This window comes from Epinephelus fuscoguttatus, linkage group LG7, assembly GCF_011397635.1.
Source record: "Epinephelus fuscoguttatus linkage group LG7, E.fuscoguttatus.final_Chr_v1".
NCBI lineage: Eukaryota > Metazoa > Chordata > Actinopteri > Perciformes > Serranidae > Epinephelus > Epinephelus fuscoguttatus.
The window spans coordinates 15,491,701-15,613,596 of NC_064758.1; the positions used below are offsets into that span (position 1 = coordinate 15,491,701).

A 121,896-nucleotide genomic window follows, 5' to 3' on the forward strand; every position below is an offset into this window, starting at 1 on the left:
AGCAGATGTTGCAGTTTAGTCTGGTCAGAGAGTGAATCAAAATCTTTTGCAGTTGACATTTAATTTTTGTAAAGAACTTTGTTCTGATGTTTTCACATGTGCTGCACTGTAGCAGGAAATGTTGCCCTGTCTCTGAGGACAGAGCTGACACAGCCTGTCTCCTCCAGGCAGTCAGGTCTGCCTGTGTGTCTGCCAGTTTTTATGTCCAGGCTGTGATCACTGAGTCTGTACATAGTTGGTGTGTTTCTCAGTTTCTGATCCATCACTTCCATTTTAAATGGTTAAAATTGTGTGGGGTACCACTTTCTGGTGAGTCAGCCTTTGTGAATGTTATTTATTAATGCTTCGCAAGTCATTACTTTTCCTTTTTTAGATCATTTAAAGCCATTAATAATTATCATCATCTTCATCAGGAGATGAATGTTTGACCACATACCATCTGGAAATGGGCTGCAGGGTGTCAGAGAAACTCAAGGCCCTTAATAAATGACTAGCATTTTTAACTGCAGACACAAATTCACTCAGATCTCAGATATTATTGTATCTGTTTTATGCTAATTCTTGTGGACTGCAATGATCTGATGACTGCAGAGACTGATGGAAGTCTCACAGGTACACAGCAGCAGCAAGCTAACTGGCCATCTTTATATGGTGGAGGCCGCAGCCGTCTAGTAGAATCTGTAGGTGAAGGGGCGCTGTAGGTTGCTGGAAAAGGCTATAGGTGGAGGTTCAGGCTACAACTATCTGGAAGAATCTGCAGGTGGAAGAAGCGGCAAAAGTTGCAAGTAGACACTGATGGAGGTTCTGGTTGCTACAGAATCTGCAGGTGGAGGCAGTGGTGCAGGTTGCTGGATTAAGATGTAGTTGGAGGCTTGGATTGATGCTAGCACTGCAGGCTGATGTAGAAGGTTGTAGGTGGGTGTCTACCAGAATCTGCAGGCGGAGGTGGCGGTTGCAATTTGACAGAGGTTCCAGATGGAACATGTTTTTTCAGCACTGTTAGGTGGTGGAGCCAGTGCAATGTTGTTGGTGGAGGTTGTGGTTTGAGCCTTTGTCTGCGGCTATCTGCAGGTGGAGGCCCGTAGAGCAGATGGTGCAGTATGAAGGGAGAGTTTAAATCTTAAGGTGGCTGTATGAAGCCAGTGGTGGAGCATGGAGCAGGACAACTCACACAGACCTCCCCAGTTAATTACCTACAGTGAGAGAAGTATTTTTATATTACAATTTTCCTGTATTGTGTAGTTTAAATTTATAAATGAGGGGCGGTACGGTGGTGTGGTGGTTAGCACTCTCGCCTCACAGCAAGAGGGTTGCCGGTTCGATCCTGGGCATGGGAGCCCTTCTGTGTGGAGTTTGCATGTTCTCCCCGTGTCAGCGTGGGTTCTCTCCGGGCACTCCGGCTTCCTCCCACAGTCCAAAGACATGCAGATTGGGGACTAGGTTAATTGGTAACTCTAAATTGTCCGTAGGTGTGAATGTGAGTGTGAATGGTTGTTTGTCTCTATGTGTCAGCCCTGTGATAGTCTGGCGACCTGTCCAGGGTGTACCCTGCCTCTCGCCCGATGTCAGCTGGGATAGGCTCCAGCCCCCCCGCGACCCTCAAGAGGATGAAGCGGTTAGAAAATGAATGAATGAATTTATAAATGATCCAGGGCGGCACGGTGGTGTGGTGGTTAGCACTCTCGCCTCACAGCAAGAGGGTTGCCGGTTCGATCCCGGGTGTGGGAGCCCTTCTGTGCGTGTGTCAGCGTGGGTTCTCTCCGGGCACTCCGGCTTCCTCCCACAGTCCAAAGACATGCAGATTGGGGACTAGGTTAATTGATAACTCTAAATTGTCCATAGGTGTGAATGTGAGCGTGAATGGTTGTCTGTCTCTATGTGTCAGCCCTGTGATAGTCTGGCGACCTGTCCAGGGTGAACCCTGCCTCTCACCCGATGTCAGCTGGGATAGGCTCCAGCCCCCCCGCGACCCTCAAGAGGATGAAGCGGTTAGAAAATGAATGAATGAATTTATAAATGATCCAGGGCGGCACGGTGGTGTGGTGGTTAGCACTCTCGCCTCACCAAAGACATGCAGATTGGGGACTAGGTTAATTGGTAACTCTAAATTGTCCATAGGTGTGAATGTGAGCGTGAATGGTTGTCTGTCTCTATGTGTCAGCCCTGTGATAGTCTGGCAACCTGTCCAGGGTGAACCCTGCCTCTCGCCCTTCGCCCGGTGTCAGCTGGGATAGGCTCCAGCCCCCCCGTGACCCTCAAGAGGATGAAGCGGTTAGAAGATGAATGAATGAATAAATGATCCATTATCCAATTAAATATGCACTGATTTTTACTAAACATTTTGTTTCACTTTGCTGTCATATTTCTGCTGTCATCAAAGGTTTTTACAGAGGGAATTTTGGATGTCTCTTTTCATCTTAGGTTGGGAGACAGGCGATTTGTTTGTGGGTTGGGAAAGTGAAACAATTCACACCAGATATTTCAAAGTCATGGTTACATATTGCAGGTGGAGATAAGGGAAGCTCAACGACTCCACAGCTGCTCCTCTCATTGATGCAGCCTGATTTTTTGCTGCCCCCAAATGGGAATTTTGGATATCTCTTCACATCACTCAGCAAATAAGAAAACACTGTTGAGAGCTATATACTATCCATTTTCACCATGTTCTTAGGAATACAATGTTTTATATATCAGAGTATGAAAAAAAATTAAATTAAATGTGTTGGAGCCATTTGTTTGATTTGTGTTAAATGTATTACCCCACCACGCCACTAGGTGGCTTATGTTGCTGGCTGAGGCAGGCCATGGTTCATACCTCTATGGTTCATGCCTATGGGCACAGCACAGATGTTGCTGATGTAGGGAAGCAAACAAGATTGGGAGTAGTTTCTGACTACACGTCCAAACAGTTCAGCCAATTAACAATCAGTAATGGCTAAATTATAGGGTGAGTTACCACAGTATGAGTGATATATGAACAATCTTCTCTGTAAAACCTCAAGAATATAGATAGGAATAAAACTGGAAAGTTTGGTTTGCTCAGACTATGAGAAAAAAAAAACTAATTTTGAGAAAAAGTGCCAAAAATGTGCACTGTAAAATTCCATACTACTTTAAACAAAGATAAATACATGAAATAAAATAAGAAACTGGGGTGAAAAAAATAACTATTAGATATAATCTTGAAAGGAAAAGAAATATCTAGCCCATAGTAAACCATATAAAATAAGCAGTAAATACTGTATGTCTATAGTGTTGGGATCTCTTCAAAGGAAAATTAACTGTAAAAACAAAATTAAAAAATGATGTGCCAAACTAATGCTTTCAGCAGGGTGATCCATGTATCATCACAGATCAAAACACTATATGTCAAAAGTCACAGTTATATTCATCCTACATAAATGTCAGATATCCAAAACTGCATTGTGGATGGGAACAATTATAATTAAGGATATCCTCAATATTTATACAGATGTCAACAAATATATTTTTACTTGTAAAATTTACATATCCAAAATGACATTTTGACATTCTGAATGATAAAAATTTATTTTTTGGAGATTCAAAATTACATTATGGATATCTGAAATGTTTTGTTTTTAGGATATCTGAAATTAATATTATGACTTGTACAAATTGTGTTTCAGAAATGTTATTTCTCCTAGTTAAAATTCTATTGAAGATATCTTTAAATCCTTAAAAGTACAAGTGTCTTTTTTTAACATTTATTGCTAGGCCAGATATGTATTGCAGGCACCTGCAATTAAATTCTTCTTCGTCAAAATGAACTTTTTAGATATCCACACTACATTCTTCCTATCCACCACTGTCATTTTATTTCAGCATCTTCATTCTTAGGACAAATGATTTCACTTTTACCATTCATGTGTGTTGGGCTTTCAGTTTTAGATATCCACAGCGTCATTGTAGATATCTGCAACAGAAAAACTCCCATTTATTTATCTACAGTCTAAATCTTCCTTGCCATATTTTACACCAAAACAAAAGCAATAACTGAATTTCAGGAATTTGAATATGCTGTTGCAGTGTGTAAGCGAGCTGAAAACTATGTCAGCATGAGAGTCAAGGAATTGCATGCTGATATACCTGTTGCACAGCACGACTATATATTATTCATCAGGCTGATTTTATATTCCTCTTCCGTAAAATGCTGGCATGCTACTCGTCTCACATTGCCAACAGATTGGCAAAAAAATACATGTGGAATGATGGTGACTGGTGTGCTATGACCTTTGTCAGAGATTTGTGAAACCATTTTTACAAAAATTGCAAAAAAATGTTGAGTTTTCCATTGACAGTAATGGGAGATCATCGTGAATTTGATGTTAACAGAGCTAAAATCACCCCAAAATCGCCATACTTTGACATGGAAAAATTAATAAAAATTTAAACGGTTCATGAGACCTGGGACTTTAATAGACTGATGGACATTTTGAATAACTAGTACAGTCTTTGTGAAATCAGCGGTGGTAACAGGCACCTGGTCAAAATTTCTTGCAAAATGTTCTAGTTTTACATTTAGTTACTGATTGCCTGATGTGCATAGACTAATACCTGTAGGCTACATGTAACATTTTGAATTCTGTATTAATGTGTTTTTTATCTGCATTTATTAGGTGAGTTATGTTTTTTAAATAGGCTGGTTGTCCTTTTTTAGCATGCACAATGTTGGATTATTTGCCATTATCTGATGTGCTGATATGTAAAAAGGCATTTGACCAATAACCAATACCGATATAGATATATCCACTTTTTTCCCCACCTGAAACTAACATCATGTTATGCATGCACACTCTTATTGTTATGTCCACCAGTAGACAGAGACATGAAATACAATACTTTTCAATGTATGTGATATTCATTCATTGTGCAAATATAGAAAAAGCATGTTGGCCGATTCTGATAGTTCATTTTAAAGCCAATATCAGCAGATATCGAAGTCCCGATATTATCATGCGTCCCTATTAAAAAGGCAGATATAGGCTACAGCTTTAATTTGAAGGAGTACATTGTAGAGAACATTAACAGAGAACAAGTCTTCTCATTGTCATTCAGATATCTTGAGGTGAGACTTCAAGTGACAAAAATACAAAAGCTGCTTTTGTATTTGTTTTTCTGTCCATCACCCAACATTTATCATTCTTAGATGTGCGTGCTGTTTTGTTTTGTTTTGTTTGTTTGTTTGAGTCTTCAGAGAGTTCAAGGACCCTATTTATTTCCCTTCCTAACAAGCTTTGCTGACATGGTTGGTATTAATGGATGCCTTAATCGTCAGCTTTCCTGTTGAAGTGCGTTAATACATATGTAAATGTATTATGTTTTTGCTCTGTACTGTATTTTTTTTATTGTTTTTTTCTGGTACCTTGTACCTTCATTTGTACTACACAATTGCATTTTTATGTTAATGAAATTATTGCATTTTTTTTTAATTAAGTTTCAATTATTTCTCAGTAATTCCTGTTGTATTTTACTTCTTATTATTTCTACTTATGGAGCCCAATACTGTTTAAAAGCAACAGAGAGATCGATGAAAACAAACAAACAAAACCCTCCAGCTTGATGGTGTGCACTGTAACGTGGTGGACACCTGGTGTGTGAGAGAAATGTGAAACCCGCTGGTCCCAGATCAGTGCGGATCATTAGGGGGAGGAGATATTTGTGGGGGAGAGAGAGGTATCCTGCAGCAGGTCTCCAGTCAGTCTAAGACAGAGGCCAGGGAAGAAGCTCGAGGACATGTTGTGTATTCTGCATCATTTTCTCGCACTGACAAGAGATGTGTGACTCCACTGAGCGCCGTCATGGGCAAAAGGGCCCCCGGGGCCACTTCAGTGTCACGTAGCCGAGGACACAACCTCTGGTGTCCAGATGAGCAGGGAAGGCGGTGATGGACTCCACTCGGACGCACAATTGTGAAACACTATGAAGGCAAACGGTGCAGCATCTGAGGGTCTCTGGGCGCCGCATTAAGAGCCATGGATCACTTATTCCGGAGGAAGCGGGTCGGTCTGCTGAAACCCCTCCTGAGCCTGTCTCTGGTCTTTGCCTCTTTTCTAATGATCCACAAGCTGAAACTGGCAGAGAAGGACGGAGTGGGAGCTAAACACATAAGGGATGCTGGTTGGTGCGGCTCTGAGTGTTTTTCATTCAAGAAGGGAGCCGTGAAACCTAGTTTGGGGAGCTCGGGCTCTCCACTGCTTAGCAACGAATTGGATGCGCAGCGGGTCTCTAACGGGACTCCGGCTTCCTGGGACGCGCAGGTTCTCAACTGCAGCGAGGACGCGTCGGTGAGGACGCAGGACTGGTTCCGGCGCTTGGACCCGAGATTTCACCAGTTTGTTCTGCACAGACACTGCAGGTACTTCCCCATGCTCATCAACCATCCGGAGAAGTGCGCGGATGGAGAGGTGCACCTCCTCATGGTGGTCAAATCCGTTATCGAGCAGCACGACAGGCGGGAAGCGGTGCGTAAAACCTGGGGCAAGGAGCACACGGTGGATGGGAAGAAAATAAGAACTTTATTTCTTTTGGGGAGCCCGACGACTGGCAAAGACACTAAAAACCTCCAGAAACTGATAGAGTACGAGGACAGGATCTATGGGGACATCCTCCAGTGGGACTTCATGGACACCTTCTTCAACCTGACCCTGAAAGAAGTCAACTTCCTCAAGTGGTTCGACATCTACTGCCCTGGTGTCCAGTTCATATTCAAAGGAGATGATGATGTGTTTGTGAACACGCACAACCTGTTGCAGCTCATCGACTTCAGACTGGAGGAGCGCAAATACGCAGAGCTGTTCGTAGGGGACACCATCTCCAAGGCGATCCCCATCCGAAACAGGCAGAGCAAATATTACATCCCCAAAGAGCTGTACGATAAGCCATATCCCCCGTATGTCGGAGGAGGTGGGTTTCTGATGTCCTCCCAGCTGGCCAGGAGGCTCTTCGTGGTCTCGGAGGACCTGGAGTTGTACCCGATCGACGATGTGTTTTTGGGGATGTGCCTGCAGAAGCTTCACTCGGCTCCGGAGATGCACCCGGGCTTCAGGACCTTCGGCATCACCAGACGCAGGGTGAGCCCCATGAACAGCGAGCCATGCTTTTACAAAAACCTCATCGTGGTGCACAAACTGAGCGCGCAGGAGCTGCTCAGGATGTGGAGCGTGGTGCACAACGAGGACCTGATCTGCGCTCAGAGGGTCTCCATGTGATTGTATATAAACTAAATTAATTCACCCAAGCTGAACTGAATACAAAGAACACTTGTGTTTTAATTGATCATATATGATGATCCTTACTGAATCTGCTCAAGATTTTCTGTATGTCAAATTCAAAAGGTTACAAAGTTTCCCTCTTTACTGCTCCTGCTACTTTAAGTTTCCATTTTGTAAAACCACTACCACACAAGCATCCCAGGAAGATTTCTAATTTTTGGTGCCATTTCAGGTTGTGCTTTCATCACTCTGTCACCCTAATCTGAGATCTAATGTTGATGTAGACACATGGTTGTAATGGTTTTAGTGTGTGTTTGTGCAGGCACAAATAAGACTGGACTTTTTACACCTTGGTGTCTCTCTGAAACAGCTGATTTGATTGTCTATTTCTGATTTCAGGGTTCCAGTGTGACTGTCACAGTGAGCTATATGGACTCAGCACATAACATGAAACAAACAACTGCATTCATTCGGTGATTATTTTGTAGGGTGCTGAAACTGTAAGAAAATTAAATGATTGGTCGTCAGCTCATATGTTGTTTTCAAGTGTCATTTCATGTGTATGGTTTGTGGAATCGGGCCAAACAAACCAAAGACACTAGAGGGCTGTAATACTGTAGATTCATGTCTGATAATGTCAATAAAACTGGAGCTTGTTGTCAACTTTGTAAATACAGAAAATTATTGGGAGAGATATGGAAAACACTGACCATCTCAAGTTCTGCTGTCAACTGTGTATGTTACAGTATGTGAGTTCGTGTGATTGCTACACAGAGGGCTGTACAAAGCTGCTAAGCAGCAGGGAATCTTAACTCTTAAACAGTATCAGAAACCACATCTGCAAACCTCAGCTTATGTAGCTTTATTTATTAAACAAATACAGATACTTCGGCAGAAAAAATAGCCATTTAATGACAGAATTTATATTCAGAAAATACTGACTACTATGCACATAAAAAACACCAAAAATATCCACTGTTGCAACATTCCTCCAAACAGAAGCATGTTAAAACCAACGTGATGAATTGGGAAGTTAAAACCAAATATACTCTCATATACATCGCCTATATTTAAGCTGTTTTGTCCACTAATATAACAGTTAATGTTGTAATGCACATTAATATTAATTTACCCTGCTAAACTGTTTTCATGGATGTTTTTGTTTTACTTGTTCTTGGCTGTGAATGAATCAAAATATATATTAAAATCAACATCGTCATAACACTGTGCAGTACAACAGAAGTAGTGAAATTATAGCATTAACTATAAATCTTGCAAATTATTGAGGGAGTTCTTAACATTTTTGTGGTTGTTATTGTGGTAAAAAAAAACAGTCTGAAGTGCTTCAAACTGTCTGTTGGGGTCGGCTTCAGTCATATCTGGCAAAAGTTGGAGAAAAATAGGTGCTACACAAATTCTGTTCATTCATCCCCACTGTGTTTTTTCATTTAAATAATTGTGTTAAGTTAAAAGGTCTACTTTATCCCTCTCACTGGGCTAGTACAGCGTATACAACAATGCTATCTACTCAAGATTGTCAGTAGGCATTAAGCAGGGAAATAAGTTAAGTTCATACTATACTGAGAATTCAGCATCATCCCTTTGGCAAAGTACTCCATTCCTTCTATATAATTAATCTACGTTATGAAATGAAAAGAAAAATGTAAACAGATGGCAAAGCGTGAAGCTGACAGTAAAGCTGTACTCAGGTCGTCAGAGGCTTTGGGACGCTGGAGTGTTGCCAAGGGAGGAAAGTCTTCTGCCTGTAACTAAACCTCATTCCTCCTCTGCTCTCATTACTCCTTCTACGAAAAGAGGAGTGTTTCTAAGTGTCAGCTGCTGTCACCGTCCTCTGGTAAGATGTAGTCATTGATTACATACTGGTTATCCATGAGAAGAGGTCACTTGTTTTAGAGTTTGTGGTGTAAATATAATTTAAAATATCCTGAAAATCCTTTTTTTTAATTAAAATGTGCACATTTTTAGCAGCATTGGATAGCTTGTGTAGGACGGTTAGTTTAGTAGCTTTGTCAACTCAGATAAAATAACCCTGATGATGTCATAGTGATGTCACCAGCATTATCTCGGCTTGGCCTCAGTGAAAACACCTGTGTAAGAGAAAGCCTAGATTGTAAATTGTTTCGGGAGAATCTACCAGACAGACAGGGTCGAATGGGAAGATGCTTCCCAAAATTCCCAGCCATGGTGGCTCCAAATGGCAGTGAGCAATATGAAAAATAAGCGCTTCCAAACCGAGACATCCTGTAAGGACATATCAACTAAGAGCACAGGTGCATGTGTTCATTAACCTGGCAGGTGTGTGACGCCAGAGGCCTGACATACAGACATAAGAAGCAAGAGACTTAACACTGGTGAGTGCAGCTGCCTCTTCTCTGTGTAGATTTTCTGTCACTGACCACAACAGGACTAAATACCAATCAGAATTAATGTGCCTATCTACAGAGTCTCAATATCTGGATACAACACCATGTTTATACATTAGCTGATAAGACAGTAGTATTATCTTTTTGGTAATCTTTAAAAGAAGTGAAACCTATCAGATGTCTTTTATAAAAGTGCAGATATGCAGAAACGTGGGACCAGGAAATATGGGAGTGGGGTGGGGTTACTACAGGGGTGTTTGCTGCTGTCGGGTTCCTCCCCTGTGTGCTTTGCACCAGTTTCAGTGTTTCCCTGGTGTATGTCCTCTGGCCAGAGGTGCCAGGGCTGGGATCCGGCTGCCTCTGCCCATGGGTCTGGCTCTGGCCCCGACCGACCAGGCCTGCTTCAGCTTGGCTCCACCGACAGCCCTGCCTGGACACACACATACACACGCACACACAAAATGACATCGGTATAGTAAATACAGTAAACCTTTGTGAAAACGTTGCCATAGATGACCCCCCTCTGTTCTTGATTTCCATTTACCACCAAACAACCTGCATTATCTGTGATGTCAGTGTAAACAAGAGGGCTTCATGACATCAGCAGTTTAAGGTGATGCAGCTGTGTACTGGGAAAGGTCATCTCTTTGATATGACTGTCACGACTGCGGTCACATCACAAGGCTTTCTTTAAACATACTGTAAGCTACTAATTTTGTTCTGATAGCCTACTAGCACTATTAAAACAATGTCAAAATAACAGATGGAAAAATTTCAGAGGTCCTTTACTTATTTAAAAATACCAATGCCACTAAAATACTTCATTAAAAGTAAAAGTCCTGTATTCAAAATGTACCAAAGTGTGTACAAAATTGACAGAGGCAGGCCTCACTAACATCATACAAAATTAAACATGGAATAAAACATGATTCATTAGCACAAAAAAGGGGGCAGAGGCACTATTTCACGCAGCAAATGCTACATATTTAATGAGTGTGGCTCCTGTTTGGGCCATCATCTATTAACTAGATTAAAATGTACATGTGTCAGGTGTGATACCACCTTCCACAAACTATTTGCTGGAGGAAATCCTTAAAGGTAAACATATTAACTGGTGAGCAATCACTCCTTGTCCCGCAGTGTTAACTATGCTGTAGAAAGCATGTAGGCAAAGAACTCACTCGATGATGGGATTGGCTTATCTGAAAAGCTTTCAGGATCTGTATGTCAGAGGGGGCATTGTGACGCCCTGTGGCACTCCTGATGTAAAAGGTCGGCATGTTCCAGAAACAATCCTCCTGCTCTTCTGATATCGTCTAGGACCTACATATTGTTATCAAATATGCTGCAATCCCTAATATTTTAGTCACTCCTGAGTTGGCAAAAAAAAAAACAGTCTGTGGTTACAGATGATAACTGGTGTGTTTTAATAACACAGCTTCATGAGTTCAATTCAAAATTGCACATACATTGACCACTGGGGGCAGCAAACACGCCTTGAGCTGCTTCTCTATCAGAAACGCAACATAAGAGGAGATTATGTAGCCTAGTGTGAGTGCAGTCTAATTCTCTTTGTATATCATTACTCATTATGTTACTTTGAATTTGTGAAGAAGACTTTGCTTTTCTTGTAGTGAACGGAGAATCCAAAAAACAGCTCACATTCTTCTTGATTTGACGTAAAAGAGGTCTGCGTTTAACAACAGCAAAACTATATCAAAACACTTCACATGCTGTCACACAACGTGCACAGTATATTCCAAGTTTCATTTATCCAGTCGTACACTCAGTACTTCCCAAACACATGCATTTTTTGCTAAAACATATCATAAAATAAAATATCATAGTACAAACAGTCTCATGTACGGCCAAGTAGCATGCCTGGACGTGTGTGTGTGTGTGTACTACATGGGTGTGCTCAGGCACACACAGGGCGCACTCACTGTAGGTGAAAGTGTTTTAAATGGTAATATTTTAGCAAAAATGCATGTTTGGGAGGTACAGAGCATACAATTAGATACACAAGACTTGGATTATACTGTATGAGTTGTGTGAACATAAAGTAATGTTTTGATAAAGGTTTGCTGTTAAATTTGATCCTCATTTACTTCAGTTAATGATGAGTGTTGGCCATTTTAGGATACAATAGTTTTCTTCATGACTTCAATTGAACACATGCTGAGTAACTGATTTTTGGGTAAAGTATTCTTTAAATCCTTATGAATTCTCCTTCACATCTTTTCTTTACCTCAGAGGACAGAGGACAGTCAACAACAGCACTGTTGTGCAACCGTGATACTCAACTCAACGGCTTCTGTCTTCTGCATCATGTCCAGGACATGAACGCATCATTCCCTGTGAACCCCAGGTACATGGGTGCGCAATTTCACCAGTAACACTAAAAACCCCTACAGAAACTCAATCAACTTTAATATATTCAGCAGTGGTCCTCTAATGTGAGTGGTTTGCCAAACCCAACGGTCATTCTGGCATCAGGATGGTTATAAAAGTAATGTGAGACATCCCTTAACAAAATAATGGGCATCCAGGTTAATACAACCTGCCTTACCTGTACAAAAAGTGACTGCATGTTTCAGTCATTAAACAATTTACTTACAGCTGCTGCCATGATTGTGAAATATCACTCAAAATGGACACACTAACAGCCACTACACAGGGCTCCAAATTAAATCTGTCGCTATTTTTAAGCACCTTATTCTGTGCTCTGAGGCAGGAAACCATAGTGGAAAAGCTGCAACATGAAGTTTTACCAACAAGCATGGACACTTTGTATAGCTTCCACACTGAGCGTTAGGGAGGTGGGTGTAAGCAGTGGGTGTATGAATGCTTTACCTTGTGCTGGCTGAGTTCTCTGGGACACCGCAGTCCTGCGTGAGTTTTGTTTACAGCCCTCCCTGCCCATGAGGTGAGCCTTCCAGGCCTGGAACAGGGACAAAGTAGCTCAGTGAGACCGTTCCTCTCCCAGGTACTTTCTCGATTGGGACAGCCACGGGTGACTGTAGGCCCAGTCAGGGCCCGAATGGCTGCCCTCCCTCCCACTAACACAGCAGTCTTTCATTGGGTCGACGCGCACAGCTCTGGCAGTGAGTGTGTGACTTTCTGTGCGATTTTTTCTTGATTCATTTTTGAGGGTGTGAGAGTTGGGCATGTTGCGAATCAGTTTTCGAATGAGAGCACAAATAAGTTAAAGCGTCACTTTACATTTGGGCATAATCTTAAAATCTCTCCTATCTTGCCGCACTTGGACACTAAGTGGTTTTCAGGGAATTAAAATGATTAAAACAGTAAACAGTAATTTTCATGTTTAAATTATTGATGATGTTTTCTTTGCCAAGACCAGAGAAAATGCTGACAAAGAGACTCACAGTAATGCTCAGCACAGCAACAAAGGATAACAGGCATTTCTCCACAGCAAATGTTATCACAGCAGCAACAACACAGGTGTAATTAATACCATTAGTTTGATGCTTCAAGTCAAAACGTCTGCTGTGAAATATTTAACACTAAATCAAATACTGTGTGAAAATGCTGCTACACCGCTCTGTTTGGGTTTTAGCATGATATACACCTGGCCACACTCCAGAGTGATGTTACAGTTGATGTTTTCCATCAGCTGGCAACAGGAGAGCACCTGCTGTGACATCACTGATTAGTTCTTCAAAGTTTTACAAATGTAGACGATACGTCTTATAGTTCTTTTTAGATGTATTCCAAAGCAACTGCTGCAACTGTTTAAAGTCACTGTAGGCAACATTCAGAGCATTAATACAGCAGAAAAGACTTATTTGCTACAGTGGAGTAATGGCATCCTGAGGTGAGAATGAAGTCCCACTCCCTGTGTGTGTGTGTTGTAATCTGAACATCCCTGTTATATGTTGTGGTAGACGGTTCGGTGGCTGTACGTGCATGTTAATGCATGTGAGTACCTGTGAGTTCATGTGTGCGTAATCTGCTGGCTAGCCAATTGCTGCTGCTCTGCACTGTGCTCATAGGGCAGATACAGCTGATACTAGGACGGCATCATCGAAGAAACATTGCGTATTTGTACTGTGTCCAGCTCTGAGGCACTCCGGTGTTGAAAAACTCAAAAACGTCTGATCAGCTGAGGTGTCCAATCAATCCAATAAGGGGGTGTGTCGGTCAGTAAAAGACTTCCGTGAGGGCTGCTCTCGTATATCCTCGCTCATCACTCATCACTCCTCCTCTAGAGCACAAATAAAAGCTTTGGGATGGTCAGAACGACTTCCAATTCAAGCGAGGACTGAGAAGCGGGGACCCTGTGTTATATGCTCTGAATGTCACATATAGCTCCTATGGCGATCCACTGAGCAGGATTTAAGAGCATCTAATATAGAAATGGAGTTAATATTCTCAAATATGTTTTCTTTAGTTAATAATCACCTGAAAATAAGAACGGTTCTGTTTTGGTTTTCTCAGACCAGTTTATATTTACATACTGAGCGGGTCCTCTCTCGTGGTGTCCACCATGTTGTTCTAAAGTAACCCCAAATGACAAAATCAAACACTGGCACTAAATAGGCTCATTTGCATTTTTGCATCAGCCAGCATAGTTCTCCTACACACTTGACACACGAGAGAAGCATCAGTTCTGCAACCTCACTGCTCAGTGCCACTTATCCCTCACACTAGACCTTTAACTAGCACATTATTTCTGCTTGCTATAAGTGGGCAAAACAGACCTTTGTTTATGTCAGAATTACTTTATGTTCACTACTTTTTGTTTATCAGGTAGTTTATACTTTCCTTCTGAATTGGCCAATCAGTAATTAGAAGTGACACCATGACAGCACACATTTACAAGGAAAAAACAACAACAGTATGTTCAAGGGGCATTCTGTAATGAAAGATCTCTATCGACCTATCAAGCAACAGTCCAAATGGGTGAACTCATTCCAACCACAGGATCTCCAACGAGTCTTAAATTGTAGTTTTTCGCAAACACCTCCCAGAGTTGGAAGAGCATAATTTGAGAACCTTCTGCCTTCCTTGGATGCAGTAACTGTTTGTCTGACTACCTCTCCAGAATCAAACCCTGATTCCCCCCTGATGACCTGTGGTTACCATGGTAAGCACAGACATACCATAATTTTAATAAAGCATCTATCTTCCATTTGTGATTGGTCGGGATTGTAATAACACTGATGGAAACAATATTCTCCTACAACACCCCCAATATGTCAAACTGAAGTCTGAGGTTTTGGAGTTTGGTCTAGAAGTTCATTTCAAAGTGCCTGTCCCAGTGTGACCCCACCTGTAGGTGCTGGTAAGACTGATTCTCGTAGCTCTTGTGGCTCCTTGATAGACGAGTTACATGATTCATTAGACGCCGTGATGACAGGAATGTAACGGTAGACATATGAAAGGCTATACTGTTGTTACATCTTTTAGAGGGGCAGAGAATCTTGTACACTTTAGCTCCATTTTAAACTTCTCTTTCACACAATAAGTGAACAGACAAGGATTAGTGATGAATGAGCAGCTCAGAGTGCGCTGAAATACGAGCACAGTTTACTTATGAAAGATAATAACGACCTATTTGCCCTGAGGTTATATTATGTAATATTAAACAATGAGGTTAGATTTTGTGCTTCCATTGTTGAGTTACCCATTTCAACTGCATTTTCTAATCGATTCATGGCCCTCGTAACACACAGCAGTGAGCTGCTGGAATGTCCAGTTTAACAACAACACAATGATTACATTTTGTCCAGTTCTTGTAATTAGAATCCAAAGAACTGCATCATCCTCACCAACCCTGACTACAAAAAGATTTCGGGAAAGCATGACTGTCAAAAATATATATGAATATACATATGAACAGCTAGTGATTTTTGTCTGTAGTTCCTCTTAGACCGATAGGAATGTGAAGAATGTGATGGCATCTACTTCACCTTGAGACAAATGAAATGGCCCATTAAGAACAAAGGCTTCACCTCCTTTGAAGACTTTAAAGGCCAACAATAGCCATGTTTTACCTCAACACCTGTTTGCTCCTCAAGCCTAATATTAGACGCAGGTCAAGTTTCTGTGTCGATATAAAAGAGGGAAAATAGAAAAGGTCACGGAGTGAAGCTCAGGCCCAAGTTCTGAGAAAACTTTCATCAGACCCAGAGTTACCACATTATTATCGCGGAAGCAGCTCTGTAGAACTTTTTTTAAGCATAAAATAGCAAAACTCAATTATTTTGCTATTTTTGCTTGTACGTAATCTCACCTTTTCTCCAGGCATGAAGTTGTTGTGACACAAAGGACAGTGGTTGGAGCCTTTACCCGAGATGGGGGCTGAAACAGAAACATGACACCTTTAAGCCACCTCTTATACAATTACAGAAAAGGTGCCCTGAACACGCCAGAGAAAATGCTAAAATTACACCACTGAGGGAGAACACTTTTAAAAACAATACACCTTTGAGGAATGGGAACATTTGGGTGAATATAATCTATCCTGCTGTACAATTCAAACTTCTGTTAACTCACTTATAACCAACAGGAGTAAGACAGACTTGAAGGTTAAGGTAAAACAGTTCGAAGGCTCACTGGTGTCATTTATCTATGAAGAGAGACATATGGCGGGTAACAGAGATGTAGTGTGGGTCCTGACACAGTGAGCCTCTTCCTTTAGACTAGTTAGTACAGTTATAGTAAACTACAAAAGCTGACCTCAGCTCTAGGATAGTAAATACCGGCATCAGGGCTTGGCAGTTTACAGAAAATTTACCACAGCACTGTGGAAAAGTACTGACTTGTGACGACTTAAATGATCTGTGTCGCACTGTCAACACAGAGCATATTTTTCATGTTTTATAAGAGCTTTAATTATGACCATAGATGTGTTGTATCTGTAAGGGGACGACTGGTCAATAAATTGAGCCATATACAGTATATTGAAAGAGGACATCTCAGCTGCACTGGGTGCTAAACCAAGGCCAACCAGGAAGGAAGAAAAATAAATGAGCAGAATGTGTTTATCCACCTGAGGCTGGTAGATCAATGGTGAATTTTATCTTTTTGGAACAAATTTAATGGTTAATCTGACTGAGGAAGAGTTTTGTGTGCTCTGTGAGAGAAGGAAGTAGAGCTGCAAATATCTAGAAACTACTTTAAATATGATGCCCTCATTTAAGATGATATAGACTTGTCTATTTAAATGTAGTCCCTTAAACTTGGGGAACTGTGGGGAAGGATGATGAGGACGTAACAACTATCAAATTACAGCTGAGTCGGCACATTAACCTCTCAGCCCTTGTTTCATTTCAGAGCCAAAATTGGCTTGTGTTAGTGTTAATAAATTCTGACTTGGTAAATTATTAAAGCAATTATAATCATCTCTTTAGTGGTACTCATTTGGTTGGTTAACATTTGACTATGACTGGATTGACTGAAGGTACAATGTGTATGACATGAGCAGAATTTTAGATTAAAAACTGACATGAACAGAATGTGACGAAGTTGCAGTTTTGATATTAAATTAAGACGTCTAAGTATTGTGATGTAGAGATATCTATACTGCTAGCCCCAGTCCATCCTGTCTTGTAATACCACTACTGGAGAGGCGACAGTGAGTCACTGTAGCGTCTAGTCTGCCCTCATGAGAGGACAAAGCATCACAGAACAGCTCCGGGTGAGTAGCATAGTTAACACAACAAGCGCTACATCCGCACTAGTGTGTTTTTGTTTTATTATTTATAATACAATAGATGGCTGAAGCTCTTGCCAAGCGACCTTTATTACATCCCAACCACCCACTCCCGGTGCTACGTGTATCAACAGGAGAAAAACACTATTTGATGTGGAAACAGACTTTGACACAACACCTTCAAGAAACCATGTTTGCCGGCAAACCGAAAAAGTGATATATCAATAAAAAGAAGCAAAACAACAGTAAACATAGGCATGGCTTTCTGCTGGAGACAGCTCTTGGTGAGTAAAGAGATGAGGTAAGTGGATGATGGTAAGTTGATGGTAAGTGACATCTAGTTCAACTAACGTAATGACAACACAAAATAAACCGAAAAACATGTTCCAAATGATGTTGATATATGGCTCTGTTGTGGTATTTTTCTTGCTGTGAGGGTCTTAAACTGAGCTTAACTAAAATTTCAGCAGTTTGTTCAAATTTTGTGTATTCTTGCCATGCTCTTAGTTAGTAGTTGGCTGTTTTTTTTTTATAACTGATGATTGTAGATTTAGACTGTATGGACTCAGTAGTAAACCGGTGAAATGTTGCCCCCTATTTCTTTGGAGCATGTGGCCAGGTACTGCACAGTGCATCTTTAATGCTACCTTCAGATATTGTTGTTAATACAAAAAAAAACAAAACAAAGTAGCAACTACCTCTGCCAAACACTCTTGCCCTTTGTCCCAGGAGGTGCAACAGTAAAGCAATATTTGTAGGCCTAGGAAAGGCAAAGAGGCCCCAGAACAGAGCCATACCGCCAAATATAATACTGCAAATGTCAGTTAAGTTTTCTTTGACTAAAGTGGTCCTGACTGACATAGTTTTGTTTTTATTAATTAGTTTTGGTGAAGTCATTTTTCATTGACAAATAAAGTGATGCAGTTTTCCTGATGGTCGAGCACTTAAGATGTGTACCATGTGCAATGTCCACAGTTCTGGCTTGGACCTTTGCTGCATGTCATATTCCTATCTCTCTCTCAAAATTTTCCTGTTGGCGTCTACACTGTCACCATCCAAAAAAGACAATAAAATAACTAAAGAAAAAAGAAAATACTCCTGGTTCAAACAAACTTCATGATTTCCATCACATAAGGCATTTTCAGAAAATTGCAGTGGCGTGAAAGAGTGAGACTGAGAACTCACGGTTGCAGGCGGGCCCCTGGACATGGCGAGTCAAGTCCTCAGTGGCCACGGCCTCTGAGCAGCGTGGGCACTGGCTGAACTTGGAGCTGCTTTCACATTCCCCCAGCAGGTGCTCTGTGAGGCTGGCTATCTCCACTACCTAGGAACACAATGCAGAGCTGTACAGCAGTCTTTGAGCTTAATCACTGAGGTGGTGATTAAACAGCTGGACAGATGTCCTTCTTTCAAGAGGACTAAAAACATGCCAACAACTTTGAAAATGTAACGGTCTACCTGTCTACATTCATCGCAGCGCCTCAGCATGGGACAGTGTTTCCAATAGTGAAGGTCCAATCCATCCTCTGTGAACGACTCATCCTTTTTATTGCAGAATATACACAAGCTGAAAGATCAGAACAGGCTGCAGATCAGATCACATCCCTACAAAGCATTGGCCTAAGTACTGCTACACTAATGACTATAATAAATGATACATGATAATACTGGTACATCAATGGTAGGGGTGTAACAATACACATATTCATATTGAACTGTTCGGTACGAGGCTTTCGGTTCAGTACACATTACAAACCAAATGATACGCTGAACTGTACTGTTACATTTGGAAAATAAAATATACAGTTTGAACTGTGCTTGCTATAATGTTCAGTAGCACAGTAACACAGTAGCCAGTAGCACACACAGTCACGGCACACAGAATTATGTGATTTCATCTAGTTGAAATACGTCAAATTTGCCCTGGTTGAGTCTATTGTTGGGATTGTCTTAGGGAGCACATCATCCAAGCCTGTTAAAGTACGATGAATCTTATGGTTCTGTTACAGGAGAGATTTGATGTTCTCTAAATTACGGTGTAAAAAAAAAACATGTGCATATATCTGTATTGGCATCTGAATCTGACCAAAATTGGATATTGGCAAAACTCAGTGATCATTCAATCCTAACATTAGATGAAAGTTAAACAAACACCACTAAACCTGTAAAATTGGGACTAGGCTAATAAGCTAAGCTTTTCTGTTGATATTTGAGTCACTTACTTATCCAGATAGCTGATAGTCTGTCGAAGGTCAATACTGCCTGTGACATCATTCTGCTGCACTTCTGTGTCAGCTGGAAAACAAGAAGACAGTATCTGTTACTTGTCATGACTGCACTTACAGTCCCTCATGTCAAGCTTTAAAGATATACAGGTAAAGGTAATACTACATCACAAACACTAAACTACAAATCAGAATATTTCAGTAAGATAAATCAAAATTACAGCTGACAGTAGCAACATGTTCTTATATTTTGTTGCTATGTTTACTGATTTTATTGTGCCTGCACTCTGTTTCTATAGGTTCATGGTAGAAATGACCAGCAGCATCTGTGTCATGCCTTACATGTTGTTATATTGCCTTCAAATGAAGCTTTTGTTTGTTATTGACATGCTAAGATGAGCACCATACATGGAGTTTAAGTGGTTACACTCTCAAGAGCACTGTTGCTGGGCAACTGACAACAAAAGTCAATGCTGTAAGGCTTCTTAACCCCATTTAAAATGGTCAGTGATTTGGGTGTTTTTGCATTTCAATGCCACGAAAAAGAATGAGGACAAACGTGTCACAAGACACAACCTCAGCAGTAGCTTCAAAATTTCCACCCGCATAAAAACAGGTCACAGTTCAAGGCACTAATGCTTGCATGACACAAAGGACTACTTCAGCACCATATTGTGCCATAACGCAATATCCCTTTGTGCTTAAAGCAGTTCTTCTCAACATCTCATTTGATGAGATGTTGCTTCAGGGACCTCCATCTAAACAGATTTTGGTTGTTTGTCTCATTGGGCTCATTTTTCTGTATTGAATTAAATACTGAAAATAAACTATTCCCCATTTTTCTGGGGACACTCTGGATCTCCCTCAAGGACCCCTGAAATCCCTTCAGCAGGTGTAAATCAGACCTGCTGGTGTACAGTATATGAGGATGTTTAACTCTAGGGAGGTGAGATGCCTTTGTCTCCTTCTTTCTAATTATTTAACATGTGTACGTACTTGTTTTGCCAGCTTTTGGGGACTCAACTGTGGGAACTTCTCTCTTGGGCTTTTGTCCTTCATTCCCTCTTTCCTTCACAAGAAGACAGAGTAATATGAATAGATGCCAGAAAGCAAGGTTCCAAAAAAAGTTGCTATCACACAAGGAAAGCTTAGCACAACTTTAACAGTAACTTCAAATATACACAGCTGTGGATAAATGGTGGAACTCCTCTTCATAAGACACTTAAGGAGATAAATGGTACCAGTGTTGAGTTTCTCACCAGCTCAAGAGTAAAAATTCTACCAAGTCTTAGTGGAGTCATACAGACAAATTAGCAGCCATTACAAGAGGAGAGGAAATTGCAATCTGATGACAGCTCCACCTACTGTGATCTCTTTCAAGGCTGCCAGCTGCTCCTGAAGGGAGTGGATCTCCTCCTTCTCTTTTTGCCCATCCTGCTGACCACCTCCCTTCTTCAAAGTCTGGGTGAAAAGTGACATGCCATCAGCCTCATAGTCAGTGTCAGTTTGTCAATTTCATTTTCCTCTGTTTGCTTACTTTCCACTCTCTCTTTCTCCTGTCAATATCATTTTATGATCACGGCTCTCTCTTGCTCACCATGCCAGCTTTCATTTCATTATTTTCATCTTTAAAAGTTGAAGAGCCAAGAGCTCTGCGGACTCTGAGGGCCATTACGTAATGGGAAGGCTAAATTTCTAATAATGCCAGAGAGAAATTAAACTTGGTCACTGTGTGAGTCACAAACTTTACAGTAAAACAACACCACACCATGTCAGCTTTGGAACGCAAACTGTCTTGTTTACTGGCAGCGTTTGTGGTTTCAGCTTACAGCTATCCTTTCCCATGTTTTGTGCTACACTGCTAACTATAAAATATCAATCAGATTTGTTAGGATTGCATCTTACACAGTTTAGTTGGTGATGACTTGAAGGATTTGAAAGAAATGCAGCACCATATCTGCATTATACTATCGATAGATACAGTACATGCATGGAGCCATCATGGATTATTTGTTAAACCAGTTGAGGAGAAAACAGACTGCCTGTGCTGGCTTTGGCAAAGGAAGCAGTGAAGGCAGTTAGCTGTCTGTGCAACATGAAACTCTTTCACTGTCAGCTTAAAAAAAAAAATAAAAAGACATGACGTCATGCAGTTCCCTCTAAAAGCTCAGCTCCTTTCAGCTTGAGAGTGCTCCCATCTGCCATGTCTGACAGTTTCACTGTCCATCTACCAGCTGCTCCTCACTGACTACAATCTGTTTGAAAAAAAAGTGTCAACACACCCTCGGTCTGGCAGTCTGATGCAAATAATTTTAACAGAGTGAAGAAAGACACCCTTATATTCATCAGAAATGTTTCATTCTGTTATAACAGAAAGAGGAGATTTTAGTTCTTTCTCTCTTTTTTATATGATATTATACTTGACATCAAATTTATATTATATTTTATATTATATTTCAGTGAAGATGTTATGTGTGAATGAGAGATTCATTTGCAGTGAAAAAAAAAAACCTTCTTGCCTGAGTGTCAACCAGCTTTCCGTCAATCTTGGCAAAGCCATCAAAGAGGGTTTTGAAGAGGAAGTTCTTCCGTACAGCAGCATCGTTGGGTGGAAGGTAGCTGAGAACAGATGCTCTGTGCTGCTGGTACATGGATAATATGACGCGCACTGCCAGCTCTCGAACTGCTGACGCATTGTGCTCCAAAGCTGCCGTACAGAACTGTCAAAGGAAACCAGGGTTTCTATTAATATGTGAACATTAAGCAAGGTTTGACTGGCTGTATATTACTGTTGCAACATATGCCATTAGACTTTTTTGTTGTTGTTGATATAACACTGATTTGGAACTGCAAGTAGGGCTGCCCACTAATAGTCAACCGAACGTTAGTTGACCAGAAAGGTCATTAGTTGGCAAGATTTCATTGGTCGCTTCGTCGCAGAAAAAAAAATCAAAAACAAACAAATGTGAAACTCTATTAGGAGCTGCACCTTGTCAAATTAAATCAAACCCTACGTGACTGGACCGTGTGGGAATTTAATTTGAAAGGACAGACACAGGAAGAGGCCACACTCAGCCATCAGACAGTCACGTTACAAACCAATCATAGTCGACAGATATCTTTCGCTTCTTCCGTAGTTGATCATTTTAGTGCAGGGCTACTCAGAGCTTTACATCTGTCTGATGATAGGCCTACACACTTAAAAACAGCACCTGGAAAAAGATCAGCCCTGCACTTGGGATTTGAGGTAAATAGGCTATATGATGCTTGTTATGGTTGCTTAGCCACCTTGGACACAACCTGCAGCTGCACTCTTGAAAGATGGCACAAAAAAAGCACAAGAGTAGCGCCCAGCGCACGACCTTGTATTTTCCAGGCGGTCAAAGACGCGGCATGTGTACAGCCCCTAATTTCCAGGGCTGGTACCTGCGGTTATAACACAGACTACTTAATAACATGTGGGATCATTTTGAGAAGGTGAAGGACGAACCCAAGGTGATATGTAAACTCTGCAGGTAACATTTAATGAGGGTTCATTAGTATGGTTTTGTATTTCTCTGTAATGTAGCAGAGTGTTAACAATGTCACTGATACTATTCTTTCTCAGACCTTGAACTCAAACCATTGTGTTGCCCCTCTCAAAATATATAACTTAATAATTAAATTAATATCATAAACGTGGGCAACTAGTCGACTAATGGCCCTAAATGACGACTATTGCTCAACTAGGCAAATTCTTAGTCAGGGGAGCCATAACTGCAAATTACATTTAATTTTGAATGATAAACAATAGAAAAGAAAAAACCTCCTTGACACAACTAGGAACTGACCAGTGCGCAACGTTGTTGGTGATCATAAACCTGAGTGGATCACCAGTCACTACATGCATTTAAGTAACTGTTGTCTGCTCTCTGCAGTGACTTTTCGTAAACCAGGTTTCTGTGATCGGGATAGGGGATTAGTGAAACCTGATTTCCCCAGCTAGAAATGTGAAGAGAAAGCCAATATCTTGGCCAAGAGAACCATGATATCACCAGGTTTCTAATGTACTTTTTACCTATGCACACGTGAATGTATCACTGCAAAGCAGCAGGTTAAACAGAGAGATCATTGCACATGGTGCTGCATCCATAAATTAAACATTTTATTCAAAGTCCCACTAAAACTGAAACCAAGACAAAAATCCTCTGTAAGTCTGAATGAACTGGTTTCCAGCACTGAATAGCTAAGTGTTTGTAAAATTCACATGCGGGCTTTACGAAAATTATGTGATATCTGGTTACACACTGGGGCTTACAGTATTCAAATTGCATGTAATTGTTGTCTGATTTCCTGTATAACCTGATTTCTCAAAGTAAACTTGTTCTACATAACATGGCGTGAGGTGCCCCAACTCTAGTCACTTTCAAAACTAAATTTAAAACGCTACCGCACTTTTACACTGTGTTTTTGCCTGTTACTTTATCTGAACTTTTTCCGGTTCATTGTGTTCTTAGATGTTGTTCTAATGCACTTCTTATCCTTGTGTAAGGCAGTTTATATTACCTCTGTGTTTAAGAGCTGCCATACAATTTAAGTTGCCTTGCCTTGTCGTATCTCCAGCGTGCTGGATGAAATATTCAGTGCTTTTGAACAGATATAAGTCTACATTTTGTGAAGAAATATTTGCAGTCTAGTTTCATGCACAAAACCATAACATTGCTGATGAAGTCCTTTGAGGGAAGTGCACATCATGATGTAAAAAGAGCCCATTATCCGACATAATCTGTGTGAAGGGAGTGGCAACACAATGGCAATCCCACCAGTGGAGAAAATTAACATCCAGAAGTAAACTGCGCACAAAGGCCACCCATCCCTCGTTCAACAGGCTCAGGGACAGCTCGCCATTATTCTCTGTTGTCTCTGCTGACCACTTCTCATTTTAATTACAGGAAATTCAATCACCCCCCCTTTTTTTTCCTCTGGCTCCCGCCTCGGGGCAGATCACTCAGGTAACAGCAGGAGGAAAAGGAAAAATGCTCAAAATATAGCTGGGCTAACACTGTAGGGCTGTCAAGAGGGCTAGTCACAGGATCTAAAAGAGGCAGATACCAGAGGAGGTTTGAGCTGTGAAATTTAAGGATTCTGTCATTTGCCAGTTTTCTTGAGTGTATTAAATTAACTCTGTGTCTGTTGTGCAACTTCTTTGTGTTTGAGGAGGGCTCCTACCACCAAACCAAAGGTACAATTCTGTTATTAGCAGCTTAATAAACAGATTGCTGGGGTAAATCTGTAGACATGCCTAAGTTTTCGCTCATATGTTAAAGGGAAGATTTGATTCTAAGCTCTCCCTTCTTCATCACCACCATCACTGTCACATGCTAATGCTGATATATGCAGTGTATCCATTTCTATTTACTGCCCGAAGGGAGTGTTTTTCTTTCTGCTCTCAAACACACACACAGATGAAACTGTTTGTCTGCCTGAGGTGCTTTGTGTGTCCTGAGGAGGAGGACAGCTATCTCTAATGGGTCAGCCCCACAAAGGTTACTGCAGGAACCAAGTCGCTGCCCTGAGCCTTCTGTACTTTTAATTAAATGATATGTTGCTACCAGGCGTCACAACAGATTGTCAAGCCATTCATTACTGAAACTGAGTTTCAGTGTAAACCTGGTGTCTCTTACATGTTACTCATCAGGCAAACTGTGAAATAAAGCTCAGCCCTCCTGTCACGTCTCAATCCAGACGGGAAATGTTTCCCAGGCAAACATGGGAGGCAGCCAACACAAAGGGGACAGGCACTGAGCAAGCATGCTCAAACACGCAAACACAGGCCACCCAATGCCACCTGTGTGGCTTTGGCTTTAGAAGGCGGAGAAACTCAGAGGACAAACCTAACAATTTGCTCTCGCCGATAAAGGATGTGCGGAGTCAAGAGGAGAGCCAAGTGAAGGGGGATGGGTGGAGGACTGGTCGTAAAACTGGAGAGGGGTGGACAGGACGGCTTGGTCAACAGTTGGACAGTTTGCACGTAGATATTAGGTCACTGCTGGGAACCAGAGCAGTGCAGGGGACGTTAAGGGGATGCCAATGGTGACAACATTGACTCTGCTGACTAGAGCTTACTGACAGCCTGTTTGGGCAAACTGAATGGCCACAGACAGCCAGGGAGGGATTGCTCCCCTGTCAGTTAGTCACACTGTAATTACTCAGTCAAATGTAACAGAAAATCAGCTTGATGGATGTCTGCTTTTGATGAGGAATAATGCAGGCATTATATTGTACCTATCTCTATACAGTACATGTGCCTGTCATGTTTTAGAGGAAATGTCACAATTGCTGTTTCCAGATTGGAAAGAGGCAAACTTGACGCTGCCAAAAAACAGCAGTTGTTAACAACTCAAGTAAAGAAATCTGTGACTGCCAACCTACAGTGGTATTTTTTTGTCTGCTGCTAATATTCAGCACATTTTAAATTTATTTGTGAGACTTTAAAGCAATTAAATTCCCTTAAAATGTTCCAGTGTCACAAAAGTGTCAGTGCACAGAAATCTAGGGCCACCACTGGAATAATCATCTCATTATCTTGAAAAAATAATAGGAACTTGAGCTTTCAACTTCCATACTCTGAGACTTTAGGGATTAGATTATAAGAGACTTCAAATAATTCAAATTAATTAAGAAAAGAAGAACGTACAGATGCATTTCAAATGATCTAGGTCCTTTACCGTCATGACATTGTCCAGGGTAAAGCCAGAGTTCTCTGTACCCAGTTCAGCGAGTAGCTTCTCAAGCAGCTCGGCCCGACTCTGAGCCAGACGAGAGGGGAAGTTGGATTTGAAGGGCTTCACCAGCTCACCAGGGATTACCTGCAGGGCGCGCACGTCCTTCAAAACAGCAATTTCCTAAAAGAAGGACACGAGAAAGAGACAAAGACTTTGAACTTTACGGTGTAAAAGTCATGCAATGTCAATGCAGACTTACAGTATGCACCTTTAAATTAAGTCATGTGTGGGCTGTAAGCCAACGACAAAACATATGTGATGCTACGCTTGGTGATTTGTCATTCAACACAAGCATCTGTTAGAGAGACAAGTCATGACAGAGAATACAAGCGTACAATTAAAGTAGGACGGAAGATAGTTCTTGGAAAAACTTCTCTCAGTTGTTTGCTTTTTCAGCCTCATCAGGTGAGTGGAATGTTGGAGATAAGGGATACACACACACACACACACACACACACACACACACACAAAATGTATAATTTGTCCTCAACATACAAAGAGGGATTCAGTCATTGCCCTACTAACAGAGCTCTAAACAGATCCAGAAGGGCTGGGCAATGATTTCAGAGGGCTGAGACTCATCGTAATGGCCTTACAGCTGTGTCCTAATTTGAACTCATTGAAACAGAAGCCACACACACACACACACACACACTCACTCACTCACACACACACAGATGAGTAACACGGCAACAACTTTCAGTTAGCAAATGCTCATTACATGTTCACACCAACCTCCATTACAGGCCACAAATACGAAACACCACCTCTTCTGTATGGAACACGCACTGGCGGCTCTGTTCCACTGACAGGCTACAAGGAGCCAGTCTCGGCAGTTAAGGTGACTACAACATGGGGCTTGTCTGAAGGCTGGGGCTGAGCATGACAACACCTCTGACACCCTCTAACTCACCTTGTGTATGAAGCTGAGGTACAGCACACTGAGTCAGTCTCTGAGGTCAATGTCATGTTGGGAAAGCTAACGTAAGACGTTACCAGCTCCTATAAATACATACACTAGGATCTGCACAATATTTGATTAGGATAAATAAAATACAGTGTGCAGATGCTAATGTGCAGAAGTTTGTTTTTGTGTTTGCATGTAACAGTCCTCCCAGCACCCAAAAAGCCTTTCAGCCTGGTGGGTGGCAGACACTTAAGCTCTTAAAGAAAATATTAAGAATAAAAACAACAACAACAACAACAACAACACATAAAACTGGCTAAACCTAAGAACTTAGAGCCAGGACACTCACCATCAAAACAGCAATGCTTCCATTACGGCTACAAAATGAATCAGCAGGTTGCATAAACACACACACAACCTCATTCATTGTACATACAGACAGTTAAATAAACCGGTTAAAAAAAGCTGTTAAAATAATGGCATGCACTGTTCTTTCTACCCACAGTGTATTGTGGGAATATACCAACATAACAGGATAATTACAGGATCTTATAGTGACACTACAAAGTTCCAATTCAGTGAGGACTGTAACTATATGAAAACAACACGAAATGCTGCTTTTAACCAAATTGCATCCTTGGCTATGATGACTTTACATTTTGCTGTTGGAAGGAAATTGTCTTTCTTTGTAACAGTGCTAGTTTCATAATCTTATAACAGAATGACATTAGGTCAGGGAAACATATATTTATTTTCATAAATATCTGTCCTGTTTTTACACACCCACTCAAATAAGCTCAGTACTCCTGGAGAGACGCACAAGTCTCTCTTTGACTGTTTACAATTTACAAGCACTCTGAACCGTTGCTTGGGCAGTGCATCTTTCCTGGCAAATTAATCTATAGTTTCGGAAAGATTAAGTTTCCAAAGTTTACCTTTGTTTCTCCGGTTTGCTTACTGTGTGGCGTGTAAATAAAGCGCCTTTGCAATGCCTACTAGCTTTCAGCTAATTTAGCTTATCGGCTATCGGAAAACTAGCTAAACTGTTCTGTTGGTGTTAGCCTAGCTTCCCACAGGGCGCTAGTTTTTCCACCAAATTACGCTAACGGGAAATACCGCATGATGAGTACCGTTCCTAAGAAGGCTAAGAAGAAGTCAGCTCATTGGCCTTGCCCCCAAGGATGCGGCTTCGTCTTACACCGTAAGGACTTACACGATGCTTGCCCTGTCTGTCTTGGTGTTGTCCACGCGCGCACCGCGTTGGCCGAGCTGGAGAAGTGCGATTGCTGTCGCCTTCTCCCGCGAACAACACTCGAGAAGTGGGAGGCTTTCGTGCTTAAGGTCCTCGGCTCCGCGGCTGCTAGCAAGCAGGACCCTCTGCTCTCTGAGATGGCTGATGTGGCTTCGTCTGCCTCTGAGCCTGAGGAGCTCCCAGGTGAACCCCCCTCAAGTGAGTGGGACAGCCTGGCTTTCTCCGGCGAGCCCATGGAGGGCGAACCGGTGTATTCATCCTGAGTTGCTGGAGAGCTTCAGCTCGACATGTCTGCTTCTTATTCAAAGGACGATGTACTGGACCTCGGTCTCGATGCCCAGGCATTTTCCGACGACGAACAAGACGCCTTCTCCTCAGCCCAAAGCATCGCTTCGGCTGCGTCAACTGGCCCTGAGGATACGTCTTTTTTCGCGCTGTGCTGCTGTGATGCAGCTAAGCTGGAGGTGGAATGGCCGTCCCCCCCTCCAAGCCAGAAACCGTCCTCTTTTGCCGGATTTTATCTCCCGCGGGAATCCACGACGGTTAAAAATTGTCTGCCTGTCTTATTTAGCCCCATCACGCAACCTCGGCTCAACCGGCCCAACCCTGCCGTCTAAACACTGCAGATTCTCCACCGGTCAGCTGGACAAAATTTACCGGGCGCAAGCCGGCGCCGCGTGTGTCCTCAATCCCCTGTCCATGCTCCTGACTTACCAGGCTATCCAGCTTATGGAGCTTGACAGCCGGCTGCCTCCCAACAGCCCGCTGACACCCGCCATAAGGGAGCTAAGAATTACGACAGACTACATCCTTCGCTCGGCTCGCTTTGCGGCTCTCTACCTCGGCAGGGGCATGGCCTCCACGGTGGTGGCACACCGTCATTTGTGGCACACTCTCTCCGATATTCCGGACAGGGATAGGGTCGCATATCTGGACGAGCCAGTATTACCGGCGGGATTATTTGGCTCCTCACTCGACGCCATCCAGGCCAAGTTCGAGCTCAGGCAGAAGCAGACAGAGGCTCTACGGAATCTTATCCCCAGACGTGGTGCCAGACCCAGGCAACCAGCTGTGGCTTGCAAGCCCATGGGCCCCCCTCCTCCCCCCAAGAGGAGAGACTCCTCGGCCTCTTCCGGCCCCCGCCCAGCTAAACAGACATCGGACCAGACCCCTCGTCCCTCAGCCTGGAGTAAGGCTCCACCACCAGGCCTGAAGGGCTCAGCGCCCTGGAGGAAGATTAATCCCCCATCCTAGCCTCAGGGAGGTGGATGGAGGGCTACATGCCGCAGGGAGAGGCTGTTTCCCTCCTGATTTCGCCGCTAAAAAGGCCGCGGTTGTCTTGTGCTCAGTCTCCCAGCCTCAAAAGACGCTGTACTGTTGCCACTCAGTCTCCCAAGCACTTAACCCCCTCATGTTCAGACTCACTGCCTCTGCCCCCACTTATGACCACTATGTGTGCTCAAAATGTTCAGTTAAACACTGTATGTTCCCCAACTGTTCATGTTCTCAATGCCCCAATAAAGGTGCACATTGTTCATGGTACAAGTGTTGTAAATGTTCATTGTACAGAATCAACAATAAAACACACACCACAAACAATAAATCAAAATATAATAAACCAGAGGAGTCTGGTAGTGTCACCCCACCCCAGCCTGCTAGAGGGCGTAACGGGCTTCCAGGGCCGACTGGCAGGGCATCTCCCTCAGTGGCGCGCATGCGCAGCCTCCCTGTGGGTACAACAAACCGTTGCCAATGGTTACCGGCTACAGTTCCGGGTCAGACCACCGCGGTTCCACACAATCGTAAACACGGTGGTGAATGGCAACGCGGCTGTGGCCCTGAGAGAGGAAGTGAAATCCCTTTTGGACAAGAAAGCGATACGAGAGGTTCCCCCTTCAGAGGTGAACAGAGGTTGGTACAACCGCTATTTCATTGTTCCGAAGAAAGGGGGAGCTCTTCGTCCAATTTTGGATTTGAGGGTGTTAAACACGTACCTGCAGAAAAACAGGTTCAAGATGTTAACACTAAAGCAGTTGCTAGCTGCTATCAATCCGGGGGACTTTTGTGCGTCAATAGACTTGAACGACGCTTATTATCAAGTAGCTATACATCCAGACCACAGACAATTTCTGAGGTTTGCTTTCGAGGGGACGGCCTACGAATACCTCGTACTGCCGTTCGGTCTTTCCCTGGCCCCTCGGACATTCACGAAATGTGTCGAGGCCGCTCTAGCCCCGCTGCGAGTGAAGGGCGTCCACATATTGACATATCTGGACGACTGGGCTCTGATCGCAAGCTCCAGAGAGTGTTTAGGGAGGCAGTTAACAATGACTCTTTCCCACAACCGTGCACTGGGTTTCTCAGTAAACCTTCAGAAGAGCTCACTGACACCCAGCCAGCAGTTTTCCTTCCTCGGGCTGGAAATATGCACCGCCTCCGGCAGACTGTGCCTCTCGGAACACAGAGTGGCCGCGTTTCAGCACTGTCTGGCTCAATTTCAGTTGGAACGCAAACTGCGCTACCACACAGTCCTACAACCAGTGGGCATGATGGCCTCTATGATAGCAGTGGTACCACTGGGACTGCTGAAAATGAGGGGTTTTCAGCGCTGGTCTCATGCTCTTCGTCTGCATCCTCAGCGTCACCTTCAAAGGAAAGTGTCTGTAACTCCCACCTGCATGACCGCGCTCCTCCCATGGAGGGAATCTGGTCTGCTGCGTGTGGGCTCGCCTATCGGTAGGGTGACTTGCATCCACGAGTGGTGGGTCAGATTTGGGAGTATTTTGGGAGAGCGGAGGTGGACCTGTTTGCCTCCAAAGAGAATGCTCACTGCCCTCTGTTTTTCTCTCTGAGAGATCAAGACGCGCCTCTGGGAGTGGATGCGCTGGCTCACCCATGGCCCAACACCCTCCTGTATGCATTTCCCCCCGCGGAAATGATACTGCCGGTGTTGGAGAGAGTATGGCGCCAGAGCCTAACTTTGATTTTGGTGGCTCTACAGTGGCCGACGAAGTCGTGGTACGCGGAGGTTATCAGTCTGCTGGCGGAGAGACCCTGGCGGCTCCCCTTGTGCAGGGACCTCCTTTCCCAGGAGGGAGGAGAGGTGTTACAGCTGCGCCCAGAGCTGTGGCGGCTGCATGCTTACCTGTTGAGAGGTCCAACCTGATGGCTCTGGGTCTGCCCCCCGGTGTGGTGGAGACGATCCAGAGTGCCCGGGCACCATCAGCCAGAGGTTTGTACGCCTATAAGTGGCGTGCATTTGAGGTATGGTGCCAAGAACGTAACATGGTCGCCTTCCAGTGCTCTATGGTGGATGTATTGACGTTTCTACAGGAACTGTCAAATAAAGGGCTGTCCTTCTCCACTATTAAAGTTTATTTGGCCGCTATTTCAGCTTGTCATATTGGTTTTGATGCAGGGGCTCATCGCCTTGCCATGCATTTTCTGAAGGGTTTGCGCCGGCTTAAGCCTGTGGTTAAGCCTGGTGTTCCTTCATGGGATCTGATTTTGGATATATCTTTCAGGGGGGTGCCTGTAAGTGATATTTGTGCTGTTGCCAGTTGGGCATCGCCACACACTTTTGCTCGGTTCTATCGTCTGGATGTGACAGCCCCTTCGGTGGCTCATTCTGTCCTCTCAGCCAGCTGTGCGCCCTAGTGCGCTGGGGGAGGTTTTATGGTTCTGATAGCTGCTTGCGGGGCGCGATTATAGGTCCCATATACAACTGTGTGTTGTACCGTATGAATCGACTGAAAGGGAACGTAATGTTATGACTATAACTACTGTTCTCTGAAGGAGAGGAACGAGGTACAACACTACGTTTGCCCCGCGGCGCAGCCGGGCTCGGTGAAATGCAGCTGTCGAACTGGGGATGGAGCGGATGACCGGCCTCTTATGCACTGTGTAAATACTTTACTGTATGTACTCATGTTTGTGGTAATTATTTGGTTTTAATCAGTATAAAGTTGTATTTGATTCTGAATGTTGTTTGGGTTTGTTGTCATGCTGGTAACTGTTCCACGCTTGAATGTCTTGCGTTGGCCCGCCTCATGGGATAGGGAGGTTACTTAAGTTCTTTTGTATTTGTTTCAAGATTACAGGAGTCCCACCCTGTTAGTGTGTGTTGAAACTGAACTTCAAGAAATTGAGCGTTGAGTTTCCAAGAATTTCAGGCAAAGCTTTTCACAGAGCTTTTACACAAGGGAAGATGGTTGTGGCAGATTGCAAAGTGATCTCATGAGTCAAAGCAAAGCTGCTGTGGAGGCAGAGGGCAGTGTGACAAGAGGCAGTGAGAGTTAATGGGATTCTACTGGTGCAGCAGGTGCCAAATAAAAATGCCAGTCCAGTGTGTGATAATACCTGTATGAAGGCAGTGGCCGTGCCCCGGAGGCGGCTGGCTGAGTCTCCGGTCCTGGCCAGTAGGTTAGGCCAAGTCTGATCTATGCAGTGGGTCACCTCGGTCCGGCCCAGCCCCAGACCTGGGATCAGCTGACTCAGCAGTAGCCGCAGCAACTTCAAGGAGGCGTGGAAAACCTAAAGAGAGAGCCAGTGGATGTTTCACTCCAAACTTAGTGGACTTTCCAAGAAAAATTAGCAGCAGGGTGATATCAATTAGCAGAGAGGCTCGACTTGGCAATGTTTGGTTTTGGTTGATTAGTGTATGCAGATGAAAAATGACAATCAGTTGAAAGATGGCGACTAACCTCTTCTTCATAGGTCAACTGGATTACAAGCACATTGTCAATATTTGTGGAATTGTAATGTTTACAGGGTAGATTTAGACTGGAAAGACATATAACAAAAACCCTGGGCTACATTCAGACTCTTACAGCACTGAGCTGCCAGAGAAAGGTGTATTTAACATAAACTGAACTGAGGAACATTTGCAGAGCAGCAACTTAACCAGCTGACTTCTTACTGGAGCATTCTGTGTATCATTGCCTCTAGGAAAATAAATCACTACAAGTATTGCAGCACTACTCTTTTCATTACCATACAAGCTATAGACGACTTCCAGAAAGGGGTTACAAGGCCATCCTTGTCAAAACTGTTTATTTAAGGAAGCTGGCTCTGGGAGAGAGAACTAGGTTTGCACATGGGACAAGGGGAACATTGTTAAGAGCGTGCATGTACAAGTGTGTGCTCATGATTTCACTACATGGACGTTAGTAACAGGAATCCAGAGAACATGATTTATAAAAGGCTTAGACAGTGACAAAGTAAATATATCCATAACACCTTAACAGGGCTGCTTTACTGGCAGCAGTTTCTGTTAAATTAATAAGGGCATTCACAGCATCCACACTAGGACAATTTCCTGTTGAGGACATGACTCACAGATGACACTTTGTCCAGGAGGGCCCTCTTGACCAGGAAGACTGCAGCTCTTATCATGTTTCTCAGCTCCTCCTTCGGGGTGGTGGGGGACAGCTCCATAAGCTTCTTGTGCACAGCCAGGAGAGCATCCTCTCTGTAGGACCAGGTTTTGGAATACGCCCCAGCCACCTAGAGGAGAGCAGAAAAGATTAGCAAAGGGGCAGGAAATATATTAACATTAGTAAACATTCTTATTTATATATTCCAGCAGATGCAGATAGAGATTCACACATACTGTATGCTGTGTTCTATATAAAGATCGTACATTACAAACACATACATTTCCCAATAAATGTATACGATGTCTTAAAGCTACGCTAATCAATATTTTCTATATGATCAACAAATCAAATGACTATATGGTATGTGATATATGTTGGCACCTGACCAGTTCCCATCAGCTTGAAGGAGTATTTAGCTAATTATTAGCTGATTGCTTTGGTTTGCCAGTCCACAAATTCCACTCTCAGCAACTCAGTTTCCCACAGCTGGAGGGAAATCTTTTCAGCAAGACACCTCTGATAAAACCAACTGTACAGTATCTGTCCAGCACCACAGGGGAGAACAGACGAAGTTAGAAACTAGCTGAAAACAAAGCTGAGCATCTTGCAGCTATAGAGCTGAATCATTTTCTCAGGAGCTTATGGAAACCAGAAAAGAACTAAAAGGAGAGTGAATATTAGATTCTTTGGTACAGGTTATAGTGTATTGCAAACTTTCTTCTCTCTGGTGGATAAACTACAGGATATTGACACTTTTTTTTTAAAGTTACCTCATACATTGGTATTTCTGAACTGCTGAATCGTGTTACTTATCATTTAAACTAATACAAATATATCTGGGACTAGCTAAAATAGGGCAATACTATCCGACTATAGTGCAAAGTACAAAAAATCCTGAAGTGATACCCAGAGGTAATTTTCAGAGGACATATGTAAGAATAAAAACCTGAGAGAAAGTGAAACCCCTAGTTAGATTATGCCGGATTTTACCTCTGTTGGTGCACACTCCTGTGAACTTGATCGTTTGGTGTAAGGTGGTAATAATAGTAATAATAATAGTTCGAGCTGTCAAATGTTTAATATTACTGTACGTTTTTAGTCGTGGCTCATGCATATACTGGAGTTAAATGGCATGGACACTGTCAACAACCAATAGCTGCACTCTCACTAGCACCAAAAGCAGCAAACCGGGTAGACAGTAAACATGAAGGGGACCCCAGCGAGGCCTAAGAACATGAACAAGCTTTGGTTTTATCATAATGTGGAAAACAAGGACAGACTGGTGGAGTTGAGGAGTGTTAAACATGATATGAGAGAATGTCAGACTACAGTATTTTAACAGTATTTTCAAAGTCATTTTAAAGTCTTCTAATATATGGTCTAAGTTTTTCCACCTTTTTTTCTTACCAGACTTTCTCCATACACCTCTATTGGAAGGCCAGCCTCTCTCTGGGCCTTCTCTGTCAGAAGCTCTGGCTCTCCGCTTATCTCAGGGCTGCGTGGGGTCCTCTGGGCGTCAGATTGGGGGGAGTGCTGCTCTGCAGGGCTTGGGGTGGCCTCCAAAGGCCGCTCTTTCCTCTGAAGGGCTGGTAGCGGCCTCTCATCATAAGGCACACTGGTAACCTGTCCGCACAAGACAACAACATTGCTATTCAAAGCTAGGAGTACAATATTTAAGAACAGTGGCTAGTTGAATTTACAGTAACTGTACATATATATTTCTCAGCAGACAAAATAACACTCCTCAGTTCAAAGCTTTAAAGAAAACTGATCTACACTTTCATGTCTGACAAGGATGTCCATCCTTTTGAAATATTGATCATCTCTACCCATGTTCTTTTCACTAACTCTCACTAGCATTTGATCACTGAGTAGGTCCATCATTCAACATTATGCTGACAATGAATGTTTAACCCCATCTATACAAACCCAGTCTCCAACCAGTCCGCGCTGTCTCCTGTGCAACAGGGCCAACTGGCACCCTGCTGCCTCGCACAAGGCTCAAAGCCCTACCCTGAGGCCAGGTTGGCAGCCGCTGGAGTCAGTCAGCTGTTGCACGCTTTTAATTAAATAGTGAAACCCAAACCTGCAGTAGGGGCTGTCTCAGTAGGTGGTGAGTAAAGCATAAAAGCCCCAACTGGTCATAATCTCCCTGTGTGCTCTATGTTCCAACACTACAGAGGCTTAAGGCAGGAGACGTGTTCCCAAGGTGCTAGATTATTTTTACAACAATAAAGAAATTCATGCAAGCAGAACAAGCTCCAGCTGTCTTCAGCTACATCATTAGTATATTAGAGTATCGGACAAGTTGTTTCTGTTTGTAAGTGTGTGCCGCTGTTGGACATAAAGATGTGATGTGTTGCATCATCAGCGCATTTGGTGAAGTGTCACTTACATCTATCTTTGGTACTGCAGCAGGGGCGCACGGTGTGTCAGGTAAGCTGCTTAGTTTGGGCACCACAGTTTCTGCATCTGGCTGTTGGTTCTGAGGAGCGTTAGTTTTTTTCCCCTTCCTGGATGTGTCTGTGGACACAAGGGGCTTGGTGGGGGCTGAACGGTGACCTGGAGAAGGCAGAAGGGAGGGAGGATCCTGGGCTGGGGATGAATCTGCAGCTCGTGTGATCTGGTGACATGGTGGGAGGACAGAGCAGAAATCATTTTAGGTAGAATAAATAATGTTTTTTCCCCATATCCCATAATTTCTCATTTTGTTTAACACCAACACATCTTTAAACAGTCTGCCTGCTATTACTACACAGGTGAAGCACTGCCATCAGTGGTTGGTGACTGGCTGACCGTTGCCATGTCCAGCAGGTTGTGGACCTCCAGCTGCTGGTAGACGCTCTTCCTGTACTCCTCCATCAGCTCCTTCTTCTTCTTGGCCAGGTCATAATCTTCCTTTTCAATCGCACATCGCTTCTCCACGTCATATCGAGCCAAACGCTCCCCCACCTGAAAGAGCCCGGGACAAGCAGAGGTAAAGTAAGCCCTACAGTAAACATGGAAGCTGTTGAATAAGTCCGCTCATGGTCTCATAATGTCTTGGATTTATATCAGTGTGTGCCTCAACTGACTAAACCTTGATTTAATATTTACTACCTTTACCTAGCACTACTGACAGTTTCAAGGATTATTTTTCATCTTGTGTACTTATTTTGTAGGTGAAGGTAGAGGTCCTGCTGAAATAGCTACTGCACTTAGAAACATAAATCATTATTTTTCAAATTTGGAAAGGTTTTGGTTCTGGTCTTAAACATGTATTTCATCTTCTCTGGTGTTCTTGGTGTGGTATTTTCCTAAAGGAGTACTCCAGTTTATTACAACTTTGATCTTATTTTCATACTTAATGATAATATTCTGACCAGGTTAATTGCTGAGCTCTGGGAAAGTCGTGACATGACTAAAAACAGGTTCAACGGGGCAAGAAACATGAGCAGTCACGTGACTACACAGGTTGTGAAGAAATCCCCAAATTAGTCAAACTTATCAGGAAGAGAAAACAAAGCTGAACTGTAAAACTATTACCCAAATTGGTAGCTGTAAACACACATCTCTGTTTACTGGCCAACATTCTGGTACAACTTCAACCTACTATTGTAAACAGCTTGTTTACAACCTGTCAGACTGTAAAAATGCTTGTATGCTTGGAACAACTAAACATGGATACATGAACAAAACAATGGAGAAGAGCAGTTACAAAACAGCAGTTAAAGCAGTTCTTTTAAGCATCTTTCATAACTTTTTTTATGGAGAAATAGTTTTTTGCCAGGTGGGAAAAGTCATTCCATAATTTGTCCCTCCCAAATCTTATTGAAAAAGGAAGAAGACCATAAGATTGACTAGTTGGTAAGACGGCAACTGTGAACTGGCTTTAAAGCAAATCGTGAATGCTCAGGAATATTCTCTTCACCTGACTGTATCTCATAATAGAGAACACACATTTGAGAAATACTTAGGTCATAAATAGTAAGAATCTAGAGTGTCTAAAATAGAGGAGCAGATGACAGGTAAGACTCTAACAAAACATTTCAGGAGAACTAAAATTTTGTGGGGAGTTGTACTGACGTCATCAGTACAACTCCCCACAAAATTATCATAACCAACAGCAAAAAATGGCCAAAGCTACTCAAACAGGATCCAAATTCTAATTACCCATAATTATTCTTTAAACCTAACTGGAACCGGTTTGGGAATGGGCTTAGACTAGACATGGGCAGTTCTGCCCTGCACAATAACACAGCCCTGGTGCTGCATAACACTAAATGTGCCACATAGTGAATCATTAAGATTTATAGGCTGAAAATTTGACAACAGCTTCCAGTAAGTCAGGAAATTCCATAAAGCTGTATTAAGTTGCCAAACAGGATACCAAGCCACATGGTCATCGACACTCAGTGAGTCTTGCTCTTTTTTGAACAAGTGGTGCAATAAACATGGCAATTGTTCCTCCAATTTATGCCTAAGATCTCCAGCAAGTAGTTCTTTCTACTCAATGAGCATCTCTGCTTCCTCCAATCTAAGTAGAGTTGCTCAAACAAAGCTAAAGAAATACACCAGGTCAATCCTCTGTCTTTTGTGCTGTCTTCTTTCTGTCTAGTGTTTTCAGATATCATATCATGTAATGCCAAAATAACCTATCCTCTGACATCCTGAGGGTGAGATGACAAGGGATTTTCAGCATGATTACCTTGGCAACTGCTTTGTCTGCAATGTTAGTATGCCATCCTAACAAGGTGCGAGTGTAGGTGTGTTTGTGTGTTATCTGGTTACTGAAAGGCTTGTGGCTAGGAGTGGGAGAGACACTACCCAAGGACCATCACTGCAGCTGTTGAGCTTATTAAGAATTCATGGTCAGCATGGTAACGCTGTATACAAAGGAGGTCAGTGACAGGAATCTGAACAATGTTTAACAACTACTGTTACAAACAGTGGTGAAATAACACTGGATATCTATAAAAGGAATACAAGCCTCACTGAGTTGAGATTTGCAAAGGAGAAATTATTATCAGTAGTAGTGGCAGTGGGTGGATGGTGATAGCCGGCCCTGAATTATGTCCCTACCAATTGTTTGCAAAGTAAAAAGAGCCATCAAAAGTCAGTAGAGATAACATGGCTCAAAAGAAGCCCATAACAGTGGTGGAGGAGGGTTTGTTATGCATCATATTTAATGAGAACATTACATGTTTTGCATGAAAATCTTAATCTGCAGAGTTAACTAGTAACTGTAACTGTGAGATAAATATAGCGAGGGTACACTATTTTCCACTGAAATGTGGTGGAGCAAAAATCTAGTAGGGTAAATGGACTTCTTCACATTCAACCACTGGTCCAGGGAGTATAGATCCTGGTATTTTCCTGTAAATTCTTACTGGAATCTGCTGCCTTTTGCCTTTCCCAGTAACCAGGGAAATTTAGTATATGTGTGCCTGTGTGTTCACATACTAATTATTTGCACTGAAACTAAGGCACATTGCCTGAACCCCATTAACACAATGCAACTATCACGACTACATATTTAAGACCAACCTTAAAATGCCATTGTGGTAACATAACTAGATCAGCTGTTCTGCGGCAGATTGTCCCTTTACTTTCACGCTAAAATGGCAGTTTAAAATCCAGCTGTGGAGAAAGTATTCTTTAGAATAGATGTGAATGAAGCACAGTGCAAAATATGTCATACAAGAGGCTTATAGGAGTAGTACAACATTTTGTGAGTTATGCTTGATCACTTTCTTGCTGAGAGTTATGTGATAAAAGTGACACCATTCTCATGTTTGCTCAGTATAGACCACAACCTGGAGGGCAATTAGTTAAGCTTAATGATAATAGGGTCTTAAATATAAATCATTTAAGACTTTTTCAGCCTGTGAGTAACCCATTAAAAGAGAACACATCCTGGTATTTGGTGGTGCATACTGCTCAATCATGTGAGCAAATATTTGGTGTACTGTAGCCACACAGTCTGCCTCCCAGCAGCTAGAGTACCTTTTGCAGATCTGCGATGGCCTGCTTCAGATTCTTGGCCTGCTCAAATTTCTCTTGCCGCACCATGTCCTGCTTCTTTTGGTCCAGGAGTCGGATGATGTGGGCAACTTCGGGGTCCTGGTACATGTCGAAGGCGAGGTCGTCCAACGGGGAGATGGACTCACATTTGCTGGGAGAAAGACAGGACACAAAAACAGCATATGAAACATTTAATTTTACACAACAACACTGTTCTGTCAGGTCTGAGGTTGTAACAGCTGTGAAACATGTTGGACACAGAAAACAGTGCAGACGATTTGGTGCCTAAATTCATTTGAGGTAATGCGAGTGAAGAACACAAGTGTCATTATCAGTTAAATGGGCTCAGTATTGTGCAAATCTTGATCAAAGGAGAAAAACACTGACCGACCCCCAAAGGAGTGAGACCCTGAGGTGAAACGTCCCTTGGGGGTTGATATATCAAAAAAAGAGATATTTCGAAATGTGTTTTCCTCTTTGCACGAACCACCACCTGCATTGTCTTCAAATGCGAGTGACCTTGAATGCCTTATTGGTTTTCTTCCAGACTAAATGGCTTTGTTGAGCAGTGTTATTGTCACAAAACAAAGAAACCAGGGTTCAATGGCCTAGCCTCACCCCATGAAGGTCGTGTCCAAGGCGGCCTCCAGCTGGGTACTGTTGAGGTAATGTTCGATCAGCTGCTCTCTGCTTGGCTGGGGGTAAACAGATGGACAAATTACACACACGTGCGTATATACACTTGTATCACTGTGCTCGGGAAGACCTGATAATTGTTTTCTAATCCCATTAGCTTTGAGGTGACTTTGAACTTAAACCCTGACCTTAACCTAAAACTAATCAAGACATTGCCCTTTCAAAAGTGACGACCAGCCAGAATAACCATAACCAAAAACTCACGGGACCTTAAAATGGCAGCAATACAAGCACACTCATTCACTCTCACACACACACACACACACACACACACACACACACACACACACACACACACACACACACATCCAAACCCAATCATTAATCAGCTCCAGGCTACTGCCATATATGGAGAATTGTAATCCACTGCGCACACTGCTGTCACCTGAAGTGTTAGGTGGCCAGTCATTATCAGAACAGGAAACACTGCCTACTAATGGCATCATTCTTGCAGTACTTCATGAACACAAAACCAGCATTTAATATGTTGAAGATTAAACTTGCTGTTGGCCAATAATAAGTGAGAACAAGAACAATACAGTACACTTCACTGATCATACAGTATGTAGTTATTCTGCCTGATATGAAAAGATACAACATATTTCAAGAGGACAAAAGGCAGTGGAACATTTCCAAGAGGAAATAAAAAGCAGTGATGGAAAGTCCCTTGATTAAACTAGCCTACTTCATTGGCTAACTGTTAATGTCACATAATCTAGCATTTACACAGACTAGATTTGATGTTTTTGGACTGGCTCTAAGCACATTTAATGTCATGCCAAGGATCTAATTCTTAGAGGGCCAATGCACCCAAATTACAAAAAAACCCACTCCAATAAATTAGAGGTGAATGGACTACAGTATAAACAATGCACAGCATTGGAAAGTCATGTTTAAAAATTCAACAGCAACTTGGTATAGCTCATCTGAAAACAATATGGCAGCCAGCTCATAACTAATGATCTCATATTACAATGAAACGGTAAGCTTAAATATGTTTCTGGAAAAAATTGAGGCCAGATATAGGCAATAAAGTCAGTTCCAGTATCTCATATTGGATCACCACTGCCTAGTTTTACCATTTGACTGGTATTTGGTCCTGTTTTACTCATTGTGTCTGTGATGGCAGCAGGAGTACAAAAATCACACCACAAAATAAATGAACGTTTGAGTAAGCTCAAAATGTAAAAGTAATGTCAAAATGAAGAATCTGATTGCACTTCATCAGCCTCGTTTAAAGCCTGGAGACTGGCATAACTGGAGAGCAACAGCATGGAAAGATTAAAAGGAAAACTTTTACCAAAAAAAAAAACCTTCTGTTTACCATCAATCATCACACCTTCTCAATGCTGTGAGCACCAGGAACAAAATTCCATCCATCTACATTGCACCAGAATGAAGGCAGAGATCTCAAAGACAAATCTGTGTGGACAGATACCCCCTAGAGGTAAGTGAGAAGATATTTTTTTTCTTCATAATTTGGATGAACCGTCACTTTTAAAGCGGTACATTTTTCCTGTATCCACACACAAACACACACAGTGTCCCTCCACCGGACAAACACAACTTCCACTCACAGAACAGATATAAGAGAACAAGATCTAGCCGACCCTCCAGGCAAGATCACTGCCGTGGTGGAGGTCCTCAGAGTCGGATTAGTGGAGCAACAATGCACAGCCTGTTCACTGGAATCTGTGTGAGAGTGTGTCCATGTCTTTCCATTTCTCTGTGTCAGTGTGTGTGTGTGTGTGTGTGTGTGTGTGTGTGTGTTAAGGTGCTCTCTCTCCTCCAGGACCTGTCTGTCTGCAGGACTATCTGATTACATTGGCTAACTAAAGGCCTCCTGTGTGATTATATACTGTCCTCCTTTTGTGTCTCATTACTACATTCCTGACACATATACACACACACACACCATTCAGGGAAACACGTGTGAATATAGATATGCTAATGTGGGGTCTTTGGATCAGTAAATACCAACAAATACCACATAAAATGACCACACAATAAATCTATTTTATGTTATGTCTATCATATCTATACAGGTCAGTCTAGTACACCAATAAGTACTGCTTCAAAACTTACAGGTAAGCTGAATCAACTCTCCTGCATGGTCTCAACAAATTTTAAGCTTCACATTATTCAGGGCAGTTGTACTAGATTTGCATGATATTGTGTTGGTATTATTTCTCTATCCCCATTAGTATTTCTACTTTGTATTCTAACAAAAAAAGAAAAATATTCAACTTTGCACAGAGAAAAGAGCACGATAACAGGAAAAAACAGAACAAATTAATTATTAAATTATTTAAATACAATATGTGACAAATACTTATTTCCCCTATTTTTTTTGTTAAAACTGTATCCTATTTAAACATGCCAAAAGTTCAATCTGTCAGTGCGTGACATGTCAGTGGATGAGGAAATGTCAATCAATCCTATTCTAAGTGACTGACGATGGAGCAATGTCGTTCAAAACCACAGCACAATAGCCCCACCTAATGATGTGGTGATGTAAGTTCAGTGATGGGTGACTGACAAGAGTGCCAACTTACAATTGTGTTAAAAGCATTGCCATCCAAAGAATCTCCCAGAACATTAATGGCGACCAAAGCAACCTGAAATCATAAACAAATGTTGGTGAAGTGGTTGAACAAAACTTCAAGAGAAAATCAAAAATCAGTGCATGTGATAAATGGGTGTGTTGGGAGGCTAACAGTAGGACTATTTTATTGCGGTTAAAAGGATAAGGCTGGTGAAAAACTAAAAAGAAACAATTAATTTATCCTACTAACAAGTACTTGCCATTTTTTCAGGTCTGCTCTAACTTATTTCTCTGTGCCATAGAACTCAATTGCTGTCCAAAAATCAGTGAGCCACACTGGGCAAGGTGTTTCTTCTTTATGATGAACATACACAACACAGTTTGTTTTAAATCAATCCCAGATACCCAGTCCTGCTGCTGTAAATACTGATTAAAGCACCAAATGTGTACTATTCCACTGTTGAAAGAAGTACCAACAGTGTGTCAAAAACAACAGTGTCCTGCTGTTTTGGGAAATCTTTATTTTCATAGAAATTCAGCTATAAATTTAAGACATGTTTTCAAAGACTCAAACTTTCAGTGGGAACTAATGGAGCTTGGGAAGTACTGAGAGAGACTCACTGACACATTGTTGGTTTAAGTTTTTTCATGGGATTTGCTGCTTATTTGCTGTAAGAAAAACACCAGCCCTATCCTTTGAGTAAAAAAAAAAAGAAAAAAAAGAAGAAATAAAATCATGACCTTGCTACCACTTCATTTCAAAAACTATCACTTTAATGGAACCTAATTAGTTGGAGGTAATAGGCAACATCAAACAATACTGCTGCATGACTCACAAGCAATGTACACCAACACATAAACCATGCCGTTCAGTTATGATGGGTCTTCTGCATCAGACAGAGGCAGTGAAACAGTAGTATAGGTACATGTTAACAGACTACCTGATTGTGGTGATTGTAATGGTTGACATGGTTCCTATGGAAGGTTATTCTCAGGTACGTCCCGACGGCGTCTACATGGACTGACTTCAACTCCCGAGCTTTGAAGCCTGTCTTCTCATTGTCCGACAAAGACACATACCTGTGGTGACAGTGCAGTATTGCTTTTCAGTTCAACTCATCTGCTGAGAGTAAATGCAATTCTACATTTGAATTCTGTGATGATACACTGCACAGATACTTTGTTTGTCCCTATGGAGTAATTCATACTTGATATTTAGTGGGGGAACAAGTCCAATTGTGTGCCAGTGGCATGAGCCTGTGGTGTGGGCAATGGTGTATGTGTTTTTCCTTTAGAGACGTCAAAAGCTATGGCCTGAAGACCAGAAACCATCAACATCCACCTTTTCATATTTACCAGTAAGATATTATTGAACCCAGCTGATGGCTGCGTCATTGTAACCAATGGCTCTTGATTTGTATGGCAAAATACCATAACCTAGACAATAAAATGTCTTTTGGAGATCCAACATGACTATGCCATAGAGCTTTCCTGCCTCCTTCCAATTGTGGTTAGTTAACATCAAAACCAGATCACAAGAACAAAGCCAAGAGTCTAAAGAGCACCATCACCAGGTGCCCAAACAAGACAGTCCCCACCAGAAAAAGCCAGCAGACAGCACTAATCATTTAATCACTTGAGCACTAAAAAATGACATATGTTTGTGTATGCTGCATCATTCCAATATCCTTAACCATCTTGTATGTATCTAATGTGCAGCACTGGTAAAAAAAAAAAACACAAAAGCGTGCAAGTCAAAATTGGGCGTGGCCGAGTTTGCATTCTCACCCGAGTCTGCGAAGCTGGCCAGGGATCCCTGAGGTGCTGGTTTCAGGGAGGGTGTCTCCAATGTGGAACTCCACCTTGGCTGGGATCAGGTACTGGTGGGCCAGCAGTTGCAGTTTCCTCACCCTGCTTCTCTCCACCAGCTGGAGGGTGATGTGCTGAGGGTAGGCGCACAGCCTGCGAAATATTTGGTTCACATAATGTTGAGTTTCTTTAAGAGTTTAGAACAAATTAACAAAAAGCTGCCTGGGTTTTGTTACTTTATCAGCTTAGGAAGACATGAAGTTGCATAGATGAATATGACATGTTTTAAGTGCCGTATTAATATACCTGCTGGATCTCCAGCCATTGACTGTGGGTGCATGGACCATGAGCTCCTTGGCACTGAAGTTGTCCTCATGACTTGAAGAGTTAACCACAATGAATCCTATCTTCCTGGGCATCCCTCTGATGGACACTGTGACAACACAAATAAGAATTCTGAACGAGTGGTGGTGCAGTGGTTAGCATTGTAGCCTCACAACAAGAGGGTTCCTCGTTTGAACCCCAGTGTTGGGGAGCCCTTCTATGCAGAGTTTGCATGTTCTTCCTGTGTCAGCATGGGTTTTCTCCAGGTACTCCATCTTCCTCCCACCATCCAAAGACATGCAGGTTAGGGTTAACTGGTGACTCTGCCATAGGTGTGAATGTGAGTGTGAATGATTGTCTGTCTCTATGTGTCAGCCCTGTGATAGTCTGATGGCCTGTCCAGGGTGTACCCTGCCTCTCGCCCAATGTCAGCTGGGATAGGCTTAAGCCCCCCTATAATCCCCAACAGGATAAGCGGTTATGGAAAATGAATGAATGAATGAATACTCTAAAGGCCTGGAATTTGTGTTTACGGGCATCTGCATCTTCCATTACACTGACATAACGCCTGGAGCTGCTCTAATGACATTAAGTGACAAATTAATTGTGGGCCTCTATATTGCAAGTTCTACATCTACATCAAGAATCTACATCTTCATTATTTCTGGGTATCAGACCTATTTTTTTGGTACCAACTGAAATATATCAATACTCTTGAGGACTGAAACGTGGTCTGGTCAAATGCTCAGTCCAGTTTACTAACAGTAATTCTTCTGACTCTGATCAGACAGCCACAGGTTGGACATCATTTTATTTATGTGATGTTCTTGTGTTGAGCTTGTGTTCAACATTTGAGAACTTGCCTCCTTTTCTGAATTAGGAAAATGGTTATGTAGAAACAAATGTGTACACTAATCAAGGTATGGTAATGAAGAAGTACAGTTTATGTATCAGTAACCAAACTCAGGTATTGTATCAGCACTAGTACTGACACATTTACCCAGCCATGTTTTAAGAACATTCTTAAGGACTCTTATATCTAAACCACTAACAACAAGAGGCAAATCAAATATTTAATGTGTCAGTGGGTACACAGCAATGACTTATTTTAAGACAGAATGGAACAGAAACAATATATTTATTAAAGTTCATGACTTTGACAATGAAACAAGATAGTAACAAACTTTGGAAGCAATGCTAAATTGTACTTTTTCCATCATGTATGTGTACTGAAAGCATCATGTCAGTAACGTTAGCTGTAAGCATGCCGAATGCAAGAGGCTTAAAGATTTGTTAAAGAGTTTATATATGTGTCACAAAATAAATGAACTATTAAACAGCCAGGTTACTGCATTAAGTTGTGCGTATGGTTCTCGTTAAGTAAAATAAATATCCTGAACACGGCTTATACAATCCCTTCAGGTAGGACAGAGAAGCCCTTTTTACAGCCTTGGACATGTTGGGCGGGGGGCATTAACTGTAGCTAACTGTTAACTACTCAATCAGCCAGCATAGCTAGTCTCACAGTACCTGTACTCTAAAGGTATTTTAGCCAACTAATATCCGATAAATGTCCTGACAACTGTCATTTATTATGTCCAACACTTTGTTGGTATATATTTTAGAGTACATATAAGTTTTCCTGCGTGTATTTCAAAGGTATCTTACCACGAACATCACCGTAATGTTGACAGCTCGTAGTCCCATTTCATCTCCATAACCACCACCGACAACAACCAGCGCGTGCATGCGCAATGGGTAGTGTGTCATCATTCGCTACGGATTGTCGTTAATGTAGTTTTATACGCGTGCAAGCATTTTTGATATAAATCGTTATTTGTTACAGGCAGCTTTGCCGAGGCCCACCTGTGATTGTTTAATATTTCTGCCTACACCTGACAACTGTTGTATCGATAAGCATTCAAAATATATATTTAAAGCGGTTTTAAAACTTCTTCCTTGTCCTGGGCGAGGAAACTCGGGTGGAGAGTGCCTGTTACTACAGGAAGTTAAAGATTAACTCTTCAAAATAAAGGCGTCGCGTCTAGCGGTTACTTCGTAAACTTGTAAGTAGTTCGCAAATCTAACACTAGTTATTTAAATATTTCACAAAAAAATAAAAATTTTAATTGCACAGGTAGACACGTACATTTATCATTCACAAACCTATATATTACAAGCATAGTCATTTATTTTGAAATATTCAAACGGATGTCGTGTACTTTAGCGCTCCGACTGTCTTGACAACTGGTGCCTAACAGTATGGGTGACATGGAGAAATGGCCAGAAATAGAGAAAGCAGCTACAGAAAAGAGACGTGAGCTTGTTTTCCAGGGTCCAGGTGTCGACAAGAGAATTTCCTCTAACGGGGGACTCGCCTCTGCTCTGTACTCCCTCACCCTGCTGAATTATCTGGAAGTCAGCCAGTGCCCGAGTTTGACAGAGATCCACGAGGATATCCAACATCTGACAAACCTTCAGAGCCTCATCCTCTGCAGGAACAAACTCGCCTCCATCCCGAATGTCGTCGGTAACCTGAAGTCCCTGAAGGTCCTGGACCTTTCAGTGAACAACCTCAGTGTTTTACCAGAGGGAATCGCACAGCTAAGGGAGCTAAACACTCTCAATGTGAGCTGTAACAACCTGGAGGTCCTGCCAGAGGGACTGAGTCAGTGCACCAAGCTCTCCACCATCAACATCTCCAAAAATCACATCACCGGTTTCCCCGCTGACTTCTACTCCGAGAGGCTGGAACTTCTCAGCACACTGGTGGCCTCTGACAACTCCATTGAACAGCTGAGTGGGGATATTCACAAGCTAGCTGCTCTAAAGGTGGGCCGAGCGTCTTTCTCAGATTGTCCAATCACTTCTAATAAACATATCATGTCATCTCTATATAGAGATTTTCTTTCAGAAAACTGCTCCTGGGTGGATCAAATGTACCCCGAATCGTAAAGAAGCTGTCACTATGTTTGGTGCATATATGAAATTATAGTTAACTACGTGTCACATTTTCTTAAATGCAATGCAGCACAAAAATGTCACATTTTTGAACAGAGTTTGGCAGGTAATCTCCACAGAGAGACTGGCAAGTACTTGTCTGCACCAGCTTACTATAAATGCAGTATGTTCTTCTCTGCTGTTGTTTTTTTTTTTTTTTATTTACATAATACTTGATTTACGTTTCCAGAGCACCAAACTCAATTTATGCATTTTGTTTGTCTTCCCAGGTGCTTGATCTCTCCAACAACAAGCTGACTGAGATCCCCTCCGATCTGAGCGACTGCCCCAAGCTAAAAGACATCAACTTCAAAGGCAACAAGCTGAGCGACAAACGTCTGGAGAAGATGGTCAATGGCTGCCAAACTAAATCCATCCTCGACTACCTCAGAGGAAAGGGAAAAGGAAAGGGAGAGGACGCAGGGGAGGCAGACGGGGGTCGCAAGGCAGATAAAGGGAAAAGACAGCAGAGGAAGAAGAAGGAGAAGGTGGCAGAGGATGAAGTGGAGGAACTGAACAAGATGGTGGTGAGGGTTCTCCATGTTTCGGACACTCCTGAAACACTCAATGTCACAGTGAGTGCAGAGGTGAAAGACGTGCGACCATACTTGGTGTGCTGCGTGGTCAGAGGCATGAACCTAAAGCCTGGGAATGCTCTCAAACGTTTCCTGGTGGCTCAGGTAAGGTCAAACCCCTCACAAGGTGGTATACTGATTAAATAAGTGTGCAGCATTGTCACCAAAAATGATTCACCTTTTGATTTTCTAGACAAAGCTTCATGATGACTTGTGCGGTAAAAGGACCACCGCAACTATTGCAACTCATGATGTGCAGCTTCTCAAAGCTCCCCTGATTTATGGTGTCAAACCACCTACCCAGCTGAAGGTATGTTCACACACATTGGTTGGCTTATTATTTTCAGATTTCAGTAATCAGATCAGACAGATTACATGATCAGAGCATTCAGAAAATTCTTGTGGTGTGGTCTGTTGTAGTTGTGACTCTCAGAAGCTGTCTGAATTTCACATGAGAACGCAATATTTGTTAGGTTGTGGCGCTGGGTCGGAAGGAGATGACAGCCGTCGAGCTGATAAGACATCTTCAGCTGGAGGCTGACGAGCTGAGGAAGCAGAAGAAGAGGCAAAACGTCACTGGCCTCCACAAGTAAGTACAGCTTATGACTCCTCTGTAAAATATTTACAACATTAACTAGTTTAAGTGTTATTCGCTGTAATCATTTGACATAAGCCACAGAATTTATTTAGAGAGGGATTCTGAGTTGCACTGTGTGTGTATAATAGCTTGCAGGTTAACTTGACATACTAAGCACAGCACTCTGTGGATCAGAAGATGATGTTCAGAGAGTCATATTCTTAATAACAACTTATATAACACAGCCATATGAGGATATGCTTCCAATGTTGTAAAATAAAAGCAAGAAATGATCAACTCTTTGAAATGCCTTGGAGAGATCCACAAAGATGGCAGCTCAGTGTTTTCTCTCATCCAAGACACTGACGATGTCATTCATAAACAAGGTGACTGAGACTGTTGCTTTGTGGAGGAAGGAATTCTTAGACCCTCTGTTTATCTTAGAGGCTATGAACTTAAAACATTTAGGTATGGTAACAGCACTTCACACTTCACATGAAAGTGGTGCACAAGACATCTGTGCAACTTGCTGGCTGTTCATTTGAACACATGAGGGCAGTATAAGTGTGTTGGACCAGAAGTGACTTTCTGTAAGTTTCACACACACCGAATGAAAGCTGCAACACAAAAAATCATCACTGTGCGTGACAGCTGACAGCCCCGACAGATATGAATCGCAAGAATGAGGAAAGAACCCACTGTCCATCTATTATAGATGTTTTTTGTTTTTGTTTTTGTTTTTTTACAGATACCTGCAGCTTCTACAGGGAAAAACAATGTACCCCTGCCTGGTGGATGCAGAGGGACATGTGATCTCATTCCCACCTATTACCAACAGTGAGAAAACCAAGGTGTGAATTTCTGTTTTCTTCCTGATTATCATAATCATGTCCTCCCAGAAGAGAGGATTTCATATGAAATGCTGTCACACAGTGGAAATGTCCTGTTGTAGCCCACCGCTTGTCTGTGTGTCTTCTCATGATACAATAGAAGTAATTACATGATCAGCTGATTGTACTTTACAGATCAAGAAGACAACCAAAGAGTTGTTCTTGGAGGTGACGAGTGCAGCCAGCCTGCAGACCTGTAAAGATGTTATGGACGCTCTGATTGTTGTAAGCTTTACTTTTTCTTTCTCTTTTCTCTGTCATTAATGAGTCAAGTTTACCACAGCTTGGATTTCATTTTCATAGTTTTGACCATTGTTTCTATTGGTTACAACATCTTTAAATGAGTCTGGTCCAAGACTGGACTTTCATCATAGCTTTTCACGTGAAAACCAAGTTAGATGCTCTGTCACTTTTAGATATTTTGGATTATTAGTAGTTTTAAATTAACAATATGTAAAAGATTTGTGGCGCTAGAGGAAGAGCTTATGTAAAGCTCAGTGCTGGTTACATTTTAAAATTTCATTATTTCCTATGGACAGGTGGCAGTTTTGGTCTGTTAGAGGCTCGAGAGCAAACTTATTTTTAAGTCACCAAAAACATTTGGATTTATCCTTGATCGTGGAGTTTCACAGGTACTTTCATGACATTGTGTTATCTGGTTAAAAGCTTTGAACAGATGGACTGACATCACAATATTTAGGTCATATTTTATTCTATATGTACTGCTGAAACAAAATACAACAGTGATTAGCATGTAGTTCATACTATAGAGAATCAGTACGTAGTATGGATTTTGGACACGTCTTGTGTCAACCTGTTTTCAATACCAACTTGTCAAATATTGATGCTTGGCTTGGCCCTTGGCATGATACTGATGCACTGAGACACCCTGTATGAGACGCCGCATTATTATTAGATGCTCTGAGCAATGTTCAATGAGGAGTTTCAGTGAGGAGAAAGCTGTTTATGTCAAGCATGAAACCAATACTCAGCGTAGTTATTTTAAGTATGTAACGCAGTATGTCTCGTGACAAATGCACTTCTTTTAACCCAAACCTTGATCTTTTTTCTTGACCTAAACAAGTACTTTTGTTGCCCAAACCTCACGAAGTAAACCTAAAAACTAAGTAAACCTACGTTGACCAGAAACTGACATGCCATCCCTGACACGCCCAAAACTGACACTTGTTGGGTACCTAGAGTGTCATGGGTTGATGTGTAGGGTCACTGACCAAGCATCGGTATTTGATGAGTTGGGTGTGAAAATGTGTTGCTTGTTTCTTTACTTCCACTCCCTCATTCCCCACTCTCTGTTTCTGGTATATTTAATCTTCAGTGTTTATTTTAAACCTACACCTCTAAAACTTCAGGAGTTTTAATCTAATTTTTGAATGAAATGCATCAACGAAAACAGAGACTATCCAAGAAATTAAGTAGTCAATTTTTTTCCAGTGTCTTTGCTACACAGACTGTTTTGAAACACTAATTAAACACAACATTGTAATCACACACAGGCGTTTAAAGTGTATTTCCTGTTTCATTACAGAAAATGGCAGAGTTGAACAAGTTCACAGCAGAGCATCGGGAGGAGGCGGGGTCAGACGGGGAAGGGGACGGCCCACAAGAGCCTGCTGCCAGCGGCGAGACCTCCAGCGAACTGATCGTCCAGCAAGTCCGCACAGTGGACCAGGACGGGAACCTGAAGGTCGTCTACCCATCAAAGACCGACCTCTCCAACAACATCAGCAACTTGACTGTCATGTGGTAGTTATGATGTGGATAACCTCTGATGTTTACACTCATTCACACGCTATATGAAGTAATTATAACACATTAACATTGTGGGACATGAAGGCTAAGGTTTGACACAGTGCAACAACATTACATCCTTCTACTTCAGGGAGTGCAGGAAAGCTGATCCTCCTGGATTTCTTGTCAATGAAGTGTTGCCTTTGACGAATGTTAACATTTCTGATTAATGTACAGCTTTTTTGAACCACATGTAGTAATATGTTAATAAATCCTTTTGTAGCTTCCTGACAACATGATCAGCATGACAAACTGTGTCCAAATATCCTTATTTTTGTATTATTTACAAACTGAAGACAAGTTGTCTGCAGGTAAAATGAATTTTGTTCAACTTACATTTTAATTTGGACTGGTTACTTGTGGTATTGGAAGATTTGTATGACGATCAACTTAAAACATTGGCATTTTCCCTTTAAGCAAGAACAACTAATGTCTGACTTGGACTTAATAAAAATATTCTCCTGTTTTTATTCATTTTATTTCATATGCCACACACAGAGTTTGCTGTTTAGCTTGAGTGTCTGTAGGCTTGCATTTTTTTGTTGTTCAGCCAGTGTAACTAGAGCTGCTAATGCTCACTACCAAACTACGTATGTGGGGACATAAATTGCGTCACTTCCTGGGTGCAGGGACTTTAAGGTTCTGTGTGTGTGATTTTGGAGTGGGCAGATGATTTTGCGTGACAGAAGGTGCAACATGCTCTCACACACAGTTACTCCGAACAATCAGGCTGGTTCAGATTCAGACAGGAGCAGAAGGTCAAGACCACAAGTACTCGACTTGCTTTGCCTGGGGCCAGTTTTTGGAATTACAACTTATGGGTCCATCAAGTGATGCCCTCCGGCCCAAAAGACTTTTTCCCCATAAATTTAAATTGTGAAAGAGACATCTGAAAATTAGCGGATTTATTTCAACTTGTATGTACCTTGTAAGCTGTATGGGCCAAACTATTCCATATTAATACTCTGGTATATTTCTGTATCCGGAGTAGGATTCTGCAGTTATGTTTGACATTTCTTTAGCCAATGAACAAACCGACAAATGTATTCAATCAAATGCATGTTTATTGTGATATGAGTGAATTTCCAGTATGTTAATGATTAATGCACTGGAGGCTGATATGGAATGACCCCAGGATCTGCGAAAGAACAAAATATTAAATTCAGACACATAATTCAAGCAACTGAATTCTTTTTGTTGTAGCAGTGGCTGTTTGAGCAGCAACACTGTGTGGACAGATCTCTGTATCATGCCATTTTCCCCACCCCATGTTGTGCACCACATATATGGTCCTTTAAGATACTTACATTCGCATATGTACGCCACCTCCAGGTACTTGTAAGTGCCACCACAGGGGTCTCCAAACACTGAGTTGCTCACGTTGATACTGCACCTGTTTTTCCCATTGCAGCTGTGGAGACAGAGCGACATGAGTGAACCTTTAACCTGAGGTATGAGTTGACAAAGACTTTTTGGTTTGGAGGTCTTGTGGAAAGCATGTTGCAGTTTAATATAGCTGCTTGGTATGGGAATCTGAATGTGAAGCAGAAAAACAAGCTTTCCTCAATTGTGAAAATTGCAGGAAGGTGGTTGGTAAGCCACAACTTCAATTTGGTGAGTTGTTCAATGGGGCAGTTGTCAGGAAGGCCACACAGTTATCTGGGGATACTTCACACCCCTTACACTCACAGTTTGAACTGCTTCCATCTGGCCGCAGATTCAGAGTCCCGAGTGCGAGCCGGAACATAAATAAGAAATCTTTCATTCCACATGCCATACATGCTCTGAACATAACATGATTGTACCTGCTGTTGCTGGGTTTTTTTTGTTTCGTTTTTTTCTATTTGCACAACAACTTTACTCAACTTTTCTTTTCCTTTCTGTTGTGTATCTTGATGAGTGTTCTGGTTTTGTCTTGTGTAGTTTGGTGTCTGGAGAGACCGAAGACAGATTTCCACTACGGTGGATAATGAAGTTTTATCTAAACTAATCTAATCATAACTGTCGTAAATTCTGCAGATTGCATTTTCTTCATTCATTCATCTTCTAACCGCTTCATCCTCTTGAGGGTCGTGGGGGGGCTGGAGCCTGTCCCAGCTGACATCAGGCGAGAGGCGGGGTACACCCTGGACAGGGTACCCCAATTTAGAGTCACCAATTAACCTAGTCCCCAATCTGCATGTCTTTGGACTGTGGGAGGAAGCCGGAGTGCCCGGAGAGAACCCACGCTGACACGGGGAGAACATGCAAACTCCACACAGAAGGGCTCCCACGCCCGGGATCGAACCGGCAACCCTCTTGCTGTGAGGCGAGAGTGCTAACCACCACACCACCGTGCATTTTCTTATTTTTTAAAAGTTTTTCTTGCGTGGCATTTGCATTTATTGGACAGGACAGCTTGAAAGGGGAGAGGGAGGAGGTGACATGCAGCATAGAGCTGTGGGCTGGAATCGAACCCGCAGCTACTGTGGCAAGGATCTTCTCTTTATACACTGGTCGCCTGTTCTACCCACTGAGATACTGGGTGCCCCAAAGATTGCATTTCCTTGATGCAGAACAACACACACTGTAGCTGAGTTACTGCAGTGCTTCAAGCCACATGGTTTGAACACACACACACACACACACACACACACACACACACACACACACACACATACAAAATGTCCATGTTTTTTTGTACATAATGTGTAGCATGGATGTCTTTGTGCATGTTAAATGCCTCCCTTCTTTGATCCCTTTTTTGTCAATCTTACTTTCTCTCTAACTGACTGACTCATTTGAAGTTATCTCTCTGTACCAGTAGAAAATAATTTATTGAAGTCTTGATTTATTCCTTATATTTAGCAAAGGGTGTGCAGCTGTACCTGTCAGCAACTATGGTAGTGGGGCGTGAGCAGTCAACTGTTTGGATCTGAGAAGTAGGCCGTCCGAAAGAGCAGGTTGTGCGGTCATGGCGTCCATAGTCAGCCCCATACACAAAGATAACCTGTCCTACATCTGTCAGAAAGAGGAGGAACAATTAGAGAGGACAGAGATGAAGTTAAGAGTTAGAACAGTAAGAGCTGAAAATGTAATTATGCTCTTGTATGTCATATTAAATCACCATAAATACAAACAAGGAAAATAAATATATTACCACACTTGAGGTGTGCCACAGAGCCCTCACAGGCAGCAAAGTGAACTGTCAAAGTAACATGAAACAATCACATGAGACTTCACACTATAAAACTGTCAGCGTTTTCTTCACTCTTAGTTTCATGCAGACATGACTGACTTGCTGGGAAGCAGGTGAAGGTGGTTTCCAGGTATTTGTAGATGCCACGGCAGGGGTTAGAGTTATGAACAAGGTTTACGTTCAGTTCACACTCCCTCTTGCCATCACACCTGTGGGAAACACATTAGGAACAAGTTTTGGCACAAATCAAAAGCACACTAAAATTAGTGTAGATACTGTGGTAACTTTGATGAATGTCTGAGACTATTCCCGAAACTTTAAATGCAGTATTTAGCGTGAGTATGTGAGATACCACTTGTTTTAATGTACAATATAACATCAGTTTGATGACTGTTGGAAAATAATTGAGGCTGGGGATTGTATGTATCAAGAGATTCAAACCAGGTCAATTTGATCTGTCAGATTTACAAAAATACTCTGCTGTAAAAAAAAAAAAAAAATCCACAATGAAACCAACAACAAAACCCCAAGAAAATGTGTCTCAAGGTGCTGAAGAGTTAACAAAGAGATGACATCATCTACTTCATTTGGTTACTTAAAAACCTTTATGATTTGACGTAGCTTTACATTTACTCAAGCATATTATTTAAGTACAATTTTGAGGTACTTGTACTTAACTTGAGAATTTCCATTTTATGGTATTATTTAATTCTTACATTGGAAGCAAATATTGCACTTTTTATTTTGACAGTTTGCACATTCAGATTGGTAATGCAAAATATGAAATCAACCACTAAATTATGATGTATGATTATAGATCAGGCTATAAGCTGATGTGCATATAAATGCATCAACAAGTATCCAATAATATAAAATAATATTTATTATTCAGAAATGTGCCATTCTGCATAATGAGTACTTTTACTTTTAGTAACATATATCTTCATACTTTTATACTTTTACTTGAGTGATGTTATGAATGCAGGATAACATTTAGAATACATGTGATTAAAAAATGTGTACCTTCTTCTGAGGACATCCACTGTGCCCCTTTGAACGCACGTTGTGTTGGCAAGCTGATTCTGAGGTCTTCCCTCACTGCAGGTCTCATTGTCTGCACGCCCATACAGTGCTGCTTGCACAACGATCACTCCAGATTCTGTTACACACCAAGGAGGAAATTAATAAACGATAAAGTTCAGAGGGGAGTTCTCCTCTAAAGAAATCACTATGGGAATCATTAACAATTTTTGTTATTTTGACCGAAAATTTCTACAGGCATATCTGATTTTTAAAAAAAAAGAAAGAAAGAAGAAAGAAAATAAAAAATCACTCTTCTCATTGTAAAAAAAACAACACCATTGTCAATGAAAATCTGTCTGACTAAGCTGCAACCTCTGAGGCTGAGAAATGAAGCCAATGCGGGAGTGCAAAAAACTGCAGTTCATTAGATGGCCACTTGAGGCTGGCTCTGAATCACAGTCAATCCCCATAGACAACCATGTTGAAATGCCCTATTTTACAGCAGAAACAACCACCGTTATAGTCTGGTACAAAAAACAGTTTTGGTCTCTATGGTCTCTTTGGTGCAGGGATGAATTTTATAATTCACCTGTTTGCATTTTTTTGAGGCCCAAAGTTATGCATATTCAAGGGCGAGGCTGCTCTGCTGGAAGGCTGTCTGCAAGGCGTCGCTACTGGTTGCTGCAGTCTATGGGTTACATCCATCCCTTGCTCCTCCACAGCTCCACCCTCTTGGTATGGCCACTTCTGGCTCCAAAAAAACAAGATGGCGACGGCCAAAATGCCGTACTCAAGGTTTCAAAACAGCAGTTCACAAACCAACGGGTGACATCACGGTAGCTACATCCATTATTTATATGGACTATGCAGGGGCGTCGCACCTCTGGGGGATGGGGGTGTTTTGACACCCCCATTTTTACAGCAAGATGATTTCATCCCCCCCACATTTTCACCCCCCACACATTTTCCAAAAGTAAACCCGTTTGCCCACCCTGGCAGTGCGGCACCAGCATGGAGCGCACCTCACCCCCCCGCCAACAGACTGTATCATTAAACACTGTGTAATATAACGTTAGCATACGTTACATGTGCTGACGTTAGCAAGCTAGCCGCGTGACATTTAATCATTATGGACAGGCTACGTGACCATCATGTGTGATCGCCTTCAATATGATGTGATGGTCGTCTCAAAGGCGGTGTAAAATTTGCCCAACCCATCCGGAGCTCAGGTAATTTTGACCCTCAATCAGAGACCTGTAATTGCCGTTTTTCTGGTCATCGGAGGCCAGGCAATCAATAAAATATTCTTGAATACCTAAAACAAAACACAAACACGTGTAGTTGTTGTTGTTTTTAGTCACGTAGCCTGCAATAGATTTCGAGTACAGGAAACACTCCACAAGAACCATGCGCAGATAAAAACTAGACAATAGAGAAAAAACAGAGAAAAAAAATATATACACACAGTATAACAAATAGAAGACTGAATCTATGCATACCCCTAAATAAAGGGTTGGGAGTGGAGTGTTTCCTGTACTCGAAAACTATTGCTGTGCAGAGAGGACTACACACTCTGCTTTTGAACTACATCTCCCATCTAAGGGGGAGTGGCACAGCACAAGTATTGCTGATCGCCTTGATCAACCACATAATTCTGTTCTTTTTCTCAGGTGCAGACTGTTACCCTGACGACGGTCCTCAGACCGAAAGCTTAGGCTTTATGTCCAACTCCACTACTTCCTGGACTTAAACCAGCTCCTTTATTTCCTGTCTTACATTATTGGACAAACTGATTAATCCAGGTGTGTCTGACCTCAGTACTAGTCACAATAATGGTCAGACACACCTGGATTAATCAGTTTGTTAGTCTTGTCTCAGTTCTCAGAGGGGTATTTCAGGCAGGAGGTTCAACAAACTCTGAGTCTATCCCTGAACTCTGAGTTGATTTACCCTGAGATGGGAAACTCTGAGTTACCGGTTCCAGAACAGCTGATCTGAGTTAGTTCAGTCAACTCTGAGTATGTTCACTCTGAGTTAAGCCGACAATAAAAAGCCATCATCAATGGAGCTCCGACTCCACGATTCACCATGGCAACAGGTAAATAAAAGACAGCGCCTCCATTTTAATCCAGTGGATGTAGAGATATTAATGCATGTGTAGCAGACGGTGCATGTTTATCTTTAAAAGAAGAGCCTGAGCCAGAGCGAAGGAAGTGTAAATAAGTTAACCATAAAGTTAATAAAAAAGTTTTATTCAGTGTTGTCCGTTTATTCATCATTTATCAGACTTACATTTCCTTAATGAAGATAAAGTGGCTGTGTATCAGGCTGTAGATACATTACATTATATTAATATATTTGTTCAGATTTAATCTGATGGGGAAAAACACAGGAGGCAGCAACTGAAAAATAGGAAGATTTAAAACATATAGTCTAGGCTATAGATCAAAGACATAAAGACATGACTGTAAACTCACAGTCTGACCCAGTAATAATATGTGTGGTGATTTGCACTTGAAAAGACGTTGAGGTTAAAATACATAGATTTTAAAATGTTGGACATCTATTTGTATCTTGACTCAACAGCATTCAGTGACTTTATTTCAGCTACAAATGTAGTAAATTTAAAGACAGTGAAATGCTGCACCATTGCTCACTCAGAAATATGAACATACAATCCCAAATATTAGGCTAAAGGAATTATGTTCCATCAGTGCGACCAATGACATCAGTGATAGAGATCATTAGTCATTGACACTACGTGTCTAAAGCTTCATACCGATTTTTAAAATTTAAATAATTAGACCTATACATTATGTGCAATAAACATTTGGGAGCTGCTCTAACAGACTGACAGTCTGATCCTTGTGCACAGTGTTCTAAAAAATAATAAATATAAAAAGGACAGAGGTTTGATTCTGAGCTGAGGATGAATTCTCGCTGTGTAATATTTGAATGTTAAGACAAAAACTGATGTCCAAAGAAATGATTGATGTGCATAAATTCAGTAATTTAAGACAGTCCTGAGTAACAAACTAATATCCAGCAGGATTTAGACTGTGACAGACGGTAAATCTCCGCTAATTAACGCGCTTCGATACAAGCTTGACTGAATGAATGAGGAAATGAAACAGCGTGTAAGAGGGAGGAGACAGAGAGAAACTCAGGGTTTATTGAAGAAAACCTGCCAGCGAGCAGGTTAGGTTCACAGACTCAGTTGCCATGGTGATTGACTCAGAGTTTGATTTACCTCTCTTTCTGGAACTGAAGACCCAGAGTTTCCCTCATTTCAGGGTTAACTTACTCAGAGTTTTTACTAAACCCGCTTTCTAGAATACCCCTCAGGTAGCCTACAATGATATGGTTTGGTATATGTTCATATTAAAAATTGATAACAGATTAAATTTGTTTTAATAAATATGCATGTTCATAATGAATGACACTCAGTTCATAATGACTGACTCTATGTTGGAAGAACCTCTGAATACTGTCTGGGAGCATTAATTTTGGAGAAGGAAACAGCCAAAGGCAGGCAGGATGTGGTGCTCATGTGCCACCCCTGGAACACCCCCACATTTAAAATCACTGCTCCACCCCTGGGACTATGGACGTGACTCGGGCATAAATCACATTAATGAATGAGTTGATGTATTTAAGTTTTACTCACATTATGTAATTTCGTTCGCATAAAATAGCCGCAGGTAACGCTGGCTAACTTGCTCAATGTTACAACTTAGCATACACATAAGCTCATTCCACACATTTGCTTGGTGGCTGGCATGAGCCACTTGTCGTAGTAGCACATTGTAGTAAGCATGTGGCAGGAAGAGCGCTTTTATTTAGTTAATTCAGTTAGTCAGTCAATCAATCAATCAATTTTATTTATAAAGCCCAATATCACAAATCACAATTTGCCTCACAGGGCTTTACAGCATACGACATCCCTCTGTTCTTATGACCCTCGTCACACTGTATGATTTACAGTGACATATCATCTGGTTTCCCATAGCAACTAGAACTTTACCTTGATTAAAATTACAGATTTCTCTGGGTTTGAACATTGTTAGAATCATTTGGGATAATGTGAATGCACAACTCAACAAAATATATAAAATAGTAGATTTGAATGTGTAAATGTCACATATTATATTTTCAAATGAGATTAGTCATACCACAGCTCAGGCGCTGGACATTCCCGGAGCTGCCACAGGTGACAACTTTCTCCGTGGAAACAACTACAATAACAGATACCAAAGCATAAGTTGAAGTGGGTTGAAGCCACACACTGTATGTAGAAAATAAATGCAGGCATCATCATGATCACATTCACTCAGACATTTACCTGCTGTCATGAGCAAACATGTTGCTGCCAGCACTGAAAAGAAACATCACTGTCAAACTGTGTCAGCCAAACACAAGTAAAAGTTACAAAGTCTTGCTAAAGTCTTTGCCCTGAGTTAAAATGCCACATTAGTAAATTGTAATTGTAAACTCAGACAATCAAACTTAATTCCTAGTTTTACATGAACCCACATAATTATTCTTTCAGTTGTCAGCTGTGTACTCACACAGTGTGGTGCTGAGTCTGTAGCAGAGCATGATGTTAGAAGATCCTATCTGAGCTGAACACAGGGACTGACGGATGTAGAAACAGAAACACCTGTATCTCTTCTGCCCAGTGAGGAACTGTCTTTGCCTTATATACAAAACAATGGCTTGATCTTGCCGAACTGGCTCCTAACACCACTGTGGAAAAATGTGAACATACAATCAAAACCAGAATGTCTTCATTTAGATTTAACGCTGATGACAGAGGACAATGACTTATACTTTGCTGACTCATGTTGCGGAAATATAAAAAGGTGAGGCATGCAAAGGTCTGTGCAAAAACAAGACAGTTAATTGAAATGACGGAAGTTGGAAGTTATTTAGAAAGTGCATTAGTTCTTGTGTGCTGATGTTGAGATATGATGCACTGACCCTGTTCAGAGGTTTTCCCCTATTTTCCTGCCTGACAACAAATTCTCTCATTCTTGTCTCTGACCCTCAGATTTCTCACTTTCTTCCTTGAATGAGAGTTCCCTTCCATTTAGAGATATATACACTGTATATATACAATGTGTGTGTCTCTTCCCTCCTCAGGGTGCAGATTTCATTTCATTATTGGCTGGGGGGACACAGAAACTGGGGGATTGGGGTCCTCCCCCAAGAATTTTTTATGCAACAGTTTTTGCCTTTTCTGCAGCTATTTATGGTTGGAATGTCTTTAAATTCATCAAAATAATGTCCTCTGTTAGTTTCATGTTTTTAATGGGGGGGGGCAAAGGCACTAAATACTGAGGGGGACACCTATGCTCCTCACAGCACTGCGTGATATGCAGTCGTGCTTGGTTTGCAATGTCTTCATCTCTTCATCATCCATGATGTTGGTTCCTGCAAACTGACAAATAAATGAATTATTGCATTGTTCATTTTTTTTTTATTTTCCTGTGAACTTACTGGAACACTCTCACCTATTGTTATTTTGTTTTGTCTCTTGACTTCCTGGAAGTCCCAGAAAACACCAGACACTGAGAGTCACTGCAGTGGAGCTTTGCTTGTGCAAATGTCTTTTGATTACTGTGAAGTCATCTTTAGCACAAAAGCAAAATAACAATCACAAACTGACAAGACACACGCTGCTGGTTTAATGCATTTTATTTACTACATGTTTGTTGTGATCTTATTGTGACTTCAGTATGTTTGAAGGATCTGCAAAAAACAGATGAACGATTCACTTCAGATAAATACTGTATTTAAGTGACTGGTTGCACAAACTGTTACTGCATGATCATAAACTGCATTTTACAGTCTATTAGCACAGCACATTGTTTCTGAAAACAAAAACCACTCAAACCGCACAAAACTGAAATAGTTATGGATTAATAGAGCCTATTTTTATCATTGCAAAGATAAGTAGTTGGGTTGATAAATCTCTGCATCACAGCTGTTTACCACCAGATGCTGTATTCCACATTATGTTTCCCTCTGCACATTTAACCCACAGACAAGCCTCAGTAGCGTAACACAGTGCTAACTGGCCTTCGAGCTACTGATCCTAAATCTCATCAGGCATCCAGCATCCCCGGGGCATTCCTGAGCAGTTTTTGCAGTGTGACATGGTGCATTGTGTGCCATCGACGAGTGCTGTTGTGAAGGGATGTACTTGGTCTGCAACAACATTTAGGTGGGTGGTGCGTGTCAAGTCACATCCACATAAATGCCAGGACCCAAAGTTTCCCAGCAGAACATGACATTGTAGCATAATGATGACATTTGGGTAGCAGCACTTCACACTTCACATGAAAGTGGTACACAAGACGTCTGTGCGACTTGCTGGCTGTTCATTTGAACACATGAGGGCAGTATAAGTGTGTTGGACCACAGCTTCAGTCTGATTTATTCCACACTCGGTGCAGAATAAGCAGTGGGTGTTGTCAACACATTATAAGGCATCAAAAGCTCATCAAACCCACATTATGGGCACAGGTAGTTTTAATCGGTGCATAATAAAAAGGAAGTGACTTTCTGTAAGTTTCACACACACCAAATGAAAGCTGCAAAACAAAAAAATCATCACTGTGCAGCTGACAGCCCCGACAGATCTGAATCGCAAGAAAGAAGAAAAACACATTATTCATCACTTTATAGCGTTGTCTCTTTCCTGTTTTGTTTTTACAGATACCTGCAGCTTCTGCAGGGAAAAACAATGTACCCCTGTCTGGTGGATGCAGAGGGACATGTGATCTCATTCCCACCTATTACCAACAGTGAGAAAACCAAGGTGTCTATGTCTATTTTCTCCCTGGTTATCACACTGTAATCAAATCTTCCCAGAAGAGAGGATTTCATATGAAATGCTGTCACACGGTGGAAATGTCCTGTTGTCGTCTCATGATATAATAGCAGTAATAACATGATCAGCTGATTGTACTTTACAGATCAAGAAGACAACCACAGAGTTGTTCTTGGAGGTGACGAGTGCAGCCAGCCTGCAGACCTGTAAAGATGTTATGGACGCTCTGATTGTTGTAAGCTTTACTTTTTCTCTCTCTTTTCTCTGTCATTAACGAATATGTCAAGTGAGGCTTGGATTTCATTTTCATAGTTTTGGCCGTTGTTTCTATTGGTTACAACATCTTTAAATGAGTCTGGTCCAAGACTAGCTTTTCATGTAAAAACTATAGGACACCACTCATATTAAATGCTGTGTAACTTGTAGATGTTTTTGGATCATTAATAGTAACTTTATGTAAAACATTTGTGACGCTAGAGGAAAAGCTTATGTAAAGCTCAGTGCTGAGTACATTTCAGTATGTGAGACGTCGCATCATTATTAGACGCTCTGAGCAACTGACGTTGTATAAAAAGCAGAAAATTCTGCATAGTGAGGTGGTCAGGACTTTCACTGAGGAGAACGCTGTTCATGTCAAGTGTGAAACCAATATTCAATCTTATTTTAACTATGTAACACAATATGTCAGTGACATATGTCTCGTGACAAATGCACTTCTTTTAACCCAAACCTTGATCTTTTTTTAGACCTAAACAAGTAATGTTGTTGCCCAAACCTAATGAAGTCAACCTAAAAACTAAGTAAACCTACACTGACCAGAAACTGACATGCCATCCCTAACACGTCTAAAACTGACGCTTGTGGGGTACCTAGAGTGTCAGTGCACAGGGTCACAGGGTATTTGACGAGTTGGGTGTGAAAATGTGTTGCTTGTTTCTTTACTTCCCCTGCCCCCTTGGTTTTCCTGTTTTGGGTATATTTAATCTTAAGTGTTTATTTTGAACCTACATCTCTAAAACTTCAGGAGTTTTAATCTAATTTTGCATGGAAAGCATCGACGAAAACAGAGACGATCTAAGAAATTAAGTGGTCGATTTTTTTCCGGTGTCTTTGCTACACAGTCTGTTTTGAAACACTAATTAAACACAACATTGAAATCCCACACAGGCGTTTAAAGTGCATTTCCTGTTTCATTACAGAAAATGGCAGAGTTGAACAAGTTCACAGCAGAGCATCGGGAGGAGGCGGGGTCAGACGGGGAAGGGGACGGCCCACAAGAGCCTGCTGCCAGCGGCGAGACCTCCAGCGAACTGATCGTCCAGCAATTTTTGTACTGGAATTACAACTTATGGGTCCATCAAGTGATGCCCTCCGGCCCAAAAGACTTTTTCCCCATAAATTTAAATTGTGAAAGAGACATCTGAAAATTAGCGGATTTATTTCAACTTGTATGTAACTTGTAAGCTGTATGGGCCAAACTATTCCATATTAATACTCTGGTATATTTCTGTATCCGGAGTAGGATTCTGCAGTTATGTTTGACATTTCTTTAGCCAATGAACAAACCGACAAATGTATTCAATCAAATGCATGTTTATTGTGATATGAGTGAATTTCCAGTATGTTAATGATTAATGCACTGGAGGCTGATATGGAATGACCCCAGGATCTGCGAAAGAACAAAATATTAAATTCAGACACATAATTCAAGCAACTGAATTCTTTTTGTTGTAGCAGTGGCTGTTTGAGCAGCAACACTGTGTGGACAGATCTCTGTATCATGCCATTTTCCCCACCCCATGTTGTGCACCACATATATGGTCCTTTAAGATACTTACATTCGCATATGCACGCCACCTCCAGGTACTTGTAAGTGCCACCACAGGGTCTCCAAACACTGAGTTGCTCACGTTGATACTGCACCTGTTTTTCCCATTGCAGCTGTGGAGACAGAGCGACATGAGTGAACCTTTAACCTGAGGTATGAGTTGACAAAGACTTTTTGGTTTGGAGGTCTTGTGGAAAGCATGTTGCAGTTTAATATAGCTGCTTGGTATGGGAATCTGAATGTGAAGCAGAAAAACAAGCTTTCCTCAATTGTGAAAATTGCAGGGAAGGTGGTTGGTAAGCCACAACTTCAATTTGGTGAGTTGTTCAATGGGGCAGTTGTCAGGAAGGCCACACAGTTATCTGGGGATACTTCACACCCCTTACACTCACAGTTTGAACTGCTTCCATCTGGCCGCAGATTCAGAGTCCCGAGTGCGAGCCGGAACATAAATAAGAAATCTTTCATTCCACATGCCATACATGCTCTGAACATAACATGATTGTACCTGCTGTTGCTGGGTTTTTTTTGTTTCGTTTTTTTCTATTCGCACAACAACTTTACTCAACTTTTCTTTTCCTTTCTGTTGTGTATCTTGATGAGTGTTCTGGTTTTGTCTTGTGTAGTTTGGTGTCTGGAGAGACCGAAGACAGATTTCCACTACGGTGGATAATGAAGTTTTATCTAAACTAATCTAATCATAACTGTCGTAAATTCTGCAGATTGCATTTTCTTCATTCATTCATCTTCTAACCGCTTCATCCTCTTGAGGGTCGCGGGGGGGCTGGAGCCTGTCCCAGCTGACATCGGGCGAGAGGCGGGGTACACCCTGGACAGGTCACCAGACTATCGCAGGGCTGACACATAGAGACAAACAACCATTCACACTCACACGGACAATTTAGAGTCACCAATTGCATGTCTTTGGACTGTGGGAGGAATCGAACCGGCAACCCTCTTGCTGTGAGGCGAGAGTGCTAACCACCACACCACCGTGCCGCCCCGATTGCATTTTCTTATTTTTTAAAAGTTTTTCTTGCGTGGCATTTGCATTTATTGGACAGGACAGCTTAAGCATGAAAGGGGAGAGGGAGGAGGTGACATGCAGCATAGAGCTGTGGGCTGGAATCGAACCCGCAGCTACTGTGGCAAGGATCTTCTCTTTATACACTGGTCGCCTGTTCTACCCACTGAGATACTGGGTGCCCCAAAGATTGCATTTCCTTGATGCAGAACAACACACACTGTAGCTGAGTTACTGCAGTGCTTCAAGCCACATGGTTTGAACACACACACACACACACACACACACACACACACACAAAATGTCCATGTTTTTTTTTGTACATAATGTGTAGCATGGATGTCTTTGTGCATGTTAAATGCCTCCCTTCTTTGATCCCTTTTTTGTCAATCTTACTTTCTCTCTAACTGACTGACTCATTTGAAGTTATCTCTCTGTACCAGTAGAAAATAATTTATTGAAGTCTTGATTTATTCCTTATATTTAGCAAAGGGTGTGCAGCTGTACCTGTCAGCAACTATGGTAGTGGGGCGTGAGCAGTCAACTGTTCGGATCTGAGATGTAGGCCGTCCGAAAGAGCAGGTTGTGTGGTCACGGCGTCCATAGTCAGCCCCATACACAAAGATAACCTGTCCTACATCTGTCAGAAAGAGGAGGAACAATTAGAGAGGACAGAGATGAAGTTATGAATTGACCTATGGTCCCGCCCTCAAACCTGATGAGCCAATCACAGTGCGTATAGCCATTCCCATACACTTAGACATTCTCTGCCTGGACATTCACTGAAATGCATTACAGAAACTCAGTTTTGTTTTGTTATATGAGCTTTGTCAGAGATTTGAAGTTTAAAAATGGTCGAACAGTGTGCATGGGGTACATGCAACTCCGACACAAGGTATCCTGAGAGGCTGGGCGACAAGGTGTATTTTTTACACTTTAAACCACATCTCAACCGAGAAAAGTGTCTCCTTTGGATAAAGTTGCGCGGTAACGTTAGACCACAACATCAAGTCAACGTGAATAAGATTAACAATGATGTCTACATCTGTTTTAAGGTAAGTTAACATCGTGTTTGAGGCAACATATTGTCATTTTGCTGGAAAGAAATATAAAGTTATCTTTAACATCTCTAGCTAACGTTAGCTAAAGTTAGCCTGACATTAGCTCCTAGCTGCATTATTCATCATGTCACCTTGTTTGCTGGGAGTTCATTAGCCTATTTTGTTCTAGTTTTGTACTTTGGTGATCGTACATCATTGTTAGCTGTTGTCCAAAGGGCTCTAGTTAAGCTAACGTTAACTTCTGGAGCTTAGCTTCATTAACTTATCTGTAATCGCAGAGATAACAAAGGTTGGCAAACGTTATGCTGAATGATTCAGTGTAAATACTGTAGCACCAAACTAACGGAGAGACACTCTTGGTAAAGATGGTAAAAAGGCCGTTATCCTTTTCTCATATTCTGAGCCAAAAACCTTAACTTCAGTGGCACTTTAACTTGTTGTCTTTGATGGCGACGGCAACGAGATGTGGTTCACAAGCGTACACTGTAACCTGTAAATTTTTGCTCGTAATTTAAGCTTTTCATCGACCTTCTCAACAATAAAATGATGAATATATCCCTCCAATGTGTAGTTTAGGCCCTTTTGGTTACTTCTCAATGACATCTGATCGTTATGTCCCCCAAAATCATTGTGCGTCCTGCGAAATGCCGTGTACTGTGACACCTGCCATAGCGCCGGTCACTGAACGTTGATAGTTTTTTGTCCGAGTGAGTGGAGGGGGGCGTGGCTTAGCCATAGGTCAATTAGAACAATAGAGAGAGTTGAAAATGTAATTATGCTCTTGTTTGTCATATTAAAGCACCATAAATACAAACAAGGAAAATAAATATATTACCACACTTGAGGTGTGCCACAGAGCCCTCACAGGCAGCAAAGTGAACTGTCAAAGTAACATGAAAGAATCACATGAGACTTCACACTATTAAACTGTTAACTTTTTCTTCACTGTTAGTTTCATGCAGACATGACTGACTTGCTGGGAAGCAGGTGAAGGTGGTTTCCAGGTATTTGTAGATGCCACGGCAGGGGTTAGAGTTACGAACAAGGTTTACGTTCAGTTCACACTCCCTCTTGCCATCACACCTGTGGGAAACACATTAGGAACAAGTTTTGGCACAAATCAAAAGCACACTAAAATTAGTGTAGATACTGTGGTAACTTTGATGAATGTCTGAGACTCTGCTATTTATTCCCTAAACTTTAAATGCAGTATTTAGTGTGAAATGTAGGCTTGAGTACGTGAGATACCACTTGTTGTAATGTACAGTATAATAATAATTTGACTGTTATATTTTGGGTTGGGGATTGTATGTATCAAGAGATTCAAACCAGGTCATTTTGGTCTGTCAGATTTTCAAAAATAGTCTGATGTAAAAAAAAAAATAAAATAAAATAAACAATAATAATAATAATAATAATAATAATAATACACAATGCCATCAGAGTATACAACGAAACCTCAAGAATATGTGTCTCAAGGTGCTGAAGAGTTAACAGAGAGGTTAAGATCATTTACTTCATTTGGTTACTTAAAAAAAACTTCATGATTTGACGTAGCTTTTATTTCTACCTGTATGCAGGTGTACATTTACTCAAGTATTATATTTAAGTACAGTTTTGAGGTACTTGTACTCAGAGATGGCCAAAAATACATCAAAATGTATTTTGTGCAAAATACAAAATATCCCTCAAATAAATGTATCAAAATAAAATACAAAATACTGGTGCCAGAAAATGTATCAAAATAAAATACATGTATTTTGTATTTTCAAATACAAAAATCCCTGACCAAAAATGCTCAAAATTTGCATACTGCAACTAGAGACCATGAGTAACTATACCAGAAAGAATGCCCACGATTCATCCATAGGTGGCGCTATACTAACCAATTCAAAGCTTTTCCTGAATAACTCAAAAAGTCCTTGACCAAAAATGCTCAAAATTGACATGCTGCAATTAGAGACCACAAGTAACTATGCCAGAAAGAACAACCATGACTCATCCATTAATGATAGTAGTAAATTTGGTCGCAGCTATTGCAAATTTGGTATGACAATCTGTTGAACTTGGAAGACGTGAGCAGCAAGGTAGTCTAATGGTAGTGTGGGTCCATCCACGTGAGCAGCATGCCTGGCAAGTCTAGTCTAGCTGTGCTGTGAACTGTCCACCAATGGTCTAGCTAAACAGCAGCGAGATACTGTAGCTACTGTAGCTAGTTAACTTGTTTTCTGTCTAACTTGAAGCCTTTGGAGCCCTGTGTTCAACTTTTTCAAATGAAAAAGAGAAAAAAAAGCTAGGGACATGTAGGGTACCCTAAAATATTATTTATTGATTCAGATTTAGATTCAGACAACTTTATCGATCCCACGTGAGGCAGTTCATTTGTAGTATACTCATCCCAAGCATTAACCACAACAACATACAATTTCCTATGTTATGCACAGTCCAGTAAAACAGACCACTAGGTCATTGAAGGGCACATTGAATGGCCCAAGTTTAAAAAAACATATAGATTAAAATTTCAATATATATATATATATATATATATATATATATTTATATATTTATATATATATATATATATATATATATATAAGTAAAAAATATTGTTACATCCAATATTATAAGAATGTGTAGTAGCCTATTATTTTTGTTTTTTGATTCGTGCAGAAAGTATTTTGAGTATTTTAAATACAAAATTACTCCACTCAAAAGTATTACAAAATACTCAAATGTAATTGAAATACGTATTTTAAATACAATTAATAGAAATACTGCCCATTCATATGGTATTATTTAATTCTTACATTACATTGGAAGCAAATATTGCACTTCTTACTCAATTTATTTTGACAGTTTAGTTACTTTGCACATTCAGATTGGTAATGCAAAGTATGAAATCAACCACTAAATTATGATGTATGATTATAGATCAGGCTATAAGCTGATGTGCATATAAATGCATCAACAAGTATCCAATAATATAAAATAATATTTATTATTCAGAAATGTGCCATTCTGCATAATGAGTACTTTTACTTTTAGTAACATATGTCTTGATACTTTTATACTTTTACTTGAGTGATGCTATGAATGCAGGATAACATTTAGAATACATGTGATTAAAAAATACCTTCTTCTGAGGACATCCACTGTGCCCTTTTGAGCGCACTGTGTGTTGGCAAGCTGATTCTGAGGTCTTCCCTCACTGCAGGTCTCATTGTCTGCACGCCCATACAGTGCTGCCTGCACAACGATCACTCCAGATTCTGTTACACACCAAGGAGGAAATTAATAAACGATAAAGTTCAGAGGGAGAGTTCTCCTCTAAAGAAATCACTATGGGAATCATTAACAATTTTTGTTATTTTGACCGAGCCTAACATTTCCGCAGGCATATCTGATGTAAAAAAAAAAAACAAAAAAAAAAACCTGAAATAAAATAAAAAAATCACTCTTCTCATTGTAAAAAAACAACACCATTGTCAATGAAAATCTGTCTGACTAAGCTGCAACCTCTGAGGCTGAGAAATGAAGCCAATGCGGGAGTGCAAAAAACTGCAGTTCATTAGATGGCCACTTGAGGCTGGCTCTGAATCACAGTCAATCCCCATAGACAACCATGCTGAAATGCCCTATTTTACAGCAGAAACAACCACCGTTATAGTCTGGTGCAAAAAACGGTTTTGGTCTCTATGGTCTCTTTGGTGCATGAGGCCCAAAGTTATGCATATTTAAGGGCGAGGCTGCTCTGCTGGAAGGCTGCTGCTGCTTATTCACATTATGTCATTTCGTAAAATAGCCGCAGGTAACGCTGGCTAACTTGCTCAGTGTTATAACTTAGCATACACTTAAGCTCATTCCACACATTTGCTTGGTGGCTGGCATGAGCCACTTGTCGTAGTAGCACATTGTAGTAAGCTGCTGGATTGATATAGCAATATCATATCAATAAGTTATGTCTCTACCGGATTACTGTGCTGCAAAATGGCAAGAATTAATGAAAACATGTGTTGTGTGGCAGGAAAAACACTATTATTTAGTTAATTCAGTCACACTGTATGATTTACAGTGACATATCATCTGGTTTCTCATAGCAACTAGAAATTTACCTTGATTAAAATTACAGATTTCTCTGGGTTTGAATCATTTGGGATAATGTGAATGCACAACTCAACAAAATATATAAAATAGTAGATTTGAATGTGTAAATGTCACATATGATATTTTCAAAAGAGATTAGTCATACCACAGCTCAGGCGCTGGACATTCCCGGAGCTGCCACAGGTGACAACTTTCTCCGTGGAAACAACTACAATAACAGATACCAAAGCATAAGTTGAAGTGGGTTGAAGCCACACACTGTATGTAGAAAATAAATGCAGGCATCATCATGATCACATTCACTCAGACATTTACCTGCTGTCATGAGCAAACATGTCGCTGCCAGCACTGAAAAGAAACATCACTGTCAAACTGTGTCAGCCAAACACAAGTAAAAGTTACAAAGTCTTGCTAAAGTCTTTGCCCTGAGTTAAAATGCCACATTAGTAAATTGTAATTGTAAACTCAGACAATCAAACTTAATTCCTAGTTTTACATGAACCCACATAATTATTCTTTCAGTTGTCAGCTGTGTACTCACACAGTGTGGTGCTGAGTCTGTAGCAGAGCATGATGTTAGAAGATCCTGTCTGAGCTGAACACAGGGACTGACGGATGCAGAAACAGAAACACCTGTATCTCTTCTGCCCAGTGAGGAACTGTCTTTGCCTTATATACAAAACAATGGCTTGATCTTGCCGAACTGGCTCCTAACACCACTGTGGAAAAATGTGAACATACAATCAAAGCCAGAATGACAGACGACAGAGGACAATGACAATGTCTCGCTGTATGTGATGATGAGCAAAAGAATTTCTCAATATGCTGACTCGTGTTACGGAATTATTACAAGTAAGGCGTGCAAAGCTCTCCGGAAAAACAACACGGTAATTGGAGTGACGAAAGTTGGAGGGTGTTCACAAAGTGCATTTGTCGGGATGTGATGTACTGCCTGTGCTCTGAGGTGGTTTTTCCAGCCTGACAACAAATGAGCTCATTCTTGTCTCTGACCCTTAAATTTCTTGCATCTTCTTCCTTGAAGGAGAGCCCCTTGTCTCACCAGTCTCATTTCTGTAGATCATGTGCTTTTGTGACCATTAGTTTTTCTTAATGTATATGTCTCTACCCTCCTCAGGGTGCAGATTTCGTTTCAACATTGGCTGGGGGATGACGACGAAACTGGGGATTTGGGGTCCTTCCACATGATATTTTTATGCAACACTTTTTGCCTTTTCTGCAGCTATTTATGGTTGAAATGTCTTTAATTTCATCAAAATAATTTCCTATGCTACTTTCATGTTTTCATTGGGGGGGGGACAAAGCCACATGTTCTAAACACTAAGGGAGACATGACCCCTGTGTCCCGCCCCCCGAAACCTACACCTATGCTCTTCACAGCACTGTGTGACTTGCAGTCTTTCTCGGTTTGCAGTGTCTTCATCTTTAACACTTATGTTTTCAAATTTACAATAACGTGACATTGTTTCCTGCAAACTGATGAACAATTGAGCTGTTGCAATGTTTTTTTTTTCCCCCTGTGAACTTACTGGAACACTCTGTAGCACCTATTGTTATTTTGTTTTTTCTCTGAACTTCCTGGAAGACCCAGAAAACACCAGACACTGAGAGTCACTGCAGTGGAGCTTTTCTTGTGCAAATATCTTTAGATTATTGTGAAGTAAGACAAGACACATGCTGCTGGTTTAATGCATTTTATTTAATGCATGTTTATTGTGATCTTATTGTGACCTCAGTATGTTTACAGGGTGTCATCTGGAGGGCTGGAAGGATCTGCAAAAACCAGATGAAAGATTCACCTCAGATAAATACTGTATTTAAGTGAATGGTTGCACAAAATGTGTTACGGCATTATAATTTAAAAAAATGCATTTTACACTTTGTTAACACAGCACAATGTTTCTGAAAACAAAAAACACTCAAATTGCACAAAACTGGAATACTTATGGATAAATAGAGTCTGTAACACAGTGCTAACTGGCCTTCCAGCTACTTACATTCACAAACGTAAGCCACTTCCAGGTACTTGAAAGTGCCGACACAGGGGTCTCCAAACACTGAGTTGCTTGCTTTGATACTGCAACTGTTTTTCCCATCACAGCTGTGGAGACAGAGCGGCATGAGTGAATACATGCATGATGCCTTTAACAGCCTTTAACCTGAAGTATGAGTTGACAAAAAGTGAGTAACTGTACTTGTCAGAAACGATGCTGGTCGGCTGTGAGCAGTCGCTATTTTGGATCTGAGAGGCAGGCCGTTTGTAAGTGCATGTGGTCTGGTCGTGGCGTCCATAATCAGTGCCGTAGACAGATATAACCTGCCCAGCATCTATCAAGAAGAGGAGGGAGAGTTGAAAGCAAAGATGAAAGAAAATGTAGCTTTGAGAGGCATGTGACCAAAGAAAAAAGTGAGATATTCAGATGAGCACTGAAGTGACATAAAAATAAAACAAAGCGAGTGGTTACGTGATCTTACCACAGTGCAGGTTTGCGAAAGAGTGCTCACATGTCACAAGGTGAACTGTCAAAATAACGTGACACACATCGATGCATTATTTACAACCAGTCGATGCATTTTGCGTCAGAAGGCACACTTCTTCAAATCAGATCACACAAATAAAAACAGTTTAGTTTAAGTGTATCCTGCTGACTCACAGACTCCATGGGAACACAATACTTCCTGTTTGAATCAACCAAGGCACTAAAAGCAGAGCCAAAAGCTTAAAACGTGGAAATATGTGAAGGGAAAATCACTGGAATCTGAATTTTCTACAATACATTATTTGACAGTATTAAGACACAGAACGTCCCATACCGTTAGACCGATCAGCCACATTAAAATCCACTGACAAGTGAAATTAATAACATTGATCATCTTGTCGGAATGCAATGTTCTGCTGGCAAACCTTGCATTTAAGCCATTTGAGACGCTCCACCCACCCAAAGATAGCACTCCCTGATGGCAGTGACCCCCTCCACAGGTCAATGCACCACACCACACTGCAAAAACTGCTCAGGAATGACCCGAGGATCACGACAAAGAGCTCAAGGTGTCGACCCGGCCTCCAAATTCCACTGATCCCAATCTCATCAGGCATCCAGCATCCTCGGGCCATTCCTTAGCCCAAGGTTGCTGGATGCTTTTTGCAGTGTGGCATGGCGCATTGTCCTGCTGGGGGTGAAACTGCCAGCGACGAGTGCTGTTGCCATGAGGGGATGTAATTGGTCTACAACAATATTTCGGTGGGTGGTGCCAGTCAAGTGTCATCCACATAAACACCAGGACCCGAAGTTTCCCAGCAGAACATGACATTGTAACAAGATGATGACAATGTTATTCACTTTACCTGTCAGCACTTTTAATGATGTGGCTGATAGGTGTATTTCCTGCCTGCTTGAAAACCTTGACATGCTGGCAAGAAGAAGCTATATATTTGTAAATAAAGCAAGTGAAAACCAGGGAAAAAAATATTTTTGGCAGCTTTAGTTTCATGCAGACATGTGACTGACTTGCTGGGAGGCAGATGTACTTGATCTGTAGATATTTGGAGGTGCCTTTGCAGGGATCGGGTGATCCAAAGACATTCACGCTCACTTCACACACCCTTTTTCCATCACACCTACAGGAAGAACACATAGGGCATGTTTCAAGCAGAATCACAGCCAAACACAGTGTTGTCACAATGCAAGAGACTGATTCCTTCCTCATTCTGCAATGATACAAAGGCTGAAGAATACACGATACTTGAGAACAGGGAGTTTTGGTGTTATGCATCCAGCGAGTGTGTTTTACGACCTGTGTACTTCTCAAGCATTGAATATGGAAGCAGTCAATGGCACCACAGCTGCTTGTAAAATGAATTGTGAAACAGATGTTTTTACTTATGTTGGGTCTGGTTGATTTATTTTTAAAAAAAAATTGAATTGAAGTCTCCTTTTAGCTACATTTAGAATGCATATAAATAAAATGCGGTATATCTTTATGATTGTACCTTCTCTTGAGGACGTCCACTGTGCCCTCTTGTGCGCAATCTGTATTGGTAAGCTGTGCCTGAGGTTTTCCCTCACTGCAGGTCTCACTGTCTGTGCGTCCATACAGTGCTTCCTGCACACTGATCACTCCAGTATCTGTTACACAGCAAAGAATTAGAAGAATTAGTAGTCATCACTTAATCTTGAAATGTACTTAAACTATATCATAGTAACTGATCCGCTGCTTCTGCTCACCCTAATCTACACATCAAAATGTTTTCATCATAATCCAGAAAAAAATCAACATGTTAAAGCTTTTTTTTTTAAATACCGTAACGCTGGTTGAATCAAAGATGTTAAAGTAAAAACAAAAAACACCTTAATGATCAAACAAGTGCTACCAGAATTTATGTAAGCACTGCTGAGGACAGGATATTTTAGGAAATAGAGGCATACCACAGCTCAGGCGCTGGACAGTCTCAACCTGACAGGTAAGAACTGTCTCTGTGGAAACAGCTAAAAACAGAGATGAAAGTATTAGTTTAACACAACGGCACATATGTAGAAATGTATTCAAGAATCCTCACACACAGATATTTACCTGGACTTACGAGCACACAGGCTGCTGCCAGCACTGAAAAGCAAACAGCACACAAGAGATACAAAGGGACACTTTGGCTTCATTGGCAAGAGAACTTAATTTTACCAAATCATAATCTAAGACTTCCTATATTTATATAAACATATCTTTTTATCATTATGCTAATCAGTATACTCACAGAGTGTGGTGCCGAGGCGAAGCATGGTTTAACAGGACTCAGTGGTCGGTGAGCAGTGAGAGTGATGGTGGGTGGGACACACACTGTATTTATTCATTTGGATCTGACGCAGTCTACGATTGTGCAAAACAAACCTGAACCTGACTCCAGTGGCTCCTATTCAGCTGGATGCAATATCCAAAATGAGAATAACAGAACCCCCATGAGGGCCGCCAGACATCCAGTCTCAGAGCACAGACTGAAGAGGCCTGAGCACTCATATATTATTGTAAGCCTAATGAGTCCCATATTCGGGTTACACTATGTGTTACATGAAACTGTGTCAAGTTTTAAGTTAAGGCTCAAAAACACATATGTCAGGGAAAAGCCTGAGTGTGGGTTTGGTTTAATACAGGATCTATTCATGATGACAATGTGATCATCCATTCAATGCAAACAATCTATACCATAAATAAATATGATTGTATAAGTGTGCACTATAGAGTTGAGTCATTTTGTTTGTTCTTACTTCAAAAAAAAATTAATTGAAAAAGTAATTAATTAAAAAAAATCTGTTTTTTGTTGTGTGCAATGCTATTTTTGTGTTGTGATTTTGTCAAAATATTGTACACTCTTATTAATCTTACTTATATTCTCCTATGACTGTTTTTATTTGATCATTCCTGTGTTTTGTTTGTTTTTTTATTTCTTTGTGAAGCACTTTGGTCAAAATTTGTTTTTAAATGTGCTCTATAAATAAATCTGACTTGATTTAACTGAGTTTGGTATAATTATGACAAATAACATAAGCGCTGTAAATTGGATGTCTGTATCCGTCCATTCACACAGGAAAAGCACAGCACTGTAAATTACAGCATTTAATGATGGCTGGATTCCATTCAGCTGTTTCAGTTTCAGGGTCCTAGATTTGTCATGTCATGGCTTATTCAACACTTTAATAAAACCGAGCCATTATTAATACCTGACATTTTAGTAACCACTGTATGTAAAACAGGGCTGGCCATGCTAGTGTATTACAATTGTTGAAATGTGAGGAAACAAAACAATGGATGATTTGTTCCAGCTGTTGGAAAGATGAGAAGGGGTTTAACTTGGTAATGTTATTGTTTTAACTGAGAAAAACAAGAGGATGTTTCTAAAATTTTAACTGGAAATCAAAGTGCTGATGTAAAATTTTAGAAGTCTGACTTGGGGCCAAGAGAAGAACTTAGCTTTGTTTTGATTTACAATAACTGCAGAACACAATCAGATGCAGGCAATAATCTCCTTTTAGAAAATGATTCAAAATAGCCAAAATGTATAAAGCTTGACATTGATACAGAGGTGATAATAGACGCAACCAAACTGACAATCAATGTACTCTAAAGGGAGGATGTAATGGGAGAATAAGACAGGCCCCAGGTTTGACCCTAGAGGAACTCCAGGGAGAGTCAGAGAAGCTCGAGCAGATAGCAATGAATAAACTGGTTATTAGGTTAATAGGACCATTCAATATCCAAAGCCATTTCCTTATAATTCCCAATAAAATATTACAATCTATTGTACTGTGTTGTATTGAAAGAGGTGCTTAAATCTCGAAGACTGCAGAAGTGGGGGATTCGACTCATGACTTGACTCAAGTCAGACTCACACTGATAAAAGGCTCAACTTTGATTTGGTATTCATGGCTAGAGACTTGCCTGAGACTTGAGACAGATGACTTGAAAGGACTTGACTTTTTCTAGACATTGAGAAGTTATGTTTCTTTTTTTTAAAATGAGTGGGTGATTTCTAGTGTTAAGGCGTGCAAACCTGCCAGATAAGCAGAGGCCAAGGCACAAGGCAGCTATCACGGAGGGGGCAGGTCCAAAAATAATACAATTTAGATTCAATGATAATGTTGTCGATGAAGGTAGTAAGAACAGAACAGCAGTATGCAAAGTCTATAGCTCAAAAATCACATGACCACCACAACTTCTAACTTCATCTGTCACTACACAAAGAAAAAGGTGTGTGTGTGTCTTCTTAGCTAACAAAGAAAGCTAATGTGTGAATTGACTAGAAAGCTAACATTTGACCAGATCATTAGAACTTTATATGACTTGACTTGATACTTGCTTGACTTCTCACTTGAGACTTGTGTCTTGAACATGTGGCTTTCTCACACCTCTGCAAGACTGATACACCTTTTAATAGAATGAACATCAGGACACCATGATACAGGAAAGGACTTGGTTTTAGAGACAGATCTGTGCTTCAGAGGGACTGAAATATCCATAGCAGACTGGTAAGCATTATTTAAGCCAATTATGCTTTCTTAAAAATGTGAAAGTGCAGTGCACCTCTTGGCCAGAAGGCTTGAGTACAAGAAATCAACCAATTTTAATGAGCTTGCACATAGACGGTGCGAGCGCAGAGTCATGTGCAGGACTTGTTTTGGAAAACGTGAGAGGCTGAGTGGGAGTAGGAAAAACAACCTCAGGAGTACAGATTTCACAATGTTCTTGTCATGTTGACTGGAGACAATTGGCACAAATATTATCCAAAGAGAGAATAAACGTGACCATCAATAATGTTCTGCTGGCAACTGTCTGGGGGAGAGGCATGTGAGGAGTTGGTTTGCAATAATGTGTCCAAAAAAAAAAGGATCTTGGTGTAGGTTTTCTAGGTGTAACTTTATTGGGCCAGACATGGGAAATCCTGGTTAGCCAAAAAGAGTATCAAAAACATTGATTTTTTGAGTTGGTTTAAAAAGTACTGAAGCTGCAGGATAAAAAAAAGTCCCTATTTCAAACAGAGAATGAAAGACCTCATTCAGAACAATATTTTTTATTGCCTTTGGTAATCAGTAGGACTTTTCCTCAGTAGACTCACATTATATAAACACACCTTTGAGTAAAAGTCACCAAACGGTTTTTCACCAGTTTGTTATTCACTAAACTTGCCATGAGTGATCCTGGATAATCCTGTGTTTTCCAGGCAGCTATCAGCATTCACAAGTCAGTCACATGTAGCTATCATCAACAGATCAAAGGTTCAGTATTAATTATGATATTTAGTTTTATTTATGTAAATGTTTTATAAGAACTCTAGACGCTGCTGGATTTTTGTTACACGGCTAAAGTGAAATAAATGTTGTTCACTATTGGCTGTAACACGAAAATTTGTGAACAAGAAGCAGGTGCCATACTGCTTCCTGTATTGCAGAAACAGAGGCTGAAATGAGATCAAATGGTAAAAATAAGCATTGCTGACAAGATGAATCAAGTTTCTGTTACTGTGTTGCATATTTCCCAGTTCAGATGTTTTCAACATATTTTAGCTTAGCCTTTACCTGTAGTTGACCTTTAGCTAACCTCCACCCCTTTGCGATGGTCTGGTAACTAACTGCACTCCCTGAAGAAATATTATCATATATTTGGAAAAATGAAACAGTGACTCCGGAGAGAAGCAGACAGAGGGGTCTACAGCATGTGTTTGAAGGATATATCCAGGATATCAAACTGACTTGGCAGCAAAAACAGGTTAAAAAGACAGCCAGTTAGAAGCTAAAGCCGAACTATAGGCTACAGATCACAGTTTAAAAGTGAACCACCACATCACTGCTGATCGCCACAGAAGACAATAAATATAAAGGGAAACTTTGCTGATATTGAACCAGCTGTGTGGCATCGCAGTGTGTGCAGATAAACGGTGTTTAGCTTCGCCTCTGTGCCGCTGCCAGCACCCAGACCTCCGCTGCAAGACGGGCAGGGACCTCTGGGGAAGTCAAACCATGTTCATCTGCACACAATGTAATGACACACAGCTGGTTGAATATCAGTAAAGTTTCCCTGCTTCCCTTCACAGCAGGGTCGGTCTTTTTTTCACTGTTATAATCATTAAAAAGCAAAAGCGGCATGTGTATACATACAGTAGGCTATATCTTCAGTAGCTAGCTAGCTAACCCTACACTTTTCAGGGTTTGATTTTGGTTTTGGAACAGGGAAGAATCTTTCAACCTCTCCAGGTACTAATGAGTATCATTAATACATGATGTGCCCCAGGCACAACATTTAGCTCCAAATCCACAAAACCAGCCTGAAAATGAAGGAAATCTGCAACGATTGTATTACGGTCAATGGAGCGCAGCTGTGTTGTTGTCAGACACTGGTCTGAGCCGGCCCGATCCAACGTTATGATTAGCCAGTCAGACCTCCAAATTGTTTCCTGTGTCAAAACGGCCAAGCTCACATTACATCACCAATCAGCAGGAGCGTTTATTTGTCCAGTGCGGCGCAGAGCATTTTGGCAATTTTGGGTTTTCTACCTCTTGAGTAAATGCCATAGCTCCTTTGACTGTTTTCTCTAATCATGTAGCACCAATTTTCAAAAGTATTTGTGTCTTTCTTCAGCAGAGACAGTCTAGTTTTATGAAAAGACTTCTTTAAGCATGTGTGTACCAGTTAAAGTCAGTCAAGTTTGAGGTTTGAAAGATTTGTGACAGTTCAGCTGATGGTTGTTGTACAGATGAAAAGTAAGGCTAATGATTTTCTATATTTTCGTATTGTTGACAAATGCCATGAAAAGACAAAAAGTAACAGTGAATTTAAAGTATTGACACAGTCTCCAAAGCTAGATGTTATTTCTATGTGGCACAGAACTTCATTGTTGTTGGTCTATTGAAAGGATTTGTTAACAATATGGAGAATATAGAAAATCACCAGCCTTACGCTGAGGTCAGAGGTCGCCAACTGAGGTGTCGGAGTGACTTGGCCACATTGTCTATATTAACTCTTTTGTGTATGGAGAAACATTGTGAAGAACAACATAAGAAGATGGAAAATGTTTGAAAAGGTGATAAAATCTGTCTTTATCACCTATTTGAAACTTTGCTTTAAATTAATGATTATCTATGACACTATATTGCGTTTCATTCATAATAAATGAACTTTTTCACAGAGCCAAATGTATGTGATTTTAATATACTTAACCATCATGTGTGGAAATTGTTTACATTAGACATGGTTGACATCAGGTTTAGTGAGTCCTCTTGAAATTACTACCATTTCAACTATGAAAACTATTTGCTTCCCGGTCCACACACCTGATTCCCACCACCTGGAACTTGCCTATATGCACTTCACAAATGAGTGCTCCACCCTGTGTTCAGATTCAGAACTGCATGTGTATATTTATATTTACCTTGTATTTAGATAAGGATAAAATAAACAAACAAAAACTACATTATAGCTCCAACAGCAGTGTTTGACATTGATTGTACCCACAGCAGTTGAACGACAGCTTCTGTTGGGCTACGGCAACACTACTTGCACAAACTACATGCAGAACTGCAGTACCCTGTAATACCAGAACCAGTAGTAATAATAATGGCAATTAGTCTAGTCTTGTTTTGATTATGATTACATTTGATCACCATCATTGTGGATGCCAGTGGAGGGTTACCTTTCATAGCATGACAACATATTTTAATTCTACTTTCCAGGTAAAGTCTAATTCTTAGGTTGTTAGTCCTGGATCTTAATTTAAGAAAAGTTTATGGCTGGTGTTTGTTGGAGGAAGAGCCAGTCAGGACACTGATGACTGTCCTCACTCCATTATAGTTAGATGGAGGTGTGCTGCAGAGGAGGAGGGAGTGACATACACATCACTTGTTTGAGTTTGACATCAGATCCATCATCTTCTAAAAACTGCCTCTCTCCTTCCTGTACTCCATAACAACAGTGAACATCACTCTGTGTAAATCCACATAAACCTGTACACTTGTGTACCCCGTACTGTAAGCAGGGCTACTTTACAATATACGCACTGTTGTACACACATATACAGTGATGTGGATCACTGCTAGACACCATTCAGATGCAGCTGCCGGTGTTCTGGAGGAGAGACCATGCAGCCGTCTAGTTGAGGTCAGGATGTGACATTTAAACCATTCCACAACCGGAAACCATGGATTACCAAAACCATCCGATCAGAAGGTGCAAAAGAGGGCATGTACTACAACCAAAGGACTAACATCTCACATATATGGCATCATGAACGACAACTTACCTGGCTATGATAAAATATCCACATAAGGAAAATGGGGAAAAGATCTAGGTTCTGTTTTTAATGAGGAGCACTGGCATCAACTATTGGAACAGGCACAGGCTGTATTAATCTCCCCAAAACATAGGCAAATCCAATTTAATATATTTCACAGAACATATCATACCCCCTCCAGGTTAGGTTTAGTTTTAGAACATCCTCTCTGTTTATATATTTAAGGAATAGTATCCTTATATTTGATTAAATTAATTAATAATTTCTTTTTGTTTGTTTGTTCCAAAGCAAAAACACAAATGTAACCCACAGTTATTTACAAACTACGTAATTTGCAGATCCTCATGTTGTTATCATCTGTACCCTTCCAGTGTTGTAAAGTGTTATATGATCATTTTGAGATGAATAAGGTCAAGTTTATAAAATGCTGCAACACTCATCTTCCCCCAAACCTGCAGCGTTGTTGCTCAGTAATGCTCATAATGTACCCTGTAATAACAGAATAGTTATCCAGTAGTTAGAAAAATGTATCAGAATCAGATTGAGTGTGAATTAAATTGGGAAGAATTATGTGGTAAATGCATGGAGGTCATCCAAAGCATTCCAGATTTAATTTCTATCAACATGTAATATTATTAGATATAAAACTTAGTGTAAATTTACCAAATTATTTAAAACCACGTAGTTAAAAGTTACCCTTGTGACAGTAACTGCCTTTAAGTCCGGTGTAGTCAAACACACTGAATCATAACCTGCACAATATTTATTTTATCTAAAAGATGTTATAAACTGTCCATGTCTGAATAAAAATGAAATATTCTGATATTGTTTAGAAAATAAAGAAATACCTTTAAAAGTTTGTCTGGTATTTATTGCATTTTATACAACAGTTAGTTCCGGCCCTGCAATCTGGTCGAGAGACAGTAAAACCGTGATGATACTGGAGTACAACATCACTGTTATTTCACTGTGTATGTATCACTCCGCCTCACAGCTGATTGCAATCAACAATCAAATCAAAACTGACAGTGTCAGTTGGGTCAGCAGTTGCGTTGTAGGCTAATTAATTCATCCACTGTCAAACAGCCAAAAATATGGATTTATTTCCTAAAATAAGTTTTGAATTGAACTATGAATGGTCATCAGAGGAAGATGAGGGAGAGGAGAAGCTGAATCCATCTGAGCACACATCCAGGTTTGTCAGTGTTTCATCAGTGGAGTTCAATGACTTGGAGAAAAGCAACATACTGTCAGATCAGAAGGCAGAGTCGGATGTGCCTGTGAAGCGACAGTCCACCATGCAGTCACCAGAGACTTATTTCACCAGCTGCACAATTAACGGAAACGTGCAGATAAATGTGTATAAAGAGTAAGTGCCTGGCGCACCATGTCTGCGTTACATAGCAACGGTGACAGCGGAGTCCTGAGGGAAATATTTTTGTTGGTGAAAGACAAATAAAATGCTTAAATTATCTATTTTGTCCTCATTTTTCAACATTTAACACTTAATCAGCCTTGCTTATTTAACTGTTGAACTGTTGTATAAAAGCAATATCACATGAGAGGGAGTGATGTTGTACTGTGATATTGTCACGGCTGTGATTTGGTCATAGGCACGAGGCCACAGGCCGAGTGCCGAAGACAATCATTTACTTAATCAATTAAGTAGCGTACAAGTCAGGAACTAAACATACAGCATCCACGCTGACAGTGGTTTAGTGATCTGCTGTGGTGTTGGGTCTTCCTGGGATGATTGACATTCACTCTCAATTGCCCCAGGAGTGCCAAAACCTCAGAGGATTAATACTTTTGAACTCAGCTATACATGGAATGATATCATAAACAATTAAACAGTTTTCAAGAAGGTTCCAGTAATAAGAATAATTTACAAATGCAAAGTTAACGTTATGTAAGCACCACTCTATGTCATTACTGGTACTTTGTAGTCTTAGTGAAGGGATTACTTACATAGCTCACTGTATCAAAGGCACCCATTGCTCTCTATCTGGTCCTGTAGTCAAAAGTCCTTCCCATCTGGTCAATTAGTCATCCATCCTTCTCATCTGGCCCTGTAGTCATTTGTCCTTCTCATCTGGTCCTGTCTGCCATGTTGCTGCTTCCTCTGTTGGGGGGGGGGGGGGTCTGTTAGACCTCTCATTACCTATGTAAAAGAGACTTAGAGACTTTTAGAGAATTTCTGTTAGTAATAATTACCTTCTCTCTGTTTAATTACATTGTGGCATACAATGCAGGAAATAAACATACAACATACACAAACATACTGCGTACAGATGCAAAAAGGCGCTGGCAGCTTCCTGTGTGTGTGTTTGTTGGCGTGTGTGAGGAGTGTCACGAATCCACCAGCACAGAAGAAGCAGACACAAACAGCGTCCTCTGGGCTGGCAGGGACGGGGCGCTCCTCATTATTGTGTCTGGTGGGTGAAGAGGTTGGTGTCCTGGGTCCAGGTGGAGGGGCAGGGATGTCCTGGACTCACTCGAGTGCTTGAGTGGTTCAGTGGTCTGCTGTGGTGTTGGGTCTCCCTGGGGTGATTGATGTCCAGTCTCAATTGCCCCAGGAGTGCCAAAACCTCAGGAGTCCTGTCCTATGACACAGAAACACAAGTAATGAATACTTTTGAACTCAACTATACATAGAATGATATTATAAACAATGGAATAATATTCAAGAAGGCTCCTGTAATTAGAAAAAAATCACTTAAGATAACATTACCTTAGCACCACTTTATGTCACTACTGGTACTTTGTAGTCTTAGTGAGAGGATTACTTACATAGCTCAATGAATCAAAGGCGCCCATTGCTCTCCATCTGGTCCTGTCATCATCTGTCCTTCTCATCTGGTCCTGTCTTCGTCTTCCACGTTGCTGCTTCTTCTGTGTGTGGGGGGGGTCTGTTACACCTATCAATACCTAAGTAAAAGAGACTTGGAGACTTTTCTTTATGTTAGTAATTATGCTAACCTCTGTTTATTACAGCCACCTACACCTAACTGAAAACACGTAACAGTGCAACAGAGTGAGCAAAATAAACATTCTGATATTGTTATGAGACTTTTTTTTCTTTTTTTTTTTTTAAGATTATTTTTTGGGGCTTTTGCCTTTAATTGACAAGAGAGAGTGAAATGGAGGAGTGAGAGAGAGCGGAGGATGACATGCAGCAAATGGTTGCGAACTGGAGTCGAACCTGTGACTGCTGCAGCGAGGCATCACCTCTGTACTATGCTACGTTGTCAATTAGTACTTACCTTTGTCAGGTATGAAGAAAAGTACCTAACAGTATAACGTGTATTAACTGTTAACTTACCACTAGTGCATGAATATGAAAATGTAAAATGTAAATAAAATAGCCCTGGTGCAAGCCTTGCCATACGCAATAGGCTGCAAATGGCAAAACCAAAAGGGCAGAGTGGCTGAGAAAGATGAACAAGAAGAAGGAATGGGCACTGGGTGGTTTTTACAGGGACCAATACAGATTTCTATTGCACACTCCAGTCCGCAGGAGCTGGGAAGTACAAAATAGGGCTTTTTCAAGGGCGGCGACGCTGGAAAAATAGGACAATAGCGTAAAGTGCTGCAGCACGGCACGTTGACATGCGTCGAGCCACCGCCGGTGTGGGTTTGTAAGTAGAAGATAATGGGGGCGGCTGTTTTGACGCGCGTCGTACGGCGCCGGTGTGTTTTGGCCTTTTGGGTACCAATAAGAGAACTGGTAGGGCACCTGAGGAACACCCACTCGGACAAACAGAGGCATAAACCAATCTCAGTGCCTAATGACATGCCACCAATCCATCTGCCCAAGCAACAGCTGGAGACAAGATCCCCTACATGGAGCAAGGTGGTTAATACAGTTAAAAGGGCAAGAGCAGCATCAGTCCCGGGGCCCAATGGTGTCCCATACAAACTGTGCAAGAACACCCCTGGCATCCTGAAACACCTCTGGAAAGTGGTGAGAGTGGTGTGGGTAAAGGGAGTTGTGCCTATGGCATGGCAAAAAGCAGGGGGAATACTTATCCCCATGGAAGAAAACTCCTCAACCATAAGTCAGTTTTACCAGATCAGCCTTCTGAATGTGGAGGGGAAGATCTTTGGCATTGTTGTCCAAAGGCTCTCTGCGTTCTTGCTGAGTAGCAGTCTCATTGTATCAACTGTACAGAAGGCAGTAATCCATGGCTTCGCAGGCTGTCTGGAGCATGCTAATGTCATCTGGCACCAGATCCATGCTGCCAAGAGGTAAAAGAAAAAAATCCATGTGGTATTCCTTGACCTTGCAAATGCCTTTGGGTCCATGCCTCATGAGGTGCTGTGGGCAGCATTTGACTTCTGTCAGGTGCCAGACAGCATCTCAAGGCTGGTCAAGGCATACTCCCAAGACCTTCAGTTCTGTATAACAACACAGGATAACATCACTGGATGGCAGCATCTTGAAAAAGGCGTTTTGGCGTGTTGCACCATCTCATCCCTGGCCTTCACCACGGCAATAAAACTCAGAATCCGAGCATGAAATTGGGTAGTTGGAGGTCAATGCTTGGACGGTGGACTGCAGCTTCCTCCGATAATACATAACCGTAAAACATGGATTAACACTTAACTCACCGTAAGTGCATATATATTTAAATGTAAAATGTAAACAAAAAAGCCCTGGTGCAAGACGCTACCAAGGGCTGTGTTAGCCTCGCCAGACGTGAAGACTGCCTGTGGCTTTATCAGTCCTGCTGGACACCAAGGTTTCCCAATCACTGGTAAATACATTTAGCATCATCAACTATTATACAAAGTAAAACATCAATAAAAAAGCCCTGGTGCATGACGCTACCAAGGGCTGTGTTAGCCTTGCCAGGGTCGTCAGTCTTCATCTGAGTTGCTGTCATCGGGCCAATATCTTCTGGCAGTGGGGGAGCTGGGGCCTGAAGTGGAGGTTGCCGAGTGCCTGTGGTCCCCTTCTCCGCTTCTGTGTGTGGAGGAGCTGGGGCCTGAAGAGGACGGTGCCGAGTGCCTGTGGTCCCCTTCTCTGCTTCTGTGTGTGGAGGAGCTGAGGCCTGAAATGGAGGATCTTGGCTCTTCCTGGCGGTCATCACAGGACTTCCTCTGACTCTTCAAACTTACCCACACTGTGTTGCTCTCTTCCCTGCGTCTCATGGTGGAGGAGCTGGGGCCTGAAGTGGAGGGTGCCGAGTGCCCGTGGCCCCCTTCTCCGCTTCTGCGTGTGGAGGAGCTGAGGCCTGAAGTGGAGGGTCTTGGCTCTTCCTGGCGGTCATCACAGGACTTCCTCTGCCTCTTCAAACTTACCTGACCTGTGTCAACTTCTTTCCTGCGTGTCATAGTGAAAGAGCTGAGGCCTGAAGTGGAGGGTCTTGGGTCCTCCTCACTGTCCTCAAAAGTCACTCTCTGCCTCTTCCTACTTACCTGACCTGTATCACCCTCTTCCCTGCATCTCTTGGTGGAGGAGCTGAGGCCTGAAGTGGAGGGTCTTGGCTCTTCCTGGCGGTCATCACAGGACTTCCTCTGCCTCTTCAAACTTACCTGACCTGTGTCACCTTCTTTCCTGCGTGTCATAGTGAAAGAGCTGAGGCCTGAAGTGGAGGGTCTTGGGTCCTCCTCACTGTCCTCAAAAGTCACTCTCTGCCTCTTCCTACTTACCTGACCTGTATCACCCTCTTCCCTGCATCTCTTGGTGGAGGAGCTGAGGCCTGAAGTGGAGGGTCTTGGCTCTTCCTGGCGGTCATCACAGGACTTCCTCTGCCTCTTCAAACTTACCTGACCTGTGTCACCTTCTTTCCTGCGTGTCATAGTGAAAGAGCTGAGGCCTGAAGTGGAGGGTCTTGGCTCTTCCTGGCGGTCATCACAGGACTTCCTCTGCCTCTTCAAACTTACCTGACCTGTGTCACCTTCTTTTCTGCGTGTTATAGTGAAAGAGCTGAGGCCTGAAGTGGAGGGTCTTGGGTCCTCCTCACTGTCCTCAAAAGTCACCCTCTGCCTCTTCATACTTACCTGACCTGTGCTGCTCTCTTCCCTGCTTCTCTTGGTGGAGGGGCTGAGGCTGAAGGCTGGGGAAGTAGAGTCTTCAGACCTAGGAGAGACTGGGGGCAGATCTTCAGGACGTTCCACTTGCTGCACAGGAGGCTCAGGGGGAGGAACACCAAAAGGACGCGATCCCTGCCAAAAACTTGGAGATGGGAGCCGCTGGACAAGAGGGGGGCGAGGTCTGATGTCATCACCACCATGGTCCTCTTCAGCCTCTTCATCTTCTCCATCTTCTTCGTCCTCATCATCCTCCTGTTCCTCGGTGATGGACTCGTACCCAGAATCTTCACTCTCCGGGTCCAACCAGTCCAAACCATCCTCCTCATCCTCAGACTCGTCCTCATCATCAAAGTCGGGAAAGGGGATGTCACCTATCTCAACCTCACAATCGTCCTCGACACCCAACTCCTCCTCACTTACCTCTTCCTCACCAGAGGAGCTGTAGATGGGGAGATTGTCGAGGATCCTGATGAAATCAGGGAGGCCATCCTCTGCGGGACGCTCGATGACGTTGTTAGCACCACCTGAGGAGAAAAGATATTCAAATTATAAGGATTTCTCATTGAATCTCTCATTATATATTTGGGATTAATCTAGCAATAATCAAAATTTTAATTGAAAAACACTACAGCGTCCCTATACTAACTACAACTGCACTACACTTGTAACAAAGCCACCAACACACAAGGTGCTACGCCAAAAGTAATATCAAATCTTGTGCAATTCAGCCTCTTAGTTTGTAGAGCAAAGGAATGAGGCAATCAATCAATCAATGCAGCATAATATGGCATAATGCTAAGCTCCAGAAACAATGTCATTAATCTGTCAGTGGGTTAATTGACTTATGAGATGCAGCACTGAGTAAAGGCATTTGTTTTGCACCAAACTGTAAAGACTCTAAAGGGGGAATTGTATGTGTGCGTCAGACCCTACGCTGTAGCCTACACACACGGCCTACACCATTGTGAGCATTTATACTTGTGCTGGTGTCTGTGTCACTCTGCTGTTACACCTCCAAAACACTATTAAGCAGTGTTTTTATGTAAAGTGCTGTAAATCAACTAAACTTTACAGCACTTTACAGCACTATTAAGCAGTGTTTTTATGTAAAGTGCTGTAAAGTTTAGTTGATTTAAAATACACCTAAAATACACATTAGACTTAATAGCGACCATTTCAAACACAATTTCACAAATCAGCTTCACTATAATTCGCAGCATTCACAAACAAAGCATTTGTCTTTTGCTGGACACATTTTCCCCACAAATACAACATGCTAATGTTTTTAGCATGAGCCTATGGCATTTTACATTGTATAACGTTAGATTAGCCTAGCGATTAGCGGAGATTTCCTTTTCTTAGCCTATATGAAGCCAGGGACAACAGCAACATCTAACAAAGGTAATGTTACAAAATTAAGTTCCATTATAACTCATACGTTGACCGACAAAACAACTGTCTCATACTAAACGTTTTCTAAACCAATATAACATGCTAACATTATTAGCGCAGGCTATGGCATTTTACATTGTATAAATTAGCCTAGCAACAAGCGGAGATTTCCTCTACTCATATGAAGCCAGGGACAGCAGCAACATTTAACAAAGGTAACGTTACAAAATTCAGTTCAATTACAACTCATAAGGTTCACCGACAACTGTCTCACACTAAACATGTTTTCCAATATATATAACATGCTAACATTATTAGCACAAGCCTATGGCATTTTACATTGTATAAATTAGCCTAGCAACAAGCGGAGATTTCCTCTAGGTCATGTGTCAAGGACAGCAGCAACATTTAACAAAGGTAACGTTACAAAATTCAGTTCAATGACAACTCATAAGGTTCACCGACAAAACAACTGTCTCACACTCAACATGTTTTCCAACATATATAACATGCTAACGTTATTAGCACACGCCTATGGCATTTTGCATGATATAAATTAGCCCAGCGACAAGCGGAGATTTCCTCTACTCATATGAAGCCAGGATAAATCACACACAAGACTTAAAATGTTGTTTCATATCTGTGAAAGCAAAGTAAATAAAAGCTTACTTTCCACCAAGGGAAATTGTTTCAGCTTACAAAAAATAGACAGCAGGTCTGCAAAGCCACAACATGTTGGCTGGTTACAATTCTCTGGAGGTGCGTTTAATATGCGTTGCACTGGATGTGTCTTTATGACCATTGAACCATGCTGCATTATTCCAAAAATACCACATTAAATTCTTTGCAGACCGAACTAGTATAGGCCTGTTATTCAGTTTGCACATTACAGCCTGTAGCAGACACATAACACGCAGTTCATTAACAAATCGCTCTCTTGTCCCTCGAAAACAAAATACCATATTAACGAGCAATGTCAATATTAAATGTTAAAAATATGTGTATTCAATATGACACTAAAGGGACCTTCGGCATCAGCTCCGGATATAATAAATCCAGCTTCAGCAACCAAAACAAACCAACTCTGACGCACATGCCCTGGTGTGATTCCGCCTGTGCGTCCCTGCGTCATGACGTCTGCTCCTAATAGTGCCATCGTTTCCATGGCGCATAGCCTAACGAAAAGCATTTTTGGCATTATTTGAAACTCGACCCCCTCGCCATTTTTCTTTCAGTAAATTGGATCACAAATTGTCACATTTGGACGATTTGATACCCTCAAACAAAAATAACAGTGTTTTCAAATTACTATATGAATTGTTAACACATTCCGCACCTGTCCCGGTACATTTAACACATTCTGTCCATCAAAATATCAATTAACACCGGAAACCGTGAATTAGTGTCTGTTTTAATAAAATCGGAGTTTTCTACCAGACCTAATAACACGGTGTGAACTATCCGCCTATAATCTCAAAAAGTTGCGCAATTTCTACACTGATAACACTTTTAACGATTTAAGAGATCGGATCAACAAATAAGATGCTAAAATAAATGTAAACGTTGTCTTACCTGCGCGGTCGGTGTCCGGCTCACGCAAGTCCTCCTCCTCCTCCGGGGTCGGTGGTCTGCTGGGGGCCATTTTCGGGCTCGTCGCTTTCCCACGAAGTTGAATAATCCAAAGGGTTTGAAATGTGTTTTCCAAAAGTTTGCTTTCTTTCTCAAAACTCACAGTTATCTTTCCACAGTTTGGCTCGGGTCCAAAGTCAAGTGCAAAGTGAGAGATCAGGATGGTCTGGAAGCCTTATATACGTGACCTCGGCCGGGTCATCGTTCTGTTTCCATGACATTTGATGATGTACGCGCTTTGGTGTCACTTACACAGAAAGATGGATATTTTTATTCATTCATTTCATATTTGTTCATTTATCTTTTTTTTATTTAAAGGCTACTTTCACCGAGTAGCATTTCTCTCTCTTTTATTCTAGTTTAACTGCCATTTCTGTGTAATTACTGCTACATAAATAACATAAGATAAAAAAAATAAATTATAACTCAAACCACAATCACCCTTAACATCATCACCAACCATTCTTTATGCAGAGAAAATTGACTGAGCATTAAGGTCTTTTATAGCAATGTCCTGAATTCACATTCAATGGGCTCGAAGGATACAAATATATAATTGCAATAATGTGATGACAGAAAAGTCCATAAAAACAAATAAGTAGCAGCAATGTCTATCAAGAATTATAAACAGCGATTAAAAAAAATAGGAGGACGATGTATATGCGCGTATGTGTCATTTACACAGAGAGATGGATATTTTTATTCATTTATTTCATATTTGTTCATTTACTTATTTTACTTACTTACTTTATTCTAGTTTACCTGCCATTTCTGTGTTATTACTGCTACATAAATAAATCTAAATAAAATAAAAACATTATAAATCAAACCACAAACACTATTTACATTATATTGTGCAAGGCCGTAGCCATGGAGTCAACAGTGGGTGGGACCAAATCTGTGCCCAGTGGCAGGTCTGTGATGCTGATACTTTGGGCATTGATATGAGTGTTATGAGTGTTAGCATGCTATTGCTATTGATAGTAGCATCTGTGTTAATAGGATCATTAGTTTTAGTATTATTGCTTGAAGTTCTCCCCTGTTAGTAACTGTAGCAGTATCATAACTCAGAGTGCAATTACTGGTAAGCTTTGTATTCATTATCAGAAAAGCCCAGTTAACTCGTTTGTGCACACCTGCATTCTATACGAGCCATTACTGGTCTACTGTACTGCTGTGCTGTATCAAGGATGAATCAGTCACGGGAAACAGTTACATCTACATCCTGTCTCGTGTCTGTGTGTTCTGCACACCCCAGGGTGAGTGCAATCCTAAATATTCCTTAATCAGTCCCACCTATTTTTTAGCTATAGAGTGCTCCAGGGATGATGTTTTTCTGTAGGCCATCACTGATGTTAGCATCGCCCTGGTCCCCTCATCAAAAAGCCTATGGTATTTTATTGCTGAAAATAAGCTCTATGAATCATTGGGGTTTGCACGAATTTGTAGAGTCCATACCAGCTGAAGTAAGTGCTGTCACTAAGGCAAAAGGGGGACATACTAAATACTACCAAATCTTTTTCAAAGATTCAACTTCACTTAAATTGCTCAGCTGATATTACAATTTTTCATAAAACTGTTATATTTGAAACAAATGCAAAATAGAAGTGTCTTGGATACTGGTCTCAGATTCCTGGACCCCACTGTATGTTTGAAACACTGTGTGTTGATCTGAGGGGACTGGGAAATAAATTACATGGATTCATTTCTAATTTTATGGAGCCCCCTGGTGGCAGTAGAGGGAAATGATAGATTCACAGAGTGAGTCATAAGTATCATCCACTGAGTTTGGTAATCAGAGTCTAGTCAGCTGACTCACTCAGTCACTGGCCATCTCTGTGCATTACAGCGATTATGGCACAGTGTGCGTTGCCAGCTGGAGCTGGACTAAGCAGCTGTATAAAACAGCTGTATAAATGAGCAGCAGATGAGCTGGATAATATGAAATGCTTCCTGTCTCAGAGGGGGTCCACACCCTCAGAGTCTGATACATATTTAGTTATGCTGGGGGAAATGGGGCAGTACTGTTGGCGCTGTTGTCTCACAGCAAGAGGGATCCAGGTTTGAACCCACAGAGTCTGCATGTTCCCCCTGTGTTAGTGTGGGTTTTCTTCAAGTTCTCTGGCTTCAAAGTTCAGACACACGGGTTAATTGGCAACTCTCAAGAGGATAAGCAGTTACAGAAAATGGATGGAAGAAAGAGAGGAAACAATTAACTCTCATATGTGGCTCATATCTAGTCCCCTTGCCCCCGAAGCCATTTTCATAAAATAACTCTACAAGATTTCCATTTTGTTGAAAAAAATAAACAGAGTATAAAAGAGACTTGAAATAAGAGTGAGCAAAATCTTTTATATCAACTTACAGAGTACAAATTCAATGCTATGCTGATTGTCTGCTCTTGAAATTTGACAGCTGCTGCTTCAAAAAGACACCATGAATATTAAAAAAAAATAACTAATCTGAACCACATTTTCACAGTACATAAATATTTTCTTTCCCAGATGACACTTACACCCAAAAAGCTTATGTAGAAAAAAAAAAAAAACCCACAGCAAGTCATTACAAATGGTAAAAATGTACAGTAAGACATGATTGTGTGTCTGTAAAAGTATAACCGCAGCTTAGAAAATTCATACACTTTGCACCCCTGCTGAGGCATAATCCCAACATATTACAGTCATGCCTTATGGCATTGAAATAGACTAACATTCCCTGAAAGTTAAATTAAGTAGTTTATAGCTGAACTCCGCAGACGGCTACGCTTGGGTTTGAAAGTGGAGAAGTTTGCGGAGGAAGTTAAAGGAACCAGGCATTTGCTTGTAGAGCCCTTTTGCAGAGTTTTGGGAGACTTCATGGTTAACCTGAAAATAAACACAATCAGTGTCTTAGTTTCAATTAAAAAGCTCTAAATAATGAAGGGGAGTCAATAGAGCCCTAGATAATTTGGCTGGTAAAATAAGAGACACTCACCATCATTAACATTGTAACCAAGTCATCAGTGGCAGCGTTTTCCTCAAGGATGCGATCGAGTGTCTCGACGTACCAGGAGCCCGACTGAGTGTCTCTCCACGAAACGTAACCTGTGTTTGTCACATCAGGCATTAGAAAGACATGCATAGCAAGTCAAGTGTATCTCTTCTGTGTTATTAAATTACAAATGCATGAATGTAACACACACACACATACCGGGAAAAGTAGAGTAGGACACCAGAATGTCACTCGGGGTGGGCAGCGTGGCTCTGGCGTCCACTTCGTCAGACATGCTCAGAGAGTCGCTGCTGGATGACATCGGAATGGCGTCTGTCTGATCATCCGCTCCACCAGTGGATGGTTCAACCTCATCAGGGGACACCTCGAAGCCTGTGTCTCTTTCACCTCAAGGACAAAAACAAATGCTTCCCTATGAGACTACTTTAAGTTATAGGTCATGCTTTGTTACTTTGAGTCTGTCAATAGTATGTTCAGTGTCAGCTACCTCCTCCACAGGCCTGGATGAAGAAAAGTTTGGGTTTGCCCTGTAGAGATGGACAATGCTGGCCATTTAGGTAGTTTGTGATGTGCTGAACTGGAACAAACTGTCCGTCCACACCATACACGGCACCGGGGAAGCGGCTGTGACTCACCTGTCAACATAAATATGAGCGTACATTACAGGTCATCCTGATCTGAACTTGAGCAGGTCAGAGAGAAAACTGTTTTCTGAGGAAAAAACAAATACAGGCTTACCTCAGTCCCGTGGGACAGCATGATAACCACACAGCAGTCATACTGTGAATGGTCTTTCTTCGATAGAGCTGACAGTTGATGTTTGATTTGCTGAAATGCAGAAGTAACTGTTAGCTTTACAACCATGAGCTCTTAAGTTCTACATGCTGTTTAAGACACAGAAGCAGAAGAAATGACTCTTACTTTTTGTTTCAGGTTTGTCTTAACTTCCACAATAAAGTTGAGAGCCTTAAATCTTTTCTCCAGCTTCTCACAGTCTATGTTGGACCCTTTGCGACTGCTCAGCTCGCTCTCGGGATCAAACTCTACATTGTTTATGATGAGGCAATGTCCACATGGGCTGGCGTCCATTTTATAGCTCTGATACAAACAATTACAGAGAAAAAGGGAAGCAGAGAAAGAGGCATCATGTAAATATATAATCTGGATAGCAACTCATTCTGTTGGTCGTAAAGTGCATGATTAATAAACGGTGCTTACCTGGATGCTATCCCGTCGAGTTCTTACTGGTGGCCTTGGTCTTATGTCCTGACTTTCAGGTGCTGTGACATGAGCATCAAAATATGTTAAGCATCAAGAAACTTGCCAGACTTTTACCAGCATGCAAATAAATCAAATAGCTTACATGGACTGGAAGTAGGGCTGGGTCTTGGCATTGGATAGACAGTAACACTGGACATAGGAGAGGCTATTAAAGAAACAAAGAGCACATATACGAGCCACCAAAGTGTTAATATTATAAGACCAGAGAGTTACAAATTATTGTAATGATTTTTAAAGACTCTTTCACACACTTACTAATTGGGAGAGGCTGAACAACAGGGCGGTCGACCTGAGTTGGAGTTGCAGGCTGTATTTTAACTGCTGGAGCTCCATTCTGAAGAAGCTCTGCCAAACTGTGCTGACCCGTCTCCTGAAGGCACTCCAGAAATAACGGAAAGGCCCGACTCCCACGGGTCTCCAAGTCCCGCACCAACTCTCTAGCCTGGTTGCGTCTGGTCCCAGCGCTCTGACAAGAGACACAGAAACAAGTGTGTACTAGCATTACATTAAATGATACAGTGTTGGTCTGAGTGTTCAGACATTAAAGGTGGCCATCATATTCCTATAAAATTCAATGAATATTAGTGAACATGGGCTTCTCTCTCTCAAAGCCATAAACCAGAGAAACGTAGGATGTCATTACGTATAAAGTCTGGAACTGCTCCACAGAGATGAATGGGAGACTGCTTTTGTGGCCCACGGAACGTTTGTTTTCTTTTTTAGACCGAATCATAAACTTCTGGGTGGAAAACCCCTGCTTCCTGTACATAAATTCTGACAGTGCTGAGCAAATGATGCCTAAATTCTATTAGTTTTTAGCCAGTCAGTTTAAACACGTGCTACATTTAGAGTACTTTTTACCACTTTACCTTGCTGTCAGACAGCCTTTTCAGGAGGATGAAGAATTGAAGCCATTATATTAAAGCCACCAGACTCTACTGGCAAAAACAGTAATTTTACTTAGCAGAACACAGGAGCTGCTGGTCTATCAATCAATCAATCAATTTTATTTATAAAGCCCAATATCACAAATCACAATTTGCCTCACAGGGCTTTACAGCATACGACATCCCTCTGTCCTTAAGACCCTCACAGCGGATAAGGAAAAACTCCCCAAAAAAACCCTTTAACGGGGAAAAAAAACACGGTAGAAACCTCAGGAAGAGCAACTGAGTCTACCGCTGCCTCAATTGGTTAGTGTGTAAGGTAAAGCAGAGATCATTTTCCAAAAGTTGCATACACTCAAACAGATACTGATTTTTGTTTTTTTGTGGTGGATTTTTAGGTGGCTAAAATACATTTTGCTTTGGCCCTCATCCACCGCAGTACATCACCTAGCTTCTGTGGCAGTAAATTTGCTTTATAAAAGACACTAGCAGAGCAACACAGTATAAAAAAAAAGCACAGCAGAAATGTGAGATAGGTTGGACCACCATGTTAAACCACATATCTGTAATTGTTACATTTACAGATGAAAATGGCAACAGAAATAAACTGATTTCTTATTTCTCATACCTCATATCAATTGCAGGTTGTCCACCAGTGATTGTAGTTGTTAGCACAGCTTCATGGTAATTTGGTCTACACCCACATTAACTTTATCACAGTGTTGTGTTCTCAACTGTAAAACATAAAATGTACCCATATACTCAGGACATTCCTCTGGGTGCTCTCTGTCTCACCTATAACATTTCCCTGATTCATTGTCTAAGGAGCAGCTCCAGATGTTACACCCTATGACATGAAATTAAACTTTTAACACTCTAGTTTTTGAATTTGTGATAGAGTTTCTCACGTTTACTAATATTTTTGTGCTGTCTTAAACCATAGTAATAACATATATGAATTTTGAAAATGGGAATAGTTCGCCTGACACTTGACGCCGTGACCTACACAGCTGTCTTACCTTTATCTCATCGATCATGTCATGGGTAAACACTCCTTTTTCCAGAAGGCCATCATAGAGGTTTGATGGGTCCAAGTCTTTCACGAGGTTGGTCCTGTTGCGCCGAAGAATATTCTTGTGGCTCTCCTCCATTCTCTATTTAATACAAACGACTTCGGTTGGGGAGGCAGAAAACTATCATAAGAGCTGTAATTAACACCTTTTGGTACAACTACAGAGACAGTCGGTATCCTTAAATGTGAACAATGACCCCACTCGTTTGTGAAATGAAAATGACACCGTGTTACTGTAAAAATATAACAAGTTTCCTTTTCATGTCTCGTATCTGCGCTCGGTTTCATTAGCCATTTCCTTGTTTACATCACCGCTGTCTCTGATTGGTCCACTGAGAGAAAAAAACAAGGTGCGTTTGATTTTCTTCAACGCGCACCGCTGCTACACAGCCAGCGAACTACATAACAATTACACTAAAAAATCGCGGCGTGACGAGCTATAAACCGAACACACACAAACGAAGCCTCAAGTGTCATATAATACTCAATCTCCCAAAATGAATTTCGACACTGGGCGCCTCCCCTTCTACTCCTGCTTCGCAGCAGCAGGTTGTGAGCTCGCCCTGGAGGAGCTGTGGGATGCTGCCGAACACACCCTGTGCATTTCGCTGTCTTTTCACATCAGCGCCAACCAACAAGCTGTAGACCATCAAAACCTTCATCAAATATGTGGCGTTGCACCGGCTGATTGCATCTGCTTCAGGTGAATGTGGAGCTGGTGCGTTGAGACAGCTAACGTCTGTAGCAACGCAACTAACCCTAATGGGAAAACAACTGCGTGAACGTTTTTATCCTCGAGGAATAACGTTAATGTCACAGCTAACTGACATGTCCGTTACATGTTGTAATGTCTGTTGCTGTATTAAGCAGCTGACATATATTATCTAGCTTGCCTAGCTTCTGTGGTTAGCATACCATCTCCCTTGAGCTATTCGGCTGTCTTCATTTTTCATCATTACTGTGCTAACGTCAGTATGGAGGAAAGGCTGCTTCAGATCTGCAAATTAGCTAAGGGCTGTGTCATGACTTCCGGTGTGAACATCCTCATAATTAATCCACTTGACACTTGTTCTGATGTGTTAAAGGTTACTGTGATGGCAGGGTCAAAGATGTCTGTGCCACTGGCTGTGTTGGTGGTCCTCTCAGTGCTGCTGACAGGTGCAACACCTGCTGGCCCTGAGATGGACCCTTACAAAATCTTGGGAGTAACCAGGGGTGCAAGCCAGGCTGAGATTAAGAAGGTCTACAAGCGTCTCGCAAAAGAATGGTAAATATTTTTTCACATGACACTGACTTGTTTCTATGAACCTCATTCTAAACTAATGAGTATTTTCTTCTCAAGGCATCCTGACAAAAACAAAAACCCAGGTGCTGAGGACATGTTTATCAAGATAACCAAATCTTATGAGGTTAGTCATCTTTCAAAATGGATTTCAACAGATTGTGGTGGTTGTGACAAAAGCCAGTAACATGCTAAAATGGAAGATGCTATATTGATATTTGTTCTATCCCAAATGTAGATCCTGTCCAATGAAGACAAACGTGCCAATTTTGACCGTTACGGGCAGACTGATGACACCCAGCCACACGGTGGGGCTCGCTACGGTCACCGCCAGGACAGCTTTTACTTTGACGAGTCTTTCTTCAACTTTCCCTTTAACAGCAAGAACCACAGGGACTTTGCTGACAGCAAGTACACGTTGCACTTTAACCAGTATGTCAATGACGTGGTGCCTGACAGCTATAAGAGACCGTACCTGATAAAGATCACTTCTGACTGGTGCTTCAGCTGCATCCACATTGAGCCTGTGTGGAAGGAGGTGGTGCAGGAGATGGAGACTCTAGGTGTGGAACGAACCTATTAATGACCCAGAATTATCCAGCTGCTCTGCATTCTTTGAAATTGCCCACACACCGAGCTGAAAAGGTTGATGTGTGTATGTTTGTGGGTATCCTCTCTTTACAGGTGTGGGGATAGGCGTGGTGGATGTTGGCTATGAGAGACGGTTGGCTAATCACCTTGGTGCTCATCGCACTCCATCAATACTTGGAGTCATAAATGGCAAAGTGACGTTTTTCCATTACGCTGTAGCAAAGGAGCACCTGAGACAGTTTGTGGAAGACCTTCTCCCTCAGAGACTTGTGGAGTGGGTAAGTTTCTGCCCATGAGAAACTTTGTGTATGCACTGTATTACAGGGAGGATGACTGAAATATTGCTTTGTATGTAAAATGCAGGTGTGCAATGGATATACAGCACATATAAAATAAACATTGTGCATTTTCTATACTTCAAGGTCACCGACAAGAATGACCTACAGTTCTTAAACAGCTGGCATGAGCTCAACAAACCCCACGTCCTTCTGTTCGACCAAGTGCCTGTAGTTCCTCTGCTTTACAAAGTAGGCTCTTGCTTTTCAGTTTATGTGAAATGTACCTCAGGTGCCACTGACAGTGATTACATCACTAACACTAACATGTCTATAATTTATCCCTTCATCTCCACAGCTGACAGCTTTTGCATATAAGGACTACTTGCAGTTTGGCTACGTGGACCAGGGTCTTTCAGAGACTGCTAATCTGCAGAAACAGTTCAACATTAACACGTACGCTCCAACAATGTTGGTCTTCAAAGAGAACATCGACAAGCCTGCCGACATTATACAGGTAAATCACACTAGCAGACAGCCATTAGTCACCATTATTTATACACTGAACGACTTGTACTCGCTGAAATGTTACCTCACTGTTTTTTTTCCATGTTTTTGCGTGGGTTCTCTGCAGGCTAAAGGAATGAAAAAGCAAATTATCGATGAGTTCATGTCAAACAACAAGTTCCTCCTTGTGCCACGGCTGGTCAATCAGAAGCTCTTTGATGAGCTCTGTCCTGTCAAACAGTTCCATAGACGCAGAAAGTAAGAGAACCTGACCTTTTTTTTAACATCTGTTCACAACTGATGATTCAGTCACAAAATATAAATCAAAACTGATTTTATTTTTCTGTAATTCGCACATAATTTCAGGTATTTATAAGATATGTATTTTGCATTTGCTAAGTTACTGCTCTGTCTTTCCTCCCCTCAGATACTGCGTCCTGCTGATCACAGGTGAAGAAGAAAACTTTTCTTTTGGGAACCAGGCATTTCTTTCATTTGCGTCTACCAATACCAAGGAAGTTGTGAGATTTGCATATGTATACCAGCGGCTACAGCAACCGCTTTGTGACATCCTCATGCAGAACAAGGACAGCGCACAGCCACCAGCACAGGTACACTCATACACATCCAACACTACAGCTGCCAGTTCCACTGTGAATCTACAGGTATTTGGAAATTGGTGTCACATTAGGATATGAAATGTATGAAGCTACTTAAGCATATTTGTTTAAAAAAAAATCAGTGGAATAATGTATTGGTGCAAAGATTTGACTCCTCATTGCCAAAACAGTGGGGGAAATATGTTGTGCAAAAACATTCTGTAATAGTTTGTAACTCCATTCCTGTACACATTAAATGATCCAATTTTATTTTATTTTCTAAAGAAGTCTTTGGACTTAGATATATGACCTACAGGGTAACTTAAGTATTTTTCAACCTGGACTCTATGTTCTTTAATCGAGACAACAGTTTTTGAGATAGGTCCAGTATTGGCTACATCCGTCCATCCATACATCCATTATGGAAAGGACTCTACAGACGTAGATCCTTCTTGTTTAACCAGAAACAGCCCTGAAATTGTTATCGCTCAATCCACTAGACTCCATTTAAAGGAAGGAATCATTGAAAAACATACTTTGTTCAGAGTCAAAAGAACAAAACAGAACTCACAAAAGCTGTCTTAGTTTGTCATTCAACTGTTCCAACAATAACCGACTCTGGTTTAATTACAATATTCCCTCCCAGTTAGATGTGAAAATGTGCTGGCTTCATACACGCTAAAATTACTTTTTATCTAAATTAAGTCTGGTGGGTTCGCCGATAGCCATTTTGGGGTGGTTTCTGGTTTAACAAAAAGGATATCTCTCTTAAACAAAAAGGTCTATCGCTATAGGGATCCAACATATTCAGGCACTTAGAACAACAGGTAGAGCTTGTAAGTGGCAAAACAAGTGCTTCTAGTAGATATAAATTGACAATGCACAAATGCCCTGAGTAGTTTGCATTACAGCCTGTTTCATTGCTGCCGGCTGCAGCCATTTCGCTCAATAGCGCACCAATTTCAATTGTAGTCTCCTGTTGTCACTAAGATACAAAAACATGGGAAAATAGGGTTCAGGTTGAAAAATACAGAAGTTACCCTTTAATTGTTCATGCTCCCATAAAAAGTCAATTATTTAAGATAAGATTGGTATTAACAGATCAACTGCTTTCTACTCAGGTGGTGATCCTGGAGAGGCGTAATGCTGCAGGGAAGGCCTTGTTCAAGCCGGTGACCGCCTGGAACGGCAGTGAGGAAGACAAGCAGTCTCTTCTGGAGGAGTTGCAGCGTCTACAGAAGGACCCGTCCATCCTCATCCATGACGCCATGCTGCCTGAGCTCAACAACGAGTTTGCCTCTGTATGTTCACCTTGTTAAGTGAAAAAACTGGATTTGACCAGTGCTTGTCTGTGTGAAATATCAACCACCAATTCTCTTACTAAATGTAAAAATCTCACTCTGTAGATGTTTGTAATCCGATGGATCTATGCATCTTACGATTACCTCTCTGAAGTCATCGATGATATTCTGCATAACAACTGGTAGGTAGAAGTTTCTCAAGCAGTTTGACATATATTTAAGAATTTTATGTTAAAGATTAAAAGTTTTAAAATTGTACAACAGCAGTATTTGATTTAAAAGCAAGCTTCCCTCCCACCTGTTCTGGAATAACCAGCTCTTGAGGTGTACATACAGTGTTTCCAGTTGCACTGAGACATCTGTGTTGATTTGCAGGCGTGAAATGATGCCTCTTCTGTCCCTCATCTTCTCTGCCTTGTTCATCTTGTTTGGAACTGTTGTCATCCAGGCCTTCAGGTCGGTTGCTTTACTCATACATCTAGACCATCAAAACTGTAACCATAGCAACATCACCCTTTCTCGCGTTTAGTGTAAGACACATAAAAAAGCTAAAGACAAGCCAAAAAACAAACAAAGTAATAATGCTATTTATTTTTACTCTTCCAAGCCTGCACATCCCCTTTGGGAAAAACTTTTTATCCTGTGTTTTCAGTGACTCCAGTGAAGATAAGCAGACTAAACCAAAGGCAAAAGATGGAACAAAAGCAGAAAATGGGTCACCAGGGACCGGCGGTACTTCAAGGCAAGGACACATTTATAATTTTCATATTAACACTTTATCGAGTGCAGGATTCATCAGCATGATTTAAGCTTTTTATTATATTTGCTGTTGATTCTAGTAGGCCTCCCAAGAAGAATTTTGTGGAGGTGACAGAGCTGACAGATATCACTTACATGAGCAACCTGGTGAAGCTGAGGCCGGGACACATGAACATAGTGCTGGTGCTCACTGACGCCTCCAAAAACATCCTGCTCAGCAAGTTTGCCAAAGAGGTCTACTCCTTCACTGGGTAAACATCCACTTTTGCTGTTGTAGGACAAATACAGTCCTTTTTATTAAACATTTTTGTTGTGTATAAGACATGGCAGGCTGGGGCAGTGGTTAGCATTGCACACTCTTCCCGTGTCAACATGGGCTTTCTCCGGGTACTCCGGCTTCCTCCCACAGTCCAAAGACATGCAGGCGAGGCTAATTGGTGACTCTAAATTGTCCATAGGTGAATGGTTGTCTGACTCTATGTGCTAGCCCTGCGACAGTCTGGTGACCTCTCCAGGGTGTACCCCGCCTCTCGCCCAATATCAGCTGGGATAGGCTCCAGCCCCCCCGCAACCCTCAGTTGGATGACTGATTACGGAAAATGACTGGATGAATAAAACAACCCTGTTTATAGATATTTCATCAAATTCATTCTTTCAACACTCTCCTAGGAGCCTGACGCTGCATTTCTCCTTCCTGAATATCGACAAGCACGGCGAGTGGATGAACACACTGCTGGAATACGCCCAGGACGCCATGCAGATCGATGCGGACGAGGACGACGCGGGAAACCACAAGATGGACTACACCGGCTACGTGCTGGCACTTAACGGCCACAAAAAGTACCTCTGCCTGTTTAAGCCCGTCTACACTGGGGAAGACCTTGACAGTAAGTCATCTGAGGACGAGGGGAGCACATCAGGGGGGAGGTCGAGGTCCAGTTCCCGCGACGACCACCCGCCGCGCAGATCTAACAGATCCCGAAGCTTATCCACGCTGCAGATCCACCACAAACTGGACCGCCTGGGGCTGTGGATGGAAAGGCTCATGGAGGGCACTCTGCCTCGCTACTACATCCCCACGTGGCCAGGACTAGACAAGATCACTCCCAGTAAATAGACGGAGGCCAGTTAGAATGAACTGAGTATTTATTTACTGATACACTGAAATGTCTCCCCCTCGTGTTCTGCTGAGGTTGCTAGAGCTGCCTTTTTTTGCACTCGAGATATTTAATAGTTACAGATGTCGTTAAAGTTGGGTCAATATTACAAACTTGCATTTAGTGCAACTACTGTGGGACAGGTCCTTTAGCGCAGTGGTTCCCAACTGGTGGGTCGCGGTCCAAAAGTGGGTCACGAACATGTCAAGTTTGTAAAGAACACACTTTATTTTGAAGTACAGTAAATTTCCAGCAGAGAGCTTTTATCTTGAAGTTCTGTTTCCTGCTGTAAACTGAGTGACCAATGGACAGCTACTTGAGACAGACAGCAAACTAGCTCAACGACAGGGCCAAACACAACTATGACACTGAATATATTAAACAGCGTGGACCTTGAACTGATGACTAAGGAGAAATCTGGACCCCAGGGCTGGACCAGTTAGGAACCACTGCTTTAGCGCACCTCTCTTATGCTCATCGCATGCTGTTTTCAACTGTTGGTCGTCCTATTTTATTCAGAGAAATGCTGCTGCTACAGCCTTGTGAACAGAAAATCACTGTGGCCGCCTGCCTTCATGACCATCAGTCATGTTCACACACAGTAAAGGAGGCAGGAAAACTACCTTTAGTCTTCATTGATGAAAACTGTGAATAGAGATGCATGTCTCTAACACTAAATGTCTCGCCTTCTCATGCATCTCAGCCCAAGTTTTTATTCCGTTATAGATGATCTCCTGAATGCTGATTCGCTTGTGCAATATAGCGCACTGCTGTAATGACGACGCCTTCTACCCTCAAGGGATTCTCCATGTTCTTCCTGATCATGTTATTGCATCAAAAGAAAATACTTGTTTTTGTTACACTACAGGCAAGAATTATATAGCAGCCTTAGTTTATTTAACAACCTCAGTTAGCTAGTAGCTTTATGTAGCAAATATTATTAACAAGCTGTCCGTTTCATTTTACGAACGTTTCCCAAATGGCCATGGATTGACTGATACATTGTCATTATGTCGTCTTGGATTACAAAGACATGAAAATGAAGTCAAACTTACTGTGTGCTTGCTTGGTTTATTAATTTGTTTTGTCAACACTGAGTGTAAAAATGTCATTGATATAATTTTGTTGGTACGATGTGATGTAAATATTGTACATAGTCATGTTATCTATAGGACCTGTATTTTAAAGAGTATGTAACTTTAAAGATAAGGTGAATGTTTTACATGGATTTATCACAATGCTGTAGTTCAGTTTTTTTTCTTATATTTTCTTTTACAAGTTAACGTAAAAAAAAAAGAAGAAAAGAACTGCTACGGTCTGATGTTTCAGTTGGTCTTCAGTCGTGTATTTATCCTCTTGTTGGTTGTAATAAAATGCTTTATGTTTGTTAATTATGCTGCAGATTTTGCTTTTTTGATCAGGAGGGCAGCTTTGTTATTTGGCATTCGGTATTTGAAGTGAAATAATGTGGTGTCACTGGGTGAGGACACCTCCATGAGATTACAGCCAAGCTTTAGATCATGACAGCCCTCTGTTCCCTAAATCAAGACAAATGAGCACTGAGGAGAAAAATGTAATATTTACATTTCACAATTTGAATGTAACCTTCTAAGGAGAAGCTGGACTGATACACTGTTAATGTTTACTGGTGCTTGGCTGAGCTGTCTCCACCTTCCCTGCCTTCTCCCGGCTTATTCAGGCAGAATGAGTCTAGACTCTCAAACAGGACTAGTGATTTAGTAGTAGAAATACGCACCACCTTAACCCTCTCACATTCTGCGCTGTTATATACAGTATAGGGCACACAGCTTCATGCATTTGCACTGAGTGCCCTGGATGTGCAGTGGCATGCAAAAGTTTGGGCACCCCTGGTCAAATTTTTTTTAGTGTGAATAGTTAAGTGAGTAGAGGATGAACTGATCTCCATGATCTCCAGGCATTTGAGCTCTCAGACAACTTTTTCGAAGGACTTAGACCATAATTAGCACAAGAAGGCTTTAGCTTGTTCACAGTCATCATTAGGAAAGGCCAGGTGATGCATATTTCAAAGCTTTCTAAATACTCTGAGTCCTGAAACCTTGCTCCAACAGTCAGCAGCCATGGGCTCCTCTTAACAGCTGCCCAGCACTCTGAAAACTAAAATAACTGATGCCCACAAAGCAGTGTTTACAGGTGGCTGCTTCCTCAGAACTACCTCAAATAATCTACTCATATCAGAACTCCTGTTTGACTGCAAAAGACCTGCAGGAAGATTTATCAGACTCTGGAGTGGTGGTGCACTGTTCCGCTGTGCAGTGACAGACCTGTACAAATATGAAATTCATGGAAGAGTCATCAGGAGAGAACCTTCCTGTTTCCTCACCAGAAGTTTGCAAAATAACATCTGAACAAGCCTGATGGTTTTTTAAAACAAGTCCTGTGGACTGATGGTGTTATAACAGACCTTTCTGGACGCAATGAGCAAAGGTATGTTTGGAGAAAAAAGGGTGCAGAATTTTATGAAAATGACATCTGTCCATCTGTTAAACATGGGGTGGATCGATCATGCTTTGGGCTTGTGTTGAAGCCAGTGGCACGGGGAACATTTCACAGTCAGAGGGAAGAATGGATTCAGTTAAATTCTAGCAAATTCTGGAAGCAAACATCACAGCATCTGTAAAAAAGCAGAAGATGAAGAGAGGACGGTCCTACAACAGGACAGTGACCCAAAACACACCTCAAAATCCACAATGGACTACCTCAAGAGGAGCAAGCCATGGCCCTCACAGTCCCCTGACCTAAACACCATTGAAAATCTATGGAAAGAAAGACTACCAAATAATCTCACATAGCTAGAAGTCTTTTGCAAGAAGAACATGTGAAAATCCTCTAAACAAGAAATGAAACACTCTTAGCTGGTTACAAAAAGAGTTCAGAGGCTGTGATACTTGTCAAGGGGGGCGCTACCTTGCAGGGTGCCCAAACTTTTACTTCAGGCCCTTTTCATTTTTTGTTATTTTAAAACTGCAAAAGATTGAAATAAAATAGTAATCTTGCCTAAAATATTGAAGAAAAGTGTCATCTTTAACTTCATGCCTTTTGGAAAGCAGTTCATCTTCTACTTACTTAACTACTCACAGTAGACGTGCCCAAACTTTTGCATGCAGCATGAACTGCAGATTCTTCTGATAGGATTTAGTCCCAGGATATAGGGCTGATGAGGCAGAGCTTAGATGGATTCTGGTAAAACAGAATACATGGGAAAATGAACTGGCTGGCATCCCTTAAACACACCTCTCTGTAGTGTTTCAATGAGATGATATGGACACCCCTGTCTGCATACTTTTAGTCTGATGCTGCTCATTTGAATTTAAAGCTGACCTAATGAATATTCATCCATTATAAAAAAAAACTTCAATGTCCTTGAAGCTCCAGAGCCTGGAATCAATTCAATATGCTTATCATGACTGCTGTAGATGACTGTGGTTGAACAGATTAGATCTCCAGGTGAGGGATAATGTCACCTAGCACAAAAAGACTGCTGAGTCTGGGAAAGCTTAATGTGCCGTGCTTCAGCGTGTCTTATTTGTGCTGGAGGCGTTATGCAAAAGCCTTGAGATGAACTTTTAAGTTTCCCAAGAAGGTGTGAGCTTCTGTGTGTTTAAACAAGAGCACTTAGTGTTCACATCAGGGGGGTCAGATCCTACTTTTACCTGGATAGTTCTCTTATTCAAAAAGTCCACTTTCCCTTCAGTCCCATTTAAATGTAACTTCATGAGAATCTCCTCCTTCCATAGACACACACTTTGCCTACATCAAACACTTTCCTTACTTCATCCTAGTGGCTGTAACAATAGATCAAAAGTACTCTTTCCTTTCCCAAGTCCACCTTGACATCCTGCATTATTCTGTTTCTCTAAATAATACATTAGTCTTTCATTTACCAGTCATTCCATCACTTTATATATTAGTTGTTCTATATTACAATGGTCTCTGGCTTCCTTCTGGGACCAGTGACTGCCTCCTTCCAACTTGCTTGTATCCTACCTTCCTCCTATGCTTTATTTTACAGTACTTATAATTTATTAAATCCTTCTGCACTCACATGTTTTAACATATTTCATCCTTTCCTGGTGTAGTCATTCCAGCTCCCTTTTTATCCTAAAGTAAACAGAGCACCACTCATCTCCACTGTTGCCCTTCTTCCTGTAGGCCTCCACGTTTTCAGATTTTAAAGTTTCCTTTCTGCCTCTTCTTCTCTGCTCACACAAATCAGAACTGTGTACCATAACAAAAGTTATAACCATGACCTCAGCCTTTTCTTTATAAAGCACTGCTATTTTCCTTCCATTTGTTTGCTCTACATTTATCACTTCTGCTATAAAGGTCACCAACTTATTTTATTTCATGCCCACATCTTTCTTTTATTATGCCGCTCTGCATTCATCGCCATTTGTCCTTTTTTGTTTCCTTTCCTTCTGTTTCCACTGCTTCCCCTGCCCATTTGAACTGCCTCTGTATAGGAGGCTTTCTCCTTCACTCTTATCTGTTGAAGCCTCTGCCTCACATTTCATTACTTTGCAAACCAAATATGCAACTTCATGTTCACCTCCAGAGTGACAGCATTTTAGTTGCATTCCACCGTGCTTTCCATATCCATGTCCACCACCTAGTACATCTCTGTCTTTGCATTCTTTGGCTACATAACCAAACTCTGAAATATTCACTTACATTATACTTTATAAATCCAAAATATAGTTCTCCTGGGATTTATTTTATCTTACGTTTTACCCAAATTGCTTCTGTTTCTTTTTGTCAACTCTTCTTGTTTTTGAAATTGATCAGCTTCCTTGCCTTCTCCGTCTGTGCTTCATTGTTGCATCTTATTAGCAAATTACTACCTTTTAATTCAAGCATATTTCACTCCTCCAACTTGTACTCTAATAACTTTTGTCAGCTTTTACAGATACAAATCTTTAAACCTCCTTTTCCCTCAAATCTTATGCTACATTGAGTAATTCTGCCTTCAGGAGCTTTCTTTTCATCTTCCCTTCTCACTCTGTTTCATCCACCTAGCTTCGTCATGCCTCTTTCGCTTGTGGTCAGTCGACTTGTTGTAGCCGTTCCCTCTCACCACTTCTTCCACTTTCTCAGTCACTTCCATTTACCTTCTCCTCACTTAATGTTGTTTCCATGTAAGGGAGGTTAACTTTCAACTTCTTACATTCAATCTAAGTATAAACTAGTTGGGTGAAGCAGCCCTGTCTTTTTAATTTAAAATGTCTCCATCAGCATACCATTCTTCTTCTTTATGTTTGTATAAAGCTATGCTATTCAAGCAGGTTAATGGCTGGTCTAACAATGTAAGGACAGCCCTCTGCAGGGACGACCTGCAAAGAAAAAAGCTGAACTGGGACTGCAATGTTTGAAGAAAAAATATTTAATGTGAGAATACTCTAAGGTGCGTTGTCTGCACCAAAACCCCATGTTTAATTATTGTTTAATACAGGTCATCTGCAATTTATCTTTATTACAGACAATAATTTAGCCTGATAGAGGACCACTTAAGTCTCATTTTTGTTTCTGTTTCACATCAGCTAGTTCATTTGATCATCATTTTATTTTCATTTCACCTATTATCTTAAGTTATGTAAAGTTACACTTTAAGCTAGTGCAAATACCACCAGAGTGTTAGGCTAATAAAGAGTACTCTCTCAAATTACCATTCAAACTGTTATTATTTTACAAACAGCTATTGTTGTGCTGGAAACTCATGTACACACATAACTTCACCCCACCTCAACCCCTATTTGGATCAACAGATATGTGCCATGTAATGGCAAATCGCTCTACTTACAGCACTGGACAGAGAAAAATATCTGGTCAATAACCGATCTAATTAAAGATCAGAGCTACTTGTTGTCTTATGAAAACTTCAGCTCAAAATATAATATAGCTCAGTTAGTGTTCAGTTTGATAGAGTGGGTAAAGTGATCCCTATGTCAGTCAGAATACTGGTCCAAAACATCAATAAACTGTTGTGTGTGATTAATCTACTTGAGCTTTAATTTAATGGTCATGATTTTCTGGCTGAGAAAAATTCAAAGAAATTGGTCTGTAATGAACTGAATAGTACACTGTACCCACTACAGTCAAATAGAAACTCCATCATTCAACTGTTTTCTGGATCAGGCATTAAAAAATGGAGATCTAATACATACCCTGTGAGTTCATTTAAAAAATCTGAATGATATTCATCCAACCAGCACACTGCTAAGATGGAGATTTAATACTGATCACAATAACTGCAACTTTTGTGGTACTGAAATTGAAACTGTTGATCATCTGTGTTTCCTCTGCTTTCTCAGAGGATTTGCGGGACTGTTTGTCAACCAAAATCCATCGACTTGCTCCTCTCACAGGAGAAAATGTTGTTTGGTATTAACATGAAGGACAGTAAGAGTGACCTGATTCTGAAAATCCTAGATGGCTACTCATCTCAAATTTTCATCTGTTTTCAGAAGGGGCCCTGTGGAAATCACCACCTCAGTGCTTTAAGACTAATAAAAAATCAAGAAAACAAGCAAAGTCTCTCCTCTGAGTTTATAATGAACTGAAAAAAAAACCCTGATGACCCAGCAGCAACTATGCAGAGTGCAGACTACATTTTTTATTTTATTCTGTGTTGTTTCTACAATTATTCATGTTATTGTATTATTATTTTATATAATTTAAGTTATCTTTCTTACCTAATGTGCCTTGTATGTTTAAGAGGTGTTTATTGTCTGTCCTGTCCAGGTGGCTCATCTGTGATTATATTCGCACAGGTGCTGCTCATTAACTCAATAATCTAACTGAGGCCAGGGCCTGCTGAGAGCTGTGGCGCATGGGTTCAGTAGTGTTTGAAGAACAGAGTTCATGATGTAAAATACAGTAGATTTAGTTCCTTATTGGACCTTTGGCTGCTGAAATGTACCGTCTAAAAGCAACATCTCTATGATAATGTGACTAGGCCTGCAGGAGGATGAGATATGTTCAAAAGGAAGGAACCCGATGGATTTCAGCAGAACTGCTGGTGGAAAACCAAGAGGCTGCACTGAAACTACAAACTACAATGTCCGGTAGGAAATAAAATAACTGAAAATGGTTTGTTTATTGCTATTGCAGTGTGACGTGTAGCCTGTGTGTGTCTGTGTGGGTCTGGTGTCAACTGCTTTGTCATATGCTGGCCTGTGTTAATTTGTGCCACTTCGAAAAACTCCTGTGATGTCATTACTGCAGTGAAAGGCAAACCTTATTCTTAGTTTTGTCTCACAGGGAATGTGTTGTATGATATTTTCTAGATTCTCTACAGTGTCATGTCGTCATGCCGCCACGAGAGGGCACCGTAACATCAGGAACAGGCTTGGTCTCTTTGTCTGTTCATTGCACACAGAAAGTCATTTACAGCTATGATTCCTGTTCCTTTCTCATGCTGATTTAACCCAGGTAAAAGAGGTTTACTTGTAAATTTTACATGGTGTCACTTGGGGTCCAGGAAACTTGGAATAAGCAAGTTTAAGGGATAGTTCAGAATTTTTCAAGTGGAGTTGTATGGGGTAGCTACTTATCCGTAAAAAGCATGTTAACTATGGTAGATGTCAGACAGCACACCCCCAGTTTGGAGAAGCAGGCTGGAGTCTGACGCAGAAGCTAAACAATATGCTGCTGTGGATGGGGTCAACAACAACAACACATATAGCGTCCTTAAAAAGTCCCACCTAAAAAAAATAAAAAAATCAGTATCGGCTTCAATGTGAGCTACATTGAGACTATTTTCACCGGTTACCTTTACTGCCACAGTGATTTTTCAATGGGAAATGAAGCCATTACATTGCTCTCTTCAAAGCCAGGCTCCATTGAGAAAAACAGTGATTTAATATTGCTGAACACAGGAGCTGCTGGTCTACTGCTGCTTGATCAGCTGTTTTGCTTGTGTTTTGTGACTTTGGTGTTTAACAGGTGATTTCGGATTCATCAAAGTCACACAATAACACAGCTGACTAAGGCAGTGGTAGACCAGCATCTCCCATGTTCAGTGAGCTAAAATAACTGTTTTTGTCAGTGGAGTCTGGTGGCTTTGGTGAGAGCATAGATGAGGAACTGAACATGTTAATATCTTCCCTGTTGAAGAGGGGCTGTCTGACAGAAAGAAAAAGCGTTAAATACTCTCAGTATAACATAAACTTAACCCTTGTTGTTGTTTTTTTTAGATGAGACTCTCTTTTAGGTGTCTAAAACACGCTCTGTTGCTGCCCTCCACCCAAGCACTACATTGTTTAGCTCTCATGTCGGACCCTAGCCTACTTCTCCAAACTGGGGGCTGGCCACCTGACATCTACTGTATGTAACACACTAACTATGATTAAGCACCTCATACAGCCCCACTTCAAAAAATCTGAACTATCCCTATATTGTTTAAAAGCCCCAGAGCTGTGTAGACTGCACAAAACGTATTTCTCTATTTAGGGTGACCGGAGAGGTGCGATGTGTCACTGACAAGCAGTCCCAGTCAGGTTGAAATTTTCTGAGGGGTCTGTATTAGACTGTAGGCCTATCTGTCTTATTGAGCAGGTGGTGTAGACAGTTTTAGTAGTTAACCTGACCACTGTTTCAAGCTCAGATAGTGTGCATGTATTGCTTGTTATAATTTCTATTATACAATGCTGTTTATATGCAGTACACCTTACACTTTTAGTGTGACAGTATCATATATAGCACACCCCTAGAAATACTTAATTAACTGCTCCAGTTGCAACATTGATCATTATATGCAGTGTGTGTGTGCAGTAGCCTATATATAGCCTACTTTATATGACTATATAATTGCATTGTAGCACTCAACAATATGTCTCTGTAAGTGTGTGTGTATATGCATGCACATTCATGTGTGCACAGGGTAACTACATTATGAGCAGGCCTATCAGTCATCAAGAAACACCTTTAAAAATACATTGGAATATAACAAACACACAGTTGTATCTGAACATCCATCAGAATATCAGATACACTGGTAATCTGTAGGAAGGATCTAATCTCAGCAGCTCTGTTTGAATTAGTTTTTGTATTTGAAACCACAGCTCTTTGCCACAAAATGGACATGGTCCTTGCCTGCTTTGGATGTGTCCTTTTCTATGACCCAAGTCAATATAGTAATAGTATAAACTATACATAAACCAGGGCAGCCTCCCTCAGTGCTCACCATACATAGTATAAATGAGCTATATGGAATATACGTCCAAAATGAAATTAGTTTACAGTGTGCCAGATTAATAAAGGTGTATCAATGTCCCTACATTACTAAATAACCTTTCAGTTTGGGCGTGGTAACAGATTCCTGTATTGTGTTTTATGTTGGAGCTGGCACAGTGGCAGCATTATTGCTAACATTTACATTAGACTGTTCCTTGAGGGACTGGTGACAGATATGTCTGTGCTTATTTTGTCTTTTCCCGTATCCACTGTCATAGAAAAAAACACATGGATGTAAAAGTAGAAACATTCATTAACAGACCACATGAAGAAAAGAGTAATTATCTCTTTTGTGCCTATGAGACAATGTAATGAGTTCAACACTGCTGTAGACGTGCAAAAATTATTTCGCAGCTTGAGACTGAAAGAATTTTTCAGGCGCCATACGACCCAAATTAACCCTATATCTACCTCCACTATCTCCTAGGAGGCTGTGAATAATCAACACCCACACACAGACAATGAGAATCCATCCAGGACCAATTCTTTATCATCAACGCAAGCGTCCACCCCCGTCAGAGGTACATCCACTTTCATTCTATTTAACACACAAAACTGTCTCATTCACCCATCCCCATATGGGGAAAAGATACAACATCAAGGGTGTCATTTCATGTACCACTGCTAATGTCATATACGTGCTTAAATGCCCATGTGGACTGGCTTATGTTGGTAAGACCACTCGAACTTTAAAAACTCATATTGGCGAGCACTGCGGCATTATCCACAACAATGTAACATCTAGCCCTGTGGCTGTACACCTCTCTAATGAAACAACATTTCCACTCTCAGATATGTGGGAATTGAAGTGATAAAATATCCACGCAGAAGACGATATATAAACACCATGCTCCTTGAACGCGAACTGTTCTGGTTACATACATGGGCACTTTGGCCCTTAAAGGCCTCAATGGGGAATTTGACATGAGACCGTTTTTGTAATTCTGTTATTCTAAACTAAGCACAAAAAGTAAGGAAATTTGTATTTGGTAGATTTTATACAGTTGGAAAGCCTGTTTATTTCCCTTTTTAAATGGTGCCACATTTATAAGGAACATGCTTTTGTGGGATGAGCAGCAGAGCCGAGTATGTTGGTTGCGCCCATAAAAAATTTGCCAAATCCTCAGAGCACCGGCATATATAAGGTACATATATATATTTTCTTGGTTTATTTTTATTATGAATATTGGCAACAGGTGTGGCATGTCACATGACTTGCTCAGGCACTGTGGGTATTTAAGAAGGCTCAAAATGTCACTCTGCACTAAAATTCTTCGTGAACAGGAGCTGCTTCGTGTGCAGACTTATTTGTTCCCTGCTTTGTCAGACTTTTCTTTGATCCAGCAGCCGCTCCACTGGACATCAGATATGCGTGTCTTTTGTACTGTTTAATTATTAAACAACAACAGCAAAATAAATACATAAAAACAATATAAATTTCAACTACCAGTGGTAAGTAAAGGTAAAGACAAGTTAGGGACGACAAGACATGTTTTAAGTTTTCCTTTAAAAGCTGTAAGATGATTTTATTTCCTATTGTATTAAAGGATATCATTAAAAATCCTTAAATCTTGCACACAATCACTGTGATTCATCTTTGTAAAGACCATAAAATGAGAAAAATTACAAAGACTCTATCCCCATTTCTTTCTTTGTTGGCAGGTTAGCCACCGGCCACCATTGTCTCTCTTATGTAAGACAGTTCATTATGTTCATTTTTCATTTGCTGCGAGCTCCTGTTCAAACCTAGAATTTGCACTGGATGGATGAATCCATTCACACACCAAGAGGCAGAACATAGAGGTGGTTTACAACTTTAAATTAATAGTGTGAGTGTTCAGTACTGAGGCTGTTTTGTAACACAACAGAGAATGAAACTGTCTCACACTTTGATCTACAGTGGGTACAGTAAAGCAGTAAACCTGGCTGATGAATCCTTTGTACAAACCTCTTAGTCATTCCCACAGCGAGCATCACACAGTTGCACTGGCTATATAGTCAGCACTCTTGTTTTTCTGTAATCATGTGCTACAGCTCCTCATGTAATGCAAATACATTTCCCTACATAAAAAATATATATTTTACATTGTATAGGGAACTGTCTTAACATTTATAAGGGTGTGTCAACATGTGATGAGTGAATGACAAGAAAGATACTGGACCACGCCATCTGTACTGTGCAAGATTTTTAAGGAGTGCTTTCCTGTTACCAGCTGCTGCTCCAAGTACATCATCTGACCATCACAACAAGGTAAGAGTTTAATTCTTGGCCTTCATTATAACATCGGCTTAAACTATTCAAGATCAGTTGTGTCCACTGCAAGGGAACTCTTGGAGTCATATGGTGTAGTTCCTTACAGTGTTGTATTTCTCTAAAATGTGTATCATGTATTTGTTGGGATTGCATATATCGGTAATGCAGTTAAAAATCCACAATGCCCCGTATATGCATGACTGTAATCGTATACATGTGTAAAATTTGTACCCCAAGTAAAAGTAGTGTTGCTTTAGTATACAAGTATTTGATACATTATTTGATTATTTTACCCACATGTAATATTTTCAGGAAAACTACCTACATGTGTCTGCTGTCATAAACCATTGAAAGTTTTGAAACGTAAATGACACGTACAAGCCAATGCTTCTGCTGTTGTGGTGGTGGTGATATTAACAAGTGAAATCTGACACTCGGCTGAATCATAACCTGCGCCCTGCAGGTCTTCTTAACCTGTGCATTCCTAATACTTTGTTGTTTACATTCACAGGCACAACGTCAGGAAAAAGAAAGGTTGGTATTTCCTTCAGTAATGGATGTGAATGCATAAAATACAGCATCCATCACTTTCTGACTGCAGCCAAAGTTAAGATGGCCCCCTACTGGACAGTGCCTGTATAGGCTTTTATTTTCTTTGGTTGCTCTGTCAGTTCATATTCTTGAGCTGCAGGCACAGAGAACTACTTCCTCCTCACTTAAGACCAAGAGTTAACAATTGATAAATTTGTCAACTCACAATAAACATGTCAGCTTTTTTTATGTGACCTAGGAAACACCCCCCTGAAAAAAATATGCAACGTTGTTTACAGTGCAGAGAGAAATGGAACAAATTGGGAAGAAGAAAAATAAGAGTTTAAGAGATTACACAGAGAACACACTCTTTGAGAAATGTCAAACAACTCAGACAGAGAAAAAGTGTTTTAAGATAACTCTTGATTGATACTCAGTTTATCATACTTTTAATTTGACAACTGTGTTGCAGAGCATTGCTGTGAGACCTCTCCACCTGGTTGGACTCAGGTTGGCTCTCCCTGTTGCATGTTTAACTATGCCAGAAAGGACTGGGCTGATGCTGAGGTACAACAAACAACAACAATGATACAGCAGCTGCCACACTTTATTTATGGCATATTCTCTGCATAGATTTTTGCTACAAGAATCATTCAGAGAGCGTCCAGTCTGATGTTCTCCATATGGGGATTCAAACAACAGTGTTTGTCCGTCCACTTTTTGACTGATTGTGTTTCCCAACATCAGATCTCTTGCATCGGCTTCAGAGGAACTCATCTCTCATTACCTGCACCATATAGGCCAATTTGAATAACATAGGTGTGTGCTCAGCTGTGGGCCAATCGGGGGGGGAGGAAGGAAAATTGGAGGGAAATTTGAATTCCCCTGTATAATTACCTCCTTCCTCTCCCCCGGGCTCCATTTCTCCACTTTCCCTCTGAGGAAGCACCAGCCGGTGCAAAACATCAGGGAACCTGGCTCCTGCTGGACCGTTTCGTCACCCGTTTTATAGTGAACTGGCACATTTTAAACCCACTGTTGTTTTTTTTTTAAATAAATGTATTAAAAGTTAAGTTTTAACACACCTGGAGCACCACCTGAGGGCCACACTGCCCTTCAACACCCCCCCGACCTGGGGTGGGACACCAACCGGGCTGGAGGCACACACACAAAAAAACCTTTTTTGCTGTTGACTGGACACTACCTGCACCCCCTCAAGGAATGTCTTTCAGGACCTCCCGAAACGACATGGCCGGACAGGCCGGACCATGCTGGAGGCCGGAACAACACAACAGCAACTGGACTCAGGTTGTTCGTGCACACACGGGTGATACATTGGTGAAGGGTGACGGGCACCGGTATGGGCAAGGTCGTGGGGAATGGATCAGACCCACAGCCGAGCACCACAGGCCTCCTCATGATCCCCCTAGGAGAGGTCGAAGCAGTCACACACAGGCCTACCAGGACTGACAACACACACACACACACACGCACACATGCACAAACAGACAATTCTCTTCACCACTCAGACAGGCTTTAGATCCACACACCAGAACAGCAGCTAAAAATCATTTCAAACTCATCCAAGCAGTCCATCACGTACAGACTATCCTCCCACAGGCATGGCCAGACAGGTTAACAAACTCACACAGTTCATTAAGCCCTCCTCACCTACAGACAGGTGGATGAACAACAATATAAAACATGGAACAGGAACATTATACAGCCACCATCACCACACTTACCACCATGCAGGGCAACCAGCTGGCTCTCAGCGTAGCAGCAAATTGGGCACAGAAATGTTACGGAGCCAGACTGGACCCTGCAACCATTAGCAGAACACACTCACTACTTTTCCACATCTCCAGTCAATCATCATCATCATCATCTTCCACTTCATCACCACAATGTTCTCGCTCTTCCTCTCCCTCCTCTGACCATTCCATGTACTCACCTTCACGTTTCCTGCCCTGCCCAACAGGGGGCATCCCCAACTGGCCCCTGAGGGTAACAGACCTACAACAGAACAAACCACACACAACACAAATAAAAACACACATAGACAAGCTCCTACTCCGGAACATTCAATGTATCCCAGGCAGGAACACTATAGAAACACAACCATAAACACACACAACACAGTTATAGAAAGTGGGATGCTCACCGGGACAGGGGGGGAAGCCCTGATACTGCTCCTGGGTCATACAAAACACAAAATGAAATAGGGGGGGACAACATGATGAACCATCATGGTCAGAAAGTCAATATGACAGAGCCTGAACCGGTATCTGACCCCCCCACAAACCTCATCTAGACCACAGACAGGGGAGCAGATCAGGAAGGGGACCCCCCAGACTGGAGAGGTGGAGCGAGCCACAGCCCCCAATCCCATCACTCATCGTGTCGGGACAGGCAGGGAACTCCAGGACTGGGTGTTTAAATCAGAAAAACCCATCCTGATCTTAGGAGATTCAAATATAAACAGAATCCCACCATTCCATCACAATCAGATCCAGGCTGACAGCTACCCAGGGGCCTGCATTTTCCACTTCCAGAAAGTGATGGAGAAAACCACACCTCACCCACACACTAAGGTTCTGATCCTCCCTATGGGCATAAATAACAGAGACCAGGACCCACATAACACATCCATTAAACAATTAAGAGCAGTCTATAGGAAGGCCACATTCATTTCCTAATGCTGAAATCAAATTTCCCATCATCAATTTTTCAACACAGAAATACTTGGATTGGATATGATTTATGTATAAATTAGTAGTTGCACAAACTGGATATGGACTGTGTATCACTTTCAACATTTCTGGTTGATTTTTAAAGTCTCTCTGAACATTGTTTTCTCACTGTCCACTCACTATAGGCCAGAGAGGAGATCTGAGCTGATGAAAATGTTAATACACTCAGCTGAGTTGCCTTCATTTAATTAGTGCACTAAAACCAATGAGCTTAATGAGCAGCAGTGTGTTCTTTAAGGACTGGTTTGCCCGGGGTTTCACCCCTCAGGCTCATACTTCATGTGTGTTCCAGTACCTATACTATCATACTATGTAGTATCCCAGAAAGAGCTTTAGTAACCCAATACATACTGAAAATATCTGAATGTTCTACCACATCTGGTCGCATTTCGGGCACTGTTTTTTTTTGTTTTGTTTTTTTTTTTGTTTTGTTTTTTTTTTTAAATTTACATTTAATATTCTAATAGAGATAATAAAATTGAACATCAGTTAAAGGATTTTTTGTGTGTAAATTGCTCCAGGGACCTATCACAGATGCTATGATGATGTCACATCTTCAGTGATGATGTCACTTCCATCAGGATTTCAGGTTGATGACCTGAAGTTCTTGGAAGATTTATTGACAGTTCTGATTCATTTTAATTTATTATCAATAAACCTATGCACCCTGCCCAGCAGTTGTTTTGTGTAACAATAGTATGACCTGTCATTCTGAATGATACTATTTAAGCCAATGAGCAATCCTGCAATAAAAGCACAGTGCTTCTTTATTTTGCATGTCTTGTACATGTTTCATTAACTTATGAGGGTACTGACTTTCTGCTGGGCCTTTTTTAGCATCCTTCATTCTCTGCCAAGCTACAAAAGATAATGTGAATTAATGTGCATGTCCACCCACCTCTATTTTGGGAATGTAGGAGTTGAGAGTGTCATGATAAACAGTTGGTGGCGCAGATTCTTCATTTGGATGCAGAAGAAGAGGGTGCAATGAGATCACATAACTATAAGAGAGCCAGTCGAACCTCTGACAGTGGAAAACAATGTTGAAAACCTGATGTAAAAATGCATTTGTTTGTTTCACGTATTAATTAACAGGTTCCTTATTGTCCAACACATGTTGTTGATGTTTTTGTCTGCTGCTATTTGTTGTCTCTTCAGATGAGTTATTTGCCAGGTCTGTTTCTGTTAGTTGCATTTTGCTCTTATCGATACACTAACTTTTCTGTCTCAGGTGAATGGAAACAGTTTTTCTGTAAACTGCAATTCTTGACAGGCGTAGCAACCGTAACTAAAGGTGCTGGGCTCAATGTTTGGTCACACGTTGCACTAGTCTCAGTCCGTTTCTCTCGCTTTTGCTTCCTTGCACTCACTGACCCCTCTGTATTGAACCTAAGCTGTCAATACAACCTTTAAGGGCTCCCATGTGTATTTACTTACCTGATAATTTGATCTTCTGTGAGAGAAACGAGGAGTGGGCAGGGCCGGACTAGGAAAATCATTCAGCCCACCTTTTTAGCGGGGGGGGGGGGGGGGGGCCGGGGGCCTGGGGCCTGGGGCCTGGGGGTCCCCCACCAGGAAAATGTTACTTTAAAGGCTTCTTTTTGTGTTCTGGTGAATTGTAGTGCATGTGAATCATAAAAACTAATGAGCCAAAAACTGCTTAGTACAAGATACTCTTATGAACCTCCAATAAACCAGCAGGTAGATACCATGAAGGATTGAGATGGCACAAGCACTAACCTTTAACCAATATTTATTAAATCATTTATTATTTAATAATAATTCCTAACATGAATTTAAAGAATTACCTGCAGGTTTCTCTCACTCATTTCTCAATGCTAGAGTGTCTCTTGCATTGCTGCTCTCTCCACACTCAAAAACAAAAAGCCAGAGCACAACATACTTTTCAATGTATGTAATAATATAATGCAAATTTGTTTATCAGAACTATGTTTTTTCTTCTTCCCTCTCACATTAATCATCTGACAACATCTCAGATTTATCAGTGACCATTCGGAGGGGTCCAACCCCTAGGTTGGGAACCACTGGACTAAACTGTGATGTCATATAAAATAATATATCAGTCCAAACCACTTTAACCACATCAAGCTGATAATTCTCGTGTTCTTTTCATGTTGTTGAAGGAGGATTTGGAAAAGGCAGATTAATATTACCCCTTAAATTACCCCTTAAGCTGCGAATATGAGGCTGGAATTGGACGCCAACTTCAACGTCATGAGAGTTCATGAGTTATTCGAACAAGAGTAATGTGTATGAAGATGTGACACACATTGTGTCCGATGATGATGATGATGATGATGATGATGGTGCATTGCTAACATCAGCTAGGTAGCATGTTTGTTTTTATCACTGCTTAACTTGGTGGTCCCCGGCCCCCAGGAAAGCCACTCAGCCTTACAACAATTTTTTCCTAGTGGCCACTTGCAGTATTGCACCAAAAAAAAGTCAATTATGAATCTTTCTGTGTGAATTTTTGAGCCACGGTGGTTTCACATTTGTAAAACTTTCCTCGAGCCAAGGAAAGCTATTTAAAAATCTGTGATGTCATCACAATGTAACATCTATGAGCCAAGTGGGAGTGGGAGTAGGAACACTACTGTGGATATTCAGTGGGCTGCATACTGAGGAAGTAAACCCAGAAACTGTAAAACTTTTGGCCTGATGAGCAGCTCCATTGGGATGAATAGGTGCCATCTTGGTGTCCGGTATCTAGTTATTATTAAACTCAATGGATGGTTCGCATTTGGTGACACTTCCTGCAAGAGCCTCCAAACTTTTATCTCTGTCCCTCTCTTCTCCCTTCCTCACTCTTCTTTCCGCTGCATGTAATCCATCCAGCGCCCCCAGCCTTCCCTTGCCTGACTGGCTGCTTTTTGGGCATTTGACACAGCGCAATGCATTCATGACTCTCCCAGAGAAATATTTTTCTCTGCAGGTGATTACGCAGGTTTTTTCTTTTTAGCTGCTACCTCCTTTGGGCCAGGCCACCGGGAAAACTAGCGGTATTCCCGACGGCCAGCTCAGGCCTGGAAGCAGGACATTAGCAAGGAATTTAAGGTCAGATAGGAGTGGAAGCAAATTCTCTCTTGCTGCTGAGAGGTTCACAGTGGATGTATTTTTGTCATCGCTGCAGAAATCCATGGTTACTCTTTACTGTCCTCTGCTGTGAGGTCTGCTGTTTGTTGTTATTTGAGAGAATGGTGACTTGACAACCTTCACTGAGTGTTTTGTGGAAGGAAATTCACTCCCTTCCTTTCAAATTTTTTGGCAAACTTCAAACTGTGTGTGTGTGTGTGTGTGTGTGTGTGTGTGTGTGTGTGTGTCTGTGTCTGTGTCTGTGTCTGTTTGCATGTAGCACAAGTGAAGAGCTTCCGCACCTTGTGTTTAGTTTTAATTACTGGAGCCTCACTGACTG

At 41.4% G+C, this 121,896-nt stretch overlaps 6 protein-coding genes across 10 annotated transcripts; 3 read left to right on the forward strand and 3 right to left on the reverse strand.

Moving 5' to 3' along the window:
• The first annotated feature begins 5,446 nt into the window (after nucleotides 1-5,446).
• On the forward strand, nucleotides 5,447-7,894 carry b3gnt7l (UDP-GlcNAc:betaGal beta-1,3-N-acetylglucosaminyltransferase 7, like). 2 transcript variants are annotated; one of them, XM_049580816.1, is made up of 2 exons: nucleotides 5,447-7,091; nucleotides 7,632-7,894. In XM_049580816.1, exons 1-2 carry the CDS (start codon nucleotides 5,994-5,996, stop codon nucleotides 7,707-7,709), a joined length of 1,176 nt encoding a protein of 391 aa, XP_049436773.1. In that variant the 5' UTR covers nucleotides 5,447-5,993; the 3' UTR covers nucleotides 7,710-7,894. The 2 variants fall into 2 exon arrangements, with proteins under 2 accessions (XP_049436773.1, XP_049436772.1); XM_049580815.1 differs by having other exon boundaries at nucleotides 5,447-7,894.
• A 184-nt stretch (nucleotides 7,895-8,078) lies between these two features.
• On the reverse strand, nucleotides 8,079-46,944 carry cep104 (centrosomal protein 104). Its single transcript, XM_049581822.1, has 22 exons — nucleotides 46,866-46,944; nucleotides 45,180-45,306; nucleotides 44,853-45,026; nucleotides 44,006-44,144; nucleotides 43,075-43,137; nucleotides 40,442-40,518; nucleotides 39,806-39,974; nucleotides 36,617-36,772; nucleotides 36,216-36,443; nucleotides 35,228-35,443; nucleotides 33,780-33,947; nucleotides 32,802-32,975; nucleotides 26,227-26,403; nucleotides 22,039-22,239; nucleotides 20,885-20,980; nucleotides 20,516-20,588; nucleotides 19,517-19,589; nucleotides 18,753-18,861; nucleotides 18,480-18,618; nucleotides 15,873-15,940; nucleotides 12,470-12,557; nucleotides 8,079-10,046 (listed from the first exon to the last, which is right to left on the reverse strand). The coding sequence occupies exons 2-22, from the start codon at nucleotides 45,290-45,292 to the stop codon at nucleotides 9,916-9,918; spliced, it is 2,832 nt and encodes a 943-aa protein (XP_049437779.1). The 5' UTR covers nucleotides 45,293-45,306; nucleotides 46,866-46,944; the 3' UTR covers nucleotides 8,079-9,915.
• A 480-nt stretch (nucleotides 46,945-47,424) lies between these two features.
• Nucleotides 47,425-52,514, forward strand: lrrc47 (leucine rich repeat containing 47). Of its 2 annotated transcripts, none has more exons than XM_049582007.1 (7): nucleotides 47,425-48,029; nucleotides 48,428-48,877; nucleotides 48,966-49,082; nucleotides 49,246-49,361; nucleotides 50,098-50,200; nucleotides 50,375-50,464; nucleotides 51,786-52,514. In XM_049582007.1, the coding sequence occupies exons 1-7, from the start codon at nucleotides 47,460-47,462 to the stop codon at nucleotides 52,005-52,007; spliced, it is 1,668 nt and encodes a 555-aa protein (XP_049437964.1). In that variant the 5' UTR covers nucleotides 47,425-47,459; the 3' UTR covers nucleotides 52,008-52,514. The 2 variants fall into 2 exon arrangements, with proteins under 2 accessions (XP_049437964.1, XP_049437965.1); XM_049582008.1 differs by lacking the exon at nucleotides 51,786-52,514 and adding an exon at nucleotides 50,779-50,850.
• A 580-nt stretch (nucleotides 52,515-53,094) lies between these two features.
• LOC125891562 (uncharacterized) lies at nucleotides 53,095-75,998 on the reverse strand. The gene is made up of 18 exons (XM_049580932.1): nucleotides 75,870-75,998; nucleotides 75,692-75,724; nucleotides 75,547-75,606; nucleotides 75,111-75,246; nucleotides 74,629-74,738; nucleotides 73,595-73,639; nucleotides 73,315-73,447; nucleotides 73,117-73,220; nucleotides 72,864-72,892; nucleotides 71,643-71,811; nucleotides 71,417-71,449; nucleotides 71,247-71,309; nucleotides 70,131-70,266; nucleotides 67,971-68,080; nucleotides 67,833-67,877; nucleotides 66,444-66,576; nucleotides 53,356-53,459; nucleotides 53,095-53,186 (listed from the first exon to the last, which is right to left on the reverse strand). Exons 1-18 carry the CDS (start codon nucleotides 75,892-75,894, stop codon nucleotides 53,149-53,151), a joined length of 1,506 nt encoding a protein of 501 aa, XP_049436889.1. The 5' UTR covers nucleotides 75,895-75,998; the 3' UTR covers nucleotides 53,095-53,148.
• A 17,284-nt stretch (nucleotides 75,999-93,282) lies between these two features.
• On the reverse strand, nucleotides 93,283-97,482 carry casp9 (caspase 9, apoptosis-related cysteine peptidase). The gene is made up of 10 exons (XM_049582009.1): nucleotides 97,129-97,482; nucleotides 95,478-95,688; nucleotides 95,305-95,367; nucleotides 95,160-95,221; nucleotides 94,863-95,039; nucleotides 94,680-94,769; nucleotides 94,429-94,576; nucleotides 94,140-94,328; nucleotides 93,924-94,033; nucleotides 93,283-93,814 (listed from the first exon to the last, which is right to left on the reverse strand). The coding sequence occupies exons 1-10, from the start codon at nucleotides 97,258-97,260 to the stop codon at nucleotides 93,710-93,712; spliced, it is 1,287 nt and encodes a 428-aa protein (XP_049437966.1). The 5' UTR covers nucleotides 97,261-97,482; the 3' UTR covers nucleotides 93,283-93,709.
• Nucleotides 97,483-97,705: 223 nt separating this feature from the next.
• dnajc16 (DnaJ (Hsp40) homolog, subfamily C, member 16) lies at nucleotides 97,706-105,021 on the forward strand. 3 transcript variants are annotated; one of them, XM_049582004.1, is made up of 15 exons: nucleotides 97,706-97,884; nucleotides 98,267-98,448; nucleotides 98,524-98,590; nucleotides 98,702-99,026; nucleotides 99,148-99,332; nucleotides 99,477-99,581; nucleotides 99,688-99,846; nucleotides 99,964-100,094; nucleotides 100,264-100,447; nucleotides 101,557-101,736; nucleotides 101,842-101,918; nucleotides 102,112-102,192; nucleotides 102,389-102,478; nucleotides 102,576-102,746; nucleotides 103,165-105,021. In XM_049582004.1, the coding sequence occupies exons 2-15, from the start codon at nucleotides 98,276-98,278 to the stop codon at nucleotides 103,610-103,612; spliced, it is 2,376 nt and encodes a 791-aa protein (XP_049437961.1). In that variant the 5' UTR covers nucleotides 97,706-97,884; nucleotides 98,267-98,275; the 3' UTR covers nucleotides 103,613-105,021. The 3 variants fall into 3 exon arrangements, with proteins under 3 accessions (XP_049437961.1, XP_049437962.1, XP_049437963.1); XM_049582005.1 differs by having other exon boundaries at nucleotides 102,579-102,746; XM_049582006.1 differs by having other exon boundaries at nucleotides 98,283-98,448.
• Nucleotides 105,022-121,896: the final 16,875 nt, after the last annotated feature.

Excerpts from the sequence above, each read along its gene's own strand:
- b3gnt7l (XM_049580815.1), top strand. The coding sequence starts at position 5,994 with ATGGATCACTTATTCCGGAGGAAGCGGGTCGGTCTGCTGAAACCCCTC.
- cep104 (XM_049581822.1), bottom strand. The coding sequence starts at position 45,292 with ATGCCCAGGAAGATAGGATTCATTGTGGTTAACTCTTCAAGTCATGAG. Across the intron at positions 45,027-45,179 it reads AATGGCTGGAGATCCAGCAG|GCTGTGCGCCTACCCTCAGC; the intron begins GTATATTAATAC and ends AATATTTCGCAG. Across the intron at positions 43,138-44,005 it reads ATTACAATCACCACAATCAG|GTTGCTTTGGTCGCCATTAA; the intron begins GTAGTCTGTTAA and ends TTATGATTTCAG.
- lrrc47 (XM_049582007.1), top strand. The coding sequence starts at position 47,460 with ATGGGTGACATGGAGAAATGGCCAGAAATAGAGAAAGCAGCTACAGAA. Across the intron at positions 48,878-48,965 it reads AACGTTTCCTGGTGGCTCAG|ACAAAGCTTCATGATGACTT; the intron begins GTAAGGTCAAAC and ends TTGATTTTCTAG. Across the intron at positions 50,465-51,785 it reads TTATGGACGCTCTGATTGTT|AAAATGGCAGAGTTGAACAA; the intron begins GTAAGCTTTACT and ends GTTTCATTACAG.
- LOC125891562 (XM_049580932.1), bottom strand. The coding sequence starts at position 75,894 with ATGCTTCGCCTCGGCACCACACTCT. Across the intron at positions 71,310-71,416 it reads ATGTTTGCTCATGACAGCAG|TTGTTTCCACGGAGAAAGTT; the intron begins GTAAATGTCTGA and ends CTGTTATTGTAG. Across the intron at positions 53,460-66,443 it reads ACTACCATAGTTGCTGACAG|CTGCAATGGGAAAAACAGGT; the intron begins GTACAGCTGCAC and ends CTGTCTCCACAG.
- casp9 (XM_049582009.1), bottom strand. The coding sequence starts at position 97,260 with ATGGAGGAGAGCCACAAGAATATTCTTCGGCGCAACAGGACCAACCTC. Across the intron at positions 95,040-95,159 it reads CTCGACGGGATAGCATCCAG|AGCTATAAAATGGACGCCAG; the intron begins GTAAGCACCGTT and ends TGTTTGTATCAG. Across the intron at positions 94,034-94,139 it reads GTCCTACTCTACTTTTCCCG|GTTACGTTTCGTGGAGAGAC; the intron begins GTATGTGTGTGT and ends TGACAAACACAG.
- dnajc16 (XM_049582004.1), top strand. The coding sequence starts at position 98,276 with ATGGCAGGGTCAAAGATGTCTGTGCCACTGGCTGTGTTGGTGGTCCTC. Across the intron at positions 102,193-102,388 it reads GTTGTCATCCAGGCCTTCAG|TGACTCCAGTGAAGATAAGC; the intron begins GTCGGTTGCTTT and ends CTGTGTTTTCAG. Across the intron at positions 102,479-102,575 it reads GGGACCGGCGGTACTTCAAG|TAGGCCTCCCAAGAAGAATT; the intron begins GCAAGGACACAT and ends TGTTGATTCTAG.